The sequence below is a fragment of the Aythya marila genome, assembly GCF_965140915.1.
Source record: "Aythya marila genome assembly, chromosome: 13".
Classification (NCBI taxonomy): Eukaryota; Metazoa; Chordata; class Aves; order Anseriformes; family Anatidae; genus Aythya; species Aythya marila.
In genome coordinates, this window is record NC_139054.1 from 12,972,161 (window position 1) to 13,094,056 (window position 121,896).

The window sequence follows — 121,896 nt, forward strand, 5'->3', positions numbered from 1 at the left end:
TGAAGAAAATGCACATTACCTTTTTATATGCCATTTTATTCTGTTGTACTAAAACATTATGATTAGGAAGGAAAGGGTAGTTGGCCTGCTTCTCTTTACAAGCCAGTTCTTCCGAATACCTTAGTTCTGTTTTCCTTCGCTGCTTGGTACGTATGTCTGAATATATTGGCAATTAGGAACAGATTGGCCTTCGTTACTGTTTTTGTCCCACTGTCTTCAGCTGACCTTCCAGATGACTACTTAAGGACTGGTATTGCTGTGTGCTGTAATGATTTCTCAAGTTCCACTAACTTCTGTCATTCTTGGTCATTCCTCTATGCCAGAAAACCCACTGGGGCCAGAGCTTTGTACGTGACTGTCTCTGGGGTCCTGTAGAGATCAGGTGGAAAACAAAATAGCAGCTGAAGTTTCACGGAGCCTTCTCTCCTCAAATGCTTCAGTGGGAGCTTGTGACCACAGCGAGCTGCAGAGCGTGGAGGCTGTGAAAAGCAGAGCAGAGAAAGAAAAAGCAGATTTGTGTAAAAGCAAGACAGGCCTTGTGCAAATGCTTGTGATAACTGAATTCAGTTTCCTTTGGCTGAAGGTGTGTCTGCAGCCTGAGCATTATACAAAGTGCAGGTCTGTGGATTTGGCACACCGAGCAAATGAAGACTTCAGCAGAATCTCTAGGTACCTGAAAAAAGTAGGCCAAGCACGCCCAGGTAGATAACCAATGAATAAAATATTTTTTTAGACCCTGATTTTAATTAAAATAAAACATAACTACCCCGTCGTGACACCACTACAGTTTACAATTCTTTCTTCATTTATTTAAACAGCCAAAGCAGATAAATCAGCAGGTAGTGCTTGTGAAGTCTCCTAGACTTAGAGATGCAACTCAGGTAACCTTAACCGAACACATGGTTAATAAAACCAGAAGGAATAATTTTCCCCAAATACCTGTATGGATAAAAAATACTAAAGGGCTTTGAAAACAGCTCCTAACAATAGTTGTAAATAGTATGCGTTTTTAATTTAATCCTGTAATATAGGTTATGTCGCTTACTGTTCTTGCTCACTGGAAAGTGGATTTTTGAATAAAATTGCAGCCTGGGTTGAGATGGCCTGCAGTGGAAGCACAGTGGTGTATCCAGCAGCTGTTATCACCACGATGCGGTGAGGTTGAGCAAAGATTCCTCTGGGGCATCATCCTGAGATGCCTTTTACATTTCAGCGACTGTCCCTTCCTCTTGGGCTGTCAGATGGGGGGGGGACAAAAAACAGAACTGCATTTGGGGTGCAAAACACTCAGTTAGGACAACAAAAATCACTTAAGATGTGACCTTTACTTCCTCTGAGTGACGGGGAGGTGAACTCCTCCAGTCCCAAGTCGATTACTGCCATGGAGAGCCATCCTCACTGTTGTACTTTACTCACACGCTGCATCTTACCACCCTCTGCTAGCTAGCCTAGCTCTGCTTCCTTAGGAGCAGAAAATAATTTAAAATAGATTTCCGTGATCAGTATTCCAAATTCTTCGTGCTACAACGCATGCAATGCAGGTCTACCTCTCCTTTGACATTTTAGTGCTAAATTGAGGTGGCCACTCAAATTTTACAGTCGTCAGTGTCTCTCTGTGGTGTGCATTTAGTAGCTTGAAACTCTTCCAAATTGTCTGCCTCTAGCTGCTTAGGAGAATCCATTACTCTTCAATGCAAATACCATCATAAAAGCTGCCATAGCACCAGGGGGCCTCAAAAGGTCTTTGTCCGATTCACCTAACATTATCAAAGTGCTTGTAACTGGACATCTGTGTTATATTCCGAACTTTAGTCTATTTTTAATGTAACTCACATCAGGAGAAGACGGGGTGAATTTTTCAAGGTCTTTAAAGAATCCGATACATCTTTTCTATTGGCTCTTCTCTTCTTTTCTCATAGGCTCCTGACTGCTAGAGTCAAGATTAGCTGCTTTGCACTCTTTAAAACCGCTAAAAAGTTACTGAAGTCATTTCCATCTCAATGGGGCAATCTAGGCAAAACTAGTCGAGGCGTCACACTAGTCATTTTCAAACCAACTAAATCCTACCTTCCTGCCCCAACATCATTGCAATTAACCATCTCTTTCCTGTATTTTAGGGCCTTCTTGATTTGAGCAGTGCCTGGCTCACGTCTCTTCCTAAAAATGATGTGTTGAGGCACATCAGCAGGCACTGAAGCAAGCTTGGAGCTCCTATTTGGTGACAGGATTGAAGGACTTATGCCTCTAAAGCTATTAATCTTGTAACTTCCAAGCACAGAAATCAATAACGTTTTGGAAAGTCAAATTGCTTATAAAGGAACTGTGGGGAGTGTCAGTGCAGAGAAAAACATAATTACTGGAAAATACAGATAAATGTATTTATTTATTTGATAGGGGGTGGCATATATCAGAAATGTGACAGACATCTCTAGCAAGAAATAAACAAGGAAATTCTTCATAAATAGCCAAGGAAGGGGGAAAACATATCTAAAACCAGAAGAAGCAGGGCTGTAAGAAATAATAAAATAATCAAATGCAAATAGTAACTAGAGCTGGACTACAGCGTGTAACCTTTTCCTTCAAATGTGGATTGAAATCTTTCCAAATAACAATTAATCCCTAATCTACCATGCATTTCTTAGTCGCTTCCTGTGCATTATTAATGGACTGGTCACCCTGAGATGAAGGTAGGAAGTAAAAGCAATTAAATTCCTCTCCCACCCCTGCAGATACAATTGACCTAGAGGATTCAGCTACAAGTAAAAATGAAAAAGCTCCGAGAAAGAATAAACATGCCCTTCTTGCCTGAGCCAGACTGTATCGTTTCTGAAGCAGCATGCAAGAGCAACAGCAAGCTCCCTTTATATAAAACATCAAATTCTGAGATCCAGGGCTGATCAAGGAAAAGAGCAGGTGCCCACTCTCTGCTGATTTTTCCTGGTGTTGTTCTGTAGCTGAATGAGTACTTTGAGCCAGGACTCCAGACACTGATTCTTTTTTCAGTGCAGCAAAGAAAACCCCATCTGTCTCCTGAGAGGTATTGATCCCGTTTGAATTCAAAGAAACAATTTTAACTTCGTGTTTTTGTGCAGGCTGATGGCCACAGAATTCAGCGAGGCTTCTGACTGTATAATGCGGTTACCTCCGGCCTGAGAGGGACACAGTCATCCTAGCCGGCAATTATCATACAGATCCGTCAGCACGGGTAACAAGGGGAGCTCTGTGGCTGCTGTTTACACTCTAACAAGATGCATGTTTGTTTCCACAGTGCTGTAATGCCGAGGTGAAATTCGGTGCCTTTTGCCCTGCTCAGCATCGTTTGAGATAACATATGAAGATAAAAATAGGCATCTTCTCAAATGGCCCCGCTTATCCTTCTGCTAAGGAGAAGTCTCTTTTCTACTTAGGAAAAGTAAAAGCTTAACAAAGATTAGGGTGCCAAACTCAGGGTGTACAAAGAACTGGCTGGTAAGGGAAGAAGGGAAGTGCTGACAGTGCCTAGATAATGGGGAAGAAAGGGGAAGGAGTGAGATGTGGTTTTACTGATGCAGAGGGGCAGTTCTGAGGTCTGTGAATGACCCATTCTCAGGTTGTACCCATCCTGTACATGACTGGAAGTGCTCTCTCAGTATTTGTTCTCTCACTGTTCCTTCCTTGGTCTCTGAAGACTGTAAAGCCTTCGGGAGGACACAAGCTCAGTGCAGTGGTAGGGAGAAGAGCAGGGTGGCATCAGGAGCAGTCCGGCAGAGACAGAACTGGTGGCACTGCAGAGAACCAGACCGTAGGTTTTCTCAAACCATAATTTTTCCGGATGACGATAACAGCTTTAACAACGTCAGTATATGGTTCTCTGAACCTGTGCTGGTCTCAGGTAAGTCCGTCACATGCAGTGCCTGCCCTTCTGGGTGATTCTTTGGTTTACCTTAGAAATGAGCAGCCAGCGGTTCTGCACCATGGTGAATATTGCACAGGAGCAATTGCACCAGACCAGAGCCATCCTAGGGCTTCAGAGAGCTACTGGCTGTCCAGTCTGTCATATTATGCCTCTCATAACAGCTCATACCTACTAGAAAAAGCCATTTTGAGTGACCAACTTCAGCATATCTTTTCCATTTTCTCATTTCATTTACATGTATGTTTTCCAAATACTTCAATCTGTGATGCAAAGGGCAAGTCTTTATGAACAAATTAGTTTCTGTGTAAAGACATCAATTACTTGGCCTCGTTTCATGGAACTTCATTAGGATTTTCAGAAAGCTCTTTTGGGACATCCAGCAGAGGTTGCAATTAAGGTACGCAGCTCGGGAACCAAACAGGGCTCTCCTTCACATGAAACCCAGGACGCAGGAGGAGAGCTCCAGGAACAGAAGCGAGAGCTGACTCACGCCCAGACGGTGAGCTGGGCTCACAGTGGAGCACAGTGCGGCACGGCTGGAATGGGAAACAGGAGGTGTTTGTTTCGCATTGTAATTAAGACTGGCATTGGAAACGTGGAGTACAGAAAGCCGGGCTAATAGCTCAGACTGAAGTGACCATAAAACCACAGGCAGGATGCAAATTGGTATTGTCGTAAAATACTCGAACAAAATGATATCAAGTACTAAAAACTATGCTTACATGGCAGCAAGACTAAAGTAAGACTGGAGAAAAGCCACAGAATATGAGCCTTGGTTGATTCTGTGCTTTTTAATGAGACCGTTGTGCCTGTTCTTTACAACAACATAAATTAAGGAGAGATCATCAACTTTAACTTTCCGTATGTTTGTCAGACTGAGTTTCTAAAGCAATTTTTTTGGTCTACTTATTTGAAAAGCACAAAAAAGATGGAGATTATATTCTAATCACTTGCCAAAATTCTTTTTTTTTTTTTTTTTAAATCAAAGCTGTTTAATGTTCAAGAATCCTTTTTATGCATTAAAGCACTAAGCTTTACTCTTCTATAATTTAAAACTGATTTTATTAATATTAGCAAAAATGTCCTCACAGACAGACTGAACTCTTATGCTGTAACTCAAATCCCAGCTAATTATGGCTCAGCTGTAAAGTTATAAACCCTTGAAAAACAAGGTTTATAAGAGAAGTATTGACACAGTCTGAACTATAGCCATGTGAATGGAGCCACTGTAATATTGTTTGGAAATAGTGTTCTAAAAGGGAATCTTTTATGAAAAGAGATGCCAGCTGTTCACTTTGGAAACATTTATTTCATTGGCTCATGATAAAATTGGCTGTGGAAGATATTATTCTGAAACACAGCAACTTCTTAATTTCATTACAACCTGAAATCACTGAGAAAGACATGACTCCCAGGAGCTCTGAAAAAGGATTGTCATTGTATCTGTTACTTATTTTGCTTTTAAAGTAATATACAAATTTTCTTAGAATAATTCAAGATGGATGTGTCCTCAGGAGGTCATCTGGTACCTCCTGCTCAAAGCAGGAGGAAAGACATGATATGCCATTTTTACTTCATTCTTGGGACAAAGAGTTTATTTTTATTACAGAAAAAAAAAAAAAAAGAGAGAGAGGGACTTCAGAAAGCTTGCATTTTAAATACAGTTTTGGCATTTAGCAGTCGTTTGCCAGGCAAGAGCCACTTGCTTTGGTCTGATGAGGCAGACTTCCAGAAGCATGGCAAGAACCACCTGCCAACCCCTGCCGTGCTACACAGTCCAGGATCCCACATGAATACGCGTTTCTAACCACAAGAAGCCAAAATCTTAAATTATAAGTTTAAGTTTAAAAAGAGGGAGAGAAACAGAGAGGAATAGGCCCTGTTGACTGGCTCGTGGTGATTCACTTTGTGGAGCCTCGCCTCTGAGTCAAAAGGTTGCTGGGTCTGGGTCTGGGAACGAGATCCGGAATCTGAGTGCTGGCAAGGGATGTGCCACAGCTGAAAATGCTGCTCTAGTGACATTGTCCCATGGAGTGCCCAGTGGGAAGCAGTTGTCTACCCTCAAAAATAAGATCTGGGTTGAGTCTCATGTATGTCAAATGGAGCTTGTTCATCTCCCAGCATCCCCTTATACCATTATTAAAGAAGAGTGGAGTGGAACAACTCTGTATGCGTCCAGATATACCTGGTTGTGATAGCCTGAAGCTGTATCCTATATATCTTACCTTATCCTCTCTATATTTCATATCCTCTTATAGATTGTATTCTAATGGTGCAGTGTTCCAGGAGATGCAAAGAAGAAAGAACCTCTGTTTACCTGAGTTGTTCTCCTTTAACATACAGTGCAGAGCTAAGACACAGATCAGTGTGTGTCCGTCCCTTATTGCTGCCTCTTTTTGTCTTTGAGTAGTGCTGGATGAACTTCTGGTACTGGCCACTGCCTGCTGCTGTTATTGACTGCAATCTCGATCCCTTGCCATGTCATTGAACTTCCATCACCATTGGCTTCATTAGCAATTATTGTTTTGGTGGGGAAAAAAAATCCTACACCACATATTATGGGATGGCCTGAGGCCATTATGGAACTGAACGTTCCCATAAGGATAATCTAGGCACAATATATCAAAGTGCTGAGAAAATATCCTTTGTCTCAGGTCATGTAACCAATGTGGCTGTTAAATGTTTTAAAAGCAGTTATATAACTGGCATTTAAAATGTTTTATTGAAAACCCTTAATGCTACTGTAACTAAAATGACCTTTACCAGAGTAAAACACATTGCACCTTAAAATGGGATTTGATTAAAAATATCAAATGTTATAATGTGCTCATGGCTGTACATGCACCGTCCTGTCATTCCAACCACTGAAGCAGATGCACTAGCTTTGGCTTTTGAATGTTCCTTTCAGCTTAAAGATATAGCCAGGTTACTTTAGAAGGAACAATTGTTACCGACTTTTAAGCATCCCATGCAATATTTGACGTATGAGCACTTAATTATTGGTATATTTTTGAACAGGTGCTGTCTTTTAAGGCAGATGTTCACAGACAGAGAGCATCTGATCTAGGGAGAGTTGGCTGATCAGGGGATTGTCGCTGGCTTCTCTTCTCTTTCCCTGCCATGATTCTCTCTTTCTAAGAAAGTAAAAATAGATAACCTGCTACTGTTAATCTCTACTATTGTAGAAGAAACCACAGAGTTGCAAGGAAGTAGGGAGGTGGTTTTACATGCTAACACAAGGCAAGATGGCCATGAATCTTTTTTTTCTCTTAAGATATTTCCCTCAGTAGAAGCAATTCTGAAAGTCCCACAAAGCAAACTTTCATGTAAAAATGTATTAAATACCACACTACAAGTCACATACTGCTGGTTTGTGGAGTTCTTAAAAACAACAATACAGTGAAGTGGAAGCATCTTTGAACTCAGAATAACAAAGCTAGAAGTAGAATAGATATACAATTGTAATATACAAATATATATATATATATATATATATATATAAAAATAAATAAGATATTCCCTGAATGACAACTGAAGTGAGAGAGACTCTAACACAAAAAAAAAGGGGGGGGGGGAATCAGTCTGTGCGATGATCTGGCCCACTGAGAAGGCACAATCCTTCTCTCACTTTCAATTTCTCTGCAGAGAGGTGTGTGGGAAAACTGCTCCAACCTGTGAGAGCAAATATCTGGATGTGAAAACTTCACCTCTTCTATTCATGCTTTCAAAATGCTTTCTGTACTCACCTCTACCCCTCACAAACTTAACAGATACAGCCACAAGCTTGTACATACCCTGCAGTTCTACCAGTTGAACATTGAAGGGATTCATTTAGCAACAGCTGCAGCAAATATGGAACAAGTGAGGGCCCTGCAGGGAGGGACAGCTCTTGAGGCCGACTGGGTGCTGCTGCTTGGAGAGAGGCTGCAGGCCTGGAGTGGGGTGAGCATGGCTCAGCAAGAGTGGTCCTGAGCTTGGAGGAGCCTGAAAGATGAGAAATATGAGGTAAGAAACCCTGGTGAAACAAGCATGGTACTGCAAGCTGTTTGAGAAGGGCAGTGATGCTTCATAGTTATCTACGTGTGGGCTGGTTGGCTGGATGAGGCCTACCTGGTGTCGTTACCGAAGAGATGGGGATCTTTGGAGCTACTTGGGTGCCTTAGGGGAATGTTCCCAGGTTGCAGGAAGTTCAGGGTCCTATTAAAAGTGCTTAAACAAAAGCATGGTGCTACTGAGATCCGGGAAGGCTCTAGTGAGGGGTGCCAAGTGTGTGTGAGCTCTGGAAGCCATAACCTGCCTAGTGTTTAGAAGAGGAAAGTCTGGGGGAAGGCTGCAAAAATCAAATCCTTTGGCAGACAAGTCCTGGTTTGACTGAACACAAATGCTGATCAGTTCTGACTGTTCAGTACGATCCTCACACTCAGAGTTGTCAGGTTTATTTTCAAAGTGTGAACAATGGGACCACGCATGCAAAAAATGATTCTTTGTGGAGGGGAATGCTGCAGTCTGACCACGAGGAAAGGGTGGATGTAGGGAACATGGACAGAGCTGATGCTTAAAACTGATGCCTGTGAGCAAGAAGAAATAAGAAGAACTGGAAACACGGAACAAATGGAAGCAATAATTATCCCTGAATAAACAGGTGCAGAGTTGCTGGATAAAATAGCAGGCGTGATGGTGGTGGCTTCTATGTGCTGTTGAGGCACTGGGCCACAGCGGAGCTACCAGTTAGCTGGTAGTACTTTACTCGTTGCGGTGTCTTTCTGATCATAAATGAGTAGTAACAACAAAACAAGTCTAAGAAATGTCACGGTGGAGCTGGGGAACAAGTAGGCTTCCTGTGGACCTTCTTGTAAAAGGAAAGCATGAAATAACCCAGAGAACTGTAAATCCTGGTAAATGTTTGTACACTAAACTTGGCTCTCTGATGTGCAGTTCAATCCCCCTCCACTACAGGGCCCTAGGGTGGAGCTGGCAATTAATCTACAATTGCTTGGGAGGGAGCAGTTCACAGCTGAAGGGGCTCTGTGGATTATAAATTTAGCAAGCAAAATGGGAAGTCAGAGCACTGGTAATAAAGGAAGTGCCAATAGTTAGAGCTATAATCATCAGGACTCTAGGGCAGATAATCAACACCTATATGGCAATTTTCAATTCAATAAATAAAGCTAACCGAGTTGCCTAACAACGCCATTGAGCTGCGATTTCAACTGGCAGCATTATGTAACTGTGACAACCAGCCGAAGCGGAAAAGAAGTGGAAGAGAAACGCATGTATATATTCCCAGTCTTAGCGAAGGAGTCTGGGGGACGGAGCCCCATAACTAAAAGCTGCAGAGAGAGCATGCTACAATCCATTTCAGATACTCCTCATCAACACCCCGGAGATCTGCACACACACAAGAAAATGAGGATTAGACAAAGGCACTCCCTCTCCCTCCTATGAAAAGTGGCACCAGAGCCATATTCCTTCCATTCTTGAGGTAATGCAGTCCAAGTACACTTAAAGAACCTGGAGGCATGGCTAGCCTAGGCTCTAGCCACCGGTGTGGAATTTTGCACTGCAATGTTCACATGCTCAAATTTACCATAGCAACCTCCACATCACATTTAATACACAGAGACATCCCTCCTCTTGCCTGTTTAAAGAGCCCTTGTTAAGTGGTTTTGCTGTATTTTAGATGCCAAGATGTCGGTAAGATTGATGGAAGGGTGCACAATCAAACTTGCAAGGAGAGCCTAGCATCTAGCTCATTATGTAAGAGAATTAGCAAGGCAGTTCTTTTGACATGACAGTCCATTATGGCGGCTGTCAATCATACCTTAGCATATGCTTTTTTGTCCTCTTCAGTGATTTTTTTTTTTTAAACAACAAAAAAAAAAAGTTGTTCCATTCCTGTTCATCAATAAGGCAGAGAGTAATGCTTTGTGTGCATGCACAGTAGCTGTTACAGATCTAGATGGGCTGTGCTTTCTCCACGGTAATCACTGGGTGAACATATTATTATGCATGCATGTGTAATCCTGACTAGTGCGTCTCTTTGTCCCAATTATATGTGCATAGAGGCTTGAATCTGCTAGTCCTTCTCATCTGTCTAATACTTTGGGTCCTTTCGCACGAGGCAGTAGTGCTTAGATGTTCTGGTGCAGAAGGTCTAGGTTTGCTCCCTGAGGAAAACCCCTCCAGAAGGACAGTTATATTTATTCTTCCCTTTTCAAGAAAGGAAAGAAAAAGCTCATGCTGAGTTGTCTTACAATGGTAGTGATACCTATGATATCAGAATAATATTTGTGCCTCTCCTGCTCTTCATAAAAGTACTTTCACATATGGACCAGAGCTGAATGAACTAAGCCTGGCAGCTGGTTCTGTTCAGCTTTAGTACTGTGGCGTAAGTGGGGAAATAGAGGCACAGGGGAACTGGAAGGACAGATTGCCTCTGAAAAATAAAGAAGCTCATCTGCAAAGCCATGTCTTGACTGCTGTGCTCATCTGGGAGACAGTAACTGGCAGCATTGCATCCTAGGGAGCCTGGGAAGCTAACATATCAAATAGCGGTGCAGTGAATGTGGCTTGGGGTAGGACTATCTTTTCATGGTACTATTAAGCAAAAAATAATAATCCTTTATCTTACCCAACAACACTTGTAAATTGTAGTTATATCTGCAAAAGTATATGAAACTGTGTAGCTGAGACTAGATGTGCAGTTTTCTAGGTTTTTGGTTCACTTACGGCAACATAGATAAGCTGGAAAAAGACTTCATTGCACATCCATCTTTCTGTCATATTTCTTTTTCTCCTCTCTCTTTCTCTTTCCTCCCCATGTAAAATGAGTGTCTTCTGGGGTAACTTTTTTAATTGCTTACTATAATGCAAATCTGTACCAATGGGAAAGAGGTAGCACTTCTATCCTAGAGAAGATGAACCTCCAGGAGAAGGCTAGCTGCCTGGGAAAAACAAGTTTCACCTCGGTGCACTGTTTGATCTGAGTTATCACTTTTATTGCTGTAAGTTGAAACTGGGATGGTGCATCAAGAGTGAAGGTTTCAGAGAGAATCTTTTCTGTAAGTAAATGTTTTCTGTGAAGTCTTTTAAAACGTTCTCCAGTTTCCCTCTGCTTAGCTTATCTGAAAAGGGTTGACTATTTAAATAGTCCAGTCATTAGCCTTGAGGTAATTTATGTATTGCTTGTTTTTATGCTATTGCTTATAATCCCAGCTAGGACTGGAGCCTCCTCACATGAACACTATGTAAACAGGTAACTGACAGTGTCTGCCCCCAAGGATCATGCAGCCTAAGGCTTCTGTCCTGGAAATTGCTGACTAAGGCAAATACTCTTGCTTATGTACATTGGCAGTGATTTTAAGGGGGTCCTCCAGAGCCAAGGCTCAAAAGACTTTCCAGAAGAACAGATTTTGGACAATAGGTATCATAAGCTCTGTCCTTGGTCTTTCTGTGCGTGTGGGTTGAGCATAGTTGATTTCATTAATACTGCTCAGGTGTGCAGATGTTTGCTTCTGACCTTTCTAACCCTCTTTTCCATTAAGGATAAATAAATGATATCCTGAAATATCAAACATGAGTCTATTCACCTTATCCAAGCCAACTGTAGGTTAGATTTTTTTTCCTTCTGTGCTATCACTTAATAGTTCCTTAAATAAATAATTATTCTTTCTGGGGAAAAAAAGATATATACAACCTGTGAAACAACTTCAAGGACACTTCCTTCTACTGTTTTATCCTGAGCCAGCCATGTGGTGACTCTTCTCCTGATCTGGTCTGCGATGAAATCAACGGGAAGCATTCTATTAAATTCATCTGGCTTCAGATCAGATGCGGCCACTGAAAACCATAATGTAAGCAGCCTGGTTTTTGTGATATCTACCATAATGGCACAGTGTGGTCCCAATCCGGCAGTCTTACTCTGGGAAAGTCCCTGTTGATTTCAGCAAGAGCGCTCTTTAGTTAAAGATTTCACAATCATGTAATGAGAAGCAATGAGTGTACGCTGCCCTCCCTATTAGATCCTGTAGTCAGACTACTTCTGATAGGCTTCTATAAAGTGATTTTGTATGGCAATCTATGCTTGCAGCAGCACCTGCTTGGTTAGTCTCTCAATTCTTCACTTAACAAAACAGCTTGACACTGCAGGTGAAAGATTCTGAAATGTTTTAATTAACTAGCTTGAGCACCATTTGATTTCTATCTCCCTAGATGTTTCAGAATTGTTGAACTGCTTGGTTCTGTGACTGCCATCAAACAAAACTCAAACGTATGAAACAGGCTTCTATAAGAGGAAAAGAGTGAATTTATATTGGAAAGTTTATATCAGGCCACTGTAAACAGCTGGTTCATACGGCTCGTTATCACTGGGAGATTTGACTGGCAATATTTCTCAGGCTGCAAGAATTGTTCTAGAATTTATGGGCCTGGTCTTACAGCTCTGATTTAGTCAACGCTCCTATTGATCCCAGTACTTTTAGTCTGGGACTCATCTTGAGTTCCAGGGAATGAAATAAAAGATCGATGATAGGAGGGAAAAAAAAAAAAAAAAAGAGAGAGAGAGAGGAAAAAAAAAAACACCTGTGGTTTAAAACTCTTATGTAACCTGAAAAATGAATATCAATGGGCTGGCATTGTACAGAAGCCACCAGAGCTCTCTGTCATACAATGAAATAATTTCTGAAGTGTTCTTTCTGCGTTGGCATAGCTCAGTTCAATAGGTCAATGCCATGCACCTACCACCACACAGATAGGGATCAAGGAGAGGCAGTAAGATGCGGGCAGCGATCTTCCCAAGGCAGAATGGGAAGAAATGGGCTGCTGCCCCTTCCCCAGCTGCTTGCTGGGGAATGAAAAGGCTGGAGGTACAGGGTTATTGGTTGACTGCTAAGGAATAGGTTCCTCTCAAAGGTCTCGGTGTGGACCTGTGTTTAGCAGAGGCATGATCTAGCAGGACTAGCTATTAGCTTGGAGAAGACTGTTTTATTTGCATGGATTAACCTCAGAGTTACCTGTGTACAGGGTTTGATGTGAGGTTTCTGAGAAACAGGAAAAGTAGGGGTGTGCGATGAGAGAAAGCCATCGATGTCTTGTGGTCAGTGAGAGCTTTTATTTCCTCGTTCTTCGTACCCAGCCAAAATGGCAAAAATATAGCTTTAGTAAAAAGATAAAAGCTAAAATTTGCCTGTAATAACTTGTCTCCACAATATAAAGTATCATGACTCTTATTAAGGGATGAAAGCACAATTTTACCAGTATAGCAGCAAAGCCACAGTGTACACTTGTGGAATCCAGGATTTGAACATGACTTAGTCTGTAAGGAATGAGTCTTAAATTTCTTACACATGGTCAGAAATACCAGTTACTGACAAATCTTTAATAATCAGTAAAATGCTGTTGGGAGGGGGGAAGGTATAGCTATTTATTTATTTTTTTTTAATTTCCAGAGTGGGGCTACAAACAGGTATCTTTGCAGAATTGTGTGTATTACTGTTCTAAAGTCTTAATCTGGGGATATTTTCCCTCACATTAAGCACAGTGAGCTAAATGAAGTGTTCTGTGCTCCATTATGTATTTTCATAGTTTCTGAACAGGAGCCAATTTAAATAGTTAAAATCCATTTACGGGTAACGTTCCTCACAAACACTGCACCACTGAGACTATTTGTCTTCCTGAACTTGTGCTAGTGCTCACTGCATTAGCAGTTTAATCAGATTTGTTAATGAATAATGTTTCACTTGCAAAGTAGAACTTATGTGCATTAAACTCTAGATTGTGGAGGTGCCACAAGCTGGGGGATGAAAGGCAGTGCGCCCTGAAGAACCTGGGGAACCCAGATCATAGCCAAGCTCCTTCTCCCCCTTGCTTCTGGATGGGATTCCCACCGGCCAGCTACCAGCCCCAGATGTGCCCATCCCACACTCACTGGCCGCCACAGGCAGCTCTGAGCAGGGCAGGCCCATTGCTTGCCTGCTTTCCCCTAGTCCTCTGTGGGGCTGAGGACAGCAGGTGAAAAGGTGATTTTCCTGCCTTTTTTTTTTTTTTTTTTTTTTTTTTTTAAACAGGGCAGAGTACATGCATGCTGACTCCTGAAAATAACAGCTTAACACTGTAGGTGTAGTTCTTATATTTCTGATTACCGGTATGTTTTCCCACTGGTGGCTTTCAAGGCTAACTTTCTTTAGCATAATATTATAAAAAATTAACCGAAAATTGGAAGACTGATGCAGGTCTTCAGTTAATGTATTCAGCCCTGAGCCGTTTCAGCCCTGATACTTCTTCATGCTTCACCCTGATTTTTATCTTGAAGGTTCGTTCATGTCTTTTCTCGAGCAACTTCCATTTATTAGTTAAATACACACAGAAGCCTACATCCCCTCCTCCAAACCGGGCAGTCTTTCTGCTGAAGTACAAGCTAGCTTTTACATTCTGACTAATGATAACTCACAGTACTGTGAATGAAAATAGTCATTTAATTGTAATGTAGAACAGCAGAACAGAAGTGGGAAGTAAGGTTTTGTTTCTGTTTGAAGCTAAAAACTCCATTTCTCACTTTCTTATCACATTTTTGGTTTCGTATGCCTTTGAAATACAGTGATTATAGAAGACACTGATTTGAACTATGTCATAGAAAACTGTATACCATTTTTTTATTTTTATTTTTTGCTTTGAGGGCCTGGAAGTACTTATATGTACTTATATAAACAAAAACCATCTTACTTTATTCCTAGTTTTGTAGTGTTGTGTGTGTGTTTGGTGTTGTTTTGTTTTCTTTTCTTTTCTTTTTAAATACAAACCAGAGCACTGAATTAACCTAGTGTGTTTTAGATTGAACAAGTGTCCAACTTTGAATCAGGGAAATAATTAAATCTGCATTTAATCAGGTAACAGAAAATCAGATCCTGAATCCAGAGATTAGTGATAGATTCCTTCTTCACTTTGCTTGGTAAAGTACGTGTGTAGTTTTGTGAATATCCCTATTATCCTTCACGGGAGTTTCCTACCCAGAGAAGGCCAGTATGGTCTCAGCTCAGATTATCTGAAAGTGCCTTGTCTAAGCAATCTTATTTTAATACTGCAAATTGTAACTTCTCTCGAGTCATTTTGAAAGCTGGCTCCAAAGCAGCAGGAGGCAGGGCCTCGCTGTGGTGACTTCACAGGCGGCGCCATGTTGTGCCTGGCTGCTGGGCTCTGCCTCAGCAAGGTGAGGCCCCGTGAGCTGTGTCCATGACCTGCCAAAAGCCCCCGTGGCCAGTAAGCTGGGTTCTGTATTCGCTGTCCTGCACTAATGCGACACCTTAAAGGGATGAGCCTTAGGCAGAGGTGAAGCAGCAGGCACGTGGGTGAACACTTGAGAAAGCCATGGCAGGTCTCGGCTACTGGGACCTCCCTCAGCCCCTTCTCAGTGCTGCTGTCCCCCAGCAGGGGAGGCAGCAAGTAATAGCAGTGCTGCTCCCACAGTGTGACCAGGAGCCCTCAGTGCTTCTCCTCCTCCTCCTCCAGCCAGCAGCAGCCTCAGGTGAAAGGTGGTGCTGACAGCTGGGCCTCTGGCAGCAGCACAAGGTGCTCATTCAGGCTGGCTCCACGCACAGCATTCCCCTCCTGCCCAGCTGGTGCTAACTCAGGAGCGGGGCGCTGCCATTCTCGCCTGGGCCTCTGAAACAATCCTGCTTTTTGTTTGTTTGCCTTTTCCCTCTTAAACATAATAAAACCGAATGTTTTGTGCTTTCCTGCAGCCCTCTGGCAGGTGTGGACCAGCCGGCATGGCTGCCCTACAGCAAGGCCGGAGCTTGGGCCTCCCTGCCCGGGGCTCCAGCAGCTCGGCGCCGTGTCCCTGCGGCAGAGGTGACGAGCAGCACTTGCTTGTGCAATCAGGCTCTCACCACAGCGGGCGCCTGGGGCTGAGGCTTTAACAATGTGCACACTGAGGGAGTCAGGGCACAGGGCCAGCTCCGCCAGGGTCAAACGCACGGTGCGGACGTCACTGTTACTTACTGCTCTTCTGCTAGCCTTCAGTTCCTTCCTGGTTTTATTTATTCCTTGTGGTGAACGCAAGCTGAATGCTCCGTTTTATCCCTAGCAGGACAGGGCACACCCAGTGAGGAGAAGCAGAAAGTTCATCGTGGCTCCAGCCAAGCCTGAGTCTCCACGGGGTTACTGTCAACAGTAGCTGGTGGGGCTCATTTCACCAGGGAAATATGACGAGCAAAACTTAGAGAAGGAGGCAGAGCCAAATCTGTCAGCTCTGTCCAGAGCACAGCTAGGTAAAGCTGCTGTTTGTTGGGTTACATCAGCTGCTGTGTCCCCTTTTTCCTTGTGTAAAGGCACCAAAAAAAAAAAAAAAAAAAAAAAAACAGATTGTGACTGCAAACCTGATCTTGTACGTTTGCCACTCTGGCACTGCATTTTAGCTGTCAGGTGCTGTCAGAAGGATAGAAATCATTGAAATTAATGTGGATGTGACTGATTACTTTCTTTGTGTGTACTTCTCTCTTACTTGCACATGGGAGGAACATCCCAGTATCTCCCACTGATCCTGAAGCTCACCTCCTTCTTCTGCTTTGAGATTTCTGTGCAAGTTTATCTGGCTGCTCTTCCTAATTGCTGTAAGGTTTCTCTTCAGCACCCCTCACTGTGTCAGATCCTGTGTCTCCTCCCTTCCAAATGCACTGTATGCTTGAGAGGCTGCAGAGCATACCTCCTACTCCAAAAAATGCCATAGCTTGCCCTTTGGGTGATCCCTTTGGGTGATCCCTTTGGGTGATCCCTTTGGGTGATTCCTCGGTAGCCCTGTGGTAGAAACAAATATTTCAAATTGTTGCTGAACTGGCACTGCTTTTCTGCAAGCTCCCCTCATAAATCCAGCAGGCTTTGAGGAAGTAATTGCTCCATCTTTGGCTCAGGCTAATTTCTAGCACCATGTAATGTTTTATAAATACTCAAGAGGCAAGTTTTCCAGGAGAGAAGACACTACCTATTATTAAGCGCACAAGCAGTCAGCTCTGTCTGAGTTTACCCAGGCACTTAGAAACTTCTGAAGCTGTACTTCAGCAGAACCAGGCTTTCACCTTTTCAATAGACACAGGACATTCTCAGCAGTTTGGTATAATTATTAGCACAGTGACATCCACACCAAAATTACATGATTTCATTTCTTAGTCATGTGCATGCAATGAGATACCTCATACTCCTTGGGTAGCTCTGGTATCCCTGTATGCACAGTCCTGTTTCCTTTCTGGATGTGGTACTGAAATACTACAAGGTGGAAAGCCACGATGCCAAGATATACAACACATACGAAGAGCAGAGCAGCTCATTAGCACAACAACTGCTACCATAGCCAAGGGTCTTTGCACAGATTATACTTTTGTGCGGACTGAATTATGCTATATACATGCGAGAGAGAAAAATAAGTCAGTGAGAATACTGTTACATAAATAAAGTCATTTATTTCTTTGGCTCAGGAACACATTATAACTAAAATATTGAAGGAGGTCAAAGAGGGAGGTCAAAACTAAATAAAACAGTAATAATTGGTGAGTCCAGCTTCCTTCTTATAAACTGGCCAAATGGGACAGAGCAAAACAAGTTCTTGAGTTCTTCAGTAATCACAATTGAAATAACTACATGTAGCTTCAGAGCACACAAGAGAGGAGGCTATTCTTAGCCATGCCCTAGCTAACGTAGACGCGTTGGCTGGAGAGGTAGCTACAGCTGAAGCTGCAGTGAGTGGGGCGAGCGGTGCTGTACTTGTTTGAAAGCGAAGCTTCCTCTTTCGTTGAGAAGACGTGGAAACAGCTGAGGAAAACCTGACTAATTTAGAATACTTTAGGAAATGGGCAAATTAGATCTGACAGAATAGTGATAGCTAAAATAATGAATGTAAGACAAAAGGTGCATCGGGGAATTCTCAGACACCTTTCATCATAACAAAACCAAAAGCCATGCAAGATATGGAAAGAGATATGGAAAGAGATTTTTCTTTCGTGATAAGGAAAGATCTTCTCATTCTGGCAAGTTATTCCCAGTCAGAGGAGCAGGAGGCTCTGCTGCATCTGCCTGCAGAGCTGGGTATTGCTTGCACAAAACTTCAGCACTGAGGGAAGTTGCTCAGAGTTCATGCTCGCAGACATAAAGTACTTTTTTTTTCCAGCTCATGTATAATGAGGGAAACAAAGTATTACTGAGACCTTACCAGTATTCAAGAAAGGACAATTAAATGCTCAGAAACAGGTCATGAGCTTATCTACGGTGATATTAACTAGGATAAAAATCTTAAGAGATTTAAATGCTTATGATTCACAGCATATGTAAGTACTGACTGATGAGACTTAAGGAAATATTTCCCTTTAGGGCAAGCTTTTCCATAATCAACCATTGCAGGCATATTTCCTCTGGTCCAGGATCCCAAACTACAGGGACAGGACAAGTCACTTTCTGGCACATCTTCCTGCAAGGTGATGCCTGTGGCCGACAAGCCCTGCTCTCAGGTGTGACTGCTGTTAATGTAAAGTCCATTTTTGGTTTTCATCATGCAATTATTTTTTATGTATTTCTTCCCCACTTACTTCCTTTTCCCCATGCTAAGCTTCTTCCCAATTAATCTGGTTGAAAACCTTTGAGATACTGTGAAGTATCTCAAGTTATCAAGATATATCAAGATACATATCAAGACGGGTGATCTGATGCTACATGCAATTAGCCAGTAACTGGTATGAGGAAGGAGTGCTTGTGTACGTGTGTGGTGTTACAGCAGACCAAGTAGTGGCCTGTGCAGAATACTATTTCAAGAGGAGTTCCCAGTTAAACTGTAAAGTGTCTACTTCTGTTGTACTGGGAAATTCCTCGGTATGGTCTGGGGCCTGCTTTGGGCAGGGTCTTGGTTCTGTAGTAGTCACCTGCCCCGCTTCAAGCAGTTGGTGCGGGTGCCTGCACCTTGCACGTGGAGCCACTTTGTGTGCTCTGGTGGAAGGAGACCAACATCCACAGCAGTAACATGATCTATAGCAAGTCTCCTGCATCACAAAGGCATTAAAAGTTAAGATCAACTCCCTTCTCTGTTGACAGATCTTTATGAGCCTCCCACTGGAAATACTGAAGTCTGCAGTTAAAATGAAAATGTTTAAGAAGTGTACTTTTGTCTGTATTTTCCTTGGCTAGAGGCTAAAGTGAGTACAGTGTGCAACTGTGATGCAATAAAGGAGGCTTCGGGAAAGAAAAGAGCATGAGATGTGTATGTTATAGATGTAAATATCACTGGCAGAGCTGTGCTGCAGAATAAATTGAAAGGTTTATAATGGGTTTCTGTCAAGAGGTTGCATAATGGTTAGAAAGGCGATACAGTTCAAATTCACAGTTCAAGTCTAGAAATGGCAGCAGATGGAAAAATATTGATTTATATTCGTGACAGTAGAAAAATAAAGGAAATAATTGAGCTACTTCAGCTAGTTTCATGTTAAAAGAACAGTGTTCACATTACAGGTGCTCCTTGCTACTGGGTGCCAGGGTGACAACAGCAGAGATGCCTGTACTCCAACCGCTGGTTTGCATCTTGGAGCTCTGAGGGCCAGACAAGTTAATTTTAACAGCTATCAACACTGAATTTAGTGAATCTGTATCGTTCAGCTAGAGCAACTGAAAGTAGAATCTCCCCTCTGGGAACAAAAGCAGGAAAGGAAAAAAACAAACAAAAAAAAATCTACTTTTATCAGATTTTTTCAGTGCTGAATGGAATCATGCTACCAGGGAAAAATGGGAAAGGTGTCAAAGATGCAGTTGTAACCTCCTATATGCCGATCAGTCTATACTGACTGACCCTGGATGACTTAAATGACCATGAGATCAGTCCAGTTTACATTGCTGGAATTCATTTTTTCATTAAGTGGAGAATTGCTGGAGCAGAGCATCCCAAATACCCCTTTGTTCCCAGTTACAATCCTTAATGAGATTGGAAAGGCACAGAAACCTCTTGCACTTGGCTTTATCCCCTTACGGAGGGAGTTTGCTTCTGGTCGCTTAGAGCAAAATACCTGTTCTTTGTGTCACTTGTGCAGGACCCGGCTTTTTAATTTGGGATTTGTAAGCCACCTGCATCAGCGCTGCACCTAGACTGAATGGTTTGGAAGAGTTCCCAGTGCTTCCCAGTCCTCCAGTCAGTTGCCTTCTGCCCAGGCAGCCAGGTTTCTCCCTGTGAAGCCAGGAGAGCTGGTGGTGGCTTGGTGGCTCTGCCCTCGATGCGGGCTAGTGAGGCAGCTGAGGCAGGGATCTGAAAGGGGAACGTGCTCCTGCATCCAGGCTGGCACACGTGGGATAACATCTGAGCTGAGGAGCTGCATGCAAAGTGAACTCCTGCTGCTCCTAACCTCTCTAGCTGCATTTACACTACATCAGGGTAGTCCTCTGGAAGAAGTAGCCACAAGTCCACATCAGCAGAGCTGGGTCTGAAGGCCCCTTGGCTGTATTCCTTTGGGAAAATCCCGAGTGCCTGGTAGTGGGAGCACTGCTGACAGGCACACAGCTGATGCGACTCCTTCCACTCGTCCATCTGCCCCTGTAAGTGACAAAGCAAAGCAACAAAAATGACTGGGATTTCTGGGGAACCTCGGCTTCTTCCTGAAGGAGTACTAATGTTGGCTGCTGCAGGAGCAGATGGGATTTGTAGGACCCCCAAGCTCCATCTGTTCACAATAGACTTGATGAGCCCAGGATCCAGGGCACGGCTGAACGCAGTGGTTAGCCCAGCGCTGTCAGCTGGAGGTGGAGAACAAGTGGGTCAGAGCAGCAGGATTAGAAAGCAGAAGGTAAAAGCTTCTTTCTGGAAAATGACAGAAAACACTTTTTACTGCTGTTGAAATATACATGTGGAGCAGCCAAAGTCTAGCAAGACCTAAATCTGACTGGCTATCCTCTGAACAGCCTTTTGCCTTCTGGGTTACCTACAGCTGTGGCTATGCTGACCAAATCAGCTCGCTGACTGCAGCGTGCAACCTTTTACTTAGTGGGTGGAGCTGGCACAGCAGCATTTGTAACCTCAGAAGCTTGAATAACCCAGTTTCTAAAATCATCGTACTCGCCAGGCTATGCAAAGAACATATAATTAGAGCAGCCTTGACTATTTCTATTGAAACAGCTTTTGCAGCTTCTTGTTAGTTCTGATAGCAGGAATGTTGCTGCTTCTGCACTAATTGCTCTAACAACCTTCTGAGGGCTCAGCCCTGCTGCTTGTACGTAGGGTTCCTGCTGAGCACGCTGCTCCTACAGCGCAGGGGCTGCTGGCAAGAACAGGGAGTAGTGCTGGCTGCTGCTCGGCAAGTTTTTCCTCCATAAAAACCAGAAGAGGCATTATCGCTTGTTACTGATGCGCTTTGTTGCTGTGATCTGCTCAGGTGAATGCCTCTGATTCCATGAGGAGCTCCGCGGCTCTGTCTGCCTCCGTGGGCTCAGCTGTGACTTTCAGGAGCCGTCTTTCTCTACTGGGAGAGGGAGGAGCACCCTTGGGTGAAAAATGATGAACACAACTAAGATGTCATCCCTCTGCTGATTAACTCACAGTTTTATATGGGGGGAAGGTGCTTGAGCTTCCTTTGTACTCTCTTACCTTTGACATGTTTAAGATTCTCCAGGGTAGGAGAGCTTTTTTGGCTGGGATTCTCAGCTGACACCTGGCATTTCCACGTGGGGAGCAGCAGGGCACAGCTCACCTCTCTGGGGCATAAACTCCTAGAACTGCTCAGCCTCGGCTGAGGCCGTGCTTGCAAGTGAGCTTCTTCACCCAGCTGTGTCGCCGTGTCCCTGCACTCTCAAACTCCAGCTGTGCCTGCACAGAAGACAAATCAGCCACGCATCCCAAAATGCCTAAGAAGACCATCAGAGATCAGAGCTTCCCACACCAAAGGCAAAGTTTCCCCTTTAGAGCCCCAGCTGATGGTGGTGGGGTCAGGGTTGTGCACTAGGAAGCCAGGATCTTACCATGTACCATAGGTTAGAGTGGTGCATTTGAAATACTTTAACAAAAACTTTATCAGTCCCTCTCACTGGGGAATTTGCCTGATATGTTGCAATCATCTGGATATTTTAACAGTTTCAATAGACTTGCATCAAAATCATTTTGCCATCATCTTGACATAGTAATGTAGTCTCCAGTGACTGCAGTGACATTATTTTGCCATCATCTTGATATCATCTATTACAGCGTTGTGGTCCCCATGCTCTGGCATTGCTGAGTGCTTTGCCTCATTATATTATTTTCATAAGCTTGCTCTGAAATTAGTGCAAAAGAGCTGTGGTTTTCATAGCCAGTTACATGCATAGGGGGAGTTCCCTGAAATCAGAAAAGATATTTCAAGTACGCTGATCAGCTATTTTAAGAACACTCCAGATTTTTAACATTTTTCCTTTAAATGACCAAAATGTTTAATTCATACAAAACTGCCAGAAAAATGTTCACTTAGGAGGTAAATGATGTTTTACTCAGAATTTGGCAAGAGTACTGAGAACCAGTTCCAAATTATGCTTTTGTTCAGTTCTCCATCATTAAAAGCAACATAAACTTGCTTAATCTTTTCGGGATGTGCACTGGAAGAAACATTGTTTATTGCAGCCTGAAATATTCTTACACTTGTGACCCAACTTACTCAGAATCAGCCCAGTCCTCAGCTGTACCATTTTAAGTTTTGAGCACAAACTTTCCCAAGCATATCACAAATACCTTCACAGGCGCAGATAATTTCAGAGGTGAAATTACCTCTGTTGAATTGAATTTGAATCTCTTGTTGAAGTGACTTTGATAGGGGAAAAGCTTGAGTTTGGGCTTAGGTTGAACAGATTTGGCTAAATCCACGTTGAACTCTGCCATTCTTTGTGGCTACGACAAACTCAGCTTCTTCAATGGGGTCGTTAATGTGAGTGTGAAGTGTGCACATAAGTACTTGGAGGATCCAAGAGTGCAAGAGCCAGATGTAAAGATTCCCACTGACTTTAATGGCTTTAAAATGGCTTCAGCAGATTTAGATCAGGCCCTTAGAGAGCTTCTACTTGTTAATATTTGTAGAAACAGGAGGAAATTTTAAGCTTGGTACATCAGTCAGTGCACAACGGTAAGCCTCTGGCAATCCTGTAAGTACTGGAGTTTGGAACTTAAATACGGAAAGCACTGTCTGCGGTGGTTCAGCTCTGCAAAGGCCAGGAACAAGCTACACCACTGACAGAACTGGAGAGAGCTGACACGGGACCTGATGCTAAGCAGCAGTTCATATTTTGTAACCTTTCTGTAAATCGCCCGAGGGTCCCTGCTTCTCAAAACCTTGTTGTTTTCGTGTCTCTGCTCCACTGGTCTCTCTTTCACCTTTTTAGTTAATCGCATTTTCTCAAGAAAACAGCAATTAAAAACAGGTATCTAATGAAGGCATTAATCTTCTTTTCATGCCTTCGTAGGAGGCCATCAGATTATAAACATGAAGTTGGGAAATAAAATTAGTTTGATTATTTCTTAATCAGGGGGAAAATTATTGTTTTATTTTTATTTATTTATTTTTTGCCATTGATGTTACCCTTTTCAAAAGCACACACGTAGCAGGAGTTTTAAAATTTCGGCTTTTAAAGGATGTTGTCTCACATTCCAGTACTGATCCTTGCAGTATTGTCTCTTGGTTGGCTGCCCTTTCATTTCTCTTCAATTACAGCTCTTTCAAAAGCTGTATAGAGAAAGATGCAAAAGAATAACACAGGCCATTATTCCAGGCTTTCAGTGGTGGTAGACTCCACTCCAGCAGCCGTTCAAATAATGACTGAGCTATCGCTTCCCTCGGAAGCTGTGCTGACAAAATGCCACCAACAAAATTCACGGACTTGGTTAATGTTTAGTTGTGACAAGTTATAGGATGATATGGAATCTCTTTCCGTTCAAAACCAGAATTATCTCGTAGCTCTGCAAGCTATATTAAATCTCCATTAGCTCAAAAATGAGACTGAAATCAGGCCATTCATCCACAGACATCTGCTGAGCTTGCAGATGAATAAAACTTTGTGCTTCTCCCCTATATTCAGGGGGTTGGCAAACAAATAATTATTTTCTGTTTCTATTTTGTTCATACAAAGCCACCAGATCTGGGTGCAAATACATGCAATAGTAAATCTCCCATTGTCTCTACCCAGAGCTGTGTCTGGGTCCATCTATTTGCGAGTTGCTCAGTCTCTTGTGGGGAAAAAAAGCTGCCCAGTAGCCCTGTTAGCATGCCAACAATCATAAATGTGGGGTATTTTATGGGGCGTGCTGGGGAACTGCTTGTGCTAGGGAATGGTCCCGACAGAAGCAGCCGCTCTCACCGGGCTGAGGACCCGTACCCATCGGTTAGCAGCTCCTTGGGCAGAAGAAGAAGCAGGCATGGGCTTATCTTTACGGCACATCCCTTGCCAGGGCAAGTTGGAGCTGCTACCAGGAGGACAGGCGAGCAGCTACTGATGTAGGACAAGTGGGAAAAGGAGAATGGGGAGCAGGTTGCTGGGGCTTTTCTCTTCTAAAGAGATTTGGATAGGATGAAAATAGGGTTGGTGGGCAAATGCAAGTGTTTAATTAAGAGGCAAGGGAGTGAACAAGGGTAGGAAAAGGGAGAGATGGAAAATCACAGGGCAGAATTGGGGAGAAAGTAACGGAGTTGGAAAGCTCAAGGGTCCTCTTCTAATTCTGCGGCTTTTTGACATTACTTCTGGAGGAGGCTCCATACAGCACTGCTGCAGGAGGGAAGTCTTGGGGAGGTTTTTTGGCCCTGGTGGAAGGGACATGGCTTTGGGAGGGGAGGAGAGGCTCTGCACGAGGAGCACTTCTTACATGTTAGGACAGGTGACTGAAGGTTAATTCTCAGTTCAGGCAGAGCCCCTTTTCCCCAGAGGCAGGGAATGGCATTTGGAGCCCATGTGCTGAAGCCGGTGAGATGAGGTGGGTAGGCACAGCTCAGCAAGGAGGGAAAAGGGCTTTTGCTCGGGGGCCTGGGGCTGAGGCAGAGTGCAGAATCTTTCAAATGCTTCTGCCAGGCTCTGCGTGCATCTTTTATTTTAAAACAATGAATATAGTTGCTCTTAATTTATTGTAGGATTCTCGGAGCTGGCAGATCACCAGCGTTGTTTCTTCTCTCCTTGGATTAACCCAGCCAGCGCGCTCTGTATTTCCCTGAGCTGCTTCTGCCAGTGTTGTTGTTTTGAATCCTGCAGCACCAGCTAAGTCAATCAATCACCACAATCAGTGCTGGCATTGAGGCACAAAATAACATGGAAGGAAAAAAAAAAAAAAAAAGGCAAACCACCACGCTGCAACACAGCAAAGGGCTGGGTGGCACTGAAATCAAGAGCAGACACATCCTGCCAGTGGCTGCATCAGCTGGCGGCTCCCTGCTGCGGGGCTGTGTGTGCATGCACATGTGTTGTGGCTTTCTCTTTTCTGCTACAAGTTGGAGAAACTTGGCCTGCTGCACTAGAAAAATAATCGAGTGAAACAACAAAATATGTAATGCATCCATCGCTCTGTAACTCCAGTCCAGGCTGCAGCAGAATGGGGAAAGGATTTCTGATTAAGCAGATGAGTGTGATGTGCTTGTAATACATGCTTTATTAACGTGTAACTGTTACTGATGAAATACATTGTGCAACAACAACAAAGAAACACACACACAACAACCCCACCTCCTTTCTGACAGCCTCCCTAAGAACTGTGTACCTGGGCTTATATAGGAGGGAAACGCAAAAAGCCCTTCCAGGCTGAGCGTGCAGCCACGGGGCCGGCAGTAGGTGCTAAAATCCAGACAGTTGTGCTGCAACCTAGCCGGAGAAAAGGCTGCCAACACAGTCCCCAGCTCACTAAAGCATTAAAACGTCTGCTTCAGTACGTAAATACACGCAGGAGGGGTTGCCTGTAGGCTTGAGGTGAAGCACCTGCTTAAACACCCTGCTGAGATTGTGACACAGAGGGCAGGGGTGGCCGGAGTGCTGCGCTGTGCTGTGCTGTGCTGGTGGCCAGGCAGACTCCCACCTCACCACAGTGACTTCTTTCAGATGGGGCAGGGGAGGCTCTAGCGAAGTGAGTTGGGTTTTGAAAAGCCATCCAAGTCCACCTGCAACTTTAAAAGCGTGGTTTCTGATCGGTGTACCTCTTGAAAGCTTCCACGGAGGTAGGCTCTGCAACCTCCCCAGGCGATCTCTTCCAGTTCTTAACCAGCCATATTATTACCGAGACTTTCCTAATGTTTAACCTAAATTTCCTGTCCTGCTGTTTAACCCAATGCTACTTATCCTATCCACAGCGAATAAAGAAAACTATTCCTTTCCTCTTGATGTATTACACATGTCGTTGTTCCCAGCCTTTTCTACTGCAGGCTGGCTGGGAATGTTCTTCCAGGTTCCCCCGCAGCTCACCTTTCCTAGAGCTCTGGCTCTCTGCTAGACCTTTTCTGTTGGATCCACATCTTTTTCTTTTTTTTTTTTTTTTAAAGCTGAAATATTGAAATGTGTTTCCCCCAAACTGGATACGTGGCTCCGGATGCTATGGCATTGTGTTCTGAGCAAACATCCTCAGAACAGCCTGCTGCCGTCCGTGCAGCCCTCCTCAGCCTTGCTGTATGTAGAAAGTAAGTCACTCTGTTCTGACAAACAGGACTGCAGTGGAAGTGCTTTAACAAAAGCAAATCCAGGGCAGATGCCTGCAGAAATGTACTTTACAACATCCTTCCAGTTTGACTGAGAATTTTGTAGGTTGGGGTAGACTGTATTTTTCCCAGCTTGCTTATGACCATGTTCATGAGAAGGCCAATACTGGAAAGCTTTAATAAAGCTGAGATTTATCTACTGCTCTCCCCCCCCCCCCATTCCCACTGAAGGAAATTAAATTGGTTTAACAAATCAGTGTTTTTGACAAAGCCATGCTAGCTGTTACTCATCTCCTTGTTATTTCCTGAGTGGTTACAAATAATTTGATTGTTTCCGTATTTTTCCAAAAACTGACCTTCACTCACTGCACTTTAATTCCCCGTTACAATTTTTTCCCTCGCTGTGAGGGTAGGCACTGTAAGCCAGTTTTTTGTCTTCTGGATATTCACCCGTCTTCCACGAGCTCTCAGAGACAACCACTAATGGCTCCGAGATTGCTTCAAACAGTCCAGTAGGATACCTGTGGATGAATTATATCTGACCCAGGCAATTTGAAAGATCTAATTTATCTGAGCACTATTTAATCTGTTCTTTCCCTGTTTTCACTTGTGTTTCTACCCCTTTGCCACTTGTGCTGTTTCCTGCCTGATCTCATTTGACCTTTTTAGTAAAGATTGCAGAAAAAAAAAAATAAAATAAAATTAAGCACTCAGCCTTTTCAGCGTTGCCTGTCAATAACTTTCCCTGTCTGTTGAATAGCAGGTTTTTTCCTCATCTTCCTCATATTATGAAGTATGTTTGCAGAATGTTTTCTCATTATCCTTTCAGCACCTTGCTGGATGTGTTCCCCGTTCTCACTTGACCTCCCTGGTTTGGGCCCTGCATCCTCTCTCTGCTTTCATCCTCACCTAGGTTCAGCTTTCTGCATGCTTTTGGTGCTCGAGGTCAGTAAGAAGTTCATGATTTAGCCAAGGTGGTTTCTTACAACACTTCTAATGGTTTTGCTGCTTTGGGATAATTTGCACTTGTGCCCTTAACAGAACTATTTTAAGGAACTGTCAGCCACTCTGAGCTTGGTCCTCATGAGATATTACTTCCCAGTTCTCTGAGTTTATTTAAGCTGGCTTTCTTCAAGACTCTTCTTTTTGCCTTCCAGGAGCTGTGAGTTTTCTCATTCCATGATAACTATCACCCAAATTACTTTCTATGTTCATATTTCTAAACCTGTTTCTCTTGTCTATTAAAATTGAGAGTAAGGAGCTTTCCCTTCAGATGCTTCTCCAGCCTGCTTCTCTGTCATCAGCGTGGAGTTTGTGCCCTGTGATACCCCGTGTGCCTGCAGACAGCTCCGATCCCTCCCAGCCCCGTCCCTCCATCATCTTCAAGCCTTGTGCTGTATGCACGATTCATCTCGTTGCCCTCCACAAGAAGTAGCTCTGTCCATCTGTTCTTTGTGGCCTTACCCCAGGCACCCCCCAGCCCCATCATTGTTATTAGTGAGGGGTTTTCGACCAGTGCATTTCTTTCCACATTTTATGCTGTGGAGTGAACGTGTCTATTGGCAGCATTTTATCCCTTGTCTCCCTGAACAAGCTATGCTATCTATATTAGTATTCCAGTCACATGAATTATCCCAACAAGTCTCTCATGCCAATTAATTCATAATTTTGATCACGTATTAAAACTTCCAAGTCCTCCTGTTTATTCCCTATATTTCTTGCGTGAGCTCTTGTGATTACTTTTTGCGACTGCACCCGGTGTACATCAGGAGTAACTGAAGTCGGTGGGTTGTGTTTTGCTGTCGTTTACATGAGTGTCAATCCAACGTGATTCCACTGATTGGCACAAGGTTATTGCAGATTTACTTGCATGAGAGTGAAGGAAGAATTTGGCCCATCGAAATGAATTCTGTGTGAAAGAGGTCTCGGCCAGGAGGATTAAGCATGTTTGTCTAATTGCTAGATGTGTTATATTGTATGTAATCAGTGTAATGGCAATAAAATGGTTGCCGCACCCAGAATATTTCATCACCGAGCTTTTTGGATCCTATAATTGTCTTTCCCTTGTTACTGTGCTCACATTAATAAGGTGCAAAGTTTTACATAATTTGAAAATTTAGGGAAATTAAAAAAAAAAAAAGGAGGAGAGAAATGTAGCTGAGGTGTGCATGAAAACCAAATGCACCAAGTAGTTTCTGCTACAGCAAAGCAGCAGAATGTGAGGTAGAAAAAGTCAGCTTTTGAGGTTTTATTACTTTTTGCTTTGTGATGACTGGCTTCGAGCCCACACATTTCTTGAATACACAATAGGGAGTTGGGCAAGACTGCAGAAATAAATTTTATTAACACACAATCACTGCAGCACCAGACAGAATAATCTCCTTTAGTCTCCTCTAGCTGGCAGAGTCCTCTTTGTACCAGGTCAAGTCAATTAGCAGTATAATGTATGACAGGTTTTATTTAAAAAGGGTTTAATTAAAGTTTTGTTACAAAGCTCATACAAACTAACAATCTGTCTTTTAGGGATATGTATTATCTAGAAATTGATTTTAACTTAAACACTAATTTATAGACTGTCCCCTTTAATAAGTGTAATTCCTTGAAGATATTAAGGTCTTCCTGCCCCAAATAAATTCAGGTCCTGATTCAGCAAAACATGTAATTACTAAGGACTTCAATGAGGCCACTCATGCACTAAAAGCTAAAGGTGTGCTTGAGCACTTTGCTGAACTGGGGCCTTGCTGTATAGCGACTGCCCTGATTGCGCACATTGTGCAGTTTGGTCATGTCTGCACTCAGAAGGCTGTTTTAAAGACACCACTAATTCTTCTAAACACCTCATACAGGCCATGAAAGTGGGAACATTTCCTTCTGCAAGATACAGGTGGTTTTTCACTAGTTCTGGCGTCTTCTTGGTTCCTGCATCTAAATACGATTTGTGTTACCTGTGTACACATTTCCCCCCAAAATATTGACACCGCTGATTCCTTTCCTTCACTAGAGAGCAGGGGCTGGCTCCCCAGCAGATTTAGCTAGGCACATCTGTGTTAACTTAAATGTAGCAATGTCAGTTTATGCCAGCTGAGGATTGCATCCCAAAACTTTATTTTCTTAATGAAAACTAGCTTTTATTCTATTGATTGCTAAGTATGAACCTTTGTCTTATTCTAATCCCTATTGAATAATAATGCCCCCAAAAGCTCAAGAATATATCCCATTTCAGGATAACTTGTAATTCATCATTATATATGTGTTTTGTTGGCTTTTTGTTTGTTTTTTCTTGTTGTTTTAAATTCCCAAGCTAGAAAGAGAAATGGCTGGATAGAAAGGATTTGTGTGCAGAAAAGATGCCAGGTGTTTCTCTAGCTCTTGCCCGAGCAGTGTGGTTATACTACATCAAAACCTTTGGAAAACTAATTTGCTTGATGGCCGGGAAGGCAGGCAAACTGGGCTCTGTAATCCGCCTGGGAGACACCCCAGAGCTTCCTACACGTTTGCAGTCGGTGCAGGAGCCGGGACAGCTGGGCCCTGCCCAGGCAGCCGACACAGTTGGGTGCGATGCTGTCCCCGAGCCCCACTGCTCCAGGGAAGGACCCGGCAGCACCCGAGTTGTTAGCTTGGGGCTGCCAGTTCACAGCGATGGCTGGAGACACCACGAAGCTTCAAAAGGCATCTGTCTGTTCACAGCACATTTGGAAAGTTAAGCCTTTTTGTGTTGTAATGTTTATTACCGAAATGAAGCCCCCTCATTTTTTATTTTTACTGTTAAGTCTTTGAGGCACATGGAACAGAGGCCAGAATTTGCTTTGATTAATCTTCAGTCTGTTTCTGCTGTGTTCTTCCCCATGGTATAAATCGAGACTGCAGCTGGTAGGGGGTTGTATGCCTAAAAAAAGTCTCAGCACCAAAACATTCAAAGTAGCAAGCTTGTGTTGCCTACTTCTATGTCTGGATAGTTGGAAAACCAAAATATAATTCAAATATTTATTTTTTTTCTGCCTTATGCTGAGAAGAGGCAGAGAAGAAAGGCTTGCATTTGAAATATGCATAGTAAAAGAAGGGACAGGCAGAGGGAGGGAGAAACAAGTGAATTCAGAGAAGCCGAAGAGAGGAATCAAGAAATTTTTGAATAGAGAAATTCTGTGGGACAAGACCTACACTCCCAGGCTTCAGTGAGCCCTCCGACACTGGAAGCGGCTCGGGCTATTTCATCGAGATGGCCTTACTTGTTTCAGCATAGCTGTTGGGTGGGGATGCCTGCCCTAAGACAGATCATAGGCTGCCTCTTAGCTAGAAGAACAGGCTTGCTCATTTAAAATTGAATCAGGCTTTGAGCTTATGCTTGCTGCAGAGAAGCATATCAAATGGAATAGTTTGCAGAAGTCTCAAGTAGTCTGATCTTCACCAACCAAATTCTTCAAAACTTGTCCAGGATCCGTGCCCGGTCATCTTGCAAGCTGAATGCGTGCTGGCCATACCATATTTTATGAAAGCTGGAAGCGCCTCTGGTTAGTTGTGCAAGCCCTAGCGCACGCCAGGGTGTGGGGCTCTGCCGGAATTACCACCCGGCTCCCAAGTGCTGGAGGCACAAGCACAGCCTGTGCTCCTAGCTGAGGTTACTGGGCTAAGGGACGGCTGAGCCATGTGGCTAAACACAGAGATTTTCACTGACTGGATTTCTCGTTGGCCAGTCAGGAGGCCTGCGGGGTTGGTTGTTGTTGCTGTTTGGTTTATTTGTTGTCTTTTGACTTTGCCATTTGTCAAGTGTGTGTGACCACGTTGTTCACAGTGTGTGGGATTAATGGAGAGTTAAGTGTTCAAGGACTCGTGACCCATGTTCCCGGCTCCCTGCACACACGGGTATGCAGGCTGGGTGCGCAGAGCCACGCGAGCACTGAGGAGCCACCAAGGCCGAGGCCTCATGGCGGCGGCGCCATGTTGGGGCTCGGCTGCTGCCTCAGCTCCTGCCGGCTGCTGTGAGGGGCTGAGCGTGCCTCATGCAGCTTTCGTGTAAGGCCTCGTGGTCTTCACGAAGATGGAGTCTTAATATTAACTGTGTTCTGAAAAGTGCCATTGGGTTTGGGGACAAACTGATCAGCATTTTAAGAGCTGTAGCCGTGTGAGGCAGGATAAGCCCAGGTCTTCACTCACGTGAGCCTGATGCGCTAGCCCTCTCTTTCATCCACCCTTTCCTTCCCTCCCCTCCAGAAGCGGTCTCACCCAATTTTACTGTACGGTAATGGAAAATAGGAACCAGTGCATGCTTGGGCCTCCTGTAACAGTCAAAATGGGTCCCATAGAGCTTCTCACCAAGCCATTTTCCTTCTCTTGGTCAAGCTACCCACGCAGGATAAAATACAAATGGTATTAATGCTAAAAGAAAAAGTACATCTGAAGAAATAGCTGCAACGAGAATTAAAATATCTGCAAATCAGTTCTGCTAGCGTCCACCATCCTTTTAACATTTGGAGTGATCTTCCTCTGGAAAAAATAAATTAAGGTCAACACACAAACTTCCTCTGCTTCCTGGAATTCTTACATATTTTCACTATGATAACATGATCTGTGTGTGTGTAAACGCGAGGGGAGAGGCGGCCGAAAGCTGGCGGAGAGCCCCCTCCCCCTCCGGTCCTGGGAGAATGCCTGAAGCATGAGCTCAGCTGTTCAGGCTCCATGCATGGTGTCATACACTTCCACAAGCAAATTCACAGTGACATTAAGAAAAGAAGATCTGGGGCCCTGGTCTCCAAAGTGTTCGGTGTCCACAAGACAGCCCCTAAATAAAGGGCTGTTTATTTGTTGAATTATCAAGTTGTTACCCACGGAGGGGGTTGAAAATAGCTGAGCAGTCCTGGGGTTTTCTTTGGTACGTGCACAAAAATGTGTTTTCTTCTGTTTGTTTTCTCTGACAGAAACCCAGGTCTCTGTGTTTCTGTTTCTCTCCCCTCCGCCCTCATATATAAATACCCTTGAAAAAAAGGTGGCCAACAATTAGCCATTAACTAAGTCCCTTAAAGGTTTAAAATAAAGAGTTGATGAAAGCATCGGAAGAGGATCTCAGCACAAAGCATGTCTGTACGCCATGGTGTGCTTCTGAGAAACAGAATTTAAATGATTTGCATATGGCCACCTAAATATTTAATGGTTTTGCAGTTTAGGAAGGCAGGCTGAAAACTATGCAGTGCAGGCAGTCTCTGATCTTATCCGGCTCCACTGGCTGTGTTGGGTCAAGCATGTTGTTTCTCGGGTCTGATCCTGGCGTTCCAGAAGCTGTGGGAGCGCTCAGCACCATCTGAAACTAAGGCTCTGCTGTGCTGCGAGCAGCTGAGGCCAGTGCACGTGCACGCCTCTAAAGCTGCCGGAGCGTTCGAGCCTCTCTAAGCCCAAACCTGACAATGTTGTTCCCCTCACAAAGGAGGTTCACACCACGCCGTATCGGCTCTCAGGCTGCCTTACAGCCCCGTCTTTCTTTCCCCTTTCCCCACCCCCAGCCATGGCCTGCTACGTACATGCTCCCAAACTCGGCTAAGCATTTCGTGAGCGTGCAGGGCTGAATGCACATTCACAGGAAACAAAACCGTGAGATACTTTCAAAAATGCAGACACACAAAACACTTCTCGACAGCTCCAGGCAGGTGCAAGGCTTACACTTCAGATGACTGTCCAGTTTTAAAGCACGGGACGGAGGCATTCTGATGCGGCTGCTCTTGAAGACCACAGTAAAATATTAACCAAAGGGAGAAGTTAAATAAAAAGAAGCAGCTCTTCCCAGTGGAATTGTAGCATTCTCTCCTCTTCACATTCTTTTGAGCTCATTCATTCCTTTGAGCTGTGGTAACAAGTCAGCTATTTGTATATGGTGAGGCTGGTAATGGAGAAGAGAAGGAAATTCCCTCAGAAGCAAAGTCCTGTCTTGCTGCGCTTTTTGCAGCGATCATTGTGCTCCTTCCCCAGCCCCAGACAGCATTCGTCCCAGTTCCCTGTCCAGGTGGCCGAGCTCTTTAGCCCAGCCCCTGGTTGCTGTGGTTTAGAGAGCAAGTCTCCCATCATGAATGTGCATCTAAATAACTAGCATTTGCAGAGTTCCCACTTCAAGTACTCCGTCAGCCTGAAAGCTGCCTCCAAGGCCAGGGCCGAGGAGGCTGATAGCCCTGGGAGCTCTGGGTACCCTGCAGAGTCAGGTTTTACTGGTCCGATGCTGGTTACCCAAAATTCCTGTTGACACCAGTGGGAGCTGCAGGTGCTTGAAAACCTCTCAGATACAGGGATGGCTTCATTCATCACTCAGCTGCAGCCCTGTCTGGACAGGAAGACAGTAACCTTTAAAGAGCAACACTTCACAACCATTAAGCAACTAATATTTCATGCATTTGTATCACAGTTGGCTCCAAAGCCAACCTTGGCAAGTGTCTGGGGGTTTCTCTGGAGAGTCATTTTGTCTGTTTAGACTGCTGTTCTATTTAAGGTGTTTAAGGGCTGTTTCCCTGATCCTTCTTCATTAGAGGTAATTGAATAGTTTAGAAGCCTGATCATTGTTTGGCTGAGTCTTCCCACTAACAGTCCACTGATTGAATAATTGCCAAAGGATACGGAGGTAAAGAAAGATACGTTTATCGTGATTTTCTAGCACTCGGAACATCTGCAAAATGGTTTGCAGGTTACTAATTACATTTTAATAAAAAGTTGTGGGTTCAGATCTTACCAAAATGCAGGAGGATTCCTGCAGCCCATAATGTCCTTCTTTGCCACAACTTCACAGATGACTTGGGCAACAATGTCCTTCGCACAGGCTCCTCGCTTGGGGAAAAAAACTCCCTCCGGTCACTTCCCAGGTTGGTTCTGCACATCCTCAGGTAACACCCCCTTCCTGCAGGCCTCCCAGGAGCTCCACAGTCTTTCTACACCGAGAAATTTCCTTTCACCACCCCCAGCAAGACAGAGCTTACCCTCTGCCTGAGGCAGACCTGCAGCTCAGCCATGCCAATTATAAAAGATGCCTCCCAAACGTGTATTCCTGGTTTCCAGAGTGACTCTGGGGTGCTACCACACCTATCTTTAGACTGGCTAAAAGCTACCGAGAGGCAGTGTGGTCACAGGGTGTCACATACCATCATGATGAGCGTAGCACGAATTGCTAACTAGACGCTCAGGGACACCTGAATTCTCATCCCGGAATCCTGAACTGAAAAAGGCAAATCTCTCTTTTTTTTTCTTTCTCTATACTAAAAATACATAGGTGAATTGTCACTCAGCTCTCTTTGCACTGCTGGGACAGAGCACACCTCATATGCATCGTGCCCAAAGTTACACGTACCTGTTTCCCCTCTCTGCAGGCTGCCTGGGCAGGCCCAGGTTAGGGTGGAGGTGGCCGGAGGATCAGCTGGCCGAGCTGTCTGGGCAGAATCGAGAGAGCTGTCAGCCAGGGATCAATTATTTTAACACGGAAGATGCACTGAAGATTTTACAGAAAGAAATGTGATAATTGGAAATTGTACCCACCGTGTTTGTATCGCAGCAGAGCTGGCATCATCTCTGTATCACAGATGAGCCCCAACTGAGAAAACCGCTCTTACCTCCATGCTGCTAGGTTTCATCAGCATTGATTTCAATTCAGCTGTCTTGAAAATACTTTCCCATAGCCCCTGTAGAAACTGTGATAAATGTTCATACTAGCATCTTACAAAAAGCCTTCAAAATAATGTGAATTTCTGGTGAATTTTGAATGTGTGATTGCTTTCATCCTAGGACTGTCTGTCTCTCCAAAAGCCTCAGACTCATTGCTCCAAAATTGCCTTAGGATCTGTGATAAGCACCCAGAGGGTGATGCAGCTGTAAGAGCAGCATGACTACTGCACACAGGAAAGGGAACACCATAATTTGGCCAGCAGGCTAGGGTTAGGGTCACCTGTGCTATAGGTATTTCAAATCCGTCCAATTAAACAGTGTTAATTACTGGTGGTTCTTTTTTTCTGGAATAGCCATAGCTGTTCTTCCCTGTCTAATAATGGAAGAATGCTGCCAGTTCCAAAAGTGATTTCTAAGGACTGATTAAGGAATATTTGTTCAACTTAGAGAAGAATGAAGGCCTACATATATGTTAATACATCCCCACTAACACAGAATGGCTTTTTGTTGTTCTCCTCTGTCTGGAACGTGAGCAATTTGTAGTCTGCTGCTGCATCTAATTAGTGGATCTGATCCTCGCATTGAAGCAGTAGAGGCTTGTGATTTAAAGACCAAGATTTCCAGGCTCTATCATTGAAAAAAGGCTTCTCCAAAGACTCGAGATATGGAGAATTACATTTAAATGCCAAAGTTGGATACAGAAAGAAAATAAAGGAGTGATCTTAAGCAGTTGCACGACTGTCTGTTGGTTCAGATTCACAACACAGAGCGAAGGTAAACTGCCTTCAACACGGATCTGTGGGAAGAACTTGGCCTCATCTAGCTCCCTCTTTGGTACTAGCCAAGATAAAAATACATCAGGATTACCAGCATCTAGGAAACTAGCATATGGTGCTACCACAGAATGTAATACTAATAGATTTGAGAAGATCATTATTTTTCTCTTTCTGTGCGGTTCCTCATTAAACAAGATGCCGTTCATTCTCTGCCTGGACTTCTCCTGCATTTTTCCCGTGAAAAGAGAGGATAAGCTTGAATTAATTTAATTGCCAAATGTTTTGTTCAAATAGCCGTGGCAGAAGTAACTTCTGGTAGCCGGGTTAAACAGCCCCCTTCAGTGCAGCAGTTAACATTTATCGTTGCTGTCAGCCCCTCTGCACTGCACCAGGATCTGACAGCGTTCGGGTGCCTTGGGAAGTCGCGGTGCTTCCTTTTCTCTCCCCCTCTCTCCTTTCTTTTTCCTGCAAGAGCAAGATCTCGTTGTGATCTGGGAATAAATTGTTTTCAAATTCCTTAGGGAGAGCTGGAATGCTCAAAAGGCATTTAGAGGTTCGTTTCCAAGCCAGCTGAAAATTGTCTTTGGGTGAGCAGGTGCTCACCTCGCTCTGCAGCCCGGCACAGGGGATGTGCCTCCCACACCTCACCTGCGTAGGTTCCCCTCTGGCTGGTCCTGGGAGGGCACAGGGAGGAGGGGAGAGAGGTTCCTTGTACGCTCTCCCATGTGCTGTTCCCTTTTCCACTGTTCCCAAAGTTAATCTACTCTGCACTGTGCAAAACCAAGGGAGGGCGAAGTGACAAGACAAAAGAAAAGCAGTCCTGTGGATTCTGTCGTTTCTGCCGCTGCTGTCAGCCCTGAAGGTTTTACATTTTGGTAAACAGAGAACTGATTATGACATGCAAGTGACTTGAGAAAAGTGATGGTAAAACAGAGATTTCTGTTTTGGAGGAAAACGTAAAATCAAAAACATGCTGGGAACACTGAGATGGGTAAGCACCAAAGAGCAGAATTGTCAGCACCTTTCACCAAATCCCACAGACACCACTGAACTCCCATAAGCAGCTAAAGACAACCACAAAGGTACAAAACAAGGACTCTCTTGCTGGTCTCTGAAGTCGCTTGTGAGCAGGCTGGCAGCAGGGGCAGTGGCGTTCAGAGAGCAGCAGGGCAGAGACGGGGCCACCTCCAAGCAGGAGGGCTGGACTTGGAGAAGGGAAGGAGCAGAGAGGGCAGCTGGGATTAGAGGTGCGGGCACACAGAAGGAGAAGGTAAAGGCTAAGGAGTAGCAGTGACAAATGAAAAATGAGGGAAAATGCTGGGCAGGTGGGGCCAGGACCAGATGAGCAGGAGAACAGCAGGACCTAGGGGGACAGGCTGAGAGGACACACGTGCCCAAACTCCCAGGGCAGGAGGAAAGAAGACGACAAATCTTTCCAAGTGCTGCCAATTCAACCATTGCTCTTGGCCCTGATGAACAGTGAGTTGCTCTCCCTGCCCACCTTTTGTACTCACATGTTGTGTAACGTGCTCATTGCGGATCTGTACCTCAGCATAGCTAAGGTCCATCTTGCCTGTCGGGATGCAGGAGAAGTCTCAGAAGTCTGAGGCTGTAACTAGCTCATAGCTTAAAGATGCTCTGTGAAATCCTGTGAGCCATTTCCTTTACGGGGAGATGCAATATCTTAGGGCAGTGCTTTCTTATTCATTTTAAAAACAAAGTGTAAACTTCTGGATGAGTGCTGTGGCTGTTTAAGTCGTGCTGATATTGTATTGGGCATAGAAGCAGAAATTAAAAGCTGGTACATGTTCCTGCATTGAAGGGGAGTAGAGCTTTATTTTTTTGGCTCAAGAAACCTGACACCAGTTGAGACAACACACTTCTTACACAAGGCTGCAGCCGCTAGCAAATGGATGCATATTCATATGACAGGATATGCTCGGTAGCCCTGGGAAACCAAGATTTGAAATCAATAATTTCTAGTAAATCACAAACTGACATTGGCAACATCCTAGCCTGGCTGAGTATCTGTGTCATTACAGACACTCTTCTTTAATAAACAGAACATACGATGCTTCATGCTTTGGTTTTGCATTTTCTTGGCAACAGCATAAAAGTATAATTTCTTTGCTTGATCCAAGGGATCTCTGACAAAGGGAAAAGGGTGACATTTGTTTCTGTGGGTTTTATGGTTTTAAATCTCAGGGCCAATTCTGCCATCAGGTAGTTTATGAATATTCATGTAGATTGTTTTGAATTGAAGAATATATAACTTTGCCATGTAGCTGGCATGGGAAGAATAGTTGACAGTCAGGAAATAGAGAATACTTCAAAAAGTAGCATCAGCTCTGTTAAGAGAGGACCTTTCTGGGAGTAAAAGGGAAAATTAAGGAAGAAAGGTGCATGTTTCCTTAGGGAAGCAAAATTGTGATCCTGTCTCCTAAAACCAATACAGAACAATTTTTGCAGACAATATTTAAAGCAACCTGGAGTCTGTTGCATCAGGTAAGGGCCAGAACCTGCCTTTCTGTTGTTCAGGAGCTGAGTCAGGTCTGTATGTCCCTGATCACTGCACATGTGTATGACCTGGGTGATCTAGCAGTGAGAAAGAAGGGAAGCTGGAATTAGTACGAAGCCTTGTATTTTACATTATTGCATCTTTTCAGTGATGCCTTACTTGCAGTCAGGTACAAGAGTCAAATAAAAGTGCCTGATTGTACAGACCTCTCGCTAACTTGGAAACTTGGCAAATGACACCTGCCTCTGTTTGCTGCTGATCTGATACCCCGTGCACGGGCTGGAAGCTGCGTCCTTGCCCCTTTGGCTGCTGTAGCTCTGCAGCAGCTGACAAACGTGAGAATGCTCCCAAAGGTACCGCTTGGAGAAGAGGCATCTCCCGGGTAGCGACAGGCATCTCAAAGGCAGGCTCCTTTAACTGATGCCTGTGCATTTGCTGTACGTTTGCACTGAGCGTAGCACGGCTCCTATTCCCAGTTGCATGGGAGGCTCCGGGTGACAGGAGCAGTCTGTCCCGGCTGCCCCACGCCGCTACTGCCGCCTGCTCTTTGTAGCTCTGCATGGTCTGACTGCAAGCAGAGAGGTAAAACACTGCAGAGCTAAATCTGCAGGCCAGATCTCACTCGAGTTAGAATGAAATATCTGGGCGAGATCAACAGGCTTTTGTCCAGAAGATTTTGAGTAGTGGTCTTGAGTTTGGGATGTCAGTGGGGCTCTGGGATTTTGCCTCCTGAAAGCAAGACTCGATCGCACCACATTACTCTGGGTGCTTACCTAAGCACTTGAGTAATCCCTTCCATTTCCAAGAGAGTCATACATAATGTTAAGCATGTGCCTAAGTGTATTTCTGAGCTATGCAAATAACTGATTTCTATATATAAAATATAAGTTTGAAGTAGATCGATTTGGAACAAGCGTCTGGCAAGCGAGCAGGCATTAACAACCTGATTTTAACCTATACTTCAGTGGAAGCTCCATACTTTGTGCTATGCAACTTTTTACGAAAGCATGGAGGAATTACTAACAGCGGTGTCATCTCCTAGCTGCTCAGCACAGAGACTCTGGCTAGACCCATGTGTATTTTTCCAAGCAGGAGACAAGATCAGCATTCACTTTGATTTATATAATTTCCTGAACTAGTTCAGGCACCCACTGAAATGTCAGTGTGTCAGTGCCTCCTCCGATGCTTTCACCGATCCGCTCTTCCACGGACACTCATGTAAGTAATGACCCAGTGAAGGAAAAGTTGGCCTGATCAACTGTGCTCTTCTTTCATGCCCAAATCAATGAAAGGTATGTTGAAACTGTGGAGTTAGCTGCTCTCAGATGAAAGCTTGTTCTGTGATGCTTCCTATTTTTCTATAAGTAATGTTTCTTAAAAAAAAAAAATAAATAAAATTAGAATCAATATATTAACAAAGGTACGTACTTTTCTACATGACTTATAACATTACTTAATGTAAGAAGCATTACTGAGGTAATTAAAATTGTTTATTGATGCAGTTTACCTATATTCAGGTATTTCTCATACACTTTTACTAGAAGATGAGGGTAGAGGGGAGAACATCCAATTAAACACATTCATAAATGACCCGAGATGCCGTTTTACTCAAAAGAAACACTTATTGCTTCTAAGAGCATAATAGGTTTCAGAAAGGAATTGAAATTTTGCATGCATTAGAAGTTTCCCCCCAATATATTACAGCGTGTGATGGATGAAGGGGTCTGAGCCTGCCGGGTTGTGAGCATCAGCCAGCTGCAGATTGTCTATGCTTAGGAAGAAACTTTGTAAGAAACTTGCACCACGGTAGGGAATTTTTCCTGCAATTGTTCAGTAAAGGTTTCTTTTCGATTTTCTGAAGCATCAGCTATTGCCTGTGGCCAGAGACAAGCTAGCAAACGAGACAGCTCTGTGATCTGATCTCACATAAGAAATGCAATTTTGACCAGTCAGACCCAATGCTCACCTTGCCCAGTGTCTGTGCTGCTGCTACCAGACCCTTCAGAGAGAACAAGCTTTGTCCCCAAGGTGTGGACAAGCAGAGTCCTTCCTCCCCTGGTGCTGCCTGCTGGTGTCCAGCACCCAGAGGTTTGTTCTGTGATGTGACCAGGGGTCACCCCCAGACCTCTGTGCTAAATAACCACTGATGAATTTGCTTTCCATGAGTGCTCCCAATCCCTTTCGATCCCCTTTATTCAGAAACATCCATCTGTGGCAATGATCTGCACAGTTCCATTAAGTGCTTGTTGAAGACAGACATCACTGATATCCAGAAGAAAAATACTGGCTAGGGGCACCTTGATCTGATGTGGAATGGGAGTTCTTATGGACCCGTGTGTTTTTTCTCTAATTTTCTATCAGAGGAATAATTTCGTCTTTTTTTTTTTTTTTTTTTTTTTTTTTTTTTTTTTTAATCTTTATATATATATATATACAAATATTCTTCCTTATCACCTTGCTTATGTCCAGCCTAATAATTGTCTTTGCTCTGGGAGGGAGCAATCCACATCCAGTTCATACACCTCACCCTTGAATTTTGTCTGTCATTCTCACATGCCGCAGCTTTGTGTTTTGGGCACAATTAGGACAAGCTCTTGTTTTAGCTTCTGAAGGCTTGTGTATTTATGTTGCAGTTCATGTGTTTTCACTCCCCAGGAGCTTTGCTTGGAGTTTTAGCTCCCAGTAAACATACACTCAAAGTGTATTTCAGCTAAATCCATTGATTTTACCCGTTTCCAGGTCAAAAACATGCAAGTAGCAAGCATCACATGATTTCCATCCATCTCCTTATGGGTCACTGAGAAATTTGTGAATCCTTCAGTGAATCTGTGATGAGTCCTTGCGCTGCTCACTTGCTGCTCCCTGCCAGTGTACAGGATGTGCTGCAGAGCAGCCCCTGGCTTCTCAGATTTCCTTGTCCATGTGGATTTTGGGAGCACCCAGAGGCCAGCTCAGTTGGGCACAGATCTCCTGGGAGAACGGAGTCCTAGCAGCATGGTTACCTGCACCCAGCCAACTAACACTTCTCCTTAGGCAGGTTACAACATACTGCTTGTCCAAAAACTGTGCGGACAAGGATTAGTCCTGTTTGTGTTTTTCAGAAACGATACAGCTCAGTGCACTCTGTTCATCAGTTGATTGTTTTTTAGCTACAGCTCCAACTTCTCAGCTCTCAGGCTCTAGGCTTTGAGTAAGACATCTCAGCTGGGGAAGCAATGGCCCTAGTTGTGTGAAATGAGCAAAGAAAATGATATTTTTCTATGAATATTAAAGCTGCTAAATTAAATGTGACAAACTACTGTACAACTGGTAAAGAACAGGATTCATCCCAGGCAGCCAGCCAGGGTTTGGGTTTTGTACCGTTCGAGGTACCACGATACATTTCAGCCAGCCTGTGGCTGTAACAGCAGTCTTGATGCTCTTAAAATTGCCTCTTTTCTGCAGAATCCCACAGCTCACCTTTTCAAAATAAGGCAGAAGCCCAGTAATAGGAGTTGGCAATTCGCTTAGGCTAGGCCTGATCTGGGAAGATAAAACACTGCCCTGGAGAAGCCACCGAAAGTTCTGTCATTGACAGCAGCCAGGGATTCCCCCAGGTCAGCTCTAGCAAACTTGCCTAAAGAAAGGGCTCATAACTCAATCACCAAAGGCCCAAATTGCAGCCCTGACATCCCCTGCCTAGCCACCACCTCTTGTTGGCAGTGAGAGATCTCTGCAAGGCTGTTCCTTTTCTGCTAAGGGTTCACACTGCCTGGAGTTGGGCTTCCTTGTACGCCCAAACCCAGCCCTGCTGCGACACCTGCTCACGTTGTCCTCATTCTGGGGAAGTCCTTTGGTCCACTTTTGTGAAGTGACCAAAGCAAATGAGAATCCTTAGGGTTTTCACCACTTGTCAGGAATATCAGATGTCTGGCAAGAGTCACGAATGACAAGGATTTCCAAAACATCTGGACAAATGACTAGCGTGCACTGCAGGTAGGGAATGTGATGCAGACCTGCCATGCATACATGTGAATCCCTGTGTCCTACGCATTCCATACATGTGTGTTTTCAGTCTAAAAACCTCCAGGCAGAAAGATGGGAGCCCTAATGGAAGGGTTCCAGACGTTGCATGCTGGGCAGGCAGTGGCACCTCTGTGCGGGTGGAGCCTGATCGATGCATGATGAACACTTATCTCTACGGAGCTGCCTCAGCTGGTGACCCTTGTGCAGCACGTTGGCTCTGTAGGATCCCGTGCTGATGCCCTAATGCTGGGTCTGATCCCTGGCACCTCATCTAGGGTTGTGGATTTGCGTTGGGCAGCCCATCAAACCCAAACATCAGCTGTCGGTACGCCACCCCTTGGGCACCAAGATCCCTTCTGAGCTCTGGCCCCTGGAGTTTGTAGAGTTCAGGGTGCTCACACCCACAGAGTTTCTTACTTTTGTGCTTGCTTTTTTTTTTTCCTTCTCAATATAAAAATACATTCAAGTCATTTTGAATGATATAGAAGGCAGAATCAGCAGAAAAGCAAACTAAGAAACTGCCAAGGAATCCAAACTGACGTGACACTAATGCTGCCCCGGGAAGAGGGCCCGTTGCTGCAGCAGCCTGGAAAGCTGGGCTCTGAGCAGAGGTAAAACCAAATGTTCTCTGTTGCTGAGCTGATGCTGCTGATATTGTTACCTCGGGCTTGCTATGAAATGTGCGAAGATGGGCTTGGGCTATAAGTTTAATGCAAGTCGAGGATCATAGCTGAATGGAAATCATTCGGAAAAGTGAAGCCAGATTCTGACTTTATGAGTATGCATTTGGGAATAATAACTGGGTTTTTCTAAATAACTTTTTAATTTTATAGAGCATAATTTACCAACATCACCGTTTCGTGCCTGATGAGAAATCAGACACTTCATGAGCAGTGGTGCTGTGTCTCACACCTCTCGTCCACTGAGGCAGAGCACCGGGACAGGGCGTCCAGCATCTCCGGACAGCAGGACCAGGGTGGCAGTTAATGAAAGGAAATCCTACCAGCAATTCTTTGGGGACTCAGTGTGCTCTCCTAACTGCCTGCAGCTTGCCTGTCCTGGTCCTTTACGTGCAGCCCAAGGTTCTTGGTTTTTGGGGATGGTCTGAGGGAGACTTGAAACAAGCGCGTTTAGGCTGTATGGGAAGTGTGTGGATTTATGGAGGCTCTCAGCTTGGGTTTGTGTCTGTCTTTGGAGAGAGATGTGCCTAGCACAAAGGAGGAAAACGAAACAGCTCTGCTGCTTCCTTCTCGCTAACCTGGGTTCACCTGTGCGAGGTGAGTTTAACCCTTTTATGAGCACTAAGAGCGTTGGCCGTGGTGTAGTCAGGAGGTGGGAAATGCCCCTTTTTAGGGAGAACTCAAACCGTTGCTCTTCGTGCCCAGGGCTGTCTTTTCCGTGGTTTGTACCCTTTGATTTGGGAAGAGAACAAAATCCAGGAGTGTTTTCGTGAGGCTCCTGCGCTGAGCGAAGCAGAAGCTGTGGAGCCAGGCTCCCAGCGCACTGCACAGCGCCCCGTGCTCACCGCCCGGCCGCGGGCCAGCCGGGCTGCGCCTCCGTGCGTGGAAGGAAAAAATAACAAAAAATCAAAAATCCTTGGACCTCTGAGGTCGGCAGTTTCTGAGAAGAAAGCGCTGCTTCCCCTTTAAGCCCGGAGCGGCTGGTGTGTGTGAGAGTGTGTGCGGGAGCGTGTGTGTCTCCTCCTCTTTGAGTGACACAGCACTTAGATATGCCTATCAGTAACTTAAACCCCACAAACTCCACCTTCTAAGTGAGGAAGCTGTGGGTTGATGGAAATGTAGTGAGCAGATTGAGACAGACAGTGAATCATTAGCAAACTGCAACGCCAGGATGAACTTGTCTGGAACCTAAAAGGAGCAAACAGCCTCCGAGTCCTCCGCGGCGCTGGGTTTTGCTCCCTACAGCCAAAGTGGATCTAAAAGCCGGCTGAGCCCCACTCCAAGATGCTGCTGGTTTCCCAGCGGGTAGAAGCACCACGCATGGAGCCCCACATGCCGGTGAGCAGCAGCGCAGAGCGGCGCGGCACGAGTTGCTTGCGGGGACTTGGCCCGGGGAAGTTTTCGGGGGGCGCCTTCCTCGGAGAAGCCCCCCCAAAATCTCCCCAAACTCGCCCTAAGGATTGCTGCCGGCTTCCTGCCGGGGCCGGCGGGGCACCGTGTCCCTGGAGAGGGGGACCGTGCACCGGGGCCAGAGGAGGGAAGGGAGAGGAAAGGAAGGGAAAGGGAGGGAAGGGGGCGCCGTGGGGCCGGGCAGCGGCGGGGTGCGCAGCGCTGCCAGCTCCCGGTGCCCCCCCGGCTGATGCCCCGCCGCCGGGCATCGCCTGCAAACTTGGCTGCGAGCGCCGGGAAGGTGCCATGGGAGGGCGAGGGGGCCGCTGCCGCCCCGCGTTGGGGTTTTTTGTGTTCCAGAAGTCCCGGTGCCGCTGTTGGCAGCGAGGTGCCTGGGGATTTGGGGAGCCGGCAGCGCACGTTCCCTGGGCAGGGTGTTGAACAAAAGGCGCCGGGAGGAGCCGCCGCTGGGTCCGGGGAAGAGTGCGGGGCGGCAGCACTGCCTCCGCGCCCGGGGACGGGGATAGGGACGGGAACAGGGACGGGGACGGCCCCGAAGTGCGGGAGCTGCCGCGACCACCTCTCCCCCCAGCCGGTGCGCGGTTCCCACCAGCCCCGGTGCTGACTCACTGTTTGGGGCTCTGCCCCCCGCGATTAACGCCGGGCTTCGGAGCAATTGCCGGCCACAACCGCGGCGCTCGGCTCCCCCAGGCACCGCACGGCGCCGGCCGTCCCTGTCCCCCCCCCCTCGGCCCCGTCTCCGCCGGGGACCCCCAGGCGCTCCCCCCGGGGTGCCCGGCGGCTTTGTTCGGGCACGGCGGGGGGGCTGTCAGCGGGGCCAGCGGCCGCTTGGGGGAAGAACAGGGGGGGCTTTGCATCCCTTCGGGACCCCCCCCTTTCCCTCCCGCGGGCCACATCTAAATTAAAGGGCCGCTTTTGTTCCCCGCAGCCCCGGCGCTGCGGAGCGGCCGCGGGGGCGCCGCAGCCCCGTGAGCGCCGCGCCTCGCCCCGTCGGAAGCGGGCGGGCGGCCGGTCCTCCCCCTTCCCTTCCCTTCCCTTCCCTTCCCTTCCCTTCCCTTCCCTTCCCTTCCCTTCCCTTCCCTTCCCTTCCCTTCCCTTCCCTTCCCTTCCCTTCCCCTCTGTGCCCGAGGGGGGCGGCACGGCGGGGAGGGGGCGGCGCCGGGCTCCCCCCCTCGAGTCCCTGCGGCTCGGGGGGGCGGCGAAGCGAGCTCTGTGTGTGTGTGTCTCCCCCCCCCCCGTTATATAACGCCGGTGCTCCCCCGCTCAGCCCCCTAATCCCTGCGTGTTTCCCCCCCCCTCCCGGTGTGTTCCCCCCCCCGGTGATGGGGAAATCAAGCTGCCGGTGTGCGAGCAGCAGCATATGGTGCCTCCGGGAGGGAGGCAGGCAGGGAGCCGCGAACGGCCTTGAACCTGCCGGCCCCAGCAGCTGCTGGCTGCCCCCCCCCTCCCCGCAGCTCCGCTCGGGCCCCCCCCCCACCCCGGCCGGCGGGACCCGGCCGCCCCCTTGCAGCGCTGCCGGTGGCCGTGCGGGGAGGCAGGGGGCGGCCCCGGGGCTGGGGGGGGTCGGGGCTGGGGTCGTGGGGGGCGGCCCCGGGGTCGGGGTGGTCGTGGGGGGGTCGCGGAGAGCCGGGGGGGGGCTGCGTGAGCGCGGCCGCGCAGCGGCGGCTGCAGGCGCAGCTCGGGGAAGTTCCACGCGAGCACCCAAAAAAGCAGCCAGGCGCTGCCGGCACTGCCCATTTGCAGCTCGCTCTCGCTGCCATATGGTTGGAAGGGGGGAAAGAGAGTGAAAAAAAAAAAAAAAAAGGCAATTTGGGAAAGATGCTCTCAGCCGAAGGGAGGAGTGGGCTGCGGGAGCGAGATAGGAGGAAATTCCATGTTAGGAAAGCATTAGCAAGGGGTGACTTCTAATGTTTTCCTGCCACTGACGTTGACAGTGACACACATGTGTGGGCTGAAATTGGAACGTCACTGAGTTTTTAAACTGAACCAGGAAATAGTCTGTTGCTCAGGGATAAAAAACAAATAGTGTGCATTGTAAGGCAGGTACATGCAGCTAGCAGCTCCTCTCCAGCGAGTGAGGGGCTGCTCAACGGGCAGCAGTGAGCAGCTCGAATTTAATTTAGGATTTTATTTTCAGAGTGTTTTTTTTTTTTTTTTTTAACTCGAGGTTTTTTGTCTCTATTTTTAATCCTTTCAACTAACGCTTCAGAATCAGAAAAGCAAATATTGACAGGGCTTCACTTGTAGTCCCTTGTAACTACGTAGGTTGAACCTGCAAAGTCTCCTGGATTTTTTTTAAAGCTAACACAGTTGTTAAAGGATCGGGGGGAGATTAGTGGTTACAGAGGCAGTTATATATATTCTTTGGTCTTTTGTATGGCTCCCTGTTACCCAGGTAGAAGTGTTTTATAAATTATAGTGTGCCGTTTTTTATTTTTATATTTTTTTTAACTGATCTTGTTACTCATAATGTGGTAGCACTTGGAGTTTTTATGTGGGAGTAGGGAGCTACTGTGCTAGATGCTTTCTGATGGTACGGGAAGATGTACTGAAAGAGTTCAGGATGCCAGGCATCGGGCTGGCCCACCGACCTGCCCTGAAATGCCCAGCGACCTGCCCCGTGCAGCTGCAGGACAGGCATCAGCCCGAGCTGCCTTCCTCAGCAGAACAAAAGTTAGGGAGGCAGAAGGTAACACAAGGACAAGAGTAAGTAAAGTCCCAGAGCCGTCCCATAGGTTAAGTACAGTGCAACTCACTGGTTCCCAGTCATTTAATCAATAAATGTTCTATCTTACTTGCTACTCTGATGAAAGTCGCCTTAAAATAACTTTTATGAGTGCGTAGCCATGGGAAGGCAAAGTAAATCTTGCAGAAGCTGTGACAAATGGACTTAGCCAAACCGGGGGGTGGAATACTCAAAGGTTGGCTGAGCTTTTTAAGTAGGAGGAAAGGCAGGATCCCCAGGTTTTCATTGTTCCCTTGTGCTGGCTGTTTCTGAGTTGTCAGCGTTTTTCCACATTTAGGAGAAGGTGACTATAAGTTACGATTCATTAGTAATCGGTATGGTCTCCAAATAAAGATAGCTAAATCAGTTTAAGCGATGCTGGCGCCTCTCCAAGGAGCCCTCTTTACATCTGACACGTTTGCCACTCACTTCTTTGAGGAACAATTAACACTGTACACTGCTATTTTTCCCTCTGTGGGAAGAGCAGTGGTGTAAGTTGGTACAAAGGCTTTCTACCTGACGTTCCAGTTTGACTTGCTATTTTGAAAAAGGGGAAAAAAGTATTTCAAACTGGAGGAAGAAGACACACCAAGGCTTTGCGTTGGACTGTTTTATATCAATATTGATTTTTTAAGGGGGTTTGTGTTATAAAGAGGGAGCTTTTATCCCCCTGAGCTCTCTGGCAATTATCTTCCTGCCATAAATGTTGATACGCACATAATGGATGTAACTAAAAAATCTCCTTATCCCAGCAGAAAAGGCTGACTGTTTGTTGGAGCAGAGAGAATGCTGAGAGTGTGAATAGACAAACCCATATGTCGCTGGTGAGAGAGATAAATGATGGACGAACAGGAGTTGGTTACTATGGATCAGCACAATAAACCAATTCCCATCATACACCTCTCTTAATAATATACCAGTTTCAATGCCATTGACGGGTAACCTAGGTAGCACCAGTCAACTGTAAGTTTTTCAACTGTTCTTTTATACATCTCAGAGAACAGTTGGGACTGCTCTCATTTTTTTCAGATGGTGGGTGCTAAAATTGTGCAGGACTTCCTTCCTTGCCAGTAATTTTGAAGGGGAACTTCAGAGCGCTGCTATAAAATGCCAAATGTGTGCGATGCTCTTGTGCACTCGTAGTAAGTTTTGTTTTGCTTCACCCGTAAAAGGGGTTCACTCCTACAGGCAATTGCTTAAAAATATGTCAAGAAACCATTTAGGCACTTAGTACTGCCCTCATTAGTGTTGTTTCTGGTTGTATGGGATATTGGAAGATCCTGGAACATTGTTTTTTATCTAAGTGAAAATAGCAAAAGCACAATATTGTTTTATTAAAAAAAAAACAACCCAGCAGAACAGGCAGTGATCAATAATACAGTTCTGACTTTCTGTAACCCATTTCAGGGCTGCCAGAAGCTCAAGGGAAACTTTGCAAAACAGTCTGTGCTCGTATCATGGTCTCCTTCCCCTGATCGTTACTGTTATTGCTAGCATTTTGCACAGAAAACAGACGTCTTTGTCAGTTAAAGGTTTCACTTTATGCCCTTCTCTTTTGCTGGCTGTTTTTCCCTGCAGTTTGCTGTGGCCCGGACTGTTAGTGCTGTTCGAAGGGCAGGAATATCTCCGGGTGGTGGGTGAGCAGGGCTCTGGGGCTGCAGCTCTTTCCGAGTCACCAGGTGCACTACGAGGCAGTGATGCCATCAGAGAGGGGAGAGCTAGCACATGCAAACAAGCTACAAAGAGTCTGAATTCCTCTTGGGAAGCCTCCTCATGGATAACACTTCCCTTTTGCCTTTCCTGTGCACGTGTGGAGTCACAGAAGCTGCCCAGGAGACGCTTTGGTGAGCATCTGGGCTGCGCCAGGATGTGCCAGGCACTGTGGTGGGATAGTGACCGTGGTGCTCCTCACTCCTCTGAGGGCAGCAAGGCACACGTTTGATCCTAGCATTGAGGGCTCAAGGATCAGGCCCTTGAATAGGGCCGGGGATTGTTCCGTGCCCCCGACCCCGTTTGGAGAAGTAAAATAGAAAGGGAGCGGGGTGAAGGACGGTGTTGTGGCAGGCTGCATTTTGGCTGCTCCTTTGTTCCTGTGGGGGAATGGCTGTGCCCAAGGGGTGAAGGGGAAGAAATCTGCAGGTGCCTTCCTCCCTGCATTGCCAGACAGACTGAGTGACAGGGAACGTGAGCTGTGCCCAGCAGCACACCCACAGGCCTCTGCTGGGGCTCAGGCCAGGGAGAGGCAGGGGGATGCGGGGTTTGGGATGGCTCCCTGCCGCCGACACTGCCACCTCAGTACAATAAGGCACCAGCAGGCACTGAGGGGATCCAAGGGCCCCTGCTCCAGGAGGCCGCAGGGGCGCCAGGCCAACCAAAATTGCTCTTTGGGGACTGGTGGCCGTGCTGTGAGGGGGAAATGAGGAGCAGCAACGGGCCCTGGCTGAGGGCAGGCATCGCGTTATGATTTGTTGAAATCCACTTCACTTTCCCCTGCAAGGGACTTGGCAGCTTTATTGATAAAGAAGTGTTACATAAGCACCCCATCAGGCATGTCCTAATTTGTTAATAATTGATGATCTGGGTAGTACAGAAATACCAGCGCTGCTCATGCACTCCCACACCGATCTGCAGCCTCTGCCAGCCCCACACGTTTGGCTTTTACTTTGGTTGTACTACAGGCTGTTTTCTTTATTCTTTTTTTCTCCCACTGAGTTTCCCTGTGCCTGTGACCGCGGTGCCTGCCCCATTTTCCAGCCCAGGTGGGGGCCGCTGGGGGCTCTGGAGCTCACCAGGGCCAGGGCTCCTCAGTGCTCCCTGTCGGACCACAGGCCACACTTGCATGGGCAAAGAGCCTCTTTACTTTTTTTGTTTGTTTGTTTGTTTGTTTGTTTTTTTCTTTTGTAATTCCGTGGAATGCACTTTTTTCTCTAGAATTAAGCACCTAAGAAGTCCTGGCAGGTTTGGGAGTGACAACTACCCAGGATGTGCCTAGTTAGTGTCTTGAGAACAACACAGCGCATGTGCTGTGTTGTGGGCAGTGAAATCCATTGCCTGCATTAAAATCACAGGCAGCAAGGTAACTTTCTAGTTATGTTGTGAAATATAATGCCATTGTTCACTTTTATTAACATCCAGAGGTGGATTACCTGGCGGTTAGAAGCCTGTTCTGCTGTGCAGAAAGCCTGCCTTTAATTTCAAGTGGCCGATCCTGATCAGGCAGTTGGAGCGTCTGAAGCGGCGATTGCTTCGAGCCCTGCACCTCACTCAGCGCAGCATTTACGTGGCGGCGTTGGCTGCTCGAAGACTTGCTCTGACTTCCAGCACTCCCCTTTGCTGCCCCGGGGTGCGCTTCCCAATCCCCCGTGCGCTTTGTGCAGCGCTGGGGAGGACTGGCAAGCTTTCTGCTCTGTTTGCTGAAGAGGGCCCAGCTTTCCTAAGCTGCCTGTCTGTCAGGGATTAATTTAACCTCTAATTACTACGTTTTCTTCACAGTTTGCTGCACATGAGCGTGTTATAACAAAAGCACAAAGAAGTATGTCATTTTATTTAGCCACTACTCTGAAATTAATTTAGGGGGTATAGAGTCAGATCTGACACACTTGGTGTTAAAATAATTGTGCTGGCATTAGAATTAAAGTACATAATCTTGTTGTTTCTAATGATACAACAGTACTGGTGTAAATAGTGCTGTTAACTTGTTAGTCTTAGCCACAGGAATAGAAGTGATACCTAGTTACAGAGAAATGTTCAAATGATCATGTCAACAAAAGTCTCCCCCAAATCGTGGCTTGGTTCCCAGCCACCATTTTGGGTTAGGATTAGGTGTCCAAGAGTAGTTTGTTGTATTTTCTAAAAAGGTCTTCCAAACTGCAATAAACAAACATTTAAGATGGCCTGGGTTTCTTCCAGCCTGGATAATGACTTTTTTTTTTTCTTTCTTAACATGCGGCATCTTGGGAACAGTACAAAAGGCCATATGTCCTCTTCTGTCTGCTCACGCTGACATCAGAAATACAGTATTGCACATTGCACCGAGAGGAGTGTATAGTCTAGAAGGAAGGGAAGGAGTCTGGATATGTTATGAAACATATAATAAATTTAATCTTTTCAAGTTCTGTGTTCTGTAATATTTACAATAAAGTGGGTTGCCGTTTTTTGTTTTTGTTTTTTAATTATTATTTTTTCATTCGAATCAGGAAGGTTTGGGTTGGGAAATGCAGCTTATATTCAGTGTAGGTCAATTTTGTTAGAAGAGCTGTTGTTGTTACATGGGCTGGATCCAGCAGCTGCCTCTTCATTCTGCCTCAGGTCCATCGCCCCTGAGCAGACTTGTGTAGAAATGGCTTTAAAAACGTTAGTTCTTACATAGGGTTGGGTGTGCAGAATTGCTGGTTGTGTGCTGGTGATTTATATTTAGTGGAAACAGAAGACGGGTTGTATATTTTTGTGTCATGCATTCAAGTTATAGAGCACGAGCTCTGCTTGGTAATTCTTCTTCAGTAAAAGCTGTAACTGCGTTTGATGGGAAACTTTCCCCAAAGATTCCCCAAGGTCAGGTAGGACATGGTTACAGAGTCAAATCTTGTAGTCCCTTTCTCAAAAGGAGAATTAATGTGGCATCATTACCCAGGCTTGTGACAACAGTGACACGAGGTTGCCAAAAAGACTAATGGAACGCGATGGATGATTGATTCTCTCTACCGTAGTAGATCAGGTTATTCCTCCAAATTCCTTCTTCAATTCTCTGAATTCCCAAACTGTAACCAATTACTGTAATTATTTACTCTAATAACTTCTAATCAACAAGTAAATTGAGCAGAAATTGAGATCAACTGATGTAAGGGCCTGGATGGTTCGGTGAAGTGACAGCAAGATATGGAGACTCTTCTGCTGATCAGCAGCTCCATGGAGTGGCTGTTGGCTAGCGGTGTGGAGCCAGTTGTAGGTCCCTGTTCTAACTTTTAGGGGATGTGAATTTTCAAATATAATTTTGGAGATATTCTAAAGTAAAAGCCAAACCCAAATAATGCCTTCTCTCATTTCAAAACTGTCAGACTTTTTTCAGGGGGTCTGAATGCCTACAGCCCCACAGGCCTCCGGAGGTGGAGGCAATTTTTTCAGTAAAGAGTTCTCAGGTTCTTACTTGTCCATTGTACAGTGGGAATCATGGCACTTTACCTTAAGGATGCTTAGTGAGAAGGTGAGGGAAATATCAGTAAAATGAGTGAAATATTTAGTTAAGCATAAGTGCCTGTAAGGCACTAAGGTCTTTCTTTAGGGACTTTTCACATAGTTGGAAAGTATCTTGAAAATAAAGTATATCTTACTCTGACACCCCCACCCCACCCTCCAGTATGAATGATAGTTTTATTCTTGATTTTGGCTATAATGCCAAAACAAGTGTTTGTTTTGTTTTGTTTTCTGGCTTTGTGGCATAGTATCTTCCTTTTTGCTGAAACTTCAGAATTTCACCTAAGAAGAAAGAGGGAAAAAAAAACAAAAATGACATATTGTATTGGGTAACATTAGACAAGGACATTGGAGTTTGTCTAAATCCAAAAATTTCTGTTTGTCTTCCACATCAAGGGTCATGTGCTAAACATTTTCTAATATTTCAATGCATAAAGCTGGAAATAAAAATAGTACTGAAGAGTCAGAGACAACATCCAAGTAGTTATTTTAATGTTTCATTTTCAGTCCCAGCCCTTCATAGGTTAAGTTTTGGGCAAAGTTAAACAAATGCATATTTTATGAAGACTTCAGTCATACACAGTTCCACTCTGGCTCTAGAAGCTTTTTCCCCATACAGTTGCATTAGTTTAAGTACAATTACACAACGTGTTTGATGTGGTTATCAGAATGGATACTGAGTATAATTTCATTTTGCTTTGACAAGTTGCTTTAAATTTTACTAGGATCTTCACAATTCTAAGTTTATATGTGGAAATAATTTGTGAATTCATCTGGTATTTCAGCAACCCAGTAGATCGTGCTGATTGTCATACACTTTGAAGGACTTCACTTTTCCTGTTCTTTTAACTTACTTATTTTCTTAATTAACTCTGTTGATTTAAATAAAGTCACACAGACTGAGAAAACCCCAAGTATATACAATGCTGCAGTCAGAAATACAGGCAAAAGGTTTTGATCTCTGACTGCCAAATGGTGACTCATTAAAAAGGAATTTTTGTTCCTCCCTTTTCAAAGGGTTACTCACTACCAAGTAGTAAATATCTAGTTTTGATGCTACTACACTGAAATGCCTGACATTGTTGCTGTTTTAAGTCCTGTAAGCTTATTTGATCACAGGCTCCATGAAGCTTGTTTTCCTGTTGTTTCTCTGATAAAGAAATTCCCCAAATAGATTTTTTTTTAAGCTTTATCCTGTCAGTTTGAGCGTAGTCTAAAATGAAATATGTTTGGTTTATAATAACAGAGGACCCTTCCCATACTTTAAGCAGTGGCTCATTCAAATTATTTTTAAACACACAGCACTATGCAAGCACTAATTTCTTTCTAATTTTGCATTGGGTAACATTAGACAAGGACATTGGAGTTTGTCTAAGTCCAAAATTTTCTTTTGTCTTCCACATCAAGGGTTGTGTGCTAAATATTTGCTAGTATTTCAGTGTGTAAAGCTGGAAATAAATCATACTGAAGAGTCAAGAGTTGAAATCCAACCAAAAGAGTGCCCCTTTTCTCAATTTTCATATTAATCTTGACTCTTTGAGTCATCTCCATTGTCTTCCTGTACTTACCTATTCTACACATTAAATGGAAGGGCACAAAGTCATGTTTGAATCCTCCATCTCCATCTCCTCATCTTATTTATGGATTGGTTAGTTTGAACTCTACATAGCGTCAGAAGGATGTTTTTGTGGTTGCAGCAACACTTGTGTTTGACTTGAAGCAGAAAGAGAGCGCGTTCGGGCTCTTCAGTCTTTATGAGAAGTGAATCTTGGTCCCTGATCCCAGAAGGTAAATCAGCCTTAATTTCAAGTGAAAGTTGTGCATCTTCAAATAACTTCTCGTGTCAGTTAAAGTTCAATATTCTTGAATTCCAGAGATGTAGATGGGTAGAATCTGAAGTTCAGGGCAAGTGTGAAGGATGTAAGAAAAAATGTAGATGCTTCTCCTGATGCCTTTCTCCCCTCTCCTTCAGGGCTTCCAGAATCTGTCAGCTTAATGCAGTGATTTGATTACGTTGTAGTGTTAAGCTAAAAGAATAAATCTGAGTGCCTTGGGAATGGGGAACCGATCCAACAATTGAAACCAAACAAGTTAATAAACATGAAGCGTTTCTACACGGTGCTGCTGCAGAAATGCTACTTCCAGAAATGCTTGGGGCCGGCCATGGCATTGGACCAGTCAGTGGGTGTGAGGATGTTCCCCGTGCGCTCCACCAGTAACTGGGTGCTGTGGGGTGTGCTCTGTGTTTTGAGAGAAGTGTGTGTCTTCTGTTGGTTATAGATCTTGAATATCTTGGATGTAGCAGGCTGAACTATTCATTGCTTCCCCTGTGCTTCCCAGTTATTCCAGTACATCTGGAAAAGTTTGACTTGGGCAGTTGTGGTCGTCCTTTCTTTAAAATCCTTTTGGCTCTACACATCTTCTGCAAATGCTATTTTTCCTCTTGACAGCTCTTCTCGCCCTTCACCCTACCCCCGAAAGTCCACCCAGATAAGAGAGCATTTGAGTGACTGTCCGCAGACAGAGTCTGAACTCCAAGTTAGCCGCTCTGAATGGTTGCTGATGCTCGCATGCCTGGCCACATACAATCTGGAGTCTTTTGTAAGACAGCGTGCAAAGAAATGTTGTGAGCTACAGCAGCAGTGTCAAGTGGTGCTGTGTAAGAAACTCTCAGCTAGCCGCATGCGTGGAACTGATTTTGGATGTTGTTACTTGTGAAGATAAGGTATGAGCTAATTATTGAAAGTCTTATGCAAGCCGATGGCTTTAGTTTTATCCTAAGAGTAGCAGCAATGGTGAGCAACCAGTAAATGACCGATTGTGGCCGCCTGCCAGTCCTTCTTTTGGAGGATCTGTATTGGTAAGTGCATGTCAGCTAGTTCATGATTTAAAATGGTCACCCACTTTGCAACCACAGAAGCCATCCTTTCACTGGCTGTTGTGCCCAGAGTGGTGGCAGGTTGGGGTCTTCGTGCCAGGGCTGCAGGAACAGCAGCATCATGTGCTTTGCACTCTGCTCTCCGAAATGCAGTGAGGCAAACTGTTACACTTTGCGTGGAGCGCATGGCTTGATTAACTCCAATTACCCTCCTGTTGGGCGTGTTTGCAATGCCAAGGGGATTAGGTGGCATGCATTTTCAAGAAATGCACGTTCATTATTAAGAAAGGTTGTGCAATAACATCCAGTGGTCATTTCCTTTCGGAGCCTAGCTCCGTGTCTGCAGCATAGCTGCTTGTTTATGCATACCGCCGGCTCCCCACGCAGAGGTGGACCAGCTCTGCGGCGCAGGCTGGCCCGGCTGCACGGGCTGGGGCTGCCAGAGCCGCCGATGGAGAGGCAGGGACCTCCCGGCCTAGTGGAGAGCTCCAGGATACGAGGAGGCCATGGTAGGGGCACGGTGGCCTGGGTCGGGCTGGGACCAAAGGGAGGATGAAGCCATGGGCTGGGGAAGCCGGGCAGGTATCAGGGGCAGAGCGATGTGGGGAGAAAGGATGGAGGTGGAGGGAGACGGTTCCTCATGGGCATGTCTGCCAGATCGGCATCTCCTGTGGCTTCCACTTAAGCAGAAAATGTTTTGTCTGCCAGCTCACTCAGTGCTTCCTCAGCACTGACTTTACGGGTGCCGGTTTTCTTTAATCTCTTGTATTCTTGTCCTTTCAAGTTGGTGACTCTTTTTTTTCTTGCACTTCTGCTTTTGTACCTTTGTTCACATCGCTCTGCTAGAGAGATCGGCCTCAGCAGCAGCACAGAGGTGTGGGGGGAAGCCAGTGATCGTGGCTCTGTGTCACCTCAGCTGATTTGGTCCAAAGGACTTTTCTTTGGGCCTGCTGAGTGCCCGGGCAGCCCAGCTGGCCTGGCCGAAGCACTGCCTGCCTTTCGGTGAGCCGGGGCCAGCACTGGGCCACACATTGAGGTGTGCCTGCACTGCTGCCCTTGCAGTGCAAATTCAATGGTTGGTGCTTTCTTCCAGCCCACCTGGTTGCTGCCATAGGACAGCCACGGGTGCTGGGCTAAGTCTGAGCTGCAGAACTTGCTTCAGACGTTGAGTAAACAGCCTGGCGCTCGGCCCACACGGAGCAGCCACAGTGCCCGGAGCAGTGTGGTGAGCTGTCCCCAGGCCAGCTCGCGGGGACATCTGCGCGACCGCAGCATGAGTGCAGGATCATCGTGCCTCGCCGCGTCCGGGTGCTGGAGGTGGAGCCTGCTGCTGGCAAGCCAACTTCCCAAACATCCTTTTTTGACAGAAATTTCGGGTCTTAACCTGGCTCTGGGTTCTGCCAACCTGGAGAGAGTCATGTTCTCTTTTATAGCTTCTCCAAAGGAAAGAGATGCAGTTCAGTGTTTATAAAGGCAGACAGGAAAGTAAAAGATTCTTTGGTTCTCTTCTCACACGTAGGAAAAATGAGTCACTCTGCATTTCATTACCAAATAGGAGCTGATTTACCAGGGTGCGTGCTTGGAGATGAATGCCTGGGGATGAGCTCCTATAGCTTCCTCCATGGCCGTGCTGCAAATGGGCTTCGGCCAGCTTGATGTAACTCGTTCTGTGGCCCTGTGCTGTCTTTTGAAATGGGAGCAGCACCCTTCTTCTGATCTCCCAAAGACTAGAAGGCTGATTAATATGGGAATTCTTGATTAGCTTTAATTTAGCTAAACTTCTCCAGGAACATACACTTCCTGAATTGCACAAAGAAAGACTCTTTAAACACAAATCCCAATCTGCGTACTGGAGATCCTCTTGGTAGGTGTGGTGACTAAGATTAATGTATGCCTGATGCCTTTCATCTCCTGAGTACTTCACACAGAACAAGCATTTCATCTCCACAAAAGACGTATGCGTTGGGTGAAATAAGTTTTACTGTCTGTCTTTTACTTTAGTAGGCAGGGAAACCGAGGCAGGGAGATTAAAGTTGCTTGCTCATGGTTACAAAGAAGGCGAGTGCGGAAACTGTAATTTCTGGTTTCTATCTGTGTCTCCAGACTCCTGTCTCTTCTTTCTGAGAAAAAGCAGTAGGACAGACCTTGGAGTAAGACAATCATAAGAATGTGGTGAGGCAACTCAGCAGCTGCTGCAGCTGCACCTGTGGCGCTCAGCTGGTGCCTGGCGAGTGATGTGCCGCTCTCCTCCCCTGGAAATGCCGTGTGTCATCCGCCCAGGTGTCACCACGGAGTGATGGTTGGGTCACCAAGCATCCGTAGATCGTCCTTAGGCTGATCCAATGGCTCAGTTTAACCACTGGTCCAGCCGGGCTGTTGGAGGCCTAAGTATGTGGTGAGATTTCTGGATGGCTTCTGGAGATGTTCCTTTGGAGATGGAGTAGAATGTGATTGAATAATAGTACTGAATTTTAAGCATGTGTGAAGTGATTAATATGGAAAAATGATCTTTTTTTGCTTTTGACTTGAATAGGGCCCCTCACAGAGCTCTGTGCTGGGCCAGGGCCTGGGTCAGCAGCAGCGCTGCGCCAGCCCAGACTGCAGCCGGGCAGAGCACTGGGTGAAGGCCCACACGTAGATCTTGGTTTCAAGAGCTTCCTATCAAGATGACTCAGTGGACAAAGCTCAACATCTGAGAAAGTTCTTATCTGAGCACGCATCTGACCTTTTGAAAGAGAAACGGGGCGGCCTGCAGCCCTGCCAGCAGGCTGGCTGTGCTGGACGGCCAGGCCTGGGGAAGCACGCGGCAGGGCGGCCGCCCCTCGTCCCTCTGGCTCCTCATGAAAGAAGAGGGAGATTGTCCTCGTCCAAAACTAGAGCCTGCTTTGAGGTGGCTGCTGCAGAAGCCGCTTTGTTTGGTCTAGCTTTGGCCATAAATCCCATCCCCATTCCACGTGGAGTAACGATTTTTAGGCGGCGGTGAGGGAAGGGAAGCGGGCGAGCAGAGCGGTGCCGCCCCGCTCTCCTTGCGAGGCCACGGTTCAAAATGTTTAATTAGTTGTTTCGAAACGGCGCCTCTCCTCCTCTGAGGGAGGAATGATGTATCAGCAAAAGCTGACCAAATTGATGTAGCAAATCAATTCTATGGTAATCCGTTTATTTAAACTTTGGTACTTAATTTTATAAGCTCTTCTCAAGTGTTCCCGTGCTCCCGTTCATTAGCTGGTATTCTTTTATGCGATTGCTTGGAGGTTTGTGCTGCAGATAGCAAAATGGCCAGACCATGCCACTCTAAACTGCCTCCAAATGTAATTCGAGCAGGTCTGCAATAGTAGTGCTAAAAGAAGAGCTATTTAGTGGCATTATTAATGGGCAAAGAGTTCAGGCAGGATTATGAAAAAGTAAATTTTTATTAAGAGTGGAGGAGCTAGAAGAATGGACTGATTGCCCTGAGTCCTCTGGGCCCTCGAGCAATCAATTTCCCTTTCTAGTATTCAGTTACTTGCTAATTGTATTGATTTTTATCAAATATGTGTACAAATCAATTTTATATTTTAGTGCTGTTAAAAGCTTCCTTCCTTCCTTGCAGGCAGTGGGGCTCTGATCATTCTCGTCGTCTTCTTCCTTGATTTTAGTGCTTTTATCTTAATGTGTATTTTCTTTAGGATGTGCATATTTTCCTTTAGGACTTTTCTCCAGACGTTTGACCGAGTGGGGATCTTACACACATGCATAGGGTTGGAGCAAACAGACATCACTCAGACAAGAGCTCAGTGGACGCGGTGGAGCTGTCTGCTTAGATCAAAATTGCAGGAAAGGGATGTGTTGTGTCAGAAAATGGGTGGGTACAAATGACCGGAGAGAGTGACCCCCTGAAGAGCAGGAAGCGCTGCTAGCGCAGGAGCTGAATTGTGCTGCAGAAAGGTTGCGACTGGAAACAAAGAGTGGGAGAAACGCTGAACATGACGCACTCTGATCGAATAAACATGAAAACGAATGGGACCAAAATGCGACTCTGAAAATAATGCAGGCTGCCTTGTCAGCGTGGAGTCCAGCATTTCGGAGGAGTAACTCACGCACTTTACTTTAAGTGGTTGCTGGAGACTTCTCCAAGCAAAGGGAATGCATCAAGCTCCGAACAGAATAAAACAACATTCTCCATTTGTGTTTGTTTATGCCCATGGCGGTTTAAATTGTTCCTGTCAAGCTTACCTATTTCCTAGGATAGCACACACTCGCTCTTTTTTAATGCAAGTTACACAGTTTGGAGTTGGGCAGAGTATCTCTGGCTTTTGTGTAAGCCTGGGAACTTGGCTCTTGTAATTGAAATGTTTGGGTATGTGCAGGCTGTCAGATCCCGCCCGAGAGACTTTGAACTTTCCGTGGTGTGAGAAGTAGGCTTGAGAACAAGAAAAGTGGGAGAGCAGAGCTCGAGCCTGCCTCTGAACATCACACTGCAGATTTTATGGCGCTGTGCTTTCTGCTATTATTGCCAAGGCACTTTAAAATAAAAAACTCATTCCTTTCTTCAGAAGGGAATTGTTGCACTAGCAAGTGTCCAGGTATATTCACATATCCAGTAAAATACACTTCTCATTAAAAAAAAACAAAAACTAATATAGTGGAAGAAGCATGAAGTGCTTTATATTTTACACTGATCGCTTCTGTCTTTTTCATTTTTGCTCTGCACCCTGCTTCTGCTGCTGTCCCTTCCTTGTGCAGCAGCCCCAGCTGGGATCCCCAGTATGAACCACAGGCTTTGCAGCCGCTCCTGTCTCCTTGGCAGGGCTGTGGCACGAGGACACACATCTGCAGCTGTACGTGCACCGTGCCTCGATGGTTTGGATGGCACCGGAGCAGCTGGGGCTGCTGTGGGGAGCTGCCAGCAGCAGCTGACCGTGGCCCCACCGCAGAGAGCAGCAGCATCCTTCGCGCCCCGCCGCAGTTGGGCTGTGCTGCCTCGCTGCTGAGGCAGCTTTTCTCACTACCGTCTTTTTGGTATTTCCAGCTCCACTGTAGGCACCTCAACCGTAATCACCAGGATAATATTTTAGAAGCTGGGTAGGAGAAGCCAGTCTCGTTGTCCTTTGATCTCTGTGCACAGGAGGATTCCTCGCTGCTTTCCCAGCTAGCACAAGGCTGGCCGTATTCTGCTGGTGTCGGTGCTGCCTGCTCTGGAGGCTGGCAGGCGGCGTAACCTGCGGGTAGGGGCTCTGTGGGAAGGGAGCCGGTGCTCGCGTTGCCTCTGGCTTTGCATAATCTAGCGAACTGTGAGTGCGTTTTTGTCATTAGGTTTCTACAGCACCTCTTGTATGAGAAATCACAAACTGGATAAGCTGTACGAGGGGTCATTACAGCAGAGAGAAGATAAACGTACCGGTTCTGCTGGAGGCTGTCCTCAGGCTGTTTGTTATGTGTCTCTAACACTGTCACTACATCACACACTTCCTCGATCTCCGTATTACCCTACAAGCCTGTCTAATGGGATCCTCTGTTGCTGATTCCGGCTTACCCTGACCTACTTCTTTCTTGTGTCCCAGCAAGCTGTCAGGAGCTATCAGAGCACTGGGAGCTGAAATAAACACTCACTGAGGGGAAAAGCAAGACTGTCTCTAGTGAATTTAATTAGCTTTCTTTAACTGGCTTGTTTGCTTTGTAAATCACATCATTTTTAGTCAAATTTAAGGGATAAAAAAAAAAAAAATCTGTAATTAAAATCAAATGATGCACAACCTTATCAAAAGTCAAGGGTTTTAGAAGTTCTGTACAAAAAGTCACTTAGTGTGTAAACATTTATGGTGCTCTGAATATTTTAGGGGGAAGAAGGGTGAGTTTGAGATGCTTTTTGGTTTGGGCATCTTTCTTCAGATAGGCAGAAGATCATTTTTATTAGTTGATATCTCTACCTTTCTGTGAATTTGAAAAAGAAATGTGTTTTTGGATTTAAGACTTGAGTCCTTTCATCAGTAGTGCCAGCTTACTGGATACAGTTTTTAAATCCAAATAAAGATTCATAATGTTTCCTTCTGTCCTGTAGCCAACGCTTTAGTTTACTATCCGTAGTCTGAATGCATGCTGTTGCACGAGGCTGTGGTTTAAGGCACAGCATCCCTTTGCAGTTCTGTTGCGCTCCTGAGTATTAGCACCAAAATCCTTGTACTTTTGGCTCTGGCAAACCAATGAAGCACTGCCTCGGCCAGCCATCACTGGGCTGAATTTGAAAGTGCTTGTAGTGTTTTTATCAGGCAGTATGTTATGTCTTTCAGGTGCTTTACTGTGTTTCGGTGTGGCACATATTTCTCTTAACAATTGATGTTCTTGCTCTTGTCAGCATAGAGTCTAATCCTCTTGCTGTTGAAAATGATAAAAGCCCTATGAATTCCTAATATGTCTTATCAGAATCTGGCCAAACTATAAAACGTCTGACCTCAACTTCTGATTCTTCTTCAGCAGAAATATGTTTCTTCCTTGCGTCATGCATACATATTGAGAGAGCCTCCTGAGTACTCGGCTTATAGAAATACACCCATCCTTGTGCTGAGCTGCAACATGAACAGAAAAGGATTAAAGGATCACTGAGAAAGAGATGGGTATGGATGAATTTGCAGCGTGCAAAAAGGTGAAATACAGGATAAAATGACTAGCCAAGAGTATGAAAGGCATTCAGAATCGCTTTCACAAAGCCACAGTACTTCTTCCAGTCCTTTGAAAAGGCTGTAAGATTGGCCAGCCCGTAGGACCCCCCAGAGAATTACTTTTGGTAATAATTGCATTCAGGACTATAATGAGCAGCCTGATGGCTTGATGACTTCTGAGTAACTCTCCAGCTTTCTGCTCACTGCAAGATTTCCAAGAAGGAAAGGAGAAATGTTCTTTCTTCAGAAGCAGTTTTGGAAGTCCCTTGGCACAATCTGCACGGGACAGGACACTGGTGGTGGTAGGGGTGGAGTTTGTATGGAATTGTTGGCAGTTGGAATATGCTGGCAGATTTCAGTGGTTTTACAGAATTCAATCAAGACAAGCATAGCCAGGTGAGTGGGGTAAACCAGCAGCAGTCTGACGAAGTCACGTGAACTATGTTTTCTGACCTACAGCAGGTAGAAATAAAGCAGGGAAAGCTGAGACATCCCACTTGAAGAATCCGCATATCTTAAATGCCTCCTCTGAACAGAGACCAGAAAAATTATAAGTATTGTAACTTCAGAAAGTTTGCTTACATTCTGTTGCTTTACTTGATCCCGACTCTCCCTGGTGGATTGAGGCCTTAAGTATTTTTGGCATCTGAGCTGTGCAGAGTGGGAGGAATACACATACTTCTCTTGGGTCATCACTCCAGGGAAAGTGGGTGAGGTGGCTGCTGCGGAGCTTTTATCGTGGGCATGGGGGCAGGCCTGTTAGCTAAAGGGCTGTCCCTGGAGCGGGACAGATCTGTATAACCTGATCCAGTGTGAAAGGCAAGAAGAACACTGCGATCTCCCTGCCCAGGCAGCAGGGTGAGCAGTGGAGCAGTGGGGTGCCAGAGGAGGTAAGGCTACGTGCATGGCTGGACCCACTGAGCAGGGCTGGCTGCAGCTGGGAGCTGGGCAGGAGGAAAAGGATTCTCCTGCACTGTGGGAAAGCAGGAATTTAGTGTGTTTAGCAGCAGCCACGTGATTAATCGCTGCGTGCCTGTCATCTCTGCGATAGCACCGCAGTCCCTCCATTCATCTCCCTGGCCTCTGCTCGGCAGGGAGAGCAGCTCCGTTCTCTCAGGGCACGTTTGCTCATGGCAGAACTCGGGAGCAATTCTGCCAAGGAAGGGATCAGTCCCGACGTGTCTGGGGCACCGCTGTAATCTGAATAATAAACACTTAATTCCGAGCTCCTCATATTTGGCTGAGGTTGTTTTGTTAAATGATGCTTTGCTTAGAGGACACAGAAAGGGGCAAATGTTCAGTAAGACTTGAGTCGTTTAACTTAAATCAACCTCCTCCTACCCACTATTGACATATCAAGAGAACCAATGAGGCATGTTTAATTACACATGCACCGAGTTTACAATTAGTCTGCAGACGGTGATTTTTTTTTTTTCTTCTGATGCAGCAAGGAAACATTTGATCCGGCAAAAGGCCTGAGTAGCTGTAATATGAGCAGGTTTGGGGTTGCTTGGTTTGTTTGTTGGTGTTTTTTTTTTTTTAATTCATTTTAAATGTGAGTGGAATGTTTTTTATCTTCTAGGTCAAATGATTTAATCTGATGCTTTAATGTGACATGGTTTAGCAATCCTTCTGCTCCCCTTCTGCTTGTAATAAGTGACAAAAGTGTGGCTCCTTGCTTGATAAATGGGTTAACAGTATTCACAAGGCGGGTAATAGAAATCCATATTAATAGGTGGAAATTGGCTCTTGATGCCAGGCAGGAGAGTCTAATGAAAGTATTATTGTTTTAGCTTCCAGCTCCTTTGGAAGCTGAAAGCTAAATGCCTGTATTACATTCTTATTACCTATTTATCACACCATATAGCTGAGTGGATGTTTATTAAATTACATTCATGTTTAATGCCTGTTTGTATACTTTTCACTGAACGTGTTCTCAAAGGAAATTTTCTGGAAGCGTTTCAGAAATGCACAACTATTTTCCCATTCTCCTTTTATAAAGTAAAACCATTGTTGCCAACTGTCAATATACAATTGGCTTGGAAATTAAATTGTTTCCTGCTAAGCTGTAAGAACCAGCTAAACCTCCTCTATTTAATTTTGGAAATAAATATTTAAAAAGCTGAAAACACACGGTGTTCTTGGGTAGGGCTGACTCTATTCTAGTCTTTAAAAATACCCGAGATCCCAGGAGTTGGGCTTACCTAGTTTCTGCTTTAATTTAGCATTAAATTGCTTCATCAGGGATTTTACAGATGACCTTCTGTGTGTTTGTGATTCTTTTGAGAATATTTAAAATAGTACTGAATACCATCAAAGATAAGAAGTTAGGAGCCTTTTTTTTTTATTAATCTACCTACTTACGGCGCTTCTCCGGCACCGCGTTCTTGTTTTCTTCTTGAAGCATCACTTTCAGTTCGTTCCACCTAGGTTTAACAAACCAAAAACCACAAAGCCAACCCAGTACAGCTTGGGTATTCCCACACAGCTCTGACCTGGAGAGCATCAGGGTCTCAAGGGCTTCCTGCGAGGGAAGAGATCAAGGGAGGGGGTAGGCTTTGCGCTTTCTTCCACCCGCGGTGCAGCCCCGTGCCCACGCAGCCCGGAGGCTGACGCAGCCTTGGGCAGGGTGTGAGGTTGGTGAGGACAAGGGCTGACAGCCAAGGGCTCCTGCTTGCATCTCTGCCTGCCGTCCTGAGCAGCACCTGCCTCTCCAAGCCCATGTCCCGTGCTCTGAAACCAGCAGAGAGGGGTGCCTGGCATTTCCACAGGCCCTGTGTGCTGGGCCTCAGCTGCACAGGCCCATGGCTGGAAACCTGTGGTGGTTTCCTCCCAGACAGGAGGTTCGACTCCTACTCTTAAACCAATACCTGCGATCGGTACAGATCCCAGGTGTGCATTCTCTCACTTCACCAAGTTACTCGGCAGCAGCGGGCCTGGCACCGCCAGCTGCAGCGGCCTCAGCCCAAGGAGTGCGGCTGGCAGCCTCGGCTGCGGGGCCAGGGCACCCAGCAGCAGCGCCAAGTTCCTTCCTCAAAGGCTTTGATAGCTCTTGGCTGCTCGTAGGTGAAGTTTGGCATGGGATTGTGTTAATCCATCGGTGCGGCCTGTGGAGGAATGGGATGTGAACCACACTTACTTGCTTATATTTTAAGAAGTCGCAGCTGCTCTGCGTGTTTCAGCTCTCTGCTGTGCAGTCATACAAACACTCACTGCTGTCATGAGCAGGTTAATCACTTTATCACTTTTACGAAAATTTTGCTGCTCTTTAAAGAGCTAATCTTTGTCACTAGTGGGTCCTACAGATACGCAGAAAGTGCACATGCCTTCAAGTTAGAGTGACTGAAAAATACTCTGTGTAAATGAATGTCACATCCTGCTCCTCTCGATCTTGATCTGCATTAGAAATTTTGCAAAGCAATCCAAAACACTGTCACAATCATACTGCCTTTTTTTTTTTTTAAATGGGGGGGGGAGAAACAATAAATCAGTCTCCTAGACTATGTGAAACATATGAGAAGTAGCATTTTGAACAAATTTCAGCAGGTTTATTGGGTGTTCAAATTTCAGGTGTCTCGCATTAGCAAGACATTAACATTTTAAGAGCCACTGCAAGTGTTCCTTAGATTTTATACTTATTTAAGAACATATATACAATTTCAATTAGTATATATGTTTATAGAGAGAAAGAGAAACTCTATCTCTGTTAAGCATTTTAGACGTCAGAGGAATAGGCTCTGAGGAACAGGAATTTACAATGTTTCTTTCAGTTTTAATTCCCTGAAGTTCCTTTTCACTACTTGAACCTCTGCCTTACCTTTGAGTTCACTCAGTTTGATAAAGACTGTATGGACTAATTAGTTTTGTTTCTGATTGTGGCCGGTCTCTAATAGTTTTCATTCTTTTGGCTTCTCATATCTAGATCAATGCTTCAGTGTGTTTGCTGCAAGCAGTGCAGGGAATGATTTTTCTCTTTTCTGTACCCCATTAAAACACATTGCAGCACTTTGCTGGTCCCATGTATTGTAACACGTGTAAATTATAGATCCATTTGAGTCCAAATATCTCTTCAAAATAGGGCATGCAGTTCTTTTTTGAATCATATTTATATAAGCATTGCATTGGATACATTTTTATTGTTAGGTGTAGTGTAACAATACAGCAGGATTTATAGTGTTGGAAGGCAGTTGAAACATTTCCATAATACCGCTATCATTTTCTGACACATCTTCATCTCTTATCTTCTTCCAGGCATTTGTGATTGACTGTATTCATTTTTTTGGTTAATGACGTCCTTTAAGATGAGACTTCGCAAATAGGTGTTTGGGCGAGTCTTTAATAAGCTTCTGTACTTTCTGATGTCGTTTATCTTACTCTCCAGCAGTGTGTGCAGAGTTTGGTGAATTTGGACTGCCAGTCAAGGCGCAATCCCTAACACAAGGCAGAGATCTTGTCGATCCTGCGCACAGCATGACAGCAGTGCGTGGGACTGCAAGCAAGAGCAAACCCACTGCAGGTTTCAGAGGTTTGGTCAGGGAATTCCCACGAAGGTTTTGTGAACCCCATCTTGCCTGGGGCCCTAGGAAAAGTTCAGCGACAGCCCTGCCTGAAGTCATGGGGAGAAGGAGAAGCTCGCACGTGGAGCATTTCTCTTGCGAGAGTTTGTCGGCGGCGTATTGATTGCGCAGGTCAGTGGTGAAAGGTCAGCAGCTCTGCTGCGTCGGCAGATAGAGACAGAGGAATGGCATGTTGAGGTCACATTGGGAAGGAATTCAGTCACGCCGAAGAAAGAACGTTTTAAAGCTTTATTTACTCAAAAAGGGTCGTGAGGTATTGAGCTTGCACATTTACAAGCCTTCGGTGTAAGATTAGGAAGTCTTCTTCTCGGCTTTCACTGGGATTTTTCCCCTTCACTTTACAATCTGTTTTTAGAGTTGAACAATTTTTAGCTTATCACTGTAATGCCTTTGCCTGCTTTTGTTTCTTGCAAAGCATTACAAAGATATTTCTTTGTGCGAAGAAAGACTGGTAATTTTTTATGAAGTACCAGATTTCGGAGAGATTATGCTCTGATTCATTTACATTCATTTTTCTTTTCTTCGTTCAAAGTGCCTGCAGAGAGCTGAGTGCTGTTCATGCAGTTTGTTTCTATTGTGTTTTTCCTTTACGCTATTTGAAGGTAACTATTCCGTGGCAGAGCTGCGATTTAACACATCTGAAAGGGAAGCTATGTTAAGGGCAGAATTTAAATCCTGTCGAAACCAGGACTCAGGTCTGAACGAGGTAATTACACTGATTATCAACCGGTGTATGCTGTGGTTTAGACAGGCTGTGTAAAAACATTCCTTTTCATTTTATTTATGCCATTAGGAATCAATTTAAATGAAAGCTAAGAGGCCATTCTGATACTTTGAAAATGTTCCTATACAAGCAGCTGAAGTTCACATTTTTAACGAACCCGACACAGATTTTATTTGTGCAGATAGGGTGTGAAGTAGATGGCTAGCTGTTCGCATGAGCTGGGAGCTGCAACACCTTCCAGTAAGCATGGCATTTCCTCAAACGCAAAGTCCTCTTCCAAACCCTCTCTGCCCCCAAATTCTGGTTAAATCAGGGAAGTTTTTGAACCTTTTCAGCACAGGGAGCCCACCTCGGGACAAGGACAGAGGGTGGAGAGGCACCTCCGCAGCCCCTTGAGGATGAGGGTGACAAAGAACATGCTTGTTTGCTGTCTCGGGTTTGGCATAAAGGTAATGAGAGAATAAGATTTGCGTTTATAGAAGATGTAAGAAAATGTTTGTGTGCTGGAGACAGGGTTGCTTTGACTGATGATTTTAATATTGCCACTTATTCTGGGCTTCTAAACTCCAAAATTACATTTAAAAAAAAAAAATAATCCATGTCTCTTTCTCCAGTGATTCAAAGCCCCTGAGTTTATGATCAGGGTAGGTTTTTTAATATTTTAATATTAAAACTAATAAATCCTGCCTGTTAGGTCTTCCAAGACTGCTCAGGTAGGCTGCTTCCCCCGCCATCCTTCCTGCAAAGCACTTTGTGAAGACCAACACGTGTCTTTTAATGCAGCTCAGTGCAGACTCTGACATCTGCCCTAGCAGAGGTGTCCAGGAGCACATCCAGGCACCAGGAGCTGGGGATGGTGCCCACAGCCCCCGGTGCTTTAGGACCATGGGTGTGGATGGAGGATGATGGTGTGCCCGCCAGTGGGGCCTGCATTTTGGGTGAAATTTTCAGCATACAGGGAAAAAAGCTGTTCAGAGACTGCGACCAACGTGATGCCAAGTGCAGGGATGTATTCTGGATGTGTGGTGCTGCTGAGGTTCCCTGCATGTCTCCGTGCTGGAGGAGGGGGTAAGGGGCGTGCATTGCATAGATCAGTAGCAACTGTAGGAAAAGAAAGACCAAAGTGAAAAACAACTGAGTTTTAGTTCAGTTTATTAAGGAGGAGTCTAGAGGCCGCAAGGGATGGAGTGTTACGTGCCTCTAGTTGCAGATTCACACCCCGCTCAGTCCAGAAGTAACAGCTACGTGCTGGTGTCTGAGTGCTGCTCAGTCACCTGTGAGGTATGAACTGGGGAACTACTACACTACTGCTAACACTGGAAAAGTACCTCCGCATCACAGGAAAAAGCCTCATTTTAAAAAATAAGAACCCACACCACCAAGAAGCCAGCCCAGCAGTCTCGCGTGGGGCAGCCCCAGGAGGGAGCTGCTGGAGAAGGCGCAGAGTTTGTGCATACCCAGCTGGCAGCCCTGGCACCAGCACGGCCAGGAAAGCTGAGGAGCTGCAGCTCCCTCCTTGCTCATCGGGGCAGGGTCCCAAAACCTGAAGCGAAGCCTGGGGAGCAAACTCCTCCAGGCCACAGCGCAGCGACTTGGCCAGCACCGTGCCCAGAGCACCGTGACCGTGTTTGCTGGTGTGCCTGCGGAGAATCGGGGCTTTGTCTGCACAACTCCTTTCGCCTTTTCTTTTCTTTCTGAAGTTTTCAATCGCAGCCCGGGAAGGCGGGGGGCAGGGGGGCAGGCTGTAAAGATGAAGCAGCTTGTGAAAAGAAAGCTGCTGAATGGGCAGATTGTTTTATCTGGGTGGGTTTTGTGTTCCCGGCTCTGTGCTGCAAGGGAAGGTACAGCAGGAGCAGCGTCGGGGCTGCTGCCTTTCCGTGCCAGCCAGCAGCTCTCTGCTCCTCCTGCTGCTGCTGGGGCTCCAAGGCCGTGAGCGTGTGCCATCTTCCTCCTCCTGCCCCGAGCTTCCAGCCTCGTGTCCCTAATGGTCCGGAAAGAAATCTGGAAAGTTGGGGACAAATCATAAACGTGAGCATTTGAAGGAGGCCTGAAAACCCAGGCTGGGAGCAGGGGGCCCAGCTTGGTCTGGCAGTGCCCAAGTCTTCCCCAGCTGCTTGCTGTTCCTTCGGGGAGCTCCAGGCCCTGCCATGCTCCCGACGTGAAGGGCTTTGTGCTGTGCAGGAACAGCAAAAAGGGGTGTGGGGCTTCTTTTCAAAACAAAATAAAATAAAAGTGATGGGGAATTGAGTGCCGCCGCTTCAAAGCTGCGGGGAGGGAGGGACAGGAAGGTGAGGGGGGTGTGTGTCCAGAGGAAAAAATCCTGATTAAATAAGTGCTGTTGATTTGTGGCCCTGGAAAAGAGAATTCCTCGTCTGATGCGACTGTTTGTTTTCTGGCACTGAGCTGTGGCTGTGAGACACCGAAATCCTCCTCAGGGGTGGGGGGGAGGCAGGGGGGTGCTGGTTTCGTTTGCGCTGAAATAATGATTTAAAAGGAAGGGGGGGCTTTAGCGCAGCCTGAAGTTTTCTGGCTTTCCGTCTGAGCACCAAGTGCTGCAGCATCCCCCCACCCCAAGGTAGCAACCCAGTTAGCAGGAGTCTCGGCAAACACAATGGCTCTATCTTGCTCTATTATGCCACAAAGGAGTGGCTTGCTTAATCTCCGAAATTAATAGAGCAGAGAGGAAACGGCTCTTAAAGAGATGTGTGTCTGCTTCCTTCCTGTTCATAGAACTGGGAGCCTGGGGCTCTGAGGTAATGTCATTTCACATAACTAGAGGGCTCTTCTTATAAAGGACAATTACAGTAAGTGTAGCGAGCCTGGAATTTTTGACTTTTCGATGTATTTTTTTTTCCTGCTCTGGCGGCGGGGATTTCTCTCTCAAACCTGACATATTATTTTGGTGAAAGATGATGCTGTGACAGAGCTTGCCTCACGTTTGACTTTCAGGAGGTTTCTGTATTTTTTTTGGCTGCCTCTCGTAGTGGTGGCATCAGAGGGCAACCAGGCTGCTGCTCCCTTCCCTGCCATGCTTGGGGCAATAGCCAAAATTCATTTTGAGCTCCTGTCCTAGGAGCACGTCAGTTCAGCCAGACGAACGGAGTGTAGCCTCGTGCAACAGCTCCTTTTTCACACCGCGTTGGCCCTTCCTAGCAGTGTGTTAATCTTGGTGTGAAGCCAAATCAACTGATAAGTAACAAACTGGGCTTCCTTGCATGTGACCAAGGCTGCTCACATCCATCCAAACGTTTTAGCTTTAGGAAAAAGACTTTGCGTGTAAACCAGTAAACCCCACCTAGCCGTTAGTGCTCCAGCATGAGGGAGGGAGAGAGAAATGTGGCTTGCTAAGAAGCCTTCAGGACTTTAATTGCTTGAGGGAGAAGGACAGGGAGGTGAAGGACAGGTACGGTGGGGACCAGGGCTCCTGGGTACCGCGCTGCCTCCATCCCCTTTGCAATGGGAGCTGGGGGATGATGCTCGGCGTGGTTCAGGAGCTGCCTTTCCTTGGACAGATGAAGCTTTGCTCTGCTTCCACTCCGTAACTTTTGTTAATAATTTATGTGTGATATTACACAGCAGAAATATCTAACACTGCATTTTAAACTGCTGTCTGGAGCGGCATAATGCAGCCATGTTGTGTATCTTGTGAATTTATTAAAAAAAGCAGGGATGCAAGAAATGTTTGTTCTGAGTCGCAATCGGAGGGAATCTGCCATCTAATGACTATCAGTAAAACGCAGGCCGGTCCGTTCCCTGCTAGCAGCACCACGTACTTTACATACGAACAATGGTGGGTTGCTTTGCAGAAAATGTGTTTGTGATATAAAGATTATCAGTGCTGCCACCCTTCTTCCCTTCGTTTGTTACTGGACTCGCCGCAGCAAAATTGCACAGCTCCAAATGCTTTTTCAGCTTTCATTTTGCTGCATGGATTGTGATGGCTGTTGCGAGCCGGGGAAAGGAGGGAGTTTCAATTTGGGGCAGTTGTGCATCTATCCACAGCTAACGAGGCCGCTAATTTCTCTGCAAATTCAATCCAGCTTTACCACAGTCTGGGCTGGAGCTTCAAGTACGCTGTTCTGTTTTTCAAGTTGTTTCTGTACCTTGGCTGTCACCTGCATGTGTTCAGCTCCATTATTTCAGACTTTCTTTATCTGGAAGGTGAGACAGAGACCTGGCTTTGTGTCAGTGCTGCTCATGGTGCTGCATGCCCCTAATGCCTTACGCATGCCCTCCGCCCTGGGCTCCCGCGTGCCATCCAGACAGGGCCCCGAGCAGCCTCCTGCCTGCTAAGGCAGTAAGAAAACCTCCGAACCACCACGTTAACAGCCTGCCCTCGGTCTCCCTGGGTTGATAAAGCTTGGCTTGAGAGTTAGTGCAAGCCCTTTGGGGGCAGGAACGTGAATATTACCCAGTTTGGGGCAGGCACCTAGCACCGTGTCTGTCTCAGGAGTTACTGGGATGCGTGCAGCACTGAACGAGCGCGGATGGCAGCACGGCACAAGGTGGGATCGCTACAGTTTAAAATAGAAGATGGCATAATGAAGATCTCAGGCTAAACGCCAACGTAAAATTAGCATTTAACCTCCCCCTTAGTATTCGCCTGTTAATTGGGTGTCACCATCTACACTAGCATCGTTTTTAGAGACTGTTGCAGCAATTATAACATGATTGAAACACGTCGCCTGAAATTATAATATCCATCAATGTTTTCTCCTGGTGGGGGCTTAGATCTTCCAGCCCACAGCTGGGAATGGTGTTATTTTGCTTATTATAGACCTCCAGACGCATACGCAGCCCTCAGACATAGAAGAATGTGTCTGCAAAGTGAAATAATAAGCATATACTAGACGTGGGATTATAAGCCTATTTAAATGACAAGAAAAACTTGGGGGGGGATAGGAGAGAAAGGAGGGAGTGAGGTGACTTGTACTGACACCCTCCTCCACCCTCAGCTAGGACTTCTCTTGCCAGGCCAGGGTTTTTCTTCTTGGAGCCTGGTCCAAGCATCCCGCAGCGGCTTGGAAAGCCAGGACTTCCTTCACCTCTTTTCTTTGGACTTCTTTTCAACTAAATCTCACTGTGGTGCCTTTGGTGAATTTTTATGTCTAGTTTGACCAACTCGTCAAAAGTTTCCCTTTCTGGCTGCTCACCCAAAGAAGACCTGGCCCCGCACGGCTCCCCACTGTCACAGTGTCCTTCTGGGGGTCCCCATGACATGGGGGCCCATCTGTCTGCGTGTGGGAGCGCTGCCCTCCCCTTACCCCCAGCTCCATCTCTCTCCCCCCTCGTTGCCAGCGCGGGGCTCGGAGGCGGCTGCGGCTCGCTGCGGGCTCTGGGGTCCCGTGCCGTGCGCCACGGCAGTACCAGAAGGCAGGCAATTTGCATTTTAATAACTCCCTCATTATGTATTTGTCTGATCTTGTCAATATTTTGCATCTTTTAAATTTCGCTGACTGCAGACGTTGTGGACTATCAGGTCGATAATTAGATCGCCTGATTTTAAACACCTCGCTTGTAAACCAGGGCAGCCCGCTGCCACGGCCCGGCACTTTGGGCGCAAAGCAGCTGTCCTGTACGTGGAAGGGAAGAGCTTTGGGGAAATCACTGCCTGCGGGTTTCCTGTTGTTAGGAATTCCTTGATGAGCATACTTGAAGTGGGGGGTGCTGATTCTTTTTTCAAAGCCAAAATTGCAGAAGTTAAATCTTCAGCACAGGAGGTGGCATCGCATTGCCCGTCAAGTGAGCGAGCACCGAGTTAGGATTGCCAGACTTTACCTTCAGTTTATTCTGCCTAATGAGTTTTTTTTTGTTGTTATTTCACCTAAAGCTTGAGCTAACGGCAAAAACATTAAATGCAAATTGCAGCTTTAGGGCCCCCTCTGAATCTCCCCGCACAGCTTGTGCCGCAGTTGCTGCTAGGTTTGTCTTGATTGTTGTCTCAGGCTTTGGATACAAACGGTGGTGTTAGACACAGCTTTGTGTGCTCTGCAGTCGGTGGTGCTGCACAGGGGTTTTAAATGGGTCAAATACTGTGAATACAGAAGCAGCAAACTCTGTGTACGCAGGTATGGAGCTTATAAAAGATGCAGTGATCGTTCTTTCTCGGAGGAGCCCCAGAAGATGGGCAGAGGAACACCTGCTGAAATCAGCAGAAAAGTTTCCAGCCATTTCTGCAGTCCAGGTCGAGGTGTAAAACAGAGCAGTGATTGCTCTGGGTAGGGAATACTGCAAAAACAGTAGCAAAGAGAGATTTTCAGGGAGAAAAAAATGGGTCCTGCTTTTATTTAAAAGATACCACTGATGAGCACTGAGGTACCCTGAGAGAAATGTGTTTGATCCAAGAGGCAGTGGAGAGCCTGGACCCGAGACCTGCAGTTGGCATCATCAGGTGGCAAAGTGGGCTCCAGGGTACATCTGTGCAACGGGGCACCGGGAGAAGTGCACACAGAAGGGAAGTTTTGCTCCTTTAAATCCATAGCAGGAACCAGGGGAGAGTTGTATGCAGGTGCTTTGGAGAGGGAGGCAGGGCAGCGTGAGAGGTTGCATTATTTCTCTGACTGTAAATAGCTTTTTGTTCAGCATGGAAAGACAGCAGCTCTTCCTGGGATTGTTTGCCATCCTCACGTGACGGCTTGATGGTTCAGCTCGGTAATGGAGCAGGTTTCCATTAAACGTGTTCAGCTGCTTGGCACTGGTGTGCTTCGGAAACCAGGACTGCATTATGTGCTGGTGAGGGCTGCTGTCGCTTTCTCACGTGGAGAAAAGCATAAACACGTTTTTAAGAAGCAACAAAAATTCCTTCTTGTTCTTGGGCTGCCCTTATTGTTGAGCACAAACCATCAGCAAGTTTAGGGCGTGCAAGAAGTTCGCTCTTCTTCCCTCCCTCCTGCTGAAGTCAAGAGCTCGTGGGGATTTTAGAAACAAAAGTTGAATCTCTTATTTTCAGAAACCCCGAACTAAAAGAGCACCACAAGGGAGCCACATCCTCACACCTGCTGCAAGTCCTGCAGGGCCTCATGCTTTGCCATCGGTACTTGCAGCTCTTGCCCCACAGTTCGGGCTCCCATTCCTCGTTAGAAATGCTGTATCATAAACGAGCAGCGTTTGTTTTCAGGGAGTTGCTCATATTGACACTTCTGAGTTGGTGTCTGTCTCACTACAGAACAGATTTATCTCACGAAAATAAGGAAACGCCATGCAGAGCAACACGCCGTGTGCTGCTGGGAAAAGAAACTTCCTTAAATGCAAAGTCCACCCTCGTGTAACCCTGCTTCTCCCATGCGTTTGTTATTCTTGGTGTCTGGTTAAGCAGTAGCGCAGGTCTTTAAAGTGGGCTCAGTGTTGAGAGTTACTTCTGACGGCCGTGACAAGAGGCAGCATGGGCTGGATTCCTCAGAAGTGATCGGCAGTGTAAATGGTGTGGTGAAGATGCTGGATGGTCCTTTATGAGCTGTAAATTCACTAATGATATAATGATATAATCAATATAATGATATATTGGCTGTTTGCTTGGCAATCAATAGAAAACACAAAAAGGTGAGATAACGGTTGTACAAAGACAGGAGTAATCCGGGAAGAAGGAGATTATTTTTTTCCTTTGAGGACTGATAAGTTGTGGTGCGCTTTTCCTTCAAAGATACACTTGACATTTATCTTTCCTTGTTCTTACGTAATTAATGGGGAGGCAAAACAGGAAAACTGCATTTCAATTCAAGGTGTTGAAGAAGAAAAGAGGGGCAGTTCTGTCAGAGAAGCATGCTGTGTCTCATTGCACCTCCTCACTCCTTATGCTGTGATCTGCACCTGTGATTATAAAATGCTGCCAGGTTAGTAAAGTGCTTTTTTACATCCGTTGTCCAAATGATTGTGCAAAGAAGCAAGGTGAAGGACTCTGTCTTCATTGTTTTTTCTGCCTTGGATTTTTTAATGGAAGCAAATTTAAGATGAACATGAAAGGGAGAAATCTAATAGCTGAAGCCTAACTCCTGGGTTTAACATAGTATGCTTTTTTGGGGCATCAGCACCTCTTGTGTCTGTACAGAGCTCCAGAAATATAGGTTCTTAGCACAGGTACCAGAAGGAGTGCAAAATAGGTTGAGGTTTTTAATTTTTTTTGTGGTTCTTAAAAAAAAAGGTTGGAAATGTTCAATTTGTGTCAGCGTTGAATACAAATAGGTATGAAACAGGGTCTCAAGCCTCCTTTATAAAAAATAAAATAAATTAGGCGAGGTATTCAGGTATTTATTTGTACTCAGCCCTATGTCAGCCTCAAAAGTGCGTAAGCAAGGCTGTCCAAGTGCAAGGCCAGGTGCTGGTGCTGCTCAGACGCGGCACGGAGCGGGAGAAGTGCCGTGATACGTGAGGCTGACGTTTCCTGCCCGTTTCCTACACCACATCAGGCGAATCTGGGGGCTGAAGCAGAGGAAACCAGGTACAGTTTCTCTGCAGTGCCCGCAAGCAACCTCAGTGGGAAGTAGGTTTGTTTTGAAGAACTGGAGCTCTGAGCCCCAGGGCAGCCGCACGGCTGGCGGAGGGGCTGCCTGTGCCACCAGCTGGTGGTGGTGATGGTGACACCAGGGGTGGCTCTGCTGGAGCTGGTGCTGGGTCAGACGTTCAGTGTTGCAACTGAGAAGTCGGCTCCATTGGGATCTTGGGAACGGGAGGCTTACGAAACGCGTATGGAGGCTCAATGATGCATGCTGCAAATATTGTCGGGGCCCAGGCTGAGCTGGCAGGAGCTTCGCGTAGCGATGGGGATGGAGGTGAGGGGTTACAGCCACGGCAGGCGCTTGGAAGTAATCGAGTTAGTCCTTTTGGAGAAGCTTCCCTCAGCTGCATTCCCTGCTGCAGAGCAGTAGGTGACAGCCCCTGGGCCACCGACATGAGAGGCTGCCCTCCGCCACTGGCAGCTCCAGGCAGAAGGGCTGCAGTCACCTCAGGCAGCTCTCTGGAAACGAAGAGGCCCTCTGCTCCCTGGGCTGGGGTTAATCTGGCGCTCCTGCAGTTCCCTTAACACCCTTCAGCTCAAAGGTGGACACAGTGCTGTTTATTATGGCTTTTTTTGACTAATTGGAGCAATTCCAGTAAATCCAAGCATTTGCTCCCAGTTTTGGAGGCCCGTGCAGTTCTCCAGCGGCGCTCGGCACGGCCATCCGACGTGACCGGCGTTTCCTGATCGTAGCAGCAGTTATGTCCCCACCAGGCCACCTAACTGTAACTGAAAGAGGAAGTTTCTTCCCTTCTTTCAGAAAAAAAAATGAAAGTTACTGGCCCTTTAGCTCTGTTTTCCTTCAGGTTTGCAGAGTTTGCTGGAAGTGCCCATGTGCGGCTCTCCTGGGCTGCTTCCCAGGCAAGTCGGGTTCCTCCTGCCCCTTCCCAAGGGGGCACCGAGGGCATCCCCACGCACATGTCTGTGGGCAGCTCAAGCCCACGGGTAAGAAATAGTTTTATTCTTGACAAATCAGTGGATTTGGTGACAGCTGAGCTAAGCTGACACAGAAAAAGAGCGTTAGCATTTTTACCTTCATCACTTTCCAACACTGGGACAAAAAATATGTTCATGGGCTTGAAGACTTTAAGGGGAAGTAGTGTAATTCTTGTGGGTAAACTGAAATGTCATAACTAAAAGACAACAACAGTTTTTTTATCCCAAACTAGGTTCATGTAGTTCAAATGCTCTGACCTTTAAAGAATGTGTTTGCTCATCTCTAGAAGCATGTCTGTATTAGAAAATGGAAGGGTAATTTACTGCTGATGACCAGAATTATGCAGCGAGTTTTCCTCTGGTATCACTGCTGCTTAGGAAGGCCAAACCTTGCAAACTACGGTCCCGAGTTGAGGAGCCCTCAGCAGGATGGAGGGGATGGGATGTCAGCCTCACATCTGGGCGTGGGGAAGCCTCCACTTGTTTAAAAAATAAGTCTTGTAACAAAGGGCTCAGAAAAAAACAAACTACCTGTGTTTTTTTCTTTTCTCCTTAACCCAACGCTGCTGTTACATAATGTAAGCACCTCAAATGAATAGCTCTGATATTCTTGATAGAAGACGTGCTGTATGGAAAAGAGGAGAGGAGAGGAGAGGAGATCTGCAGATGGGTGCTGCAGACCCAACACCCAGTAAGTGCTGCAGCCCGGCCACTGCTGCCTGCGCGTCTCAGCCTTGCTCTGCTGCCACCCTCCTAGCCCTGGGGCTGCTTCCCCTGGTCGCACACCTCCCAGGAGCACGGCCATACCCGCGGCAGGGCAGAGGGAACTGCTGAACACAAGTCTATTTGGAAAGCCCCCTTATCATCCGAAAAACTTTAATAACAGCATTTGAAAGGCTGTAGTAATGGGAGAGAAGGAAAGTGTAGATGGGGAGATGGAGAGCCTGTTTGTGAAGCACTCACAAGGTCTAAAGTTTTCTAAGGGGTTTCATGTTGTCCCCTTAAAATTAAATTGGAGACAACAAGCTCAGCTAGGCTCATCTGCAAACCTCAGCTAAGGCATTTTATGAAAAAATAGTTCATTTTTGTAGTTCCTTTCCCTTCACCTTAACAGAATACCTGGGACTCCCTAAGTGCTCCCTCTGTATGTCAAGATACTAGAGGCTGTTGTCTCTGCATGCAGCTCCAGCTCTGTGGAAACCATTTCAGATTCGAAGTTTCAGAGATCAATCATCTGATTAGTACAGCCATTCCCATGACGAGTTCTTTCTCTCTTTGTGGTAAACCTGCAGTTTTGAAACACCTCATCCAGATGACTCTAAAATGCTTCCTCCACACTCAGACTTGACCCAGCTGCTATGGTTGCATCTTGGAACTGGTGATGTTGTAGACATTTTCAAAAATACCTCCAGAGAACGAAGGAACAGGCTTGGGGGCAACCCAAACCTTCCTGGAGGCTCCCATGGGACAGTCTGGCTGCAGTCAGCAGTCAGGTTTAAGCTCTTCCTCCCCACCACCCCTGCAATACATCTCCTTCATAGCTCTACACAGAGACCAGGACCACGTAAAATATTCCCGAACCGAGCAACGTGCTTCATTCTGTGTATTGAAAACTACCTCTTCTGTTATGACAGATAACTGCAGTCTGGCTACAAAATCTGTAACAGGGATTGGTAACCCTCCAGGATGATACTTGGCACTCAAGAGCTAACACATGTTTTTGTTTCATGAGCATGAGCCTAATAAAATGGCTCACTGGTTTAAGATGCCTCTTTGTAAAAACAAGACGCAGTTGGATTTAGAAATTGTGATGATTTGGCAAGTTCAATTATTAACTTCTCGTGCAGGGTTAAACTTTGACCAGAAATTTGCCATGAACCCATGGGCACATCCTGCTAGGAAACAACATGCAGAAATCCTTCACTGTCCTCCTTGATTTATCTGCACAGAGCACAGCCAGGGTGTGTAGAGCTGTATTTTCCCCCCGAGGAAGTCACAGCAACCTCCATCCCCTCTGCAGGGCAGAATGCTCTCGTGTTTGCATGTTTTAATCCTTCGATGCAGTTCTGCTCTGCTCCGGACAGTAGGAAACCTTGTCTGGCCATGGCTTGGCCTCTCATATAGTCTGCTTTCACCATGTTTCAGGAGAAAAATTGAACGTGATGAAGATCCTGAGCTATGTTAGCTATGCAGTGTCCTCTGGGATTGTTTTTTGAACACAGCAGCTAAAGATAGAAGTGCACCACAGAGATGCTAAAAATACTGCCCAACTCTACGGTTGTTGTTTAGCATTTGGAGTGCTATAGTTGGCCGTACGCAGACAAAGGGAAGATGCAGTTCTGCAATTTGAATATGCAAATGAAATCCTGAGCTTGCAAATGTGCAATCATATGCTTGAATCTGAAAAGCCTGCTTGTATTCCTGAAGTTAAGCCCTGGCGAGATTAAGAGTTTAATCAGTCAAATACAGTGTCACCAGAAGTTTGTGTGATTGCAGGGCGCTGTGGAGGCTTTACTTGAAAACACACACCAAAAAAATCACCGTGCGTGATTAAGATCAGATTTGTACATTCCACATGTTGATACTCGGAACAATGCTCTCTCATAAATCATCTCTTATTAACAGCAGGTTGCAAACTGTTTCTTCTTTACGTTTATGTGCATGATATAGTAAACATTGTTTTAATATCAGTGGGAACACATGCTATGCTTCATAGCCTTCAACTGTGTGACCTTTAAAGGCAGAACAAAGGCTTAGGAATTAGAGTTTACATAAAACCGAGAAGTGTGGAGAGCTTGAAAGGCTGGGTAATTCACTTCTGCAGCAAGAACACCATTTTCTCTAACATTGTTTGCACAAGTCAGCATTTATGTTGTCAATTTGCAGTGATGAATGTGTGATTAACACTGCATCTAGGACAGAGGGGAGCTGGTATCTGTAACAAGTTGAGAGGATCTGTGGTTAAAATCTGAGTAACCGAAGCACTGCACGTTCTGCTGGAGAGAATTCCTCCAAATCCTGCATATTTTCAATTCACTCCTTTAGTTAATAAAAGAGCAAAGAGTGGCATCGCATCCCTGCAGAAGCCAGTGTCCTAAAATAAACATTTAAGTGAGGCCAGGATTTCAGCAGCTTTATACAGGACGAGGGCTTTGGGGCTGGGGTGATGGTGCCTTTGGTTGTGTTTTTTTAGCACCAGTGTTTTGCAGCAGCCCTTTAAAGATCCCCGGGTAAGTAAGAGATAGCGCTGGAGGAGTGTGTGCTGTAGGAGGCTGGTCCGGTCAGCTCACCGGTGCAGGAAGGAAGGCTGCAAAAACAGGCTGCCAACGAGCCGTGTGCATGTTCCAGAGCGGGTGCACTGAGCATGGCAGAGCTGCTGGGCAGGGAAAGATGGAGGCTTCAAAAGGAAGCTGTCAGAGACAAATATTCACTGCCAGACTCTTCTGCTTTACCAGACGTCCTTGCTCCTGGCTGTGTCAGGCTCTCTACACCCGGGTTCAGCGGGAGATTCACTGGGTTCATGAGCTTTTTACTCTAACTGAGGTTTGTTTTTATGGTTCTGTATTAATCGATATCCTGCTTATTGTTTAATTTATTGAAGCACAGAGGAACAAAAGCATGGGGTGAATGTGTTGGGGAGGAGCCATTCAGAGCATTGCCTTCACTTACCCATTTGTTCCATCTTCCCTAAGAGTTGTGCTCCTGTTTCTGATGCCACTTAGGAAAAAACTGAAACTGCTCTTCTGGATGCTTTGTCCCCTAAGCCTAGTGGAGAGCTCTGGGTGCAGTAATGCATTGCTTCCCAGTACAGAAGGCAAGCAGGCCACTTAGCGGTCTGATATAAGGCCACACGGCATTAGCATTCAAGTACAGCCTCGCAGGTAAGGTTGGAGCTATTATTCTTTGGGGGAGTAAGTGTAAGTACTTCAGCTGTTGAAACAGAGCTGCCTTTTTTCAGACTGAAATCCCATTGTTTCTTATTGCTCCGAGAACCTGAGAGCTTTCTGGCCCCAGGTTTGACCTAATTGAAGGCTTTGCCTGCAGGCTGTTAATTCCCCAACGATACCTTTTGACAAAATGGAACCTGTAGCTTGAGAGAAATGCAGGAGGTAAATCTTCTGGGGTTTGAACAAATAATGCAATACCTAGCAGAAAAAAAAAAAAAGAAAGAAAAAAAAAAAAAAGACAAACTGGATTTTATCTGATTATCTAGTAAATGGTAAACCTACCTCACAATTTATGAACGTATACAGTCTCCTATAGTTAGCTCCTGTTAACCTATGGTCATTGCATAACCGTGCCAGTGTCAGGGGCTAGAAAAGAAGGAAAAATATCTTTCAAATCCCAAAAGACCCAAGTAGCAAAACCATCACTTTTTGCTCAGTGGAGACGATCTACAATTCTCCAGCCTAGCTATTGCCGTGAGAAATTAATGTAGTCTACAAAATTACTGCAAAGTGTTCCATAGGAGTTTGAAATTAATGGACTATAAAAAAAGATATAAAACAATACTGCTGGTATTAAAACAGAGGTAAGATGAGGTAATACTGATGGAAAGGCGTTGAGCCTCAGATTGATCTTGATTTACAGCCAGATAGGAAAGAAACGCTCTTGTACTACAGCTTAAAACCCGAAAGGCAGAGAACTTCTTCTGTCTTCAGCTGTCTCATTAATAGCACTTGTCATTACATGGAATGTGGAAACTGCAGCCAGACAATATGTATGGCGTGATTGCTGCAAGTCTTCGGATGACTAATTAAGAGGCATCTGCACAGAGATCTCCTGCTAGCAGTACAACACAGGAGCAGGCAGTAGTCCTGTTCCTCCAGATCCATTTGTCAACAGCAATTTTTCCCCTGGAAAAATTTCCATTTTTAACAACGCCATTAATACTGAAAGCAGATGAATTGCTAAGGAAAGACAAGATAGGAAGATGCTGAATGTTTGTTTTGGTAGGGCAGCTATCCCTTAGTGCTTTTTAAATGAGATTGGTAGTTCTGTCTGCCCTGAAAAGTAGCAAAACTAACTGCTGGATCTTCTTTAAAATGTATATTTTTTATTATTATTTTTTCTCTACAATGAATGCTACTTTGTCTCTTCTATGTGGCCAGTTTTTCTGGGATGGAGAAATAGGTACATTTTTTGCCCATGCACTTTTTCTCTCCTTGGAACCGATCCTACCTCGATATCTTTACTTTGACATTAGGGATGTTGCCCATCATTTTAGACAAGGGTCATCAGAAAAACCTTGTTCACAAACTTGCCGCTCTGTAGCCCATGAGATCTTCCAACTGAGAGCAGGATGTGGATCAGCTGTATTTCTGTCAATATGAGCCTAACTGCATTCACACAAATCAGTACGAGAAAATCATATTTGTAGTATTTCCTTCCCTTTAATGTTTGGTTAAGATTTATAGAAAAGGTAATACGTAACAGCCTTGGTAATCCAGGTTGAATTTCCTGTTAGTTTCTGCGGTTTAAGCTTATTGTAAGATCACATCTTTCTGGTTTTGTATTGTCATGATGTTTTGGATTTTTGTACTTAACCGCCAAAGCATGCAGTTCTAGGTATTGGCAGCCAGGATTACTTCCTACACTGCATGGTTATGTGGAAAAGGAGGCAAAAGATGAAAGAAAGTGACAGATCAGCAGTCACCGCTTAAAAGTGCACATACGTTAAGTAGCAGCAGTTTTCTTCTTTCTCTTTCAACATAGACTGGGGTTCCTTCGAAGATACGCACTGATGTCTTGAGGGAATAACATGAGAAGATCACAATGAGTGGTGGCGGTCACGGGGAAAGGGTCACAGCAAGCTTGTGTCAAGCGAACTGGTGTTCGCTGTGCTGACGGGAGATGTAGTTACACACACGGAGCAGCAGTGTTTGGGAGTCGTTCTGCATCTGTACAGCCTAAGCAACAATTTCCAATCTATGTTAATATGCCTCTTTTAAAGATGGCAGATTTCGTATCGGCACTGTAAATTACACACTGGGGAGAAGCCCTAGTTCCAGGTAAAAATTATCCACATAATACATGCAAGCTAGCCAATAACCCATGTGCTTTCATGGTTAAATAACTGCTTACATCCCCGGTTCCTCTTCCTACATCCTCCCCTCCAATTGCCTATTTCCATGAGCGTGATGAATAGAAGGAAATCCAACCCTGTGCATTTTCCCTGTTCATAATCTTTTCTCTGCTACCACACCTCATTGTGAATGGATCTGCCACCTTTCCAGCCTGCAAATACCCAACAGACCCCAAAGCAGACTTTTCTTTTGTACTTATTATTATTTTTAAGCCCAGCAAAACACATCTCTGGTAGCTTGGAATCACATTCTGATCTCTTTCCTGGCAATGTGAAATGACAGCTTTAAGTCCACCCATGCTGAAATCCCTTGAAATCAGGAGGGTCAACCAGCCTGAAGCAGTAAGAAAAATTAGGTTTTAGTTTATGCTTAATCTTAGCATGAAGACAGCAAATGGTGGTTTCAGTTGCTTAAGCCCCCTTGAGTTCTCCTTGTAGCCTGAGATATGGAAGCATACTTCTTGGTGGTAGTCATGGACTGCTTTGGCTACTCGCTGTATGCCTCAGCAGGAAGCATTTCTTCTTGAATTCTGATATATAATGCAAGTTTCTGTTACCAAACGGCAACCAGCATGCACAAATGCAAATCTGCAGATGTGCTAAATGCACTTAATGCAGTGCCAGGTTCTGCTGTTGTTAAATGGGATCTCTGCCCATGAGCATTTGGGTTTTGTTGCTCATGTGCAAGCGAGCCTGCTACTGAAAGCAGCACGTCTGATAGTTCAAGCAGAGCTACAAGTAACTGCTGCCATTTAAAAGGTAATGGTATATCAAATCCACTTGCCAGCCTCCAAACACGCAGTAGAATTCTCACCTTTTTCACAATCTGTCCGCAAAGATTAGCAGGTCATTAAAATTAGATTTTGGAGAAATGAGCAATATAGAGCACAGACCTTTCAACTTGTATATTTAAGGCACAGGAGAAAAATTGTGAAGTTTTCTTGTTTTATATGGAAAATTGCCAGTTTCATTTTCTCATTACATGACTGTTTTTGTCAGAACAGATAGAAACATTTCGGGCTGATGGGCAGATAGCTCTCGCTGAAGCTTGTTGAAGCCACAGAGACTGAAGTCTTGATGGCTGAATGCTGCAAACAGTTTGCCTCTGGCAAATACATGCTTCCAGTTTTGGCAGTGTCTAGTGTTTGAAAGAGACAGAGAGTGAAAGGTTCTCTGGTCAGTTCAGTTGAGCAAATCTCAGATTTTATACTTTGCAGAGGGGAAAAAACAGTCTGCAATGTATCTTGAAAAATAGGAGAGTTGGAGACCCAGTCTGCTGTGGGGTCTCAAGGGGATGCTGGAGAAGCCAACATGTGGGTTTTCCCAAGAGTTACAAGGGTCCTAGGACTCCTAGTGAAAAAAAAGTTATCTGACTCCCATTTTGGGTATCCCAGATCAATATATTTAATGCTAAGTCAAGAGGGTCTCCAACAGTGACGGGCTGTGCTGGGGATGGAGGGAGCTGGAATAGACATCGAAGGAGAATGCCGTGAGGGCTCTACAGAAGTGGTTTCAAAATGGCAGTGTCTCACTGGGCTCGGTTCTTGTGCGAAGAGGCTGCGTAGGTGTGGGAATCGCTGCTGTAGGTTGGATGGCTCAGTGGCAGTGAGTGGGGTGGGGTGGTTGCAGATCAATAATCAGCACCCTGCGGTTGCTCTAAATCAAGGTTTGAATCTCTGACAGAGGCTGCAGAAACCAGGAAGAGGCACAGAAATACCTCACCTAACAGTTTTCCTTTCTCATTTCTGCTTTGCGCTGTCCTAAATAGGAATCTCTTGTTAGATTCAGCTTTTTTTTTTTTTTTCTCTGATGGAAGGGGGATGAAAGGTACAACAAGGCTCTCCCCAGCTCTTGGCCGCGGTGGCCCTTTCCTCCCAGCCACCCTGCAGGCACGAAGGGACAAGAGAGTTAGCACGGGCTGGTAGCAGGGCCATGGGGCAACCTGGGTCACACAGAGCCGGCAGGGTAACTGAGGACAGTTTTGGGATTAAAGTAAGAAAGGAAACGCAGTGTTGGCGAGGCTCTGAGCCAACCGGGAGAAGCTCATGCGGCATGTTACTAAAATCCGACAGCACCACCACGATGTGTATCTATGGACAATTCGATCTCTCTGCTTCATTTGTTGCCACTTCCAGCCTTTGCTGAGAAGCAGCAAGGTGCTGGGGGCTGGCACCATTGCCTGTGTTTGGGAAGAAGCGGGCAGAGGATGCTGTGGGGGCACAGCGAGGCAAGGCCGGGGCAGCCAGGCCCAGCGTGCCAGCACTTGGCCTGCGGGCGCTCTGCCCACGCGCAGGGCTTCGCTGCTGTGAGCAGAGGTAATGTGTGACAAATCAGGGGTTTGTAACCGTGCTGTAGAGCTGCCCGAGAAGGAGCAGTGTAAACAGTTATTATTTATTGTTATACTACCAGTAGGAGCTAGCAGCGCGACGCATTTGTAGCTTGGGCCTGTTGGTTTTGAGAGGGCAGCAGTGCCGGGGTCGTGGCGTGCTCGCTTCCAAAGCAAACCTGGGAGCATGGGCACCTCAAAATCGGATGTTGCTCAAAGTGGAGAGCCAGCCTTCATTTCCCAACTATTCCCCAGGAGAATTTAGCGTGTTCATGCTAATTTAGTGCAGTGAATTTTGACAAGGTCACAAGAGCCCACTGGTTCCTTGGCTGTGTAGCCCTTGTTTGCACGTATGGGGCTTTCCCACATACAGCCATATACAGCTCCCAGACACCCTAAGTGTGTGTGTATGTTACATGTTTATGAAATATTTATATTCACCTCCCAGTATTCAGTTTGGAACGAAGCTGCCCAGTACACTACTCCGCAGAGAAAGGGAAAGATCATATTTTAGGGGCTCTCCTCATTTCTCCTGAGTTTGTCAAATAGCATAAACCCTCTCAAAAGAAGGGGAGAAAGTTGAAATAAATTAGCTCTCTTCTAGGAAAATCGAGGGCAAAACGAGGGAAATGTGCAATAAAAATGGCTTTTGTAAGGGAAGAGTCTAGAAAAGGATGGAGGTGCTTTACAGAGATGATGGTGTTGAGATGTCTGAGCGTGCCAGAGGAATGATCTGCAACTAGTTGCTGCTTGAATGAGTTTGGTCAGGAGCTCCTGGTCCTAAAAGTCATCGTGCCTCAGTGGTGATGGTGTGGTTGAGTGCGCCCATGTCCCTGAGACACGAAACTGTGTTTCTTTCCCCTGTACTTGTCCATGTTGCTGCAGGGGTACACGAATGGAGAGCATCCACAGGGGAGCTAGGGAGATGTGCTGGCTCCTTGCAGAGACCGCAGCAGCACAGCGTGCGGTATGGGAGGAGCAGTCATGTGCATTCAAGTGGGGAGTATTTAAGCAAAGCTTTCAGCTATTCCACGGCGAAATACTGTCGTCTATTTTCTTCGTTTGCGATGTGCTTGATGATACCCAGATCTCCCTTCTGACCGAAGTTACTCATCGATGTCTTTAGTTCACTTTAAGGATAGTATCTTTCTCAAATTTGGGGCTGTAGTCAAGCATATATTAAGCCAATGCAATACTACAAAATGTTGTGGAGCTGTACCTGCCTGCACTGGGAGAAGTTGGTCTTCTGGTTTTTATGGTCACCTTGCAAATATTCAGATGGGAAACAGGAGCCTTGCTTTTCAAGAGAACATAACATCTAGCTAACATTGTTGCATCTCTTCCAGCCAGGCTTCTGGGAGCTAAGGAACAGCATCCTATTTAAAAACCTTGTCCCAGTTTTGGTATGCCCATACCTTCTGAACGCCATGGCCTTATTTTACCTGTTTACATGTAGCAATAGTCTTGGAGAAATGGGCTTTTGTTTTCCCATCACATTTACTCCCCCGTGCAACAGTTAAAGAATATCTTTGAAGTGTTTAGAAAGCCCGATTTTTCCCCCAGTAACTCAGAGCATAGGAATGTCCTATGGCAAAAAGCAGCACTGGCAAGGATGTGCATGCCAGCGTGTCAGCTGGCCAAGTGTGGGAGATCCCCCAGCAGCGCCTGCCTCGAGGTTCCCAGGGTGCAACTTGGGAACGCGCTGTGTTTGTTTTGGATGTGCGAAGCCCCTGTAAAGATTCTGTGTACGTGTCTGGGTTTAAATACGTGGAGTTATGCTCTACCAACAAGTTTCAGCCTACACGGGGCAACATCTGTTGAAACATGCAACCCTGGCTTAGTTTTATCAAAGAAAATGAGGGAAAACAATTTGATCCATCATTAGACCAACACTTGGGAGAAGATTTAGGCCTTGTTCCATTTCCTAAAGCTAGGCAAATTCTGGCCTCCCCGATCCAGAGGAATAATCCAGTCCCCGATGCTTCAGCTTCCTCTGGCAGTGACGTAGGGGCTCTTGTGCTTCCTATTTAGTGTAAAATTTAGAAGTTACTCATACCCACTGCATCCCTAGAGTGGAGGTGGTTATGCTGGCACTTCTCTTGTATGGTACACGGTGGTATTAGATGTGATTTTTTTTCTGGGTACTAGGTGGCTAGCAGTGCTTTAAGTGTCGGTCAGGGCGGGGAGAGGTTTTACCGTGAGCTGGTTTAGAGGAACAGTGACTTTCTATGGTTTCCCCATTGCTGACAAGATACTTTTCTAAACGCCACCTCCCTCTACTGTTATACAAGAACAGAAGGCTTATTTCCCTTAACTTGAAGCAGCAATGTTAATGTTTGATTAATCCTATGACATACAGGTCAAGGTTGTTAAAAATGAAAGCCGCAGATGATTATATTTGGAAGAGATTGCCATATCTCACTGAATTAGTGCTAGAGACATTGTTTTCGGTTTCATTTTCTTTATAAGGAAGTTTTGCTTTTTTTCCTCAGGATTTGCGGATTTACAACTCTACCATTTTGTGAGGATCAAGATATTTCTATCAGTGTATTTTGAAAATATTTCAGTTTTTACAAATGAGTTGCAATCCTTCAAAATAACAAATCCCATGCTGCCACAGACTTAGAAAAACAAACAAAAATTAAGAGTTTAGCAGTTATTTACTGGCTTGTAAAATCTAAAACATCTGTGATTAGGGAGCTTGAGAGTTGAAAGTCTGTTTAGATAGATAGTTGAGATTTTTTGTTTGTTTGTTTTGGTTTGTTTAGAAAGTATGCCAGTTATTTCAGATGCTCTGCCTATAAAGAATGTAAAACAATTTAGTTGTCTCAGGTCTGAATTTAATCAGAGTCACTGGCAGAAGGTCGCAAAATTCAGTCCAGGGTTTCATTCAGATCTGCCATTGTTTCGACCTAAAAAATGTTACCATAAAAATGCTGGCATGTTTGTTATGCAGGGAGTATAATGTCTTAATTGAAATGGTACCAGAAACTATTTTAAAAACTTCTATTACAGTTCACATGACAGACAGTATTTTATAGTTTTAACATCTGTTTTAAGGCCAGCATGTGAGATTCAGCCTTTGTCTGACTATAACTCTTCTGATTTCAGTGAAGTTGCACCCACTTAAATCCTGATTGAATTTGTCTCACATGATTGGTTTTTTAATTGCCTGATTTAATTTTCAGTATCTCCAACCCAATGTTACAGCGTGGAGCTTCAGAGGGTGTTCGAGTAAGGTCAATAACAGATCCTTTCTTTTTCTTTTTTTTTTTTTTTTATTTTCCCAGTTACAGGGATCCATTAAAAGAAAACTGGAAGATGATAGCTCTCCTGCCTCCAGTGGTGTGCCTGATGTCATTTTCCCAAATGACAGCAAAAGACTTTGTCTCGATGACGTAACCCTCTCCATGGGCCAAGGTACCAATCCCAATGTGGCGTGTCCAGAAATGCAAAGTTCTCCCTTCTCCACCAGTCACAGCACCTCTTCCATGGGAGTCACAGGTCATTCAGTGCTCCTCGAAAACAATCACATGAACGGCAGTGGCATCGGCTCCCCGTTTTCTGTGCCGCCCAACACGGAAATAAATCAGAAGGGGTCGATAGGAGGGCAGGCCAACAACATTGTCCACTATGATGAGAAAGGAAACAGCTTGCAGTCTGTGGACCAAGAGTTGCAAGACCTGTTGGAAGAGCTGACAAAGATGCCCGATCCTTCTCCCAACGACCTGGATCTGGAGAAGATTCTGGGCAGCAAGGCCGAAGAGCCACTTGGGCTGAGTCACTCTCAACCAAGCATAAGTACCACTCCAAAGTCCTCCCCGCAGACTTCCCACTTGGAGAACCATGTTGCTAACAAAGACTTTTCTCCAGGATGCAACCCAACCAGTGGAGGATCTCCTCAGATGCGACCGTCATCCGCAGGAGCTAACTTCCAAGTTCCTCCCTCAAACAAACCCGCTGCATCGCCCATCTCGACGGCAGCTCAGAGCAAGAACCAGCCTCCACCCATGCTTCCAGTACCCTTACCCAACATGCCTGGCTCCAACTGGCACGCTCAGCAGCTGAAGCAGCTGGCAGCCAGCAAGCAGGTGTCTACGACTAAGCAACAAGTACAGGCTCCCAGCTGGCCAACTATGTCTCCTCCTGGTCTCTCTCCTCCTTACAGGGCAGGATCATCCCCACACCATCAGCCTTTCAGTCCTCAAAATGTTATGGTGTCTGGTATGCCTGCTAATAACTTACCAGGAAACAACATCCAGAGTCCTCAGAACACTCTGCTTTCAAGCATGACTTCCAGCAGCACCCCCTCCAATGGCCCCTCTCCTCCTTACGGGTCTGAGAAACTTTCCAGTCCGGCGCTGAACCAGCAGCCCTTCAGCCCGCAGAGCTCCATGCTGCCTGCCCTGACAGCAGCCAGCTTGCCAGCCAGCAATATTAAAAGTCCACAGAACAACTTGGTGGCCAGCATGGCTTCCACGAATACTGGACCTTCTCCACCGTACAGGCCAGAGAAGCTGTCGAGCCCAGCTCTGCATCAGCAGCCGTTCAGTCCTCAAGGTACATTAATCTCTAATATCACTCCCACCAACAACCCCACAAGTATGCAGAACTCGCTTTTTAAATCAATGACTACAAACCAGTCCAAAAATATGAACATAATTATGCAACAGCCATCCAGTAGCTTACAGCCAGGTCTAGTGAATGAGAGCCCTGTTAGCCAAGACCAGTTTTCTTTCAATAACACCAAGCCACTGTCTCACTTTGCCTCAGAGTCAGCCACTCAAAAGATGTCACCTCTGACAGCAGGACAAGGGCAGCAGTCGCTCATTCACTATCTCCAGCAGCAGCAGCAGTCTCCAGCCGCCCAGCAGTCCCAGCAGGCTAACAACAGCCAGTTTCTCCAGCAGCAGTTTCGACAGCTGATGCAGCAGCCGCATCGGATGCAGAGGCACATGCAGCCTGCCACGCTGCCATCTCAAAACAGACAGGTAAGAGCACTTCTGCTGTTTTCTAGTCTTACGTGCAGATGTTGAGTCATGCATTTTCTTATTTTTGCTTTCCTTTGTGTTTCAAACATGATGTCACTAAACTCCTGGGGTGTGCACAGTGTATGCATCGGCATGGCAGTAACAACACTGTGGAGTTACAAGAAGTAACTTCTTTTATTTGTTCAGTTGAAATGTACTGCAATTCCACCATCCACTGTCACTTCCAGCCCAGCAGAGAACTTTGTCCTGCTAGGGAAAACACATTTCATGCCACTGAAATAAGTTAGTTTCTAAATATATCGATTGTGTTCTTACTTAGCTTATATTGTTAACTGTAGAGGTGCTCCCACAGTTTGTTTCCCATCTTCTTTTTTTGTGGGAGTCCTTTTTTTTTTCCCCTAATGCCTTTGACCAAATTCATCTCTGTGTTATGTTTCTGAGGCTAGACAAGATAAGGTGGGGTGAGAAGCGAAGTTAAAATATGACTGCTTCATGGACTGCAGGTCAAACAGTACAGCTCCTGAATAGCAAAGAGGCAGACTTGAAATACCTGTTACCAGCATTCGCCAGAAGCAATGCCCTGCTTTGGATGAGGGCCATTCCCCACCCTTTGTTGATCTTCGATACCAACTGGGCTGGTAAACACAAAAATGCAGCTGGCAGGAGTGAGAGCAGCCTCGGTTTCCCTCCAGCAACTTTCTCCCTGAGACCCAAAGAGAGGTGCGAAGCACTTTCTGCTGCTACACCAGATAGGAGAGATGTACTGTCAGAGTTTCAGAGCAAGGAAGGGCTTGGGGACTCTGAGAGCTCGGGTAGGAGCAATAAATATCTGTCTTTTTGTTATGAAGAATAGTAGGAGAGAAGCTGAACCTTACCACTGAAGCCAGCCACCTTGTCAGGCTGAGCCAGCACTTCGGCAATAGAACCCTTAAAGCTGCCCAGCCGTGCGCACAGGCTCACATTGGCTCCTTGTGACACGTCAAAATGCTTCTCCCCCAGCAAAATGGAGGTTTATCTCCAAAACCCTGCAAGGATCTGCTCCAGGGAGCTGTGCTTAGCTGGGGAATGCACTCCAGGCCCTGGGTTTCTTTGCTCTTCTACCTGCCAAGTGTCCAGTTCTTATGGAGGTGGACTTCTTCAGTGTGGGTGGCTTGGTGGAACCTTTTCCTATGATAGCAATGAGAAACAAGGGGATGGTTGCTCAATGTCAGCCTCTTAGTGGTAAATTAATGAGGTGCGTTTCCACTGTGCTGTTAGATCGACCCAAAGTTGTGCAGACTCGGTGCTCCCCTGCTTTGAGGCAGCAGCCAAAAACAGGTGGGAGAAGCTGGTGGCTTGCTGAATTTGCTTTTCCACATACGTAGCATGTAATGATACAGAATACGTCGTTCCCTGTAAGGAGTTATCAGTGCGAGACCCCTGATTCAACAAAAGCTTGAAGCCGGTATGTCAATTTAGGCGTGCAAGGACCCAAATTGCACACAACACAGAGGGACTTTCGGGCTTAGGACCCCAGAGCGTGGACATACAACTGAAAGTGAGAGAGTTGCTGCAGCTCCGTGAGCTACTGCCGATCAGATGGTTTACTCTGGAGGCAGTGTGGGTGAAGAATACATTCACGGTGTTTTACTGCACCTCAGATGGTGGCTGCTAAGTTGTTAAATTGCAGTAATATGATCGCTTTTGATCGTATGTCCATAACCTTTGAGCATATTTTTTTTTTCTGGCTCCCCGCTGGGTGTGTGGAATTGCCACGTCCCTGCTGGATTCCTGAGGTTTCTTGTGCCCTAGATTTCCCTGCTTTGCATTTTTGTCTTGCACCTCTGAACCCCTACATCACTGATTAACCAGGGGAAAAAAGGGAGAAAAATTCCTGCAGTGAATCTCTTTAATTGGCCCAAATCGCCCCTCTTCAACAACTTTCCTACTGCTCTGCTTGGGCTGCCTTTTCAGCTGGTTCTTAGTGTCAGAAAGAGAGTTACTGTAATTTGGCAACTATCGGTAGTGATCAAGGACAGTTAAGGCAATGATTACAGGTGATGAGCATCTTACATTTTCAGACGAGTTAGGTAAGCTCATGGTGCCTCCCTCATTTTACAAGTAAGACTTATGACATTAATTACAGGCCAGATGACGGTGCTTCAGTTTTACAGTCTGCTGAGCTGCCTCAGAAGGATGGTGGATGTTCAGGAGCAGAACATTTTGCTGGGTTTTGATAATTTACTGTGAATCTCATAGGAGAAAATGGAACTTGAGTGCTGAATTAAAAGCAAATGACAAAAAATTTGGGTTTTTTTGAGTGAAAGAATGACAGAAAATGGAAAAAATATTTGAGGTATGAAACCTTAACATTCTGGGATCCTTGCTGTTTGTTTGAACATAGCGTGTAGATCTGTTATTTGTCTGCAATGGATCTCTTACCTCCATTGAAACGTAGTGGAGTTTGGGACCCAGCCTGCTGTGTTTTAGTGCACTCTCACCAAGTAGCTTCAGTGGCTGTGGGTGTGATTTCCAGCAGCGTGGCTGAGCAAAATTTGAGCTTTTCAGAGTCGCAGTGCCAACCCTCTCCTAAGGCTGGTGATGAATAGGACTCCTCAAACATAGAGCAATTGTTTCATTAAAAGGCAAGAAGCTAAAGACTCAGAAGACGGGAGAGAACTTCTCCGTCTTCAAAAATCAGTAACTGCCTGGTGGAAAATTGCCTTTTTTAGCCTCATTCACAAAAATATGCTGAAAGAAAAATAGCAGCATTCCCTGGAATGTTGTTTAGTGTTTAAAAGTCATCTCCTTACTCGGGGTGTGTGTGTGTGTGTTTGTAAATGTGACTAAAATTTATAAAACGAAGGCATAGTGCTCCCTTCTTTTGAGCGAGAGGTGCAGCTTTGTGCAGAGGAAGAATGTGGATGGTGGCCAGTTGGAGGGAGAACAATAAACCATGAAATTTGATCCTTGTAGCAGGCAGAGCAACATGGGGAAGAGAGCAGCGGCTGTGACATAGACCCAGAGAGCTTTTTGCTGTTGTTTGAACGCGTACTGAAGCAAAGGCTCCACGTTGCCCGAGCTGGGTTCCTCCCGGTGCCTCCCAGCTGCAAGCTTTTTGTGCTTAATGTTACATCTCTTCGGTGCAATCAGTCCGCATCCCCCAGCCCGTCTTGCCTGGACAACTGGTAAATCTGATAACGTCTAATCTCTTCACATCTGAAGCACTACGTCTTTATTGTTGAGCATTGACAGATATTGATTTCGGCACTGACAGCTCGCATTGTGTGATATTGCAAAGCCTGGTGGTGCTCGCAGTGCTCCCGTGGATACGCGCGGGTTTTCATTTTACTCATGTAGTACTGATGCTTGCTGAGTGAAATTACACTCAGAGGTCTGGACTCATAAATCCCCGATATAAAGACGGCATTAAATGCCAGAGAGCCAAGGAGTCTCCTGAACTATCTCACACTGCTTTCTGGGCTTCAGCTCCGCCACTTGGCTTTCTGTGGGCTGCTTTGGGGTGAGTGGAAGGCTGCATCTGCCCAGGCAGGTTGAGTAGTTGGGCATCTCCCTGATTTTCATGTCTAAATGCAGTTGGTACTTGCAGGTCGTCCCTTTTGGCATGTCAGAAATAGTGGGCCCAATTCTACCTTCAGCTGTGCCGATACCACATCACTGCTTTCAGGAGAGCTTTTTTATTTCTGCCAGTGCAAGAACAGAAACAGGTCCCTGGGAATGGAAGGGAGGGTTCTCCTGATGCTGGGAAGGGGAGCTGCTGGTCTTTGCATTTCACTCAGGCTGGAATAAAAGAAACCCTTCGGGGGACCATTGGTTTTCCAAGCCCGAGTCTGCCCAAGTTAAAGTTTCAGGGCCTTGGGGAGGAGGGCAGCATTGCCCACAGCTCCGTAACGTGCTTAAAAGCAAACACAATTTAAAAGCTTGTTTTGTTGAGGGGCCATGGATAATAAATAGCCATTGTTTGGGTGTGACACGCTGTGCATTTCTGAGCTGCACTTGCTCTGTAGGAACCAAATGTGCTATTCTTAGAGCTCGCCGCATTCCTGCTGACATCCAGATAGCTGTATACTGGGCTGTCAGTGAAGGGTACGCTTCTTTCAGCTCCATTGCCAAAAATGATGGAAGAGGAAAAATTATAGCAGAAGAAACAGAGAGAAATAATATCATTTGCAATAAAAATGGCTATATTTTACTATACGTGGACTGCACGAGATAGTGAAGAACACGCTGCAGATCAAAAAGCTCTGAAAAGGACCAGATAGTGTTTCTTTAACTGTGGTAAAAGCAGCCATACAGTATCTGGGCCGGCAGAGTAAATTATAGGTTGAGGAGATACACCAAAACCCCTGAGCTGGATTAAACATACTAGGAGCAATGAAAAATAAATAAACAAAAAGTCTTGTTTCTGAGCATGAGCGCTCTAAATATAGAAACAAAACTGCAGAAGTGCACTGTTACAAAGAGCAAACTGACCCAGAGCTTCGATGTTAAAGGTTAAATAAATATAATGGAATACAAAATACAGCTTTTATTAATATAATATTAATAGAAATGTTAATACTATGGAGCGATTCCTGGCTGTTCCCTGCTGTGTAGTTATTTCTGCCCACGAAAAGTCACCACACCGTGCATGGTAGGTGGGACTGTTCTGATTCAGCAGCGTTTTACGTTCATCAGCTCAGATTGGTTAAGTGTTTGGAAAAGCAGAGATCTCAGCCCCCAGCCTCTGAGTGCATGCAATCGTGTTGTAAATACAGGGAAAAAATCACATTTATTTGGGATTTCCAAGACGTCGCAAGGAGTCTTCCTAACACATAAAACAAATTGCAGTATCGTGTATTCTTAAGGCTAGAAGTAACAGATTTTATCAGCTCTATCTGTTTTTTCTTCTACCCACCTCCCCGACCCTTCCCTTTTTTCTTTAAGTGTCAAACCTTTCTTTAAAGCCACTTTGAATGAAGTTCTGCGTGGTCTTTCCTGCTCATCATCTCTTTTTTCTCCACTTTTTCCTTTTCTTTTTACTGAAAAAAAAGTTTTTAAAATATTACTTTTTTTTTTTTTTTCCTTTTACTAATGCTGTGGAAAAGAAAAACAGATTTGATTTCAAAGGGCCATGGTAGCACAATACCAGAGCAAAGCCTTTGAGGGAGTGGAGAGCTTTTGAAGGCAAAGCAACAAGCCCTTCAGCTAATTAAGTGCCTTTGACTAGGCGAATAAAGGAAGCTGGTGATGAATCTGGATTACAGAGAGCAGTAAGGCTGAGCCTGGAGTTTGACCTCTCTGCAGATGTAAAAACATCTTCTTGAATGGTCATTTCTGAATTTATATTTAGCTGTGCAGTTGCAACGGTGTTGGAATTTTCTTTCAAACCTCCCTCCCTTCTCTCAAGAGAGCCCCAAAGGAGCTTGGCTGAAATGATTGCCCTGCCACCTTCCCCTTCCCTGCCCTCCCCTGCAAGTAAGTAACGTTGGGTGAGTTTGGGAAGGAAAGGAGTAAACTTGTGGAAAGAAGCGGGGTGTTGGGCCTGAGCACGCCAACAGTAATCTGGTGTTCTCAGACCTGCGGGAGTCGAGATAAAAAAAAAAAGAATAAAACAGTTCAGATCTGATCTTCTTACCCTGTTGCTCTTTCATGTTGTTTTTTAAATTGCATGTGTCCTCTTACATTAGACTGCAGGTATTTCAAAGCATTTCTCTGGTGCAGTTAAATCTTTGTAGCCACGTCTCAACCTTCGCCGTCTTTGGCGAGTGTTTTAAGACATTTACAGGCATTGTTATTTCCAGCAGCTCTGCCTAATGCACTCATCATTCCTTCCAGTTTAGCTATCTGTCGTGCTGAAAGCAGTTTGGACTTCACGTAGCACATCAGCCTAGGGGGAGTAATCAGCAGAGAAGTTGCTAAATAGCCCCAATCCCGAGTACGGTGCCAGGAGCCCCCCGCCCCTTGTGGTTCCGAAATGTGCCGGGGCAGTACAGCGCAGCAAAGCTGCAGCGCCCTACACGGTCCAGTCTTTCCCTCGTTAGCTGGTAAGTTTTAATAAAATGGAGGAAGTTCTGCCCAGTGTTTGGTGCTTAGGATGCAGACACCCCCGTGGGGGTGCTGGGGGCTTTTCTCATCGCTCCCATCAGGAGCAGAGCGCGGTGTGTGTACCGCCTGACCTGGCAGCGTCCGTTTTTTCGGTGGCGAAAGAAAAGAGGAAGTAGTGGTGCTTATGTGCTGTGAACACGTAGATGGAAACGTGACTTATCCCAGAGAAATTTAGGACAAGTCACCAAATTTCAGCCGGACAGGCTGCTTTTAAAGAGCTTTTCTGGTTGCTGTACCCCGCGTGCCCCATCCTCGTGGTGCTGTGCAGCGGTGGAATGAGCAGAGCAGTGTGCCATCAGGCACAGCTTCTGCATCAACTCTTAAAAAAAAAAAAATGCTTCTGTGGTTTTGAGCTTTAAGCAACAGACAGTTGTTTCCTTTTGCTCTGCAGTGGGGGTAGGAGAGAAGCTCTTCTCTCGCATGTATAGGGAAAGTGGTGCTACCATGCTGAAGTGTCTGATTCATCTGATGTGAAACCGTGTTGTGACACCCGCTTGTACCAAAACCACCCTGATCCTGCCAGCCGCAGTGGACAGCTTCTCCCTGGTTTTCTAGTTCACTTGGTAGCAGCATCCCTGGTTGCTTCTGGGCTAAACATTGGCTGAATCAGGCCCCAGCTACAGATTTTCTTGCTTTCTTTTTTTTCAAGTAACCCATTTATCTTTTTTTCATCACCGCAAAGAAAAAAAAAAAAAAAAAAAAAAAAAGAAAGATCCCTATGCAGAAATCTTTCATTTATAAGCAGTTGAGAAAAGAGTTTGAACATGTATTTTTTCTCAACTGTGCCCTTAGGTGCAGTGAAGTTACAAACATCCTAGAAATCGCAGTGTGAAAGGGGAAGACTCAGGGACCTTCTCGCTGTGACCGACGGCTTCATAACGAGTGCACCTCCTTTCTGTGTCCCAGTCTTAAAAATACCCAGCCCTCAGCACTGTTTGTGTTGCTGAGACCCTCTGCTTGCATCCTCACTTACAGGTCAGGGTACCCCTAATTCTGGCACTGACCAGGTGTGTCCCCCAACCCATGCTCTACCGACTCTCTCAAATTCGATGCCCAAATCAAGTTATTTTTAATAATTTCTGCCAGGATACGGAGATTGCATGGGTTGTGCCCTTGTTTTGGGGGGTTGTTTCCACCCAGTATGGCCGTGCAGCAGCCCAAAATTGCGTCTGCCCTTCTCAAGGCAGAGCTACTTAGAGAAGCAAAGGCTACTCCAGCGATTAGAATAAAAAGCAGGCAGAGAAATGAAAGAGTCCTTCAGCTGGCGATAAATCGTGTGCGGCTGTTCGGCAGGGTGGGGTGACACGGGCTGCCCACTTTGTCCTTCGGGTCTGTCCCTCTGTCATTTCTGCCTCCCTGCAGTCGAGGCTGCACACGAATAAAAGTACAAACATGTTTTGTTTCAGATGCAATACCTAGAAATAACTTTCCTGGTAAAGTGAACTCAGTCTCTTTTTCTTTTTCTCTGGGCATTTTGGAGAAATTTCAGTGTGTGGGTGGGGGAAAACAAAGCAGTGGCTGTAAACAGGAACTGATATTGTCTCCGCGTCTGAATGGGGAGAGAAACTGAACTGGCTTCGTTGGTTCCCTCGTACATCTGCGAGTCTGGAAACACTGGGATGATTCACAGTTTGCTGATTAATATAGGAGCGAGCAAAATGGTGTGAATTAACGGCCATTACAGATCTGCTCTGTATGGCAAATATCCCCCTGGAACAAATGATGTCTCACGAAGATTGCTTAGAGGAAGAGGTAATGGGTCTTAAATACAAATTAGAAGCAGTCCCATCAAAGCTGTTAACATTAAGGTTTGAAAGCCAAACACTATTACGAGCTGTCTTCAAAAACTCTGGCCATTTAGGAAGCATATCAGTCTGCCGTGTTGGCTTTGCAATATTTCTGTCTCGAGCACTTTGGGCTATTTCAAGCAGCCTGCACTAATAATTGATAGAAATTCACAATCAGAACGAAGCAGCTCTTCTTAGGGCTTTGAAGGCTAATCACTCTATTACATGTACATTTTTAGGTTAAATTTTTTATAGCATATCTAAAGGCAAAAATTATCATATCAGTATGTAATTCTTAGAAGCTCTGCTGACTGCTAACAAAAAGTAATCCTGTATTACAATTTAACCCTTTGCATATGGAGATGTTAGAAGCCCGAGATAGGGAATGCGATGCTGTAACGTGAGTAGTGCTCTCTGTCTGACCGGCACAGTGCTTTAACAGTTGTCACTGCAATAATGAAAATGAGATACCTTAAATCAGAGTCAGGCAGATGCAGATTTGAATGCAGGTTATGGACAAGCTGTGCCGAGCTATTTCCCCCCCTTACAGAATTGTTCAGGGACCCACACGAGGAGAGGAGCCCTGTAACGGAGGCAGAGCAGTGCGTGTGATATCCCAGCCTGCCACCTTACTTCAGAGGCTTGGTCTTGTAAAGATTCAAGCGCACACACCTAAATTTGCACAGCGGGAGGTCAGCCCAGGACGGCTGCAGGATTATTTCTGAGAGCAGAGTGAATCATGTATGCACGTCTTTGTATGCTCAAAACCAGAGGTGGAGAAAAAGGATGCGGCAAAGGGCAAACGTAATCATTGGCAAAGGCAGATTAGTTCTGCCACAAAAAAAAAAAAAAAAAAAAAAAAAGAGTTGGTGTTCCTACCTTAGTTCACGTTTATGTTTGAATGATTTTTGGCTTTCTGTGTTGTTTTTTTCTGAGGCTAGTACCAGCATTTTGTAAATGTCCCAAACTTTGAAGAAGTTCACATTTTAATCAGTCCCCCGATTGCTTGCAGTCCTCTGGGCTTTGCTTCTTTAGTCACGAGGAGCAGAAGCAGAGCTTCCCCCTTGCAGGAGGACGAGTGCCCCCCTGTCAGGCACAGCCTAACAAAAGCAAGCAAGGAAAAAAAAAAATCTCACCAAAGACTTTTTTTCCCCTCTTTTTCTTTGGTGATTGCAGGCTGCTGTGTGAATGTGTTTCTTCCCTTTGCAGACAGATGAGGACATGCTATCCTGGGATACCAGTAGTGCACATCCCTGCCATAAACAAATCAATTTCTCCCAGTCCTTAAAGACTCGGGGCTTTTGGAAGCTTCTCCTTGCCTAATGAATGTGTTTAATATTTCCTGTGCTCTCTGGCATTATTAAGTATAAACTGTTACTCTGCTGGATTGAAGTGCAGTTTACAAGGCACTTGTATTTGGATAGTCTGTTTTCTTTTACCCGTGCTTCAAAAGGCATGTTTAAGCAATTAATGAATTACGGGTTTTATTATTATCATTTATTTCAGACAGCCCCCTTTTTCTCCTTCCTTTCGACTCTCTTTCTGCAGTGGTACTTCAGCTTTCTGTGCAGAGGAGATGCAGAGCAGGGATGAGCTACTTTTTTCTCTTTTCCCTCTCCTCCCGAGAGGCATCCTGTGACTTCCTCTATTAGTCCATTAATCGCTGCAGCTCCAAATTCAGGCTGATCAAAGGAGCAGAACGAGGTTGAAAAGTGCAGATTCTGGCAATTGACTTGACTGTTTAGATTCCCCGCTGAGCTCATTTAGAGCTGGAATTAAGCTATTCCTGCTGTATTTTTTCGTCCTTGGCTGGGCGAGAGCGCTGCGCCGAGCGCCGCACCGGGGGAGCGCTGCGGGCAGAGCGGCAGCACGGGGGCATCTTCCAGCATCCACCCAGCCGCGGCTCCCCGCGCCAGGGGAAGGCTGGGCGACCTCCTGGTAGCTCGCTAAGAAAGTCTCTGCTCAGATTTCGGCTGCTGTTCGACTGCAGAAAAAGCGGAGAGCCTGTTAAGTGAAGGTGCCCGGAGTAAATGTCGATGACTGTGTGGGTTTTTTTGATGGAAGCGTCAGGTTTCTGTCTCGTACGGCTCTCCTTCCCGGGTTAGTACGTGTGGTGTGAGTGGGAAGGAATGAATTAAAAGATATGTAGGGGGGAATTTTGTAAACAACGAGAAGTTTCTTGTAAAAGTTCTCTTTACGATGCAGTGACTCACTTAAGGAATACGCTTGTTTTTAAAGCCAATTTCTACGTGCAGCTAGAAACCGGGGCTGTTTGCTGTCGTTAATAGTCTTGTTGGTTCTTGTTTGCTTAAAGCAAAAATGCAGACTGCCCATGCCCGTGTTGTTCTCTGCAGATTAACATCTGCTTGTGCAACCCGTCCGCATCTCAAATTCCTCTGGATGTAGGTGGGAGTTACGGGTTCTCCAGGAACACGCTTCGGGACTCCCGAGGTTGCTCGCTGCAATCCCGCGGTTCCCCAAAATGGGCTAATATTTCTCAAACAGAGCTGGGCTCATTTGGTGTGTAGGTTCCTAGCTCATTAAAGTGAGTTATTGGGACTGAAATGTGAATGGCATTCTATTATCAGAAAATATTATGCATTTAATGGTTTAAGAGTACTTAAGGTCAGCAAGAACAGAGAAATGCTGATAACATCACCATAGCCTGTGTGATGGTCCTGAAATGTAAGTAAATCTTTCTTCAGCTGAAAAAAAAAAAAAAAAAGAGATTGCTCGATGTATTGGTGTTTTCCCAAAGTTCCAGACTTTGTCTAAAATCCCCAACATTTATTTATGTTCAATTTTTCATTTGTTAAAAGAAAACCTGACAATTTAATCAGATCTTTTTATGATTAAGGAAAAAATATTGGCAATGAGGGTGAAATGGACAACCTGAGAATCCAAAAGCTCAGAGTCTGAGCTTTTTCCTGTCCATCTATATAATTTTTGAATTAAAAAGATCTGTAACCTTTATCAGAGACCCCGTGTGGGAAAGGGACTCCTGGCTTGGCTGTGCTCCTCTATTCGAGGTTGAAGCCATAGGTAGCACCGCTGTGCTTGAGCTTACAGAGGGGCTGTTTGAGGTTCCTCAGATCTCACACTCTATGAAGAATTTTTGAGTACGGTGAGCTAAAATCTTGCTCTCTGTGATTTTTTTTTTCTTCTGCTTATGGTAATGAACAATATTGAGGCTTTTCATAAGATGAAATGCTGCCTAAGTGCATTTAAAATACACATTTTTGCCTATTTCCATCTTGATTAAACTAGAGGGAGGGTACCTCCTAACTGCTAGATTACTGCCAGCCTTAACCACAAGTACACTGAATTGGGCTCTGCTCTCTTAACAGAGCCCATTTTCTCCTTCTGACTGGGCACTGAAAGGCTTTTAGTGCTACACTAACCCCTTCCAGACAGAACAGTTTTGCCAATTTCTGAAGAAATACCCGGGCAAGTACCACCTTAGACACGCTGGAAGGAATCTTGCACTGTAGATTATAAACCAAAACAGTTGGCCAGAATAAGGAATTAAAGTAATCCCTTAGATTGGGAGCTTGAAAACGAGATGACCTTCTGCATACACCCCGTGTGAGTGTCTAACCCAGCTGTGCTCTCTGCCCCCCATCATCACCAGCCCCGTGTACCTGCCGAGCGCAGCCCAGGCGCCCATCTGGGCAGCTGGAGCACACGCCTGCAAACATCCCGAGCTGTAAATGCGATGTATTTTTAACAGTAGTTCGTGATTGGAATGACAGGAAGGAAACGAGCAGAAAACATCCTATTCTATCTGTGTATGAAATCTTGCTGGTGCAAGATAGAGTTACCGCAATAATGATCGGCCGCTAATTGATTCATTGTGCTGAGACAACTGCCGAGCGGAGGAGCCGGCGGGGTCATTCCCGTGCTCAAACTCCACTCGTGTTGTTTGCTGAGGAAGGGCAGGAGAGGGTTATAAAGCTGCCGCCACTACATTCAGCGCCTGTTTTCTCAGAAGAGAAGAGACACCGCCAGCCAAGATCTCTTTCCTTTGGAAACTGTGGCTGGGAAGGGCCCCTTTGGCTTGTGAGACAAAGTGGGCAGTCAGACAGCCCCTTTCCTGAATCCCAGGCAGGCACCAGACGGCTGAAGGAAGAGAGGCACCAGGCTGAATTAGATTGACGGGCTGCGTTGGACAGGACGGCAGAGTCAGCCGTAATTGGTTTGCAGCTGTTCATTTTTTCCCCTTCTCCCTCCCCTGTCCTCCCTCCTCCTATCTGACCCCTGCGGCAACCGCAGCTCCGGCCCTGAGGGAACCTCGCCAAGCTGGGAGAAGTATCAGAGCTCGCTGGGCCCGTCTGCGGCAGCCTTTCTGCCCTTCCCTGCACGCCCACAGCAAACGGGGAGAGAAAGGAAAGTATTAAGGAAAAAGGGCTCTGCAGCTTAACCCAGACATGTGCTGCTTGCGTCTGGCTCCGTTCCGACCTGCGTTGCTGAACGCCGCCTTCCCCTGCCGCAGCTGGTGGCTGGTGGCTGGGGTGTTCCAGTTTTAGGGCAGCTGGCGGGGAGGGGAAGGAAAGAAATCAGGGGAGAGGCTTCGGCCAAGGCAGAGCAGTGACCTCTCCACAGCCCTGCCCGGGCAGTCAGAAGCCAAAGGCTGGCAGTGAATAAATGTGGCCTTCAAGTTGCGCCTTGGGCCACGTGCAGCGAAGCTGGGAGGAGTTCCCAGCTCCCCAGCGCTGTTTCATTTCTGCGCTGTCCTGACCTTCGAGGTGTCAGGGGGATGAGGCTGCGATTTCTGGGGCCTCTCAGAGGGGCAGCCGGCCCCTCTCCTGGCCCTGATTCACCCCGGGCCGTGGCACCTCGCAGGCTCCTTCATGCGTTGGCAGAGCGGACGAAGCCGGCGAGGCGCTGAGCGAGTGCCCCGGCTGTGCAGGGCTCCGGGCAGCAGGATTTACGAGACATCTGAGATTTCCTCTTCAGAGCTGTGATATCCGCTTGCGTCCATCTCCCGGGCCGGTGGCTGGCAGCGGGTTTGGTTTGGCGGTGTCCTCACCTGTAAAAGATCTGGCACCGAAGTGTGGCAGGGCTTTGCTGCACCTCGGGGGGCTTGCGGGGTCTCAGGCGCTCAGACGTGTGTGCGCTCAGACCGCTCTTGCAGATTTGCATCCACCTCCTAATCCCAAACTGTCTGAAGCTCGTGTTTGTGCAGGAAGCAGAGTTTTTCCTTAATTGCTTTCACTCCCAGATTTAAAACATCAAAAATGCGTCCCCGTGCCTCGGCAGGGAGACGCCCGGCAGCTTCCAGCTCCCCTGCTCTGTGGAGCGGGGCTCTGCTTGCCTGCTGCTCAGCCTTCCTGGGTCTGGTCACCTCCAGCAGCAATGTCAAGCTAACCCAATTCTGCAGCTGGTACCAAGCGCCAGAGGCGAGCTGTGTCGATGTCTCTTTAATTCCTGCACTTGTAGGATTCAGTGTGTATTTTTCCTCCAGTTCCACTGACTCACAGAGTCCTTGGGGGCGGAGGCAGGGGGAGAACTCGAAGGCTATAACCCGGCTCTAATTTACTCATCTGGTGCAGCCAGTTGTCAGTGAGCCTTTCCCCTCTCTGTCCACACAGATACCCCCTCTCAGGACTCTGTTTGGCCTCGCAGTTACAATTACAGCACGGGCAGCTTTGCTGCTGCCTGTCCTGGCCGGCCGGCTGCCTCTCCTCTGCTGGGCTCCCCGCGCCGTTCAGGAGCACGGCCCCTCGTGGCACGCTCAGCTCTTTACACGAGACACATTTGCTGCTTGTTTTTGCGTAGCCTTAATGGTGTAAACCAGCAGTTGAGGTGGGGAACGGGGCAGGGTTTGGGCACGTTTCTTTTATGGCACAAAACCCCAGTGGGCATCGCCGCCCAGAGCCGCGGACGGGATGGAGGGCGCCGTTCCGGACAGGGGGAGCAGCTACCAGATGCTTCGGTGCTCAGGGGGATTTGTGGCTGTACGAAATGGATTTAGAAATAAGGTGCAGTAGCATGTAAGTGACTTTTTTTTTTTTTTTTTAATCTGTTCAACATGCAGCTTCCAATAGCTCTGCCAGCTAGATTTGAATTAGAACCGGCTCCACAGCCTACAAAGGCTCCTGAGCCTCGTCCTGGGACCAGAAACCCATTGTGGCGTCCTGATTAGCGCTGGTGAAATCGGAAACCTCTCTCCGTGCCGATAAGGATCTTGCGAATGAAAATATAACCTGTTAATCCTGAATTTTAACAAGGATGCTTGTGCAACTCCTGGCCAGATCCAGGATGTGCCCTGTCCGTGTGCCCCTTTGTCAGAGAGGAGTTGCTGATGGGAAAAGAAAGGTGGGATCGCGCCCCTGAGACACCTCCTGCAGAAGCACAGCTTCGTGCCAGGTCTCTGGGGCTGGAGGAAGAGGGCTGCAGGGCTGTGCTGAGAGCAGCCCCATGCCCACGTGCTGGGCCCGACCCCTTCGGAGCTGTTGGCTGTTTTACCTTGAGATGGGGTAAAACTGCTGGCTCCCGTCCCTCCCTGCACCAGTCGCCACTGCCAAATGAGGGGAGGTCTGGCTGGGGCCATCCGTGCTGTTGCAGCCCCATAATAGCCCCTTTAATTAGGGGTAGCAGTAGGTTCTGCTTTGTCCTATGTTAATAACAAGTTCCAGGGTATAAATAACTCTGCAATTAAAACCAAACGCCTGACGATTTACCATTTGACACCTATGCAGTCTGCCGGAGCCTTGGCTGATGAGGAGTTTTGCTCCTGCCCTGAATATTTTATAATTGTTTTACAAAGAGCACGCGGGTGCTCCGTCATTAAGAAATGCCAGGGGGGGTACACGGTGGCACCGGGGAGCAGAGAACAAATAGCAAAGCCTGGGCCAAGGCCACAGAGAGCTCTCATTTCAGAAGCACGGCTGTGGTTTGTTTGACTACCTCTGTAAATTGACCTTTGTTGTTTAAAAAAAAAAACAAAACACCACCAGCAGACAAAACCAAGCAGTCAGGATTGCTTTATTGCAGGACCCGGTAACTCCTTCAGAGACGCTGCGGCGGCTGCTAAGGGCAGTGCACGCGGGGCCGCGTGCTCCTCCTGGGAGAAACAGCTCCTGCTGCAGGCAGAGCTGCCTGTCCCTGGCTGCGTGGACTTGGAAGAGCCTGTCCGTAGGTGAAAATAAGCAGAATTGGGCCTGGGAGCTCTGATCATTTTGGCCGAGGGGAAAGGAGCAGAGGGGAGTTGAGCTCTGCTTTCAGCAGGGGGTTGAGGAGCGCCTTCCCTCGCTGCCCAGACCGGCTGTGCTGCGCCCGATGTGGAGCCTGCCAGTGGAGTTGCATGGATATGCAAGCGTGGATCTGCCTGAAAATGTAAAAACAAAAGCAGAGCTATTTTAAGCCTCTGGAACCGGGGGTTATAAATAGCCTGGCTGGTGTTACTCCTGGCTGGGTGTGTCGTTCCTAAAACACCACCGCAACTGTCGCTTCCCTGGGAGGCAGCGTGTCGGCTGCCTCTGCGGTGCCGGAGCCTCCTCTGCGTGTCCACGTCCTGTTGATAAGTGCAGGATGATGATAAGGTGCTCGCTGGGAGGCCGTGCCCATCCTCCCGGCCCTCGCTCTGCCATCCAGGGCCTGTGAGCGTGCACAGATGGAAAGATGGGGGCAGAGCGGTGGGGAGCACCACAGGGCAGAGGGGAGCTCTTGGTGCCAAGCACAGGCTGCTGAGCTCCAGCCAGAAGGGAAAAGTGAGGTTCTGCACGGGCTTGGGACTTGGGAGCCGTGGGTTTAGCCCTGCCCATCATCAGCCATCCTTCTTCCCACTCCTCCCAATGGAGAAAAGGTTCCTGAGGGGGTATCTTCACCCAAACGCACACCTGGAGATGTGGAGCTGCTCCATCTGCAGCCGGGTGGGCCTTCACTCCCCATCGCTGGAAGCAGCAGCGGTGGCACTGCAGGGCACACAGGTCCATGAAGTTAAAAGCCATACAGGTACCTGGAACAGCCGAGTTCTGCCTCGGACAACACGCTCATCCCTGTGCTGGTTTTCCAGCGCAGAGGCAGTGAAGCAGGATCTTTGGCGGTGCTCCTCTGCCTCCCCAGCAACAGCAGCGTGGGGCTGGGGACGGGCTCTCCTCTGGCAGCTCCTCCAAGCGAATTCTGGCTGACTCCTGCAGCGAGCGATGATGTGTTTATTTGCAATATGTGGAGCCAGGAGATGTCTCTAGGTGGCAGGGATCTGGAGACTGGTGAACAAAAGAAGGCGAGGTTGGAACTCAAACTGTAAGAAGGATTGTTTGGGGCTAACGAAAACAGCTGTAAAACCAAGTAATGCCAGCGTTCAGAAAGGTCTGCTGTGGTGCAGCTCAGACCGAAACCTGAGTTATCCTTACAGGGCGCTCGAAGCATCTTGTACCCAGGAGGTGAGGAATAAGGAGCTTGTTGGCTGCTCTTTCTTTTCAGAATAGGTAGAGGTGGGCCAGGAATCTCTCCTGCCGCAGCTCAATCTTTCCTGAAAAAGGGGAATTTATTGCACATTCGCTCAGTGGAGGGAAGCTTGCAAATGGGCTGTGTCTAGCATCTCGAAAAGAAGCAAAGCACGCTGCTGTCTGGAGGTTTCCAGGAGTTCGTGCTAAATTCTTCCCCTGTAGCCTGCTTGTAACGCAGAGGAGCAGCGTCCTGACGCGATGTTCTCCTGGCGCAGAGCAAGCCGCTTGTATCTGTGGCGATGGAGAAGATTATTTCCAGCAAGAAACGAATGAGGATGACAGCAGTGACAAATACGGATCTTACACGTTCAAAAGTGGTAGGCTGACAGCTCCGTTTTCAAACCTGGATAACTCAGACCTCGAACCAGCATTTTGACAGTCTGCTGACTCTGGCGGGACACCTGCTGCCAGTCTGAGCACTTCTGCTTGGGGACCTAAATGTGGATGTGAAAAGCTGCCGTCGGTACCGGGTCAGAAAGGAAAGCCTTTGTCTGAAAGTGAAGCTGCTCCTTGGCTCTGCCAGCGGGGACTTCCATCCCTCGCAGTGGTTGCAGTTGCTCCCGGAGGGCAGCGGGAGGACTGATTCGATGCCATGTGTCTTCTCTCCTTTATGCTGAACTCCTCCTAATGCCAGCGTTTCGCTGCGGATTAGCAGCGAGCGCGGTGCAGGGCTGGAGCCCCCTGGGGTGCAGCGGGCGCCCGGATCCCCTCCTGGCCGGCCCTGCCCTGCGCTGCCGGGAGGGCTCCGTGCGTGGCACGAGGGCACGCACACGCGCTGGCGCGGCACGAAGACGCTGGGTTCGCTTTTTATTCCTTTTCTTACCCCCCCACCCCCCTTCTCCTTCCCTCTAATCATTACAAAACAGGAACAAACGAGTGTGTCACTTTAAACCATGAAACCACTTAGTCCGTAAAGACAGATTTGGCGTCTTTGTGCTGGCAGCGAGGGGCCGGCGCGGCGCTCCATAGTGATCCCACTGTTCTTCCCGGCCCCGCACCCCGCCGCTCCCCACCCCCTCTCGGGATTCGCTTCGTGTTTGCCTGCCTCTGTTTTTGTGGTTGGGAACCAGCAGAAGAATGGAATGGATTTAATGATTTGTTGGCTGCAGCGCCGGCATGATTAAGTCAATAAAGCTGCAAGCTGAAAACAGACAGTGTAGTTACAGTATATGACTTTAACCTTGTTAGTGCATGTTTATGTCCTCCTGCCCACTCCGTAGCCGTACGTTGCATAAAGAAGACCTGACCAATCTTTAACCCATTAAATAATTCATAAAGTGAGAGCAGACATCAGCTACTTGCAGAGCGGATCAGTAACCATGGGGTCAGCAATAACTTTGACTCCCTGGACCATATCCAGCATGTTTAAACTCTGGTGATGTCACCAGGCAGGCTTCTAACCTTAATCACTCGGATGGGAACAAAGGGAAGTTAACTGTTGACATGCGGTGTCTCCGCAGAAGAAATGGGAGCTCGGGCCAGCTCCAGCCAGCCTGCTTCTTCCGTGGGCTTTCCCGTCGCCTCCCAGAAGTGTGGTGGGCCAGCCGGTCAAACTGTGCTTCTAGAGGCCCGGTCTCTTCAGGGACAGAGGCACCAAGTCCCAGAAAATGTCAGGGAAGCGTTGGCTGACTTGCAAAGAGGGTATTTGGAGGCACTTGAATGTTTTTTTTCATTGTGGATAAATTTTTAATTGAGGGTATCTCCTCCCTTGTAAATGACAGAGTAGGATATGTAACAGGGGTGGGAGCAGGCAGACGCCAGAGGTGCAGGAGAGGACACAGAGCGAAGCAGGACTGTCCTCACTGTGGTGAAAGCTCTCCCAGTAAAATATCAAGCAGGACTTCCAGTAAAACTCCTCACCCATGGCTACCTCAGCCAGCCTCTTCTGCTTTTTCCTACCCGCCAGCACACGGGGCTGCCCTCTCGCAGCACGCAGCCCTCCACCAGCTCCCAGCTGGGCACCGAGGGATTCTCCGTGCCCGTGGCTGCTGCAGCTGCTCCTGCGGCACGCAAGGGGTGAGGCAGGGCCGGCGGGCGTGCGGCCAGGACACGCCGCGCTCCACTGAGCCGCGCAGCCAGGTCGGAGGCCCCGGGGGACCATTGCAGGTCGGTGTCGCTCAGTGCCACTCGGCGATGCAACCAGCTGTGGCCGGACCCAGAGGACAGATGTAGAGAGGAGGACACGGCAAAACCTCGGCTGCGCGGTGAGCCAGGACAAGCCCCTTCTGCCTCTCGGTGGAGGCACCATCCCAGGAGGCTGAAGAGCTCTTCCAGGAACTGGTCCTCGATCTCCTGTAACCGGGGAGGAGTTTTTAGTCCTTTCTGGGGAAGCTGAGACAGAAATGAAGCGACCTGTCCGTAGTCACGTGAAGAAACTATGTATGGTGGAACTGAAAGCCGACCCCGGTGGTGTGACTCCTGGTCCCTCTGGCCGGCTTTTATCCTGTGACTAAGTCGTGAAACAAACTCACCTTTCCAGATCATCTCCTTTAGGGGTGGCTTGGGAGTTCACCCTTAATGATTGCATTTTCTGCATCCCCTTCTGACAAATTGCACGCTCACAGTCTCACGAGCCAAACCCGCTGCTGTCTGTCCGAAGGGAGGTCTGCTTGTGCAGGTAAAGTCACCGGAGGTTTGTGTGCCCCCCGCACATCGTACATGTGGGGGCGTCTGCAGAGAGACCCCCGTGATGTGCACAGCTTAACGTGTGGGGCTGCTGGGGCTAATAAAGGCGCGCAGGTAACAAACTCTCACGCCTTACTTGCGAGCCAGATGGCTGCGTACAGCGGAGCCTGTGTCCATATCCACGCCGTGAGCCCCGCACTGAATTCCCAGGTGCCCAAAGGTACACACCTTGTGCTGGCATCGGGGCTGGACCTTCTGCTGCTGCCAGCACCTGCAGCCAGTGACCAGGGGGAAGACAGACCCCCTGCACCACTGCTGGCTCTTCCCAGTTGCTCAGTTATTCCCTGTTGCTTCATTCTACTAATGAAGACTCTCAAATTAATTTACCTTGGTTGTGTTTTCTGATATTTTTTTTTTGGGTGGTGGTGGTTTGGCTTTGCAGTGATCTTGAGCAGCAGCCTTTGCTTTGCAGAAGGTTTCTCCAGAATTTCTGCTGTGTCAAACCTGATTTGGGCAAAACCTCCTTGTTCTGGTTGTGTTTGGTTTTAGCTTGCAACGTTGTGCGATGCGTCTGAAAACCATTCCTTATCACTCTGTTGTTTCGATGGATGAACCCATGCACACCTAGCGATGTTTCATTCTCAGCCCCCCACCATAGCAGCTGGTAATTTTTGTGCACCGACTGCAGGTTCCTCCTGCTTGCTGCAAACTAGAGTCGCTCCAACCGTATGCTAATCCTGAGTGGGGGGGTCCCAACTTGTGACCCATCGCTAATATCCTACAAGTCACATGAAGCATCGAGGATTCTTGAGCTGGAGTTTGAAATGCCCGTGTTATCGGCAAATAAACACCATTAATTGCCTCTAATATGTCATGCAGTGGTTAAATGACAAGATCCTTATTAATATGCGTGTATATCAGCCTTTTTAGTGCGTGTGAGGGGGAGTATGAAGTGGTAAAATTATTTAAAATTAGTGGGGAATATTTACAGGAAGGCATAAAGAACTGTCAGTTGAGGAAAGCAGCATTTTATGTTCTTGTCCCGGATGACCTTGCTCCAAGGACAAATCAGAGCTTGATGAAATGAAGCTGCAGATGGCTAGTGATCTCAACTCTGTAATAATGAAATGACACAAGAAAAAAATGAGACATCTACAGTTTGTAAATACAATCTGAAATGAAGGGGAGAAAAGGAATTTTTAAGGGGAGATTGAGCTGACTTGGTTTCAGCAGTTCAGCGTTGGGTGCTTTAATAATAATTTTAATTAAAAAAAATAATAATGGGATAGCTCCTTGTTCCCCACACTCAAGGTCACCTTGATGTAATATTCTTTTTTTCACATGCCAATATCTTGGTTTTTAAAATTTGATGGTGAGGACTACCTAGTCACAGCTCGCTTTCTGCCCATTGTGTCAGCTCATTGCTGTCGCTGGATTTTGTTCCGCAAGTTGGGGGGGAGGATTTTGGCACCCAATGGGGCAGATGATCTGATATAACCATTTTCGGTGCTTGAATGGTTTTGTCTGTCAGGAAAGAGCAAGCTTGGGAGAGGTTTAATAGTGAAAAAGTGATGTGATACTTTGTGCCAGAGCTTGCTGTGCTTGTGGGCTTGCCTGAGAAACCAGGAGCGTGTGCTGATGTTTTTTGCATGTGGGCAGGTTTTCATGCAAAGGGCTTCTCAGAAGCGGTCGGGCAGCCAATTGCTATTGCAAGGGACGAGACTCGGGCATCTGCCTCTGCAAATCGAACCTTTATGTGAGAGGGAAGAAGAAATTCGTGGAAACATTAGCTTAGAAAAATGAAGTGTTTGCTAAGTTCTGCGCTCCAGAGCACCGCCCTGCAGCTGGCAGAGCTGTTGAGAAACGGGCTGGCAGAGAGCTGGTTTATCTCACTAGGAATCAGGAAAGATCCCGAGATTTCCCGGCTTTCACTCCATTAGAGTGAAATCTTCTTTATTTTATGATTGGATCTTTCCTGTTCTCTCTCAAATTCGCCACTTGGCTGTTGCATTTCCCTGTGGCAGCCCCCGCCGGGTGCTGAGCTCAGCCGACTTCTGAATCTCATCGACACCGCTGCTAGAGAGCGTGCCTTGACATAACACAAGGATTACTTGAGTCAAACCACTTTATAGATACGAGACGTTGTAGTTTGTCATCGCAGCTACTGCAACCTTGTAGAGACAGGCAGAAGGACTACCAGCCGAAATTGGGTGAGATAAATACAGTTTTAGATTATCTCATTGAATTTATTGGCGAGCTGCCCTCCATGGGAACGAGAGCGGGGTGTCAAGGGTTGGAGAATCATGAGGGCTGTACAAGCAAATATAAATATTTTGTTCTTTGCAGAGAATTCAATTCTGGATCGTGGCTATCTGTTATATAGACACTTACAAAACACCCATCTCTGCGCCTTCAGGTCCATACACGTAAACACAACAGGTGCAGTTAATGTTAAGGCACGGTGACAAAAAGACTGGTATAAAGATATAAAAGGAGGAAGGGTCCAAACAGCACGCAGGGTAAGAGCTATAGGGAAATGAGCATTTCAGCTGCTTCACTTGGAGAGAGGAGTTCCCAATATAATTGCTAGCCAGGTGTGGTGATCTCGTCGCTGCTCCCACCGAAGGAGGAGGGCTACCTTTGAAGGAAGATGTGTGTGCCATATGAAAAGAAAGAAAAACTTAAAAGACCTTTTTTAAAAACAAAGCCATATTCTCGTGGATCACTTACAGCCTTCAAACAAAGCCTTTTCCTGACTGACAGCCTGCAAGATAAGCTTAGAAACCTGAGGCTGGTAGTATTTCACATGCTTGTGTATCAAGTAAATGGGTGAAAGACAGGTAAAAAAAAAGATCCGCTGAGCTGCACAGTTTGTTTTATCAATGTTCGTACATTGTGTTAAAACACACAAGCAAACAAAAAGCTGTGGAGCATTTCTGAACTGAAAGGCTCAGCTTTATCTTAAAGAGCATCTCTGAACTGTGAGCAGAATAGAGGAGAGAAAAAGAAAGAAAACTTCCAAAGAGCAAAGGGAGAGTTTTGTTAAAGGCACGAAGCAGAGGCCAGAGGCATACATAACCCGTGACTTCGGGGTGAAGCAAATGGTCGCGGCACCTTACAGAGGTTGTGCTGTTGAATGGAGTGACACGGTCATCCTGCTAAACCATGAGCATGAATTTTGTTTGCCCTGGCCAAACAGATTCACAGCTTGGATTAGCAAACTGTGTTAACAGCTGTGGAGGCAGTGATCCTCCTTAGTGAGGGTGGCAGCACGGTTTGCTCTGGAGCCACCCGGGGTTATTAGGACCAGAAGCCTCCACGTGGCTTCTCTGCGAATCAAGACACAAAACTCTTACAGCCATGCAATTCTGTGGGTGAGCCAACTCCAACTGTGTGAGTGTTTTATTTGGTTAGTCTGTAGGATTTGTGGAGTGGTTGTACTAGGAGCTGTAGTCATGGACTTCAGAGAGAAGGGTGACCCTGCCATGAAAGCCCCGCCAGAGCATCGCAACGAGGGGCAGGCAGGCGGAAGCACGGGGAAGCAGCAAGGCAGGAGTTCGAAACCAGTATTTGCATTTCCTCAGCAGAGTACAGAACTCCCCATACGTAACGCAACAGATGTGCTTAAAATATAGAACAAAGCTCGGCTCATGAAACTTCACCCCACCCCTAGAGAGTATCTGGCCCTGCAGTGAGTGCGGATCCACCGAAAGTCCCCGGCTGCGCAGCCACTGCCTCTGAGTGGCTCAGCAGCACGAGCTACCCCAAAGTCTTGTAGACATGGTTTCCCCTCCCTTTTTTTTTTTTTAATTTAACTTAATTTTATTTCACTATTTATTTTATTATTTTTCTGTGTGATGTCCCAGTAGATATTTAAGTTATCTCCAATTGCAAAAAAATCCAGCGGCAAGCAGCAGTTTGTCCCTTCCTGTTATTTACAGCATCTCCCCTGACCTGCCCACGGCTCGTCTTCTTTTATTCTGCGGTGCTGCGGCTCGTTTCAATGATCCTTCTGTTTTCAGATGTATAATTACTGGAGTCAGCTGGGTTCCCCACTTAAAGCGGAGGGAATATTTCTCAGATCAGGAGCGCTTTCTGAAATGGCAGAAACTTTTTGCATGCGGCCACGTTATGCATTTCTAATGCGATGCATTTCCGTTCTTCCACTGCTGCTAAGGCTTTCATTTAGGAAGTACAGTTCTTCACCTGCTCTGCAAATATCCACTGAAATTTGCAAAGCTGAATGTCTCTCTCTCAGTAACCTTGCTGTGACCTGGTTATCTGTTAGAACCACAAAGAATTCAGTCTCTAATTAGTCCATCTGTTAACTATTGAAATTCATGGCTTAGTTTTATTGTCTGGGTCTGTAACATAATGCTGAATGGTCTCACCTGGCAGCTTATTTCTTATAAAGCAAATGTGCTTTTCCAAGAGCCATTTTGGTGCAGATAACTGTCTTTTCAACACTGGACAAATGACTCTGTCTAGCAGCCTGCAGTCCCCTTCATGCCCTCGCTGAAATAAATTGTACATCTCCAATAGCTCTGGGCTTAAGTCAATACAATTTAACATGTACATTTCTTTGTTACATTCTTTAGAGTCGCACTGTAAGAGCAGATGGGAAAGTTTGATAATGATAAATGAGTTTACTGTTTTCACGCAGTCCTAAAAAACAATGAATGCTCTTTATTAAAGATTAGAGGGATTGTTACATGTTTGCCAAAGAGAGATTAAAGCTCTAGCTCAGATCCTCAGAAAGTCTTGCTTTTAAATCCTTTTTGGACTGTTTGTTAATGAGGATTCAGAGGAATTAGGGGCCATAAATTTCTTCATTCTCACTTAAGTGAAGCCACAGAAGTGATTACTGGATGTATAACTAAGTGGTAAGGACTGGAGTTTATCAGCTGTGTTCACGCAGAGCAATTCATCTCCGCGCTTATTTACTGCAGTTGTGCATCTCGCGTGGGATGTGATGAGGCTGGGCAGGTCGGGCTCAGCAGCGAAGGATTTTAGAAGGGTGTAGGTGCAGAAATACACACGGTAGGTCCCAGTGGGACTGTTTGCACACTTTGCATTAAGTGTGTGCCTGAATGTCTTTTTTGGCCCGGCCCCATACTGGCTGCAGTCGGGCACAGCCATTTGCAGCAGTCCCAGCAGTGTGCCATGTGCGCCCCGGGGCTGTCGGGCAGGACGGGTCTCACCGCTGTGTGCTTTGCGACACAGACAGCGTATGCTCCTGCAAACCTGCACCTAGTGCTTTTCTCCTTGCTCTGTGCTTGGGGTGGTAGCCCTGGTGCCTTCCCGAATGGAGCTGCCCATCTGGGAAGCCCCCAGATAGGGCAGGGGCTCCAAAGCGCTGCCACCAGTTCAGCCAGCAACACCAGCACGTGCTCCCAAACGCACGGCCCCAAACCCCCCGCCGGGTAGCCTGCTGCTGGGCTGGGCTTCTGCTGATTTCTGGTTTTGTTAGGAGGTTTTTGAGGGGAAAATGACCCCCCCCCAAAAAAAAGCCAACATGCACACGCATTTATTTTAGATTCTGAAGACTAAGAATCCCCTGCAGACACCTGCAAGCCCCCATCCCAGCGCTGCCACCAGAACCCTCCTCTCTCCGCTCTCTTTGGGGTTTGAAACGGGAAAGTCCAAACTATAGACGAGTTAAGACTCTGGCATGTTTGGCTTGGCCTCGCTATGGGAAAAGTGACTTTTCTAGGGGAGTGATGAAAAGGAAAAATGCTTAAAGTTCATTAACCTTTGGTACAGATAGCAGCGTCCTTTAGACTACACCAGAGCTATTCTTAGCCGTGACGTTGACACGGGTGGTTCTCGTTGTAAGGGAATACAGCAGTTCCCACTAGCGGTGAAAGGAGGAAAAGAGAACTTTTTTTTTTTTTTTTTTTTGGATTAACCTACATGTGAACTGTAGACAGAAAGATTTTGAATTCATTCCTTGTCTTCCCATCTAGGCTATTTTGTCCTAATTTCTCCCAAGGCAAAATTTGAATCTATAGATTGTTTCTTTACCGGCTAATGAAGTGTTATACAACTTTGCTCTGAAAAACTCAGGAGCCCATTCTCTGTATTGGCAAATAAACTTCGCTGATTGTCATTATTTGCTATAGGATGCCTGCAGAAAATCCCATACAATTAAGCTGTTGTATTGCCACAGCACAAGAGCCACAATTAGTAGTGTGATTTACACTTCTTTAGCATTAATAATATGGAAAAATCAACATTAGTTTCTTGATGATGTTTAGGAAGAATTGGAACGAGGTGGACATGATTAGGAAAAGAGCCTTTAATGTTACGACTTGGTAATGCAATAGCCCTGAGCTAGACATCAGAATGATCGCCCTTGCACTAAACTCATTTGCTTCAGTAAGCACAGACCCTCTGCACGCAACAAGACAAGTTGGGAGGAAATTGGATAGATGGCAGGGATTTTGGTGGTATGAACATTTCAGTGTCTTTCATGTGCAGAGTACACAAACTGAATCCCTGCACTTTCAAATATTCCCCTAGAGGCAATCTGCATTATTCAGAGCTTAACCGTGGCTGCAGAACACTGTCTGACATGAAAGCAGAACGCTAGCTTTACATGAACTTTCATATTTACATCTGTAGTAAATCATATTTACTTTTTTCCTCCCCTCTTTTTTTTTTTTTTTTTTTTTTTTTTCTCTTTTTCTTTTGGAGAGAGGGAATAAAATGGGTAGGAGGGGAGAAGGAGGAGGAGAGGTGTCCAGCAGAATTGTAAGCAAAGCACCACTAATAAAGCCTGGTCTTATGAGACTGCCCATGAATGGGAATGATAATGAGCGGTGATGAGCTGCAGGTTTGTGTCTTTTAGTAAATTATCTAGCGGGCATTTACATTTCATCAATTGGGCTTTTGCATAATAGGCCAAAGTGCTACAACAAAAGGAGGCACCATAAAAATGAGTAATTTCGGTGACCTTCTTGGTAATGGCTCGCACCAGGAGGATCTGGGCAGGTGGAGGGTCCTGCCTCGCGGCGAGCTGCTGGGGAAAGGCACCCCAGGCACGGGCACCAAACGCCTCCCAGCGCCTTCTGAAGCACGGCTCGTATCCTGTTTTCTCCATCTGAGCATGCTTCTAATTGTCAGATGTCAAAAGGCAACAACCATTTTCTTCGTGCTTATCTCCCGATAACATTGATTCTCAAACAAAGGATGTGGGCTTCCATTCTGAAAACAAAGGAAGCACGGCCTAGCTAAGATTGCTGGATATAACACACATACTTCTCCCTGCCAATAATAACAAAACATCATAAATAATGTAGAGGCTGGATGTGAAAATGGAGAAAGGGGAATGTGCTGGTACTGCTGTGCCTGAGCATGGCACCTGGGGGACTGCTTGCCTTCTTGTCCTCCTCCAGGCCTGGACTTCTTCCCTTGTTTTTTCTCTCGGATTTCCTTGACTGCCTGCCAGCTCCTCACATGTTTTGACTTCAGTACTTTTTCTAATTCTTTTTCTCTTTTGGGTTGTGTCTTCCTGGTGGTTTTGTGATTTATTTTTTTCTTCTTCTCCCCACAATGCTCTTTCTGTGGAGGCAAGTCCTCCACTGGTGACGGGTCTCTCTTTGGGTCCTTACAGCAAGGCCAGTTTCCACCAGCCGTGAATCAAGCCGGTTGCATTTCTGATTTGTGCCTGGCCATGATCTGATCCTGTGTTATTCCCTCAACTTTCACAGGTGGCTCTTTTTCATTTTCCCATCGGGAAACCCTTGAGAAGCATTTCAATCCAGGCCCACATCTTCCCCATCTTTCTGGGTCCCTGGCCTGATTCCTCCTTTTCTCTCCTTTTGCCTTTGCTCTGCTGCTTCCTTTTACTGTGGCTTCTCCATCATATCCAGTTGCCAAGTCCTACCCTGATGCAACTTTTCTTTCCTTATGTCTTGCAGTGTAACAGTTGGGGAACTGGTGGGAAATGTGATGCTTTACTCACAGCCCTCCTGCCAGCCAGGCAGCCATGTGACGCCAGTAATCTTAGTGAATCAGTCCCGTAGCCTTGGGCTAGTCACAAAGGATTTTGGATTAACCTTTTGCTTCTCTCATTTCTTCTTGTGCTGACCCTCAGAAATCGGAGCAGTCCCCTTGCCCCTCACCGTCCCCACCGTGGCATGTGGGTCCGTGTGGATCCACAAGGTGTTTTTGGCACAGGATAGCCAAAGACTGGAGAGAGGGCATCGGCAGAGAGGATGAAGGCTTCTGTTGTTATCTCCCTGATGAGATTAATTTTCTTTTTTTCATCTTTCTTGGCAGGATCAAAATCCTGGAATTGTTGCCAGACTTCAGGAGCCAGGCTCCATCCCAAGCGGAGGCTCGGTGCCGGCACCAGCCACGGTGAATGGGTACACGATGAGGAACCATTTACTGAAGCAGCAAATTATGAAACGACAGCTGATGCAGGTACGATGCCGAGAGCCTCTGTGGGCTCCTGTGCCGTCCACCTCACCGGGAGGGACAGGACTAACTGGAATGGGGAAACGAACAGTCAGCAAACACTAAGGAGTGACCAAGGAGCTGCTGGGTTGAGTCAGAGCAGGGCTGTCCTGCCTGAGAGGCCACGGCCAAGTGCTGCTCAGCAGGTCCGAGTGCAGCTCTGCCCACTCATGTGCAAGGGAAGAATTCAGTCACCTCCATATCATTGCCGTCATCCGTGGTCAGCCTCAGAGCTGGGAGGGAAGACGCTGAGAAGGGAGGCTTGAAGAGTGAGTCAGTCCCAGGAGAGAGATTCTCCATGCTTGCCTTTCTCCCTGGTTCCCCAGGGATATCCCAGAGCATATGATAAACTCCAGTTCGTCCTGGACGTGGCAGTTCTCTCGAGGGACAGAAGTCCCTGAGTGAGGCTTGAAATGTGCTGTGTGAAGGAGCAGGGGTGGGGGAATCCCACAGGCAAGCTGGGTGAGGCATCACTGAGCCTGCACCTCGCGCTGTCTGAGCAGGCTGCTGGGTTTGTGGCAAGCAGGCTCGATTCCTTGGATGGGAAACAGTGTGAGAAGGAGTTCAGTAAAACCCTTAACCAAATATTATCCCGTTCGTTGATCAAATTCCCTTCCAAAAACAATTGTGCCTCTTTGTCATCTGTTAGCCTTAAGCTTATCTGTGCTGCTCTAGCACAGCAGGAATTCAGCCAGGCCTCAGCTTGCACCACGCGTGGAAGGTTCCCCGGCTCACAGCTGCTGTCTGCGGCAGGGATGCAAGTGCGGTGGCAGGTTCTGGGGTCAAATGGCTGCAGACATGAATCGGGGCACTTGGAGGAAGCCAGCAGGATGCGGGGTCCAGGGCTGCCCGTGGTTCATTGCTGTGTTCTGCTGAGAAGTGGCAACCGGCACCATAGGTGATGCACCTGAGCAGAGCCGGGCAGGGTGATGGCCACCAGCAGTCCCCTGCTTGTCAGCGTGTCCCTGAAATGCTGCCACAGATTCTGCTCACTCACGGACTCTCAGGCACCTTTTGTCCCGGGATCTGGTCCTTCAGAGAACGTCCAAAGGGTCAGCACAAGAGGCACTGGGGAGACGCCAGGATTCCTGCAGCCTCTGGCTGCCCTGCGCTTCACTCGTACGCTGCTGAACGCGAGGGGCTGCGTGTTCGTCCAGCTCCCCCTCAGGCTGCCTGCACAGCGTCTGCTGAGGGTGGCGCTTCCCAATGCGGGGCTGTTGTAAGGACACCTCTGCAGGAAAGGGCATGTGAGCAATTAAGATCTGCTCTGAAGTGAACCGTCTGGGCTGAATCTCATCAGGGGTGTGTGTGTGTGTGTGTGCGTGCATGGGAGAGGTTGTTAGTGATGACAGTGGCTACAATTCAAGTGTCTGCTGCTCGTCTTGTTTGTCAGGACACTGCAACTTGACTATTATTCCCCTTGTCTTCCAGGAAAAGCAGAGACAAAACATGCTGGGAGTAACGTCTGAGCAGAGGAGTTTGTTTGCGGCTCAGCAGATGAATCAGTTTCAAGGTAAGGAGGGAAGTGGCGTGCTATTAAAAGCCTCGAGGAGCCAGGGCCTGGGGTCTGATTAAATACGGGGCGCTTAATGATTCTCTGCCCTGAAATAAAAGCGTTTCCCATTTGATTACGTACCATGAGGTTCACCCGTTTCCTTATTGCTCTGGTAACAGCGCTGTTACACAGCCCGCGGAGCAGGGCCCCATGTAGAGAAAGATAAGCGCGGCGAGGCAGCCCGGTACGGATCTGCCGTGCTGGCAGGGTGAAGGTGCTCCCAGCTAACTTGTCTCTCTGTGTGCAGCCGTGCAGCAGCCCCTTCCCACCGAGTGCAGCCAGCCGATGCCGGCCCCTCCGCCCAACCACCGCATGCTGCCGTCTAACCCAGCCATGCTCCAGAGCACCTTGGGCGCCGCGGGCATCGCCCCAGCCACCGCCAGCCAGAACAGCGGGACCATGGTGATGATGCCGCACAACCCCGGCAAGCAGCAGGGGGTTTTTCCGCCTAATTCTGACTTTAACATCCCCCTGCGGCCGAGCCAGAACTCGCTGGGCATGAACTCCGGGTGCCAAACCGTGCACAGCCACGCGGCCGTGCGGCCGGGAATGCCAATGGGCGGCTTTAGCTCCGGCTCCTTGGCGAATCACTCCGCCACTCAGCAGCACTTGAGACAGCCGAGCGTGCCAAGAATCCCCAACGTCTATCCCAACTCATCTGCCCAGATGTGGACGCCGACCGCTGTGCCAAGAATGCCAAATCAAAGCCAAATGGATACCAGCATGCAGCAGTTCTCCAGTAACACTCTTTTCTCCAAACAGAACGCGAGGCCCAACGCGTCGGGTCAGCAGTTCTCCCAGCAGGCCGTCGTGCCGCCAAATCAGATCGCTCCCGGAGTGCAGGTCAGACAGATGCAAAAACTAAGCATGGGACAGGCTGGCCAGGGCTTGAGCTCGATGAGTACTCAGAACTTGAGACACAATTTAACCAGGGGACCGTTGCCAGCTATGAATGTTATGAAATCAATGCCGCAGGGAGTGTCTGGTTTTAACCAGCTCAGTCCCGCCTCGGGGCTCGGCCCGCCGAGCTACCCGGCCCCCGGCCAGCCGCCCGACGCCTTCAGCAGGATGAGCGCGGCTTCCGAGCTGCCGCAGTACGACTTCGTGGCCCAGCACAGCGGCTCCATCCTGCCCGCGAACTGCAGCGACGCTGACTTCCTTGACTCGCTCATGAAGAGCAGCAGCAGCAGCAACGACGAAGAGTGGTTGAACAATCTGACGATGATAGATGACATTTTGGGACAGCACGCTCAAAGCTCCGGCCACGTTTAGCTCGGAGAGAAGCGGTTGCATTGTAAATGCCGTGTGTGTGACTTTTAAATCCAACAGGTGGCCCGTGAAAACCGCCACCTCTTTCCGTAAAGAAAGACTAGACTCAGCCAATTCTTTGTCTGCATCAAAGTTTAATATTGGCAGTTTTTCAGATGACTGTATATATTTGAATATTTTGTAAATTATGTTTTCCTAAACCTTAAATGTAGAAGTATTTATACTTCTTTGCTGGACTGTTTGTAAATAAATCTATAGCATAACTTTTGGTTTTATTATAGGGATTTCATTATACCTTGTTATAAATATGCAAATAATATTGTTAGTTTCAGTAATACTGTGTATTACAGCATAAAATACTTATGTTTTTGACATAACTTAACACATGAACTAGGGGTGTCACTGCAGCCAGACTAGGCAGAAATCTATTCTCCCATATCAAGAGGAAAGGTTGAAAACTTGCATTAAAAAATAAAAATAAAATCCATAAAAGGAACTGCTGGGTGGCTCACAGCTCAATCCTGCAGCCCGATGGTGGCGTGCAGGTCCCCCCCGGGCTCCCAGCGCAGTCAGGGACCTGCCGGCAGGGATCCGTTTGCAGGATCAGGGGGGAGTTCTCGACCTGATACACTCCAGTACGCTGAGGCGATGCTGGCAGCGCGTCGCCCGGTGCCCTGCAGTGAGGCTGTGCCGTGCCCCTGCGGTGTGTGTGTGTCCGTGCGTCACAGCCAGCTGAGGAGCCCCACGGTGTGACGCGAGTTCGGCTGAAGAAGAGGCGCTGGCCCGACATCGCGAAGGCTTCCTGGCCACTGCATCCCGCAGCCAAAAGGTGGTTCTGGTTTGCACACCCCTGCCATGTATATTTGTAGTGTACAGGTGATTTGTTCCTGGTTTTAAGGCTTTTCATAATTTCTGTTTTAATGTGAGACTTTTTTTCAGGGGAAAAGTCTATAAACATTAATAGTTAATTTTTGATGTTTTTCTGTCAGCTACTATTGTCCTATGTATATTTAAGAGTCTGTTTATAAAAGATTCACTGTACTGTAAACTTCTTAAAATGTTCATACTTTGTGTAATCATATTTTAATAGTCACATCATACTTCGCAATACATTTGTAATATAACGTCAGCTTCAAGCACAGAATGTTTTTTTCTTCATACCATAATAAACTGCCAGGGGAAAATTGCATATATTTTATGTGCTCGTTTCTTAGCTCCAACATTTTGTACCTGCAGATATTTGAATTAATTTGATTTGTCCAGGATGCTACAACGTCAATCTAATAACGTGTACAAATGTGTATGTGCTGTTAATAGACAAAATGAGCTAGACAAAGAATTGAAGTGGGCCTGAATTTTGTTTTGAGATGGGCTTTCCTAGGCCCGCTCTCCGTTTCCAGTACAGTTGTGGCTAAATATGAACAAATTATTCTCTTCTTTTTTACATAGCTCCATTTGTTTAGGTTTCAGTGCTTATTATTCAGAAACAATTGACTCTAGATTTTGGGGCTCTTGCTGTACTGCTCCTTCAGCAATGCCTCTGGTGGCATTTCACTGCT

At 46.5% G+C, this 121,896-nt stretch overlaps 1 protein-coding gene across 2 annotated transcripts; it reads left to right on the top strand.

The window, feature by feature from the left end:
- Window positions 1–44,216: 44,216 nt before the first annotated feature.
- Window positions 44,217–121,526, top strand: MAMLD1 (mastermind like domain containing 1). Of its 2 annotated transcripts, XM_082771040.1 has the most exons (6): window positions 44,217–44,468; window positions 88,398–89,667; window positions 89,881–90,098; window positions 117,334–117,480; window positions 118,945–119,026; window positions 119,316–121,526. In XM_082771040.1, the coding sequence occupies exons 1-6, from the start codon at window positions 44,415–44,417 to the stop codon at window positions 120,338–120,340; spliced, it is 2,796 nt and encodes a 931-aa protein (XP_082627166.1). In that variant the 5' UTR covers window positions 44,217–44,414; the 3' UTR covers window positions 120,341–121,526. The 2 variants fall into 2 exon arrangements, with proteins under 2 accessions (XP_082627166.1, XP_082627165.1); XM_082771039.1 differs by having other exon boundaries at window positions 44,218–44,468; window positions 88,398–90,098.
- The last annotated feature ends 370 nt before the right edge of the window (window positions 121,527–121,896 follow it).

Bases quoted from the DNA above. Each gene is read 5' to 3' on its own strand.
- MAMLD1 (XM_082771039.1), top strand. From the start codon at position 44,415: ATGCTGCTGGTTTCCCAGCGGGTAGAAGCACCACGCATGGAGCCCCAC. The intron at 44,469-88,397 runs GTGAGCAGCAGC...TTATTTTCCCAG, and splicing joins GCATGGAGCCCCACATGCCG to TTACAGGGATCCATTAAAAG. The intron at 117,481-118,944 runs GTACGATGCCGA...CTTGTCTTCCAG, and splicing joins TGAAACGACAGCTGATGCAG to GAAAAGCAGAGACAAAACAT.